This window comes from Muntiacus reevesi, chromosome 2 (genome assembly GCF_963930625.1).
Source record: "Muntiacus reevesi chromosome 2, mMunRee1.1, whole genome shotgun sequence".
In the NCBI taxonomy this organism is placed as follows: Eukaryota; Metazoa; Chordata; class Mammalia; order Artiodactyla; family Cervidae; genus Muntiacus; species Muntiacus reevesi.
Window position 1 is genome coordinate 271,379,342 of NC_089250.1, and position 107,118 is coordinate 271,486,459.

The 107,118-nt window shown below is 52.8% G+C and overlaps 9 protein-coding genes across 16 annotated transcripts; 1 reads left to right on the plus strand and 8 right to left on the minus strand.

Moving 5' to 3' along the window:
- Positions 1-1,162: 1,162 nt before the first annotated feature.
- On the plus strand, positions 1,163-16,733 carry IGLON5 (IgLON family member 5). Its single transcript, XM_065920740.1, has 9 exons — positions 1,163-1,241; positions 9,200-9,278; positions 10,122-10,354; positions 12,258-12,377; positions 13,612-13,746; positions 13,937-14,057; positions 14,613-14,767; positions 15,214-15,654; positions 15,770-16,733. The coding sequence occupies exons 1-8, from the start codon at positions 1,163-1,165 to the stop codon at positions 15,300-15,302; spliced, it is 1,011 nt and encodes a 336-aa protein (XP_065776812.1). The 3' UTR covers positions 15,303-15,654; positions 15,770-16,733.
- Positions 16,734-16,844: 111 nt separating this feature from the next.
- On the minus strand, positions 16,845-30,709 carry VSIG10L (V-set and immunoglobulin domain containing 10 like). Its single transcript, XM_065926542.1, has 11 exons — positions 30,585-30,709; positions 27,876-28,009; positions 26,962-27,795; positions 26,253-26,546; positions 25,820-26,104; positions 25,207-25,461; positions 24,640-24,918; positions 23,929-24,225; positions 19,917-20,030; positions 19,591-19,745; positions 16,845-19,104 (listed from the first exon to the last, which is right to left on the minus strand). Exons 1-11 carry the CDS (start codon positions 30,704-30,706, stop codon positions 19,045-19,047), a joined length of 2,829 nt encoding a protein of 942 aa, XP_065782614.1. The 5' UTR covers positions 30,707-30,709; the 3' UTR covers positions 16,845-19,044.
- On the minus strand, positions 30,694-41,084 carry ETFB (electron transfer flavoprotein subunit beta). Its single transcript, XM_065926544.1, has 6 exons — positions 40,960-41,084; positions 35,169-35,327; positions 34,809-34,967; positions 34,003-34,065; positions 32,163-32,321; positions 30,694-30,907 (listed from the first exon to the last, which is right to left on the minus strand). Exons 1-6 carry the CDS (start codon positions 41,014-41,016, stop codon positions 30,737-30,739), a joined length of 768 nt encoding a protein of 255 aa, XP_065782616.1. The 5' UTR covers positions 41,017-41,084; the 3' UTR covers positions 30,694-30,736.
- A 583-nt stretch (positions 41,085-41,667) lies between these two features.
- On the minus strand, positions 41,668-43,081 carry CLDND2 (claudin domain containing 2). The gene is made up of 4 exons (XM_065920742.1): positions 42,913-43,081; positions 42,461-42,598; positions 42,125-42,244; positions 41,668-41,912 (listed from the first exon to the last, which is right to left on the minus strand). The coding sequence occupies exons 1-4, from the start codon at positions 43,079-43,081 to the stop codon at positions 41,839-41,841; spliced, it is 501 nt and encodes a 166-aa protein (XP_065776814.1). The 3' UTR covers positions 41,668-41,838.
- A 2,562-nt stretch (positions 43,082-45,643) lies between these two features.
- On the minus strand, positions 45,644-46,854 carry NKG7 (natural killer cell granule protein 7). Its single transcript, XM_065920743.1, has 4 exons — positions 46,480-46,854; positions 46,255-46,401; positions 46,015-46,149; positions 45,644-45,842 (listed from the first exon to the last, which is right to left on the minus strand). Exons 1-4 carry the CDS (start codon positions 46,634-46,636, stop codon positions 45,784-45,786), a joined length of 498 nt encoding a protein of 165 aa, XP_065776815.1. The 5' UTR covers positions 46,637-46,854; the 3' UTR covers positions 45,644-45,783.
- Positions 46,855-52,764: 5,910 nt separating this feature from the next.
- On the minus strand, positions 52,765-58,862 carry LIM2 (lens intrinsic membrane protein 2). The gene is made up of 4 exons (XM_065920744.1): positions 58,688-58,862; positions 54,540-54,689; positions 53,064-53,198; positions 52,765-52,826 (listed from the first exon to the last, which is right to left on the minus strand). Exons 1-4 carry the CDS (start codon positions 58,860-58,862, stop codon positions 52,765-52,767), a joined length of 522 nt encoding a protein of 173 aa, XP_065776816.1.
- Positions 58,863-59,704: 842 nt separating this feature from the next.
- C2H19orf84 (chromosome 2 C19orf84 homolog) lies at positions 59,705-62,850 on the minus strand. The gene is made up of 3 exons (XM_065921270.1): positions 62,836-62,850; positions 61,585-61,781; positions 59,705-60,832 (listed from the first exon to the last, which is right to left on the minus strand). The coding sequence occupies exons 1-3, from the start codon at positions 62,848-62,850 to the stop codon at positions 60,328-60,330; spliced, it is 717 nt and encodes a 238-aa protein (XP_065777342.1). The 3' UTR covers positions 59,705-60,327.
- Positions 62,851-67,214: 4,364 nt separating this feature from the next.
- Positions 67,215-75,079, minus strand: SIGLEC10 (sialic acid binding Ig like lectin 10). Of its 8 annotated transcripts, none has more exons than XM_065920747.1 (13): positions 75,004-75,079; positions 74,546-74,920; positions 74,103-74,213; positions 73,410-73,457; positions 73,052-73,315; positions 71,719-71,766; positions 71,332-71,589; positions 70,962-71,246; positions 70,371-70,464; positions 70,221-70,257; positions 70,112-70,190; positions 70,013-70,020; positions 67,215-68,501 (listed from the first exon to the last, which is right to left on the minus strand). In XM_065920747.1, the coding sequence occupies exons 1-13, from the start codon at positions 75,038-75,040 to the stop codon at positions 68,244-68,246; spliced, it is 1,902 nt and encodes a 633-aa protein (XP_065776819.1). In that variant the 5' UTR covers positions 75,041-75,079; the 3' UTR covers positions 67,215-68,243. The 8 variants fall into 8 exon arrangements, with proteins under 8 accessions (XP_065776819.1, XP_065776818.1, XP_065776822.1 ...); XM_065920746.1 differs by having other exon boundaries at positions 74,103-74,387; XM_065920750.1 differs by lacking the exon at positions 70,962-71,246.
- Positions 75,080-96,675: 21,596 nt separating this feature from the next.
- On the minus strand, positions 96,676-102,454 carry LOC136161591 (sialic acid-binding Ig-like lectin 8). The gene is made up of 7 exons (XM_065926583.1): positions 101,981-102,454; positions 101,500-101,778; positions 101,226-101,273; positions 97,839-98,096; positions 97,520-97,616; positions 97,160-97,240; positions 96,676-96,829 (listed from the first exon to the last, which is right to left on the minus strand). Exons 1-6 carry the CDS (start codon positions 102,414-102,416, stop codon positions 97,168-97,170), a joined length of 1,191 nt encoding a protein of 396 aa, XP_065782655.1. The 5' UTR covers positions 102,417-102,454; the 3' UTR covers positions 96,676-96,829; positions 97,160-97,167.
- Between the last annotated feature and the right edge of the window lie 4,664 nt (positions 102,455-107,118).

The window sequence follows — 107,118 nt, forward strand, 5'->3', positions numbered from 1 at the left end:
TCATACAGCCAAGGAAGTGAAAAAATGAGAAGTGGGGCTTTTTCATCCCTAAACCTTGAGTCACCACCTCCCAAGGTCAGGTCCCCCAGTCTCTCGCCATTCCCTTGTTATCCTGGGGATGAGGGATTGGGGGGGGGGGTTGCGGGGAACCAAAGGAAATTTCACCCCAGAGTCACTATTATTCATGAAAGTAGACAGAGAAGCAGAACACTTTCCCACAAGAAGATGGAGACAGGGGGCTCCAATTCCTGGGTCTGGGGGCCCTGACGACTAGCAGACCAGATTCCAGGGTCTGGGGGGCCTGGGAGCCCAGACTCCTGGGGGGCTGGGGGGAGAAGGGGGCTGGGGACCAGGATTCCTGGGTCTGGGTGGGGGAGGGCACCGGGGACTCCAGTTCCTGGGTCTGGGGGAGGGGAGACTGGGGGAGCAGACCCCTGGGTTTGGAGGGGTTGGGTGCTGGCACTCCTGGGGTTGGGGCCAGGATTTCTGGGTCTGGGTTGGAGGGCTCTGGTTCCTGGGTCTGGGGGAGCAGTGAGGACTAAGGGACCAGACTCCAGGGTCTAGGGGGGCTGGGAGTCAGAACTCCTGGGGCTAGGGGAGAAGGGGGCTGAGGACCAGGACTCCTGGGGTGTGGGTTGGGGAAGGGACTAGGGGCTCTGGTTCCTGGGTCTGGGGGCAGCGAGGACCGGGGGAACAGTCCCCAGGGTCTGGGGGGCCGGGATTTCTGGGTCTGCGGGAGGAGGAGGCTGGGGCCTGAAGCAGGAGGAAGGTGGGCTCCGGGGAGTGTCCCGGCCCGGGGTCCTAGGGATCCGAGGCGGAGAAGCCGCGGTGACGGCCGGTGCGGGAGGGGGTAGGGGCCGGGCCGCAGTAACAAAGGCCTCTCCCTCCAACAAGCGCCCCCCCCTCGGCCCCGCCTCCCCGGCCCCCCGCCTGCCCTGATTGGTCGGCCTTCCTGCCCGTCAGCGCCGCCCCCTCCCCGGGTCTGCAGCAGCTCCGGCCGCCTCGTCGCGCCCCCCCAGCCCCCTCCCCCCGCCCCCGCCGCCCCCCGGGCCGGTGCAGCCGCAGGCGGGGTCCCCCTCCCCCTCCCCCCTCTCCCCCCAGGCCTCGCGCGCCCCGGACCGGCCCCCCCTTTCCCCTCCCCCTTCGCGCCGCCGCTGCCGCGATGCCCCCCCCTGCGCCCGGGGCCCGGCTCCGGCTTCTCGCCGCCGCCGCCCTGGCCGGCCTGGCCGTCATCAGCCGAGGTACCGCAGCGCCGGGGGCGGGGGGCTCGGCCGGGACTCCAGGGTCCCGGGCGGGGATTGGGAGTGGGGGACAGAGCATCCCCGGGCGGGGAGGAGGAGGCCCCCGGACGCCGAGGTCTGGGCCCGGGGGGCGGGGGCAGCATCCTCTGGCTGGGAGAGGGGTCCTCGGACGTCTGGCTCCATGCCCGGGGGCAGGGGTCCGCGTCCTGGGGCCCGAGCCTGGGCCTAGGGGCGGAGGTCTGCTTCTCTGGGTCGGCGAGAGGGTCGCGGACACCTGGTCCCGGCCTGGGGGCGGGAGTCTGCGGCTCGGGATCGTGGTGGGGGGGAGGGAGGGAGGAGATCAGACGCTAAGTAAGGTCCCTGGGCAGGGTCTTTGAACTGAGTTGGTGGGGGGTAGGCAGAGGGATGCCCCGTCGGGGGTCTTCATCCCTCCCTGGGAAGGTCCCCTGGGGGTCCCGGCCTGCGGGCTGGAGTCGGCGTTTCTGGGGGAAGGTTGGGAGGATGATATCTTCCCAGGTTCCCAGGGTCAGTAAGAAGTGGGGGCAGGGGTGTCCAGAGACCTCCGTCCCAGACCGGCAAAAGAAGGGGGTGGGGCTGGTCTCTCAGCTGGGAAGGGGCTGAAATTCCCCAGCTGGGTCGTCTAGGTTGGGAGAAAGTGTTAGTATTTGGAGGGTTGCATTTATGTGTAAGGGGAGATGGGGCTGAAGATCCAAGAAGTTGGGGTGCTGGGCTGGGGACTCCAGATGTGGAAAGCCCTGGCTGAATATTTGGGTTCCGGGCAGGACAGAGGGTGACTGAGGACCGCGGGAGGGGAAGGGTTAACCCGGGGTCAAAGGGTTAATGTCAGTCTTCCTAGTTGAGGAGGGGGGCTGGGGGCTGGTCTTTTGTAGGGCTGGAAGGGAAGAATGGAAGGGGAGAGGCTGGGAGGGGGGTGGTGAACTTGGCAGTCTCTGTTTAGAAGATGTGTAGCTGGACCTTGTATCTCCCAGCAGGCAGGTGACCTGGGGGTGGTCCAAGAGATGACCCCCTAAGGAGGGGAGGGGAGAGCTAGGAGGCTGGAGGCAGGGGCCGGGCTTCATTTAGTGCTTCTGGAGAATCACCCCCAGGCCCTGCCCTGACCCAGAATCACAGAGGCAGGGACACACAGTCGGGAACATCCTAGAACCCCCGACAGTCTCAGCGAGACAGCGGCTCTCAGCCTCCCACCCACACAACGCCGGGCAGGCACAGCCACATAAACACCCGTCACCCGGTCCGACCCGGAGCCACACCTGCAGACAGCCAGAGTCACACGGGATGCTGGCGGCGGGGGCGGGGGGCGGGGATCACCCCCTCCCACCTGGCCCGTCTGAATCCCTGTCTGACTTTCTGCCTGCCTGTCTGTGTCTCTCTGTCTCTGTTGCCTGTCTCTCTCGGGCTCTCTCACGTCTCAGCCATTTCCGGAGGCTCCCTGGCTCGGGGTGACATCCCGTTGGTCTCCGTGGCTGGGTCGCCGGCTCTCCATCGCTGCTGGGCTCAGCACAATTCCACAGCTGGCCTGCTCGGTCTCTGGAACTGCTTGTCCCCGTCACACCCCGTGTGTCTCTGTCTCTTTCCAGCCCCTCACACGGTGCCTTGATCCTCACCCGCTTCTGGGAACTCACGTCCCATCCCAGGTTACTCATTCTCCTCCTTGTCCTTTGAAATGTCTGTTCTCTCTTCACCTCTCCATTTTCCTCTCTCTCTTCCTTTACTCTCAAGATCACTTCCCACTTGCCTTCTACTTTGACTCTTCAGAACCCTAGAAATCACTGTTGTTCACACATGCAGGCTGGGAGCTTGGTGTTACCAGGAGGTGGTCTGTGACCTAGGTCAAGTCCATTCCCACCTCTGGGCCTTTTGTCCCCATCAGAGAACTGCGACCAGAGGGACAGAGAGCAGAGTGGCTGGCCGCTGAGCTGAGACAGGATTAGAGGGTTGGAAAGACAGCCCCACCTACCCACCACCGCTTGCTTGACGGCTGAGGCTGAGAAAAAGCCAGTGGAAGTCACACCAGATTGCATCTCCTCCTCTCTTTCATTCATTTGATGGTTTCCAGATCACGGGAGGAGAGCATACCAGTGAACCATCCACTACAAGAATGCATAAAAGCAAACCCGCCACGTCCCGCCCCCACCTTCCAGTCTCCAGAGAGAGCCAGGGTCCTCCGCCTCCCCAGTCGCCTCTCACTTGCAGTCAGATGCCCAGAGTTCAGCGTCTGTAAAGGATTGGTTAGTTTGTTGATGTTTCTCCCAAGATAGAAACAAAGTAGAGCCATTTCTCTGCAACTGGCTTTCTTCCACTTAACTCTACTTCCCTGGCATCTGTAGATATTGCTCTGTCTTTACTTTTTTTCCCCCTAAATTCTTTATGCCAACACACACACACACACATCCACACATCCACTTAGAAAAGTAGCTGCAGCTGGTGATTTGGGGGTGGTTCCTTTGCCGTATTAGATGAAGCAGGGGCAGGGTGAACACAGGCATGGGGACCCTTCTCTAGGGGGTCCCTCAAGCACCCAGTTTGTCTAGACTGTGGGCGCTCCCTTGTTAGCTCATCTAACACGTATTTACTGGGTACACAGTCGCTGTTCTAAACACTGGGAATCTATAAACACAGCAGTGGAGTCCCTGCCCTCCTGGAGCTTACATCCTAGTGGGATGGAGAGAGATCCACCAACTAAAACAAAACCTAAGAAGTAAACAGGTGATTTTAGAGAGTGATGAGCACAGAAGAAACGAGAATGACTCGGCAGGCAGAAGACTTGGCCTTGGGAGCTCAGGTAACACCTGAGCTGCTGAGTGGAGTTCAGATTGAAAGGAGGGGAGGAGTCAGCCTTGGAAAGATCCCCCTGGGAACAGCAGAAGCAAAGGCCCTGCGGTGGGAAAGTGAAAGTGAAAGTCACTCAGTTGTGTCCAACTCTTTGCAACCCCATGGACTATACAGTCCATGGGATTCTCCAGGCCAGAATACTGGAGTGGGTAGCCTTTCCCTTCTCCAGGGGATCTTCCCAACCCAGAGTTTGAACCCAGGTCTCCCACATTGCAGGTGGATTCTTTACCAGCTGAACCACAAGGGACCAGTGGAAATGAACAGCCAGCACATGGAAAGTTTCAGGGAACTAGGCTCAGCATACAGACACCAGACTTCAATGATAAGAAGGATTTGGGAGGTCGGCCAAGAGGGAGAGGGGTCTGGGGGCTCTGCAGTGGCAGTTAGACTAGCCCTTTCTTGGGCTTCCCAGGTGGCTCAGTGGGTAAAGACCCCACCTGCCAATGAGGGAGACTTAAGAGACACTGGTTTGATCCCTGGTTTGGGAACATTCCCTGGAGGAAGTCATGGCTGTCCATTCCAGTATTCTTGCCTGGAGAATCCCATGGACAGAGAAGCCTGGCAGGCTACAGTCCATTGGGTTGCAAAGAGTTGGACATGACTGAAGCGACCTAGCACAGCACAGCACATGAGGGTCACCCGTCTGGAATGGCAGAGACCCACATGGTCCCTCCCATCACCACTGGATTCACCTCCAGGCTGGTCCCTGCCCCATAACCATCCCACCAGCCAACACAAGTAGAGCTGTTTGCAGGCGCTTGACTAGCAGGAGCCATATAGAGCCTGCTTGCTTGGGTGACCTTCTTTCATCCTCTCTCCCTCAAGCCAGTGAGTGAGGCATGATGACAGTCCCCGATGGGCCCCATTTAGAGTGGGGAAACTGAGTCCCAGGTGTAGGAAGTAACTCGTGCAGTTCGGTGGCACAGCTGGGATTTGAACCTAGGCAGCCAGGCTCCCCAGTTCGTTCACTTAGCAGCCTGGTTATGCTGGCTTAGTAGTAGCAGAACAGATGCTGAGTCCCAGACTCAGGGCTGGGTGCTGGGCATAGAGAAACCTACAACCCAGACCTGCCCCACCCTTCCCCCACCCTGACCGTCACCGAACCTGGGATAACAATAGATGTTTCTTTAAAAAGAAGGTGCTCTTAAGAGCAGCAAGCATTTCTGGCTGCCAAGCGCTGAGTTAAACATTTTGCTTGCATGTCCTCATGGAATCCCTGACAAAAAACCTGCTGAGGAAAGAAATACCATTTTTCTCCTTTCTACAGTTGAGGAAACTGAGGCTCAGACTGGCCAGGGGTCACCCAGTCAGGAAATGATGGGACAGATATTTGATCTATCAGTTCAGGCTCCTTAGGGCTTTCTTATCCAATCTCTACACATATCCAGCCCCCCTACCAACAGTTCTCTGCACTAAGTCCAACTCTGGGGGACACAACTAAGATTCAGGCCTTCGGAGAACTCCTGGTCAGGAAGGGGAGACACACCTGGATGCTGTCACAGCTGAGTCGGAGGGTACCCAGTAGAGACAGTGGGAACTGTCCACCTCGAACAGTCAGGGAAGTACTTCTGGAGGAGGGGGCATTTGAGCTGGGGTTTTGAAGAATGCATAGGAGTTCAAGAGTTGGCAAAGCATGATGCAGGCATCTATTTACATTCACTCATTCAACAAATATTTCCCAAGGTCTTCCAGGCCAGACCCGGTGCTGGGAGATGCTGGGGACACAAACCTGAGTCAGACTCAGGCTCTGCCCTCAAGAAACTTATAGTCTGATGGGGAGAGAGACACAGTCACCATAGTGTGATCTGAGCTCTAAGGGAGGTAGTACAGGCATTGTGGGAAAACAAAAGAGGACTAGAAAGAGTAGGGATTCAGCATTTTCCGAGCAGAATTCCTACAGAGAGGACCTCATGTGCACTAGCTTGTTTATTTAGGTATTAAACATGCCTTGAGGCATGGGTCAGACTGTGGGTGGGGTGATGCTGCAGGTGAGGAGACCCAGGCCCCACCCTGAGAGGCTCCCATCTGGTGAGGAAAGCAGACCGAGACACAGTCCACGTGATCGCGACTAAGAGGGAGGGGCGGTGACTGGGACTAAGACAGAGGGAGAGGGAGAGGGAGAGGGAGAGGCCCAGCTAACCTGACCCTCTCCTCCATTTACTGACACCCAGAGAGGGGAAGGGACTTACCAAGATCACACAGCACACAGGGTCCTCCTGAGCCTGGAGTCTGGGAACTGCAAGAGACAGACAGGCAGACATCCAAATTTATAGACACACAGACCAGGCATCCAAGACCCACTGGAGATAACTTCATCACTCATCTCCCGAGACCGCCCTCAGCCAGGGCTCAGCTGGGCGTGCTGGGGACGCAGATGGTCTGAGCCGGGCCCTGCCCTGGAGGAGCAGGTGGGGGAGGCAGATGCCTCTGATCCACGGAGCCCTGGGAAAAGAGCGAGAGGTGTGTTGGCTTCGATGGGCCATCTCTTCTCCGAGAGGCCCCATATACCAGGTGCCTGGAGAAGGAGAAGCGTTTTGATGGGGAATAGTGGGAGGGAGAGAGGGGAAAGAAAAATGGGAAATGCGGGGCTGGGTCGCACTAGGGGAGAGGAGGCAGGAGATAGCGATGTCAGGGCCCTGGACGCCAGGCTGAGGGGCGGGACTTCGTCCTGGAGGTCGCTCTGAGTGTTGGAAAGATCCTTCTAGCAAACAGCATGTGTCTGTCTGTCCATCTGTTTCTCTGTCTCCTGGGACATGTGATTAAGATCCTGCCCTCTTTTGTGAGGTCCACACTGTACCCCAGGGCCTGAGGCTGAGCTCAGAAGCCTTTGGCTCTACCCTGAGGCTTCGGGGGCACCTTGGATAGCTCCCTCTTTAACCCCCTGCCTAGGGCAGGCCTCCTTGAACCTGGGACAGTTGCTGTCAGAGGGCTGGGGAGGTGTGGGATGGGGGGACAGGGTGATTTTGGCTCCCAGGAGGCATCTATTGATGCTGGCATTTTTGGTTGGGATGGAGGAGCTCCTGGCACCTGGGGGGTCAAAGCCGCGATGCTCTCGAACACTCTACACTGCACAGGACGGGCCCATGATGAAGAATCATCCAGCCCCCCGATGTCAATGGTGCCGAGATGGAGAAAGCTTGGTCTGGGATGTGTGTGACCAGGAGTATCACAGATCTATGGGGTGTGCATGTGTGTGTGTGTGTGTGTGTGTGTGTGTGTGTGTGTGTTTGTGTGTGTGCATGGCTGTGTGTGATCTGATTGTAGGTGACAGCGTGGCTGCATGTGCCCGACTCTTGGTCCAGGGCGGTCGCTTCGTATTGGAGAGCCTGTGTTGCTGTTTCAGGCTGTAGCTTCATGCACGACTCTCCGGGGTGGCGGGGTGGGGATGAGCATAGCCCTCTGGCTAGGAGGTCACTGTGACCGATGAAGCCTGTATGTGTGTGTGTGAGAGAGTCCTCAGGCAGGGCTGTAACTGTGTGTAGACTTTGCACCTGAGTGTGTGTAACCGTGTGCATCCGTTTATGTCTGGGGGGCTGGTGGCCAACCTGCGTGCTTCTGGGAAAGAGCTGTCTCTTCTAAGTGACCTTCTCCCGGGGGTGTGTCCTGGGCTGTGTGCGTCAGCCTAGGTGTGTATGCCTCTGTCCCCCAGCGGGACCCGCTTGTCATGGGTGGGACTATTTCCTGTCCCCGGGGCTGACTCTGTGCATCCTCCCGGGCCCTGGTGACTGTGTGTGTCTGTCTGTCCATCCCCTGGCCGCCCCCTCCTCTTGCTAGGGCTGTCCTGGCGCATCCTCTCCGCCAGGCTCAGGGCGGGCGAGTCCCTTCCCCCCATCCAGGGCTCATCAAATGACCAGAGTGACTCCCGTGCGGGTGAGCTGGGGGTGAGGGCTGCAGGGCCTAGGCCCCAAACCCCAGGGCCTGGCGAGCCCACCGCTCTGGCTCTGCCCCAGCCGCGTCCAGAGGGGCTGCTGATGGAGAGGGCCTCCGGGAGTCATCGGGGCGGCGCGGGCAATTAATTCATCAGATTAATCAGTTCCTCATCCCGGGGCCGGGGCCAGGGCAGCCCTGCGCGGGGCCGAGCCTCCCCAGGCGTCCAAGGTCACCCGGCCTCTTCCTCTCCCCCGACTGGTGCTGTCTGCATCCGCTGCCTCCTCGGGCCCAGCCCCCACTCCCTGGCCCCGGTCCAGCCTCTGGCCACGGTCCACGGAGAGATGAATGGGTGGGGGCGGGGGTTCTGCCAGGCGCCAGGGCACTGGAGCGGGCAGGCAGGAGTGGGCATGCGCCCGCCAGAGCTTGCCCCGCTGGGCCAGGGCACATGGGGCAGTCTGTGTGCACACGGGGGTCTCTACACCATGCCAGAGGGCATCCTGGGCATCTGTGATAGATGTGTGTCCACGTGAATATTCGCGCACATCCGTGTTTGTGTGCGTGCTTGCATTTGTGTGTCTGGGTGTCTGTGTGCACACATGTGGGTGTTGAGTATCTGCCTGCAGCCTGTCTTTCCATGTATTTCTGAATTAATGTGTACATGTGTGTACCTCTCTGTTACATCTGAACATACATCTGTGTATATGAGTGTGTACTCGTGGGGCTGTGAATATGTGTATGTGCCCCCATGTATGTTTTGTATGGGTGTGTACTCTTGAATCTGTGTGTGTGCGTTCACTGTGAACATGTATGTGTGTGCCGTGTTTACACATGTCTGCGTGTGTGTATGTGTGTGCACAGCTTTGGGTGTGTCTGTATCTGCACATGTGCACTTCTGTGTTTGAGTATGCATGTGTCTGTGTGTGCACGCATCTGTACACAGCATCTGTGAGTGTGTATACTTGAGCTTTGATGTACGTGTGTCTGTGTGCACATACATGTGTTTATGTGCTGTGATTGTGTTGTCTCAGTATCTCGGGAGGTGTGTAGGTTTGTGCAGCACGGGCTTGTGGCAAGGTACGTTGCGTGTTTCTGCGGTGAGTGTCTCCGGAAACATCAATGAATGTGTGTGCCAGTGGGTGTGGGAAGTGCGTATCTGCCGTGTGTGTGTGTGTGTGTGTGTGTGTGTGTACACATGTGCACGGTCCTGCCCAGCTGAGCTGCCCTCCCTTCCACAGGGCTGCTGTCTCAGAGCCTGGAGTTCGGCTCTCCTGCCGACAACTACACGGTGTGTGAAGGCGACAATGCCACGCTCAGGTAGGGGGACGCAGAAGTGCTGCCCCTTCGCCTTCCTTAGGGGGGACTGTCCTGACCCGCAGGCCCCACCCATCCCTCCCCCCATCGGGACAGAGGCCATCAGGGCCCCGACTTGGTCCAGCTCCACCCTGGGCCTCAGTGTACCCATCTGTCAAATGGGTGGAGGGACAGTGACCACCACTTGGGTTGTTGGAGGATGCAAGAGTCTGTACATACACCCCGGGGGCTTCCCTGGTGGCTCAGTGGTAAAGAACCCGCCTGCCAATGCAGGAGACCCAGGTTCAATCCTTGGGCCTGGAAGATCCCCTGGAGAAGGGAATGGCAACCTGCTCCAGTATTCTTGCCTGGGAAATCCCATGGACGGAAGAGCCTGGCAGGCTGCAGTCCACGAGGTCACAAAAGAGTCGGACACCACTTAGGAACTAAACAACAACCAAGCTGAGCTTAGAGAGCTTAGCACACTGACTGTTTAATGAGAACCGGTGTTACCCTCCCTCAGCTCTCTGCTCTCCTCATTGTGGGTCTGTCCCCCTATCTCTGCATCTCTGTCCCTCTCCCCCAGGGTGCCTGTCCCCCTCTTTTTGGGTCTATGACACACAGCAGTCACTCAGTAACCATCAGCTGTCATCCCATTGCACACTTGGGCTCACAACTATCCCTGAGGCTCAGTTTACCCACCTGTAAAGTGGGCGCAGTCACACCTGCCTCCAAGGACTGCCCTGGGAACTGGAGATGCAGCGAGCCTTCTTCTCCCCACCTCCAAGCCCCCTCGATGGGGGGTGACCCTGAAGGGCCAGGCGGGGGTGGGGGAGAGAACTGCCCTCCCCTCGTCCTCCCCTCCAGCTGCTTCATTGACGAGCATGTGACCCGAGTGGCCTGGCTGAACCGCTCCAACATCCTGTACGCGGGCAACGACCGCTGGACCAGCGACCCGAGGGTGCGGCTGCTCACCAACACGCCCGAGGAGTTCTCCATCCTCATCACCCAGGTGGGGTTGGGCGACGAGGGCCTCTACACCTGCTCCTTCCAGACCCGCCACCAGCCGTACACCACTCAGGTCTACCTCATCGTCCACGGTGAGCCCTCTGCCAGGGCCCTGGCGGGGGAGGGTGAAGCCGGGGGATGGGCGCTGGGGAGAGGGGACACTCGTGTCCTCGTCGATCCCAGGGACACCCGTGGGAAGACAGACACCCTCCCTGCCCTCACGGACTGCAGCCAGGCAGAAGGAGAGAGTCAGAGACGACCTCCGGGGCAGGAGAGATACGGGGGCCAGGGGACACTTGGAGGAAGACCCCTCGTTCATTGGCTCAGCGCTGTTTCTTGAGTTCCTGCTGCGTGCAGGCACTGCTCCACAGGCCAGGGACAGAGAGGAGCCAGGCAGGCTGGCCCTGGCTTTCTGGAGGTGTCTTTCCGAGGAAAGGCAGTTTCCCAGACATCACGTCTGAGCCGAGACCTTCAGGAAAAAGAACAGCACGTGCGGAGGCTGGATGCGCAGAGCGAGAGAGGTGGCGCTGGAGAGACCCACGGCGGGGGGCGGGAGGCTGGCATCAGAGGTGGTCTGGAGGGCAGCGAGCACGTGGAGAGACAGGAAGCCAGGGACAGCCCTTGACAAGCCCCGACCTGGGAGCTAAACCCTCCGGTTCCAACCTTGCCGCCGCCCCCCAGGGGCTGAGGCACCCAAAGCGAACCGGACGATCAGACTCCTCATCTGCAAAACGGAGATGACGCTGTCATGTATCATCAGTTGGAAGGGACACCTTTACTTTATTCTGTGTTGCTAGAAACAGGGTGGGTGGGTAACCTGCCAGTTAAACACTGGCGTCCTTCATAAGGCCACCCTGATTGGAGAAATGCTCGGGGGGTGGGGGGGGGGGAGGGGGAAGGGGGGCGCGGGGTCGAGGCGGTGAACGCCCCCATGTGTTAGAATTGGTGAACAGAGTAACATCTCGCTTCCCCCGGTGGCTCAGTCGGTAAAGAATCCGCCTGCGATGAGGGGGACAAGAGTTCGATCTCTGGGTAGAGAAGATTCCCTGGAGGAGGGCATGGCAACCCACTCCAGTATTCTTGCCTGGACAATCCCATGGACAGAGGAGCCTGGCGGGCTACAGTCCACAGGGTCACAAAGACTCAGACACGACTGAAGTGACTGAGGGAGCAAACACGCACCCCAGAGGGGAGTAGTGAGGGTTTCATGGGTTCATTTTTGTGAAATACTTAAAACAGGGTAAGCCTACACTCAGGAAGCACCATACAAGCATTAGCTAAGCAAATTAATTTTCAAAATAATAGTACTAATCAGTAAAAATAGAGATGGGGAGGGAGGAATTCAGACCCAAAGACAGAAAATAGAAACCAAGTGAGAAGGAAGGTGGAGAGAGACTGAGAAAGAGTGAGGAAGACACAAGACCAGCAACTGGAGAAGAAGCCAGATCCAGAGGGAAGAGGAAACAGAGGAATTCTTACAGAGAGACAGGAATGTCAGCTGAACCCCTGGGTCTGAGGGAGGAGGGCCTGGGGGTCTGGACCCCTGGGTCTGAGGGAGGAGGGCCTGGGGGTCTGGACCCCTGGGTCTGAGGGAGGAGGGCCTGGGGGTCTGGACCCCTGGGTCTGAGGGAGGAGGGTCTAGGGGTCTGGACTCCTGGTCTCAAGGAAGAGGGGCTGGGGGTCTGGACCCCTGGGTCTGAGGGAGGAGGGCCTGGGGGTCTGGACCTCTGGGTCTGAGAGAGGAGGGTCTGGGCGTCTGGACTCCTGCTCTCAAGGAGGAGGGGCTGGGGGTCTGGACCCCTGGGTCTGAGAGAGGAGGGTCTAGGGGTCTGGACTCCTGGTCTCAAGGAGGAGGGGCTGGGGGTCTGGACCCCTGGGTCTGAGGGAGGAGGGTCTCGGGTCTGGACTCCTGGTCTCAGGGAGGAGGGACCAGACCTAGATCCTGGGTCCTGGGAACCCACAGCGCCTCTCACTGACCTTCCCTCCGGCCTGCAGTCCCTGCCCGCATCGTGAATATCTCTTCGCCTGTGACAGTGAATGAGGGGAGCAACGTGAACCTGCTTTGCCTGGCTGTGGGGCGGCCAGAGCCCACGGTCACCTGGAGGCAGCTCCGAGGTGAGGACCCCATCCCTGGCTCAAAGTCCCTTCCCCCACTCCACAGGCTGGCCCAGAGCTCCCCATGTTCCTAGCTAGATACCCAGAACCTCCCACTCCCGCCTGCTTTGATCCCCGCCCCCCACCAAAGTCTTGTCATGACCAGATTTCCCCCTCCTACCTAGTCCTGTTATTTCACTAACTGACCCCAGAGCCTTAGAGCCTACCCATATGCCCTCCCAGGCTGGGGCTGTTTCCTCCACCCACCTGCTAGGTCCCAGCTTGCCCCCCATCCCCAACTCCAGCAGCCCCAGTCTCTTCCCACCAGCTCACAGGATTCTCCTGGACTCAGACCCCCACCCACTAGATGGCTGGAGCCAGGTTAGAGCCACGGCCCCTACCCACGTTCTGTCTCCTGTTCACATTACTGCATCTCTGCCGGATGCCTCAGGCCAGCGGTTCTCTTAGTTTGGTCCCCAGACTCACAGCAGTAGCATCATCTGGAGACTTGCCAGAAACGCATGAGTCAGAACCACCCCTCCCCCCATCACCACCACAATCTGTCCTATGTCCTAACAAGCCCTTCAAGTGATCCCGAGGTAGAGCTGAGAACCACGGCGGCCCCCAAACAGAGGGACCTGACTGGGAAATCCCATATCCTAGACGTGGCGCACCGCCCCCTTTACCTGGATCTCCACCACCATTTCCCAGACCCCTAGATCCTCAATGGCTCTTGGGATACCAAATGTGCCAGTCCCTAGATCTCTTGGGACCCCAGAACGCCCTAACTAGGTCTTGGATCCCTGGATCCACCCCTACGGCTTCATCTGAGCCCCACAGTCCTGGTCTTGAGTTCCTGGATGCCCGAATGCTGTGAGTCCCAAAGGGTCTTCTGAGCGGGCGTGCTGTTCTAAGACCCCCGATACCTGGATTGCTGATGCCAGTCACCAGATCCTGATTCCCTGGGCCCCAAGGGCTAGATCCCAGAATCCTGGATCCTCCCTCGCTGGGTCTGTGTTTTCTGGATCCTTCTGAGCCTCAGGCGCTCCTGGCACCCTCCCCACTGGGTTCTAGTTGCTAAGTCCTGGCTAGCTCCCCACTCCCGGGCCCAGCCCAGCACGCCCGCCCCACTGACCCCGGCGCCCCAGGCCCCGCGCCTGTCCGCCCCGCTGACGTCTGTCCGTGTTGTGCCCGTGTTGTCCCGTGTTAAGTGTTTGCGTCCGGCCCCGCCCCCTCCCCTCCCCTCCCCCCACAGACGGCTTCACCTCGGAAGGCGAGATCCTGGAGATCTCCGACATCCAGCGGGGCCAGGCCGGGGAATACGAGTGCGTGACGCACAACGGGGTTAACTCCGCACCGGACAGCCGCCGCGTGCTGGTCACAGTCAACTGTGAGCCCCCTCCCCGGGCACGCGCACGAAAGCGGGGCGGGCCCTGGAGGAAGGGGGTGGGTCTGCGGGAGGAAGGGCTCTAAGAGGAGGGCGCCAGAGGACCTGGACTCTAGGAGGAAGAAGGGGCTGGGGGTGAGACCCCTTCGTCCGCCCTGGGCAAGGAAAATTCGCTGACCCTGTCCCTCGCCAGATCCTCCGACCATCACCGACGTGACCAGCGCCCGCACGGCTGTGGGCCGGGCCGCCCTCCTGCGCTGCGAAGCCATGGCGGTGCCCCCCGCGGATTTCCAGTGGTACAAGGATGACAGACTGTGAGGATGGCACTGGGGCGGGCCGTGGTGGGGAGCGGGGGATGGTCCTCGGTCCTTTGGGACTCGGGGAGGGGGCAGAGGGAGCAGAGTTCCAGGTCCTGGAAACTGGGGGGCGGGGGGAGTCCGGGTCCTAGGTGTTGGGGTCCACTGGGCCCCAGGGGAGCTGTGGTGGCTTATGGGAAACTTGGGTCCTCGGATAATGAATGCTGGAGCCTGGCCTCCTCCGACTATTCAGGAAGAAGGTCTGGGGTGGGGGGTGATGCTGAGATTTGTCAAAGAAGCTTTAGGGTTAGGGGACCACTGGATCTGAGGTTTAGCAGGGCCTGGGAATCCCTAGAGGTTGGAGGTGAGGGTCTGGGTTGCCTGGAGAGGGGCGTCGGTGGGAGTGGCCCGGGATCCATGGGGAGTTAGAACCAGAGGCTACGGGTCGATGGGATGGGGGACAGAAGGTAGGGTCTCCACAGGGAGTCTAACAGTCGGGGGGCTGGGTTTTTTTCCGGAGGGGATCACGGGCCAGGGTCCTGCGGTCTGGTCCCTGACCCGGATCCCCGGCAGGCTGAGCAGTGGCACGGCCGAGGGCCTGAAGGTGCAGACGGAGCGCACCCGCTCGATGCTTCTCTTCGCCAACGTGAGCGCCCGGCATTACGGCAACTACACGTGCCGCGCAGCCAACCGGCTGGGAACGTCCAGCGCCTCAATGCGGCTCCTGCGTGCGTCCCCCGAGCAGCGGAAGGGGCGGGGCCGGGCCGACCTGAATGGGCGTGGCCAGGGAGGTGGCGATGCAGAACCGTTTTGCATATCGATAAGGACTATCAAGAAAATAAACAATAGAATTGGGGATGGTAGCAGTAGACAAGCGCATCAGAGAAGGCTTCCTAGAGGAAGCAGCGTTTGAAATGGGACCTGAATGGTCAAAAGAATCCAGCCCTGCCAAGATCTACCAAAGAGCTTTGAAGCGGGGCGGGGCGGGGACAGAGATGAGCCAGATGCTTAGGTTAAAACAGAGTAGGGGAGAGCGGAGTCCCTGAGGGAAAACCCGGAAAGGTCCTTAGGAGGCGGCCTCAGACAAGACCCTCAGAAACAAGACACCAGGGAGAGACACGCATGGGGTCTCCCCACTCCGGGCCTCCTCCCTTGACCCTCTCTCTTTCCCCAGGCCCAGGATCCCTGGAAAACTCAGCCCCGAGGCCCCCAGGGCCCCTGACCCTCCTCTCCGCCCTGGGCTGGCTGTGGTGGAGGATGTAGGAAGAACCCAGTGCCGCTGGAGTCCCCCTGCGAGGGGGGGCCTGAGGCCGAGAGCGAGAGAAGCAGGGGGAGCAAGCGCCGTGGGTCTTGAGGGGCGGAGGAGCTCTCGGCCGCTGAGGAAGAAGAGGAAGAGGAGGAGGGAAGATCTATAGAGAACCCATCACTGTGAGGGATAACGCAAAATTATGCATCTTTCTACAGCCATTCTCGCCACCGTTCACCTTTCCGATTGTGACCCACCCCTGGCCACCCCCACACCCCTCTCTTAGCTCAGGCTGTCAACTGGATCGCGCGCGTGTGGTGGGTGTGAGCGTGAGCGCGTGCGTGTGTGTGCATGTGTGTGTGTGTGTGTGTATGGATGGGTGGGTGGGTGGGTGGGGAAGGGGGCTCAGCACTCTTCCCTCCTGGACACCCCCCAACATCCACTGCCCCCATCCCCGCTGTCTCTCACCTCTGGCTGGAGGTAGGTATGGGGGTCTTCTTGCTGGAAGTTGTGAGGGGAGGTTTTCCAGGCTCCCGCTTTCCCAGTATATGCACGCACCCCGCCCCCTCCCCTCCCTGCTGAAAGGCTGTCTCCCGGGCAGGTTGGAAGTGGGAGGGGCATCAGACTTGCCTGGCAAGCTGTCACTCAACCTCTGCGAGCAGGTGCGGGATCTCCACCTTGGCTCTGGGCCTCCCTGCTGTCAACCAACCACCTGCCTGGAGCCAGAGGCCCCATCACCGGCTCAGCGGCCTGAAACCTTCCCGCTTTCCCTGTCCCTCCCCGCCCTGGACTTTCTGGCCCTCTCCCGGGCCGATCGGTGCTTCCATCCAACTGTCAGGCCAGTGCCTGCTGTCACCTGTCTGCCTCAGTGCTTTGCCCTAGCCCGCCCCCACTCCCCTTCGGCCACCTGCAGCGCCCGCCAGCTGCCCTCAGCGCCCCTACGGCCGGCCCACAGGTGTGAGCTTGCTGGTCCACCACTCCCTGGCCTCTCCACCAACTGACCCTCCCACAGTCCCACAACTGACCACCCTCACACACACTCAGACACACACACACACACACACACCAGCGACTGTGACCAGCAATAGCCCCCTGGCTTCAGCTGTCCTGTAGCCGGTGACCAGCTGTGGTTCCCCCGAGGATGAGCAACTATGTCAGAAAGGCGGCTCCGAGGCTGTAACTTCAGCTCGGATTGTAGGCATACCCCACGCTGGCACACCACATCCCACAAAGTGGGGGGAGAGAGGGGCATCACGCAGACGTCCTCAGCCCAGACCAAGATGTTACCAACTCCTGCTCCCGGGAGACCTTCTATAAACACCCACCCCAAACTGTACCACCCGGAGCTTGCGAGGGCGAGAGAGGGCAGAGCAGGGGCAGGGGGGCAAGGGGCAGTGACTGTACCTCAGATGGGGGCCCCATCCCACATTGTCTTCCATTCCCAGGGTCCAGGGGACAGGGAGGGGAGGGGGAGGGGTGCCAGGGAGGGGGGCGGGGGGGCCCTGGGGGCCGTGTGTTCCGATTCATGGGGAGTATTGAGACCGCCACACCAATAAACGCCTTTTTCCAAAGTCTCCGCCTGCCAGTGTCAACGTCAGTAAGCATATGGCTGAGTGGAGCGCAGACTCCTGGTCATTGGTGGTGCCTCCCCAGCGTCACTTCTGCCCTCCCCTTTCTCTTTGGTAGATTTGGAATTGACCTATTTACAGATGTGGCCCCTGATTGGCTGAAGCTACTCGGCATAGCCCGTTTCCCACTGTGACTGGTTCAGAGGTGGGCACAAGGCCCAGCCAGACTAATGAGAGAATGAACACCAGAGCAGTGTGGATTTCCCAGGAAGAGCTGCTCTTCTGTTAGGATAATGTGGCTCAATGGTAAGAAGTCAAGATCTGCAGGATGTCTATTCTCCATCGCATGGAGAGATCTTGGGTCTATGGGGATAGCACTGGTGGGGAAGACAATACATGGAGCCTGAGTGATAGAAACACCATGGAATGCAGAGTGGAAAGACTAGAGAAACTGAGTCCATGATGACATCATTTGAGCAACTGGATCAAAACTTACCTGATGACTACCTTCACTTACATAAGCAATAAAGTTCCATGTATGTTTAAACCAACTCATGTTAGGTTTTCAATTTCTAGTGATTACAAAGGAAATGAAAATTCTCATTGACAGATGAGATGTAGAGGTTCCAGAGACTCCAGCCATCACTTTTCTAAAAAGATCCAAGGTCTCTGTTTTCCAAAGGCCTCTTTCACACCCAAATTTAGCCAGAACGGCTCACATCCTTTCCTCCCGAGATAGACAGTTGCCTATGCTTTAATTATTTGTTTACAGTTTCATCTCTGCCCACCTTCCATGACACAGACTGAGATATTTTGTTTCCCAGCCTCCGTCACAGTGATATAGCCAGCTTTTGGTCAATGAGACTTAAGGGAAGTTTGCTATCAGGCTTCCAGGAAAATTTTCCCTCATTCATGTGAGGAAAGGAACCCTGCTCCCTTCCTTTTGTCATTAGATACAGTTGTGTGAAGATGTGATGCCTGGAGCTGCAGCAGCCATCTTGTAACTTGAGACAATATGCCAACCAACTGAAGGTGGCAAAGCAGAAGGACACAAAGAACCCAGATACTTGATGGTATCACTAAGTTGTCGAAACTACTTACTACTGAAGTAGTACTGAAGAAACTACTTATCACTGAAACTACCTACCTCCATATTTCTTGCCATCATTTACTTTATTACTTATAGCCAAAATAATCTTCACTGAAGCTTTCCTTACATTTCCAGTGAGAAACTCAATTGGAAAAAGAAGTCATCCTGCTGGGGAGAGTAGCAGCAAGCCCTGAACTTCACTGGCCCCAGACATTTGATCAGATGACAAATACTTATGGATGTTTTTGTGCCAAACTCTGTGTTAAGTGCTGCTGATAACGACACAGTCTCTACCTTTGTGGAACTCTCAGTTTAGAAAGGAAGTTGGAGGTTAAACAAGTAATTACATATTTACATACAAGAAGCAGGAGGTTCAGAGCCTCCAGCACCCAATTCATAGCCAAGGCAAGTTAGGGTTATGGGTTAGAGAAGGGTCCTCTAAGATGGTAATAGTTCCCTTTACACTCGAAATATTAATGATGCAGAGCAAAGAATCCTGCTCTAGGTGCAGTAAACTCTAGAAACAAAGCCTGGAGGCAAACTAAAGTATGATGAAGAAAAGCAGGGGTGAAATTTCTGTAAGGAGAGGATAGAGAGGCCAACAGAGGCCAAACCACAAGGCTTCAAAGGTCACAATGAGGAGCTTGAACAATATTGAAGGGCAATGGGCAGCTCTAGAAGGGTTTAAAGAGAAGAGGTATGTGATCTGATTTAAGATGAAGATTCTGGGAGCTGGATGGGGCGTAGCCTGGAGGAGGCAAACATCGATATAGGAAGACCTTTCCAGAGAATGAGGCAGGGCACCCTCTCCAGCTCCCAGCCGCAGCACGCCCTGCCCGCCGCCACAGACCCTTGCCCACTTGAAGGCTGTACAAACCACACTGTTCGGTTAGCAGGAGTCTCTCCCAGCCCTGGCGTCCCATCTCCTTAGTTGAATAAATACAGGGAGAGTCTTCTTGGGCGCTGAGAGAGGGAGACGGGAAGTCCCACTTTCCAGGTCCAACCGTCAATCACAGCGGGACAGGAAGTCCCTGACTGCTACGGAGGCGAAATAGGAAGTCCCGCCCCCCAAGTCCTGCACAGAGCAAGTCACATCTCTGCTCACACCTGTGTGGCCGCCCGAACGGTTTTGGGGCCCCCACCTGGAGGCATGCCGGTGGCCTAGAAGAGAGAAGAGGGACAGGGGATGACCACAAGAGTTACCCTGGATGTGACCATAACTCACCCTTTCCCAGCGCTAGCTGACACCATTCCAAAATTAACTGAGTTCCCTCCATTTGCAAGGGGGAAAAAAGGTCTAGTCACCCTTGGGAGAGATAAGGCATACAACAACTCAAATTTTATGGGGAAGAGATGTTCTGTCCCACTTCAGAGAGAAAATGGAAGTTTTCCCAATTTTTATGGAAATGAATGAAGGCGTTTTGGAGAAATTGGAATTTCATGCATATATATACATAGGATGGAAAGTCCTGTCCAGCTTCTATGTATCAAAAAAAAAAAGAAAAAAAAAAAAAGAGGGGGAAAATTTATCAACTTTCTGAACCAACAAAAAAAAGCTGGAGGAAGAGAATCTGACTATCTCCTCTGTCTGACTAAAACACAAAAATTTCCACCCCTATTCCAGGACCCTGGGGCACCCATACTCACTAGGTGAGCCCTGATTGGGCTAGGGTTCTCCAGCGGTACTTTGAGGGGCAGAGGCTGTGGGGTCTGTACTGGGGTCACGCTCTGCACCTTCTTTTCCGGTTGGGGGGCTACAGGGGTCCACGTGCAGGGTTGCTTCTTTTTCTTATAGGCCTCTCCTGGGAAAGGGATGAGGAAGAGAAATAGGAACACTTGATTGACTGTACCCACATGCCCATTCAGTCAATGGCAAAGGAGGCTGGATGGAAGGTGGATTGGATGAGGTAACTGCTGATTGGTTCAGAGGCTGAACCAGTGGGACTCTTTCCAGGGGTGGGTTCCCCACTTACTTCGAAAGCGGCACAGACAGCAGATGCACAAGAGAAGAAGAGCTGCCAGGAGCGCCAGGCCTAGTAGGGACCCCAGAACGATGCCAGCGATGGCCCCAGGGCCCAGGGTGGAACCTAGAAGAAACCAAGAGAAAGGGAATAGGGAGAACAGGAACCAAAGTTGGACCTGTTTCCTGAGCCTTCTACCTCAACCCTCCGCTCGTCAGAACCCAGGAATCTGAGACCCCCACACCCTCAGTTCATTAAACATTTCCTGAATGACTGTGATGTGGCTGGCATTCTGTCAGGTGGTGAAGATCCATTGGTGAGCAAACCAAGATACCCGCTGTCCTGTGGGTTAATATTAATATTAGGAAGGAAATCAGAAATGAATGTGCAAATAGATAACATAATTACAGATTGTGTTCAGAAGAAAAAATAAATGTGCTATGATAGAAATTTGCTTTTGATGTCCCTGCTTTCAGGAGCAAAAGCAGACGCATCACTTTGCTGGCAAAGGTCCCTACAGTCAAAGCTATGGTTTTTCTAGCAGTCATGTACAGATGTGAGAGTTGGACCAGAAAGAAGGCTGAGTGCCAAAGGACTGATGCTTCCAAATTGTGCTGGAGAAGACTCTGAGAGTCCTTGCACTTCAAGGAGGTCAAACCAGTCAATCCTAAAGGAAATCAACCCTGAATATTCATGAAAGGACTGCTACTGAAGCTGCAGTGCTAATACTGTGGCCACCTGATGCAAAGAGCCTACTCTTCAGGAAAGACCCTGATGCTGGAAAAGATTGAAGGCAAAAGAATGGGGTGGCAGAGGATGAGATGGATGGATGACATCAACTAATACAGTGGACATGAACTTGAGCAAACTCCTGGGGATAGTGAAGGATGGGAGTCTGGCATGCTGCAGTCCATGCTGTTTCGTCAGACACAACTTAGTCACTGAACAGCAACAAATGATAGAAATAACGGAAGGAGAGGTGACATTTAGAAAAGCTGGTGAGGGAAGGGCCTCGAGGAAGTAACATTTTAGCAGAGACCTGGGGAATAGGGAGCCAAGCATGCTAAACAGGGGGACAAGGGTGTTCCCAGCAGAGGGAACAGAATATGCAAAGACTCAGAAGCAGGAAAGAGTTTTCTGTGTTCAGTGAAGGCCAGGGTGGGTGGAGGATATGGAATGAAGGTGGAAGAGGTAAGGGTTGAGGTTAGAGGGATTAAGAGGGGCTAGAACCTGGGCATGAAAGGCTTTCAAGCAAGGCAGCAGCAATGTGGTCTGATTTGCATAACTTTGACTTGTACTTGGAGGATGGACTGTAGAAGGGCAAGAGGGGGCATAAAGAGACCAGAAAAATGGCTACTGCAGTCAAGGCAAGAGAGGACTGTGGTGTCTGACCAGACTGTAGAAGTGAAGATGGAAAGAAGTAGATGATTAAGAAAGCATTTTGGAACAGAACTTGTACCCTGCTCTTGTGTGAAAATTGTGTAAATTTTAATTATGTTGGATTGGCTCATAGTGCTCTTCAGATCTGCTATATTCATCTACTTTTCTGTCTATACATTCTATTAATTTTTGAGTGTGATGTTAAAACTCTAGCTAAATATCTTATCTACTTAAAAAATAACTGCAATATATAGTTGAACTACGTGTAACTTTATTCTGTATTTTCCAAGTCTCCTGGAAAGTATTATCATACTTTCATAGTTTGAAAAGTTAAAAATTTATTTAGTTAGTTAGTTATTTAAAATATATTTGTTTTTATTTATTTCTTTGACTGTGTTGGGTCTTAGTTGCAGCATGTGGGATCTACTTCCCTGACCAGGGATCGAACCCCAGGCCTCCTGCATTGGGAGCATAGAGCCTTAGCCACTGGACCACCAGGGAAGTCTCTCAAAAATTTAAAACTTAAAAAAAAAAAAAAAAAGCATTTAGGAAGGAAATGATGGAACTCTTGAGATATTTGGGATGTTAGAGGTGATGTCAGCATGTGAGTGGGGCCATTTTCCAGGATAGGAAGACTGGAGAGTTGACAGGAGGGGAGTGGGCAGGGTATAGTTTGGGGAAACATCAAGAGGTCTGTTTTGGACATGTAAAGTCTGAAATGTCAGATGGACATTCAAAGTGAAGATGTCAAGTAGGGAGGTGGCTTTTCAAGTCTGGAGTTCAGCGGTCTGGGCTGGAGGATCAGACATTTGAGAGTCATCTGAGTATTGATGATATTTAGTCAGTGAGAATGGAAAGGCCACACTGGTGAGAAATATAGGTGGAGAAGAGAGCTAAGGATGGACGCATCCAGTACTTTAGAAGCTGGGAGTATTCGCAACTACTGAAACCTGCGCGCTTCACAGCTAGAGAGTCTGCACTGCTATGAGAGATCCTGCCTAACACAATGAAGATCCTGTGTGTCAAAACTAAGACCGATGCAGCTAACTAAATACATAAAAAATTTTAAAAGGAAGTTGGAGAGTGTTACTAATTGTCTCCTCCCCCAAAAGATACAGTATACCTGTGAATGTGACTTTACTTGGAAATACAGTCTTTGCAGATGTAATCAAGACGATACGCAAAGACTTCATTTCCAAATAAGGTCACATTCACACATATTGAGGGTCAGGATGTCAGAATACAGTAGGTCCCCCTGCCACTTTATCTGCAGGGGATACATTCCAAGGCCCTCAGTGGATGCCTGAAGTCATGGATAGCATCAAAACCTCCGTATCTACATTTTCCCAGCATCACTACTCTGGCCCTTTGGGGTCATTAATAAGTGAAATAAGCGTTTCTTGAACACAAGCCCTGACATACTATGACAGTTGATCTGACAACTGAGACAGTTTCAAAGTAACTAACAGACAGGATATGCTGAACAAAGAGATGACTCACTTCCCAGGCGAGATGGAGTGGACGGCATGAGATCTCACCATGCTACTCAGGCATGCAATTTAAAACTTATGAATCGTTTATTTCTGAGATTTTCCATTGAATATTTTCAAACCACAGCTGATCCCTGGTAACTGAAACCTCAGAAATCAAAATCGAGGATAAAGGGGCTACTGTATCTTTTGCATGGGGAGGCACAATTCAACCAGTCAAGTCCACATGAGATCATGAGTGTGGGTGCACATTGGATATGACTTGTGTCCTTACAGGAAGACAGAGACACATACAGGGAGAAGGGGGAGACTGTGGGAGGCTGGAAGCAAAGGCTGGAGTAATGCCAAGGACTGATGGTCACTATCAGAAGACAGAGGGCTGCCCTGGTGGCTCAGCTGGTAAAGAATCCGCCTGCAATACAGGAGACCTGGGTTTGATCCCTGGGTTGGGAAGATTGCCTGGAGAAAGGAACCCACTCCAGTATTCTGGCCTGGAGAATTCAGTCCATGGGGTCGCAAAGAGTCAGACATGACTGAGCTACTTTCACTTTCGCTTTATCAGAAACTAGAAGGAGGCAAGCGAGGATTCTTCCCAGAATCTAGAGGCAGGGACTTCCCTGGGGGTCCTGAGGTTAAGAATTCACCTTCCAATGCAGGGAATGTGGGTTCGCTCCCTCATTGGGGAACTAAGATACAATGTGCTTTGGGACAACTAAGCCTGTGGGCTGCCATGAAGCCCCAGCGCAGTAAAAATTTAACAATTAATTAAAAAAAAGAATCTGCCTTATTCAGACGGGACGCACGGTTCGGTCCCTGGTCAGGGGACATGCCACAGGCAGCTAAGCCCCGTGGGTCACAACTAAAGAAAAGCACACACGCTCTAGAGCCCAGGTTCCACAAGAGAAGCCCATGCACCACAAGGATCACACAGTACAGGAAAAAAAAAAACAACAACTCAACAATCTCAGAGGCAGTGTGACCCTGCACAGACTCCTGGCTTCCAGAGTTGGCAGAGAATACATTTCTGTTGTTTCCAGTCACACAGTTCAAGACATCTAATTACGGCAACCCCAGGAAACTAACGCAGAGAAAGAAGGAAGATCCAACTAAAGAGACTTGAGAGGAGGAAGTCCAGGAGAAAGGCTCCAACTCACCGGCCTGGTAGACCTGGCTTTGGGAGGGTGTCCCTGGCTGGCCTCCCAGGGTGGGCAGGATACGAAAGACCCAGGTCCTAGGGTTCTGAAGAGGGAGGGGCACCACAGCTGACCGCTCCCGAGGCCCCAGGATGAGCAAGGAGACCCAGTCCTTGGAGGCGATGGCTCTGCTGGGGTCAGGGCCCTCCACCTGTGCCTGGATCCGGAAACGGCTGATCAGGGCCCCGCGTTCCACATCCCAAGTCAGCACCACTGCATCCCGGGTTCTCTGCAGCCTCCACGAGGAGATGGACGGTCCTGGGGGTGGGGGAGGTGGAACGGGGGGTCAAGGTGGAAGCTGGATTCACTGGTCCAAGAGGGAAAGGAACGGGGTCACAGACCTGGACTCCTAAGGCCTAGGAGTAGAGGGTCTGGAGACCCCAACTCCTGGATCTAAGAAAGGAAGAGATTGGGGGCCTGGACTCTTGGGTCTGAGGGAGCAAGGGTCTGAGCGTTCCCTGAAAGAACTGACTGGGGTCCAGGATTCCGTGAGAGATCAGGGATCTGGGGGGTGGGAGTCCTAGGGTCTGGGGTTGGAGGAGGCCCAGGACCAAGATCTCTGTGTCTAAGGGAGGAGGGGCTGGGGTCTGGAGCCCTAGGTGTGAGGGAGGAACTGGCTGGAATCCCAGCCAGTTTGGGAGAAGAGAGGTTCTGGGAGAAAATGGGACTCACCAGTGAGGGTGACCTTGTCGCCCCCAGCACCCAGCGCCCCACTACACAACACGGAGTAATTTCCCAGGTCCCGGTCCAGGCTGAAGTTGCCGATGAGAAGTCTCCGCCCGTCCTCGGTGAGCCGCAGGCGTCCCCCGCCTCCTGGGGCTAGGGGCCGCCCTTCCCGGGCCCAGGATGCTCGGGAAGGTGGGGGACAGCCAGACGCCAGCAGCGCTACCTCTGCCTCCCCAGACTGTGTCTCCTCCACGATCGGATGAAGCAGGACCTCTCGGGGGGCCTCTGCAGGCGGAAGAAACCCGAGCAAGAAAGTCAAAGGCGGCATCCTGTGCCCTTTGGTGAATCTAATAGGGCACCTTAGCCACAAGAGGAAGATCTTGGGAACGTGTCAGTTCTCTTGGTGGGTCCAGGAAAGAAATTTTGGACCGGCCCCTGTTTGAGGTATAGAGAAAACCTCCAAACATCTGTAGGGTTAAAAACTGGAAATCCCCCTTCCTCGGGTCCTAACGGAGCAAAGCAGTAGCCCCTCCTCCTCGGGGGAAACAGTAAGGAAATCCCACGGGCTCTCACCCGGGGTGACAGTGCACGTGCGCGTGGTCACCAGGTGGCGAGCAAGGCAGGTGACGGGCACGCCGCTGAGCCGGGGGTGGGCGGGGACCACTGCCTGGAGCACTGAGGACGCCAGTCCCTCCCGGACGCCTTCGGGGAGACCCTGGAACCTCAGAGAGGCGGCAGGGACCCCACCTGGCCACGAGCAGCGGAAGCGGAGGCTGCGATCCCCAGGACCCCCTTCGACGGAGCACTGAGGGGACCCAGGGGGCAGATCTGTGGAGGAAAGAGAGAGATCAAGGGGTCAGTTGGCTCTGTTCCCGTTCCCCACCCCGCCCCCAGCCCCTTCACTCCTCTTCTTCATCTGACCCCGCCCTGTAGGCACTGACCCCACCCATTCTCGTGCAAACTCCTCTCGCTTTCTGGCAACTCCGGGGCTAAGTGGACAGCCACTGGCCATCCTTGCTCCTCGCCTTCTCCTGGGCATCCCTGTTCCTCTACAGAGATCTCCGCCCCTCCCCGCTGGCCCCGCCCCCTCCAGGAATCCCAGCCCTCTCTGGTACCGCCCCTTCTCCCAGGCATCCCCGCCCCTCCTAGATGGCCCCGCCCCTGTATCCTGCCCTGCATCGCTCACCAGCCACGGTGAGGTTGAGCAGAGAGCGCCGGCGGCTGCCGGTGCGCGGGTTCGTGGCAATACAGGCGTAGGCGCCGGCGTGGCCGGGCCGGACAGCGGGCAGCAGGAGGCGCGGGCCGGCGGGCACGGCCGCCTCGGCGGGGTCGGCCAGACTCCAGGTGATGTCGGCCGGTGGCCGCGAGGCGGCGGTGCAGCTCAGGGTCACGTTGCTGCCCGCGGTGACAAACAGGGCGGGATTGGCATCACGGTTCGAGGAGACAGTGATGACCGGCAGATCCGGGCCATCTAGGCAGAGGAAGGGGGTTGAAACCGCGAAGGTCGGGGTCATCTGGGGCCGCCCCAGGATTTCCAAAGGCCGGACATCCTGCCTAGGGACTCCAGGAGCCTGAGCCCTCAGATCCGTGTCCCCGACCCGAGGCGTCCCCCCACTCACAGAAAACACTGACGTCGGCCGAGGCCTCCGAGTGGCCGAAGGGGCTGTGGACGCGGCAGGTGTACCGGGCGTGGTCGCTGCGCATCGGACGCGCGATGAGAAGCTGGTCGCCCTCTGCGCGGATCCGCGGTGGCTCGGCTCCCACAGACTCCACTATACCCAGGGCGCGTCCGTCCCGCATCCAGCTCAGCTCCCCGCGACCCGGCCGCCACCCCATGCAGCGCAGCCGGAGCTCCGCTGCTCCCTCCTGGGTCTCCGGAGCCTCGGGCTGCATGGATAGCTCGGGCGTGGGCTCTGGGGGCGGGGTCACGGGCTCAGGACTAGGCTCTCAGTCCCTGCGGCCCTTGGGTCTGAGACCCAGTCCCTGCCACCCCTCACACCCAGGACCTGGCCCAGCCGCGTCTCGGTCTTAGCCCTCCTCTTAATCCCTTTCTCACAGACTGAATCTTTTCTCTCCTTTCTCACAGACTGAGTCTCCAACTCTCTCCTCTCTGGGACTCAGGAATCAGCGTCCCCAGGAATTTTGGTCCCCAGGTCCAACTTCCCTCAAGCATCGGCCTTGACCCCCAGCTCCTCTTCTGCCTCTTCCCGACCCAGGAGTCCTCTCCCTTGTCTGTGTCCTCTTGGGCAGGACACATCCGCAGAACAGCAGCACCCTGCCCACCAGCAGGCCCCGCGGTCAGTTCTTCGAACCTCAGAGCCCACTTACCATACACACCCACCGTGAACTCCCGGATCTGCCGGGGGACCCCGGCCCGGATGACCTCTGCTGTGTAGACCCCAGCATCTTTCAGCTGAGCAGAGGTGAGCTCCAGGCGCCCTTGAGTCTGGTCAAATTGTAGGCGGTCTTGGTAAGCGGGGTCCAGGCTAGTCAGAGGGGCCCCTGGCCCCAGGCCCCCCGCTGCTAACACCTTGGAACCTCGGCGCCAAACTACCAGAGGGGGTGGGGGGCCAGGGCTGGGGACTGGAACCAGCCGGAGTTGGATGGTGGTCCCCACCAAGACCGCAAGAGGCTCCCCCGCCTGCAGGGGGAAGCTTGTCCCCGCATGGGCCTCTGAGGACACTTTGGAACCCAGGCTCTGGGCAGAGAACTCAAGATCCCCATCCTTAGGGGAGTATTTTGAAGCTGAGGCCTCCACAGAGACTTTAGAATCAGGGACGTGAGCAGAAATACTGGAAGCTAGGGTCCTAACAGACAAGGAAGGCTCCCAGCTTGGGGTAGCAACTTGTGAACCCAAGGTGTCAGGAGATACACTGGAACTGGGCATTCCAGAGAAGGGTTCCAGATTCAGATTTTTCCTCTCAGCAGAAATATCGGACCCGAAGGAATTGTTCAAATTTAGCCCCTTGGGAGACCATTTGGAAAGCGGGGTATCTGTGGAGACTTTTGAGCCTGCCGTCTGATCTGGGAATTTCCAGCTGGGGGGATGGGTGGAGGGAACTTTCGCACCCGGGCCCTGGGAAGAGCTTTCTGGGTCCGAGGAGAGACTGGTTCTCTGAATTTCAGAAGAGGCTTGGAAGGCGAGGACCTCTACTCCGGAGGCTGCAAAGGAGAGGAGGGGAGGGTGTTGCTGGGCTGCAGAAAAGGGAGCAGGTGGGGAATCGGCTGAGTCGGGGGCTTACCCAGAAGCAGGAGGAGTAGCAGAGCCCGTGAGGTGTCCATGGTGCTGGTCGCACCCACGAGGATACTGGAGCAAGACCTAGGGCCTGCACTGATCCCTCTGGGGCTGGACAAGTCTGACAGGACTGGTAGCTTCCTGGGCGGGGAAGAAAGAAAGATGTAGTGGGAGGTGCCAGGATCCCCCACCCGGATCTGGTGGCTGAGCCACCGACTCCACCCTATTTGTCCTCATCAGCTGGTCCGATCTCGGGGCGGGTGCCTAACCTGACCCCTGCACTCCCCACTTGCCTGGGGAGCCAGGGGGGGGGGGGGGACACAAGCTTGTGGAGAGGGGCAGGAGAGGCGAAGTCAGGAAGACTGCCTGGAGGAGGGTAAGATGCCCTTTCAGAGAGGCCCCCCCACCCCCAATGGCTGTGGTCTTCTTCCTCTGCAGCCTTCTGGCCTCTGGTCCACTCTGTCCTGCCAGGCCTCAAATACTCGTCTGATCCTGCTCCTCCTCTGCTCTCCATCGTCCCTTTTTGCCCTCAGGGGCGTTTCAAGTGGCTGTCTTCCACCCAATCAAATCTCCTGAGACCCAGAGCTGTGTCTCCTTGACCCCTAGACCTTCACACACCCTCTGTCCCACTAAACTTAGGATCTTTCCTCTAACCCCACCCTCCAGGATTCTCCATCTCCAATCAGCTCCACCTTCTAGAGGGATGCTGGAAGCCTTCCTCCGGCCCCTCTTGCCCTCACTTCTGTCAATCTCCAGATCCCATACCACCCCCTTGGTCCCCTGAATCTCTCTGCTCCATCCCTTCTTCTCTTTCTATTGGCATGACCCCAGCACAGGCCCTGACTTCTTCCTCTGCCCCCTTGCCTAGCCTCCCTCCAGCCTGTGGATCCCCAGATGGTCCTCGAGTCTTTCTAACCCCAGAGCTGCTCCCACCCCAGCCAACCCTCACAGCCCTCGCATGGCTCCCCAGCACCTGCCCTGGGAAGACAACCAAGTTCCTCATCCGAACATCCAGGTCCTGCATCACTTAGAGCCACCCACTCCTTTTCCCCTGCAGCACTTACTCTTTGAACACCTTACCATTCTTCAGCCCATCTCTCCCCTCCCAGCCTTGGCCCGGACAGTTTCCTCTGCCTGGAATGTTCTGGCTCACTCCCCCACCCCCTCCCACCTAGCTAAACCACAACTTGTCCTTCAAGTCTCACCTTATTAGGAACCAAAATAATAATTACCCACTTATCATGGGTCGGGTACCATGCAAAATGCTTCTCAGGCATTATCGGCCAGAGCCCCTTCTAAACGCTCTATGAACTGAATGTTTACGAACCAGGATACTGTGGCTCGGAGATGTCAAGGACCTGCTGGAGGATGCCCAGGCAGGGGGAAGAGCTTAGTCTGTGACGGTCAGGCTGCTCACTCCTCCTGGGAGCTTCCCCCACCACCCTATGCTAATGATAATAATGGTCATAATACAGAGTGAGCATTTTCTGCACGTCAGGTATGGTTCTGAAGGTGCTATTGTAATTAACCCTTCAAAATCCCATGGGGTAGGTTTTGTAGCTTTAAAATGGCAACAAATGCCACACTTCTTCTATTAAGAAATAGGGCCTATGCCCCGTTTCCTTGGATCTGGGTGGGCTCTGGGACTGCTGGACCAAGAGGGTACAGCACAAGCGGCCCTGCGTGTTTCTGTATCTAGGCCTTGAGAGACTGGCACTGTCCACTGTCTGTACTGTGGGGCACTCCCTCTTGGGAGCCAGCTGCCATGCTGAGAGGAAGCTCAATCACCCCCATGGAGAGGTACCATGGCCCCTGGCCAACAGCCAGCTCAAGTCAACAGCCCCAGCCAGCTTGCCAGGCATGTGACTGGGGCATCTTGGACTTCCCATTAGAGCCATCCAAAGAGATGCTGCGTGGAGAAGAGGCAAGCTGTCCCTGCCAAACCCTGCCCAAACTTCAGATTTACGAGCAAAGTAATTGTAGGTAAAACTAATTATGCCATCAAGTTTTAGAGAGGTTTTTTACGCTGTGATGGGTTTCCCTGGTGTCTCAGTGGCAAAGAATCTGCCTGCAATGCAGGAAACCTGGGTTCAATCCCTGGGTCGAGATCCCCTGGAGGAGGGCATGGTAACCCACTCTAGTATTCTTGCCTGGGAAATCCCATGGACAGAGGAGCCTGGCAGGCTACAGTCCATGGGGTTGCAAAGAGTCAGACAATACTAAAGTGACTTAGCATGCATCTTATGCCGTGACAAACAAGCAGAAAACAGGTGTCATTACTGGCTCCACTTAATGGAGCAAGAAGCTCAGGCTCAGAGAATAGGAGCCTGCCAAAGGTTCTCCCAGAGCCAGGGACTGGCCAGGCTGGGAGCTGAACCTGGGTTAACCAGGCCCTTAACCACCATACCAAGCTCTTCCTGTTTCGATGGTCCACATGAGGAAACTGAACATCAGAGACAGGAAGGAACTCACTCAAAATCTCACAACTGTTAAGTATGGGAGTGAGGCTCTAAAATCACGGTCTCTGACTCCAGGATGCAGCTCTTCATCCCACCCTAGGTTTGGATTATCTGTTGCTTATCTGTCTGCCCACTCAGGACCAGAGCTTCCAGCCTCACTCCCTCTTGTGTCCCAAGTCTCAGCAAAGGCCAGGCACCATGTCTGTCCCTCCTTCAACACGGAAGTTTCTCACAGGCAAGGACCTGATATGACTCACCTGGGTCCCCAGTGTCGCCCAGCACAGGACCTGGCACATGGGAGACTTGAGTAAATGTTCACTGAATGAATGAATGGATTCCTGGGGAATGAGTTAATAGAGACAGACGTAGGAAGAGTCATGGTTTTATTGCTGGGTTCCAGGGAAGGGGCTCAGATGCGCCCAATCTCCTTCAGTTTGGCCACCAGGTCCTCTGTGGTCTCCACTTTGACGCCGGCTGTGCGCTGGGGCGGGTCTTCCACGCTAATCACGGAGATCTTGGAGGTCAGGTCCACGCCCAGGTCCCCTGCCTTGATCACCTCGATCTTCTTCTTCTTGGCTTTCTGTACTCGGGAGGCCACGGTTTCACAGGGCTGCCCCAGCCCCTGCCCACCCTCTTGCGGCCCCTTTCCATAGGTGCCACACCTGCAGAACCACTCTCACTGGCCGAACCCTTCTGGATCTGCCCACTGGCCACGGCACAGGGCCACACTTGGTGTGGACAATTCCTGCTGGCTGGGATGCCCTGAGGAGCCCTCCTATCCAGCCCTCCTATTGTGGAAGCCCCCCTTTAGTCAACCACTGTGGGAAGGCTGGAAAGGGCTGGAAAAGTCATCCTCTGGCAATAATAACTCAATGGACCTTTGGCCAAGATGACGAATTACACTCTCCTTGCTGGCTGAGATGACTCAGTGAACCCTCCCTGTTAGATGAAATGACCCACTAAAAACTCCCTATTGGCTGGGATGACACATTAAAATCCTATTGGCTGAGATGATTCACTGAACCCTCCCTATTGGCTGGGATGACACATTAATACCTTCCTATTGGCTGAGATAACTCACTGAATTCACCTATTGGCTATGATGACTCAATGAACCTTCCTTGTTGGATAGATGACAAACTGAATGCTCCCTATTACTTGAAATGACATGCTAAATTCTCCAGTTTGGCTGAGAAAACACAATGAACTCTCCCTATTGGCTGAGATGCTTCATTGAACGCACCCTATTGGCTGACATGGCCCACGATGTTCTTCCTATAGGCTGAGATGACACACTAAACCCTCCCTATTGGCTGAGATGATACACAGAACTCTTCCTATTGGCTGAGATGACAGAATGAACCCATTCTAGAATCTAGATGAACAGTGAACTCATCATGTTTGCCAAGAGATCCCATGAACTCTTCCTAGTTAGTTATGATGGCCTAAATGATTCTTTCCTGTTGGTAATGATTACCAGCGGAACCCTCCCTGATGAACCAAGATGATCTAATTGGCTCAGATTACACAATGAACTTTTCCCATATGTTGGAATGATGGGTAACCCTTCCTATTGTCCAGTGAATCCTTTCTGTTGGCTGAGGTGACCAGAAAACCTGCCCTGTTCACCAAAACACCACCCTCTCCTGGAACTCTCACTATTGGCAGAAATGATTCAGTGAACCCTCTGTCAGCCAGACTCACCAGGTGGCCCCTTCCTTTGGAGGAGATGTCCCTTGGGTCTTCTCTCCTCCCACCTGACCACCAGGAAGGCATGGGGCCTGCAGCACCCACCCCTTCCCAGCCCCGCAGTGGCCCCTCTGCCAAGTACTTACCATGATATTGGGCAACGTTGCATAGCGGGGCTCATTGAGCCGCAGGTCAGCGGTCACCACAGCAGGCAACTTCAGGCGCAGAGTCTCCAGGCCTCCATCAATCTCCCGCTCCACTTTGATCTTGTCCCCTTCCAGTGTCACCTGGGACGCGAATGTGCCCTAGGGAGAGACAGCGTGGGGGAACACAGGGGAGGTTAACTAAGGAAGCCACAGAGAGGGATCTCAAAAATCCAGGGCAGGGTGTCTTTCTTGGGACCCATGGCACAGTTCCTAATATCCTAAACCTACCCACTGGATCTCCCTTTCTTAATGACAATGAACATGTGTTGAGTATGGGACACTGTTCCAAGTGATTGAAATGTATTAAGTCCTCAGATCGTCTTAGGGACTCTACGAGGTAAATGCTATTATCCCACTTTACAGATGAGGAAAACTGAGGCAGAGAGAGGCTCAAAAACATGTCCAGGCTGGTTCAAGGCTCGTGTCATGGTCTCATTTACCCATTTTTCTGTCCCAAGAGCTCCTTTGAGACCTCTTGACAACAGAACCTCATGTGTACCTTGATCCTCAAAACATCCTCTGGGGCCCCACCTTCTTCACAAAGCACCCACCCCCTGGCCCAAGGCTCTTGGGTCCTTTGGTCCTGAATCACCATTTCCAGATGTGACCCACACCCTCTGTCTAACCAATCTGTTCTCTCTATTGTGTCACTTATTCACTGGACAAATCTTTCAGGTCTCACCCAGAATGTCCCATGAACCTGCTCTTGGAGATACACCATGAACACAACCAATAAGGTTCTGACTTTGGGGGCATTTATCCTGCAGTGAAGACCACCAGTAACCAAGTAAACACACAGTGGCCACTGGTCACATGTGGCTTCTGAACACGTGAAATGTGTTTAGTTCCACTGAGGTGTGGATGGAATTTTTCATTTTATTTCGTTAATTTAAATTTTAAAACCAATAAGCAAGATCCATTATCATAACTGTGGTGATGGTTTCACGGGTGTATAATATACATATAACACGTATCAAAGTTCACTTAACTGAACACTTTATATATGTGCAGTTTATTGTACAGGTCAGTTTTATCTCAATAATGCCGCTGAAAATAAGGATATTTAATGGTTATTTAAGCCTGTTTGGAACAACTTGGGCATGTGAATCTACTTTTTCAATAATAAGTTTTAGGAATCTAAATATTTCTGATAGAAACTGAGCATCTGAATTGAAATACTCTGTAAATATAAAATACACACTGTATTTTCAAAAACCTTATACCAAAAACCAAAAGAGTACCCAATATTTTTTCTCTGTGACATGTTGAAATAATATTTTCGATATATTATGTGAAATAAAATAAGATTGAAATAAATTTGGCCTCTTTTACTTTTTGAATGTGGCTGTGAAAAATTTTAAATGACTCCTGTCATTTGCATTTCTATTAGGCGGGAATGGGATTCATGGGGTTGGAGAGGGAGCATATTTCATAGATGCTGGGCAAGGTAGGCCTCTCTGAAGAGGTGAAACCTGAGGAGAAACCTGGAGGTGAGTGAAAAGTCCTGAGGTGATCTGAGAGAACCCTGTTCCAGGCTGAGGGAACAGCAAGTGCAAAGGCCCTGGGGCAGGGCTAAGTTGGATGTGGCTGAGGAGCAGCAGGATGGGGAAGGGGCACGTGAAGCCCCAGATGAGGCCTGGAGTCTTGCCTGTCGACCCCACTTCTGCCCACTGGAGCAGGCGTCCAGCTTCACACCTGCCTCCCTCCAGAAGGGCAGAGATGGGGTGGCTGAGTTCTGAACCCCCAGGCCTTCAGCAGATGGTCCCCACTCTGGCCTCACCTGTGGCCAGTCCAGAAATCCGGCTGTCATCTGCCCTGTCTGGTTACAGTCATCATCGATGGCCTGAGTGGAGAAGAGAGAAGATTGTACAATGATGGGGTTTCTCAGGAACCATTTGGGCTTTTGTTTTGGAAAGAAGGCTGGCAGACATTTCTATAACAGGCCAAGTAGAAAATATAAACTCTCTCACTCAGCTTTGCTCCTATAGAGCACAAACAGCCATAGGCAATAGGTGTCTACATAAACAAATGTGGTAGCATTTCAATAAAACTTTATAAAATCAGTGGTGGCCATGGACCAATTTGCTGACTCCTGGTCCAAAATGATCCTGTCCCCTCACTTAGGCCCCGAGAGAGGCAGTCACTTGTTGAGGAGCACACAAGGGGCCCTGGTATTCCTGATGCAAAGTCTTTGCCCCTTCTCTAAATATTCCAGCGGTGTCGCTCTAGGCACACCGGTTCTGGTTGCACAGAGGAACCACATGAATGGCATCTGGGCCAGTGGGAACACCATATCTCCGACTCCAGTGATTAGTTCAAGGATGGGCACATGACTCCAGCTGGACCAATGAAGAGTCAGCTCTGAAAGCTCTGCTGGAGTCCTTGGGATAGAGGTTCCAGTCTTTCTGCTGGGGTTCTCAGGCTGCTGGGATGTGAGCCTGCAGCTACAGAGAGTAAAGCCAAGTCAGAGTTACAGAGTGTACAGCATATGGGACCTGGATCAAACTGTGCCTGAAGCTTCCTTACATGAACTAATAAGTTTGCTTTTTCGCCTCAGTCAGTTTGAATCATGATTCTGCCACCTACCTGCTTTCCCAGCAGCACCAGGTCCACCTTCTCCTTCTCTGCCAGCTTGGCCAGGACCCGAGCCACCTGCAGGGGCCCCAGGTGATTTGCTTCTGCAGCTGGCACCTCCACGTGGATACCCCGGTCTGCACCCATGGCCAGAGCAGTGCGGATTGTCTCCTGCCAGGCAAAGAAGAGGCTTGACTGGGCTTCTAGCCTGTGGGGGACCCAGGAGTGCAGACTCCCAGCCCCCTTTTCCCTCAGACCCAGGGGTCCAGCCCCCAGCCCCCTCCTCCCTGAGACCCAGGGGTCCAGATCCCCAGCCCCTCCTCCCTCAGACCCAGGACTTGGGGCTCCACCCCTCCCCAGGCCCCCAAGCACCTGGCACTGGACAGGCCCACAGCTGACAGCAATGATCTCCTTCACAAGCTTCTTCTCCTTGAGCCGCACGGCCTCCTCCACGGCAATCTCACAGAAGGGGTTCATGGAATGCTTCACGCCATCCGTGACCACACCCGTCTTGTCAGGCTTCACCCGGATCTGCTCAGCCAGGAGGGGAAGGGGCAGGGTCAGCGGGAAGCAGGTGAGAAGGCAGGGGCTGAGACATCAAGCCCCACCCAGGCTGGATGGGGACCACCTGCGTGCGTGCTAAGTCGCTTCAGTCCCGTCCAACTCTTTGCAACTCTATGGCCTGTAGCCTGACAGTCTCATTAGTCCGTGGGATTCTCCAGGCAAGAATACTGGAGTGGGTTGCTGTTTCCTTCTCCAGGGGATCCTCCCGATCTAGGGATTGAACCTGTGTCTTCTGTTTGGCAGGTGGATTCTCTACTCCAAGCCACCAGGGAAGCCCCCGAATGGAAGTAACTGTCCCACAGTCACGTGGTCAGTTGGTAGTGCCCTGGGCCCCAAGCACTCTAGTCTCCTTTGGTACCACCTGACGAATCCTGGAGGAGTCAGGGAGCTGTGAGACAGGATGAGGGGAGCCCCACCCAGTCTGATGTTGGAGGCTATCAGGGGAGGATTCCCTGAGGCAGTGGCAGTTGAGCTGAACCTCAGGGGAACTGGCATTGAGGAGGTGAAGTGTGTGGGAAAGTGTCAGGGGTGGGGGGAGCATGTGCAAAGGCCCTGGGGTTTGAGGAGTCCCAGGGAGCTGGTATGGCAAGGGGAATGCAGTGTGCTGTTGCAGGGGCTGGCAAGGGCTGGACTGGTGTGATCCTCAAGATGTCCACATCCTAACCCTTGGAACCTGTGATTGTCGCCTGCATGTCACCTGCATGTGACTGTCGCCTATGTGGTAAAAGGGACTTATGCAAAAGTGCTTACGTTCAGGATTCTGAGAGAAGGAGGTTACCTGGGATGATCCAGGTGGGCCGAAATGAGTCACAAGGTTCCTTAAAAGTGAAAGAGGGAGGGGAGAGAATGTCAGGGTCCAGGAGAGAGACTGAAAATGCTATGCTGCTGACTGAAGACAGAGAAAGGGGCCGCAAGCCAAGGGATGCAGGGGGCCTCCAGGCACTCACAAAGGCAAGAGACAGATTCTCTCCTGGAGCCTCTGGAAGGCACACAGCCCTGCTGACACCTTGAACTTAATCTAGTAGACTCATGGCAGACATCTGACCTCCAGAAATGGAAGAGAAGGAATCTGGGTTGTTGGGAGTCACACAAGTTTACAGTAACTAGTTACAGCAACAACAGGAAAGGAATATGACTGTCCAGGGCCCAGCAGGCCCCACCGGGGAGCCGGGCCTTGATCCAAAGAACAGCATAAAGACGTGAGTGCATCCAACTTAAGTTTGCACAAGGTCATTCTGGATCCTTGGTGGAGAAAATTGGAAAAATGGCAAGAGTGTTAAGTGGGGACTAGGTGGCTGTCGGTCACTGAAATCAGCCATGACTCTGGTTTGGACAGCCATGACAGTGGTGATGGGGAAGTGGATGGGCTGGAGGTCTTTGGAGGTGAAACTGACGGGGTGCCAGGGTCGGGGAGGGGGAGCGGTGAGAGGGAAGAGTCCAGTAGGACTCTTGGGTTTCCAGTGGGTGCAGAGTGGGGGACACTGAGCTGGGCTGCAGCCTGAGACAGAGATGCCCAGAGGAGCTTGGCTTGGGAGCCTACATAACCTGGCTAAGGACCTCCCTCTCTCTTTTCCTTGAACAGAGCAGATCCCGCATGACAGCATGGCCCCAGGGGGGACACTGGGACTCTCTCTCTTATTGTGTCCCTGCACTGGCTTCTCTGGGCCTGGGGGTGGGGGAGGTGTGGCTGTTCCTCCCATCCACAGGACAGAACTGAGATGGGAGTGTGGGATTTGGGGAGGGGGTCTCCCCGTCTGCCTGTGCCTCAGGGACTGGTAACATTAAAAGGCAGAGGGGGAGAAAGAGAAAAAGAACAACCCTATCCCAGTTTTGGAAAAGTCATCTTGACACCAACAATAGGGCACAGACTCTAGAACTTAATCAATTCACTTTACAGAAAAAGCCATGGAGCAAACAACATGCACTGAGTCCATGTTTTGTTTTGTTTTTTTCCTACTAGAACCTCCACTGGGTGGATCACACAGGATTTCCCCAGATAGGCCCTTGGCTCCATCCCTCACCTCCTTCTGCCTTCCCTTGCCATCTTCCTCAAACTGCAACCCTCTCAACTCTCCCTGTCTCATCTTTCTCTGTCTCTTTCCGTCACAATGCCCAACCCCCTGCCACAGGACATATGTCAGATCTGTCTTCTCCCCAGCAAAAATCAACTCCACGAAGACAGGAATTTACGTGCATTTTGGTCATGACTATTTCCCCTGGGCCTAGCATAGTGCCTGGCACATGGTTGGTACATTAAAAGTATTTGACGGATGACTAAATGAGAGCCTGCTCACAAGGGCACCTGTCCGCTCATCAGTCACTTACTAAATAGCATGGAAACTAAAACACCAAAGCCCTTTCTTTCATTTAAAAAAAAAAAAAAATCAACAAAATTCAAGATAGGTGCTTCCCCTTTACAAACAGGAAAGTGGCCCTCCTAATCAGTACAAGGCCTCACTGGGGGTAGTCAGCGGGGGCCAAGGGAGCACCCCAGCCTGTTCCAGCCCTGGCAGGATGCCCAGCCCTGCACTCCTGACTCCCAGGGAGAAAGAGATGTGAGCTCTCTGGTAGCGGGGACCCATGCCAGCTCATCTCCAGGGAAGACCTTTGAAGTTTGAGTTGTTTCCAGGCTTCAGAAACACTGCTTACTTAAATTGCTTAAGTCAGGAAACAATGGTTGGCCTGCAAACTCAGTATGATCTTCTCTTCTTTTTTTGAATAAAGATGTTTTTATAAACTGAGGGAGATGATTCAGTGAAGCTTCCAGGCTTTCTCTTTAAGGTGCAACAAATTAACCCTCAACAGAAACAGGCAGGCAAGCCTCCAAGGGCTTTATAAGCCTTAATTCGTTTAACCATCCAAAGAGCCCAGGAGGCTGGCTACTGCCACTGCCATCCCCACTTGCTAGAGGGGGCAACCGAGGCACAGAGAGGCCAAGCAGGTGACCACGGAAGGCCTCAGAGGCTAGGTGATGCTGAGTTGAGTTTGGACGCAAGTGAGGAAGCGATGCTGGAAATACAGAGTTGGGTCAGGCCTTGCACATGCCCCCCACCGCCCCCCCCAAAAAGAGCTGTCATACTTGGGGGGGGGGGGCGGTGGACATCTGGGCAAACAGAGGATCTTAATTAATCCAGTGTGGGAAGGGCTGAGACCAAGCCCAAGGGGCTGCGGGAGGGCCCAAGGACACATCAGAGTACCCTAAAGGGATGAGGCGGTGAGGGAGGGGGGCTTCCGGGAGGTGGTGACGTCATAGAATTCTTTAGCCCTATTGCAATCGATGAGATGGGAACTAGGCAGGACAAGGGAGGGATAAGAAGCAGAGGTGGGAGGGTGGAGCTGGAAAGGCACCCAGGCAGAAGGCACAGCAGGGGCAAAGGCCCAAGGCAAGCAGCAGTCTGGTCTGTCAGGAAAGTCTGAGCAGCTTGGAGCTGTGGAGGAACCAAAGAGGGGTGATGGAAGGCCAGGGGGCCAGGGCTGGACCACACAGAGGCCTGAGCATCAGGCTGAGGGACTGGGACTTTGTCCTCCGGGAGTTGGGGAAAAATGGGATGATGGTGGGGGCACAGGGTCAGCCCTGGGGGTAGGAAGCCCCCTCCAACTCCGAGCCTGGGAAGGGATGAACTGGAGGGGAGAGGCTGGGGAACTGGGGAGGAGATGACACTGAGTGTTCTGGTAGAAGAGGAAGCCTGAACCGCTGGAGAAGAGGGAGCAGGGCAGAGAGATGGAGAGGGCAGAAGGCACCCGGCTGAGAAATGACAGGCTGTGGAGGTGAAGGAAGGAGGCTGGGGTGGTGCCCCAGGTTTGGCCGGGTGCTTAGGGAGTTGGCACTGTTTGAATCACTTTTTTTCTGAATAAGGGACATTAACAAACACATCCAGTGAGACACCCTGGGGCACTGTGGGAGGGGCGGGCAGCGCCAACACTTCGGAAAAAGGACAGGAATTCATATAAGAAGGAATCCACACTTCCGCATTCACCACAAACACCAGAGACACCCATGTGTCAGGTCCTGTGCTGGGCAATGCTGGGACCTAAGAAAACATTAGTCACTCAGTCTTGTCCGATTCTTTGCAACGCCATGGACTGTAGCCTGCCAGGCTTCTCTTGTCCATGGAATTCTCCAGGCAAGAATACTGGAGTGGGTAGCCATTCCCTTCTCCAGGGGATCCTCCCAACTCAGGGATCGAACCCAGGTCTCTAGCACTGCAGGCAGATTCTTCACCATCTGAGCCACCAGGAAAGCCCAAGCTGAGACTAGAGCTGAGTCAAATGTGAGCCTGTCTGATAGGTGAGACAGGCATCTCAGACCAGGGACTAGGACTAGCTGAGGGAGGCTATGGGAGCCCAAAGGGGCAGTCAGAGTGGGGAGAATTGGGTCGCAGGATCCTAACACAAGCTTGCCCCCCAAATGGTGGAGGCAACTCCCTTGTCACATGGTGCCAGAGCTGTCATTAGGCCAAATGGGTGTCAGGTGGAAATGAGAGGCAGCCCTGGCTGCCTTTTGATCTTGACTGCTGCTGCCCTGCCGGGTGATCCAACCACCAACAGAACCTCCATGGGCCTGTGTCCTCACCTGGCCAATGGGATTCGTAATATCTAGATGGTAATGAAAGGACTGAATCAGTTCATCTCCATCAAGAACTAAGAACGCTGCCTAGTGCATAGCAAGGACCCACTTAACATAAGCTGTCAACAATCACTGAAGTTTTCATGCGGGGACAGGCTTCCAGGCCCTCTGTTGGGCAATGCTGGGGACACAGAGGTGTACTCAGGAGTACTGACGGGGGTAGGGAGGTGGGGACAGATGTGGATGGACAGTCACTTCCTTCAGTCTGGTTCAGGCCAACTATTGAGACAAAGTGGTTTTTGTCTGAGGACGTCTGTCTGATTTACCTCTGTCCAGACCAGCTTCTCTGGGGACATGCCCGGTCCTCAGGGACTCTGCCCTCCACCCCGTCTGGTGGAGGCTGTAAGCATTTCCATCAGCTTGTCAGATTGGTTTTCATCTTTAGCAAACCTTTCCCCTTCCAAGCTAGAGCCTCCTCGCTCGCCCTGGGGCTGGATAGCTTCTGGGTTCCCAGAGGACTTCCATTATAGCACATTGCCTGTGCCTAACAGTCCTCTGAGTGTGCATCGCAGCCGAGTGAGTGAAATCCTGGCTCGTGTTCAAAGGCACTAACTGGGGTAAGGAGTCAGCGGGACCTGGCTGGGAATCCCGGCTCAGCCCCTTCTCAGCCGAGTGGCCTCTCTGTGACTGTTTCTTCGTGCGTTAGAGGCCACGGCTCTTCCAGCAGGTAAGAAACAGAGACGGTAACTGGGCCCGCACACAGTTCTCAAGACACTGAGTATAAAACTGGCGGAAGGGGGACGGGGTCATGACCCCAGAAGGGCTGGGTTTAAATGAGCCAGGACGGGTTCTGACAGGAACCTCAGAACCTCTCCGTTCGGTGATCTCCGCTCTCAGAAGTGACTCTGACGTTTGGGAGAGCGGCAGACACGGGAGGTACCAGAAGACCCTCATACGGTGGGCGCTCGTGGCCCCGGAAGTACACGACCGCAGGGTTCAGGGAGGTGGGAGAGGAGGGGGGGGCCCGGTCACCTTCACCGCGAAGTCGATGACCCTCTTGACAGCCACGAGCGCGCGCAGCTCCGCCATCTTCCCGCCGCGGCGACCCGCCGGGTCCGAACTCACCTTCCGCCTCCCTGACCTCTCGCCCCGCCCCCCTGCCCTCCTCTGCGCCTGCGCCCCGTGCCGCCAGCCAGCCAACCGCGGCGGCGCCCGCCTCCCCGCCCCGACAGAGGACCAATCGGGAGGCCGAGAGGCAGAGTCGCCAGCAGACGCGGACCAATGGGAAGCGGCCTCTGGGGGAGGGAGGCGGAACCCGAGGGGGAAGGGAAAGGAGCTTCTGGAAGGGGGCGTGGCCGGGAACTGGGGGAAAGGTCTTGCCGGGGTGAGAGGCGTCCCAAACTTTTTTTCCCAAAGTCCTCGGGGGTCGGCCCCCTCCCCGAGGTCCCCACCTCTTACTCTCCCTCTCTAGAGTGGTGAGAGCGGACGTCCTCATGTCCCCGAGCCTCTAAGTCCGCAGGTGTCCGCGCCCCTCCGTTCTCTCCACGCTCGTATTCCTCATCCCCTCCACGATCGCACCTCTGCGTTCACTCCGGTCCGTCCTCCCCCGCCCCCGCCTCCATTTTCCCCGCAAGTCTGCGTCCCTACCTCTTCTCCACGCGCCCCCTTGTCCCCTCCTGATTCCACAACCCCCGTGTACCTGTTCCCATCAAAACCCATGTCCTTGGTCCTACCCACGTCGGAATCTCTCTGCCTCCTCCACGTCTCCACGTTCCCTGTAGGTTCGCGTCCTTACTTCCTCCCTGAGCCTCCAGGTACCCCCATGCGCGCATCCTCAGGTCCCCCAGAAAGTCACGTGGAGCCAGCTGGCAGTGGGATCCGTTCCTTTATTCTGCCCCCAGGCAGCTGCGGTCATAAGCACACGGGGAATCCACTGATAGCATCCGTGCTCTGCATGATCATGTCCGCCAGCAGAAAGCAGAAGCCTGGCGGGAAGGGGAACGGAGGGCGGGTGGAGCAGGGTGGGTCCTGGGGCAGATGACCAGGAGGGCCCCGGGGACTGGGGTTTGGGGCTCCAAGGGCCCAGAGTGGAGGGTGTTAGGAAGTCCCTGGGAGGGCAGCTGGGAAGTCTCTGCAAGGAGCGGGGTGGGGCCCTCAGGGAAGTCTGCTCTCCAACCTCTTCCGCGGCCCAGGTTACCCGCGAGAATAGAGAAGGGTAAAGCCAGCCACCCCAAAAAATAGGACCAGGAATAGAAGACGTCGTCTTTCCATGCATTCTTCACTGTGTAGACTGTCAGGGCGATCAGCAGAAGCAGGCCTGGGCCCCACCCCGCCGGTAGGTGAGCGTGGCCTGGGGGCTGCACCCAGGCCCCACCCTGACCGCACCCACCGCCCCAAGCCACGCCTTTCTCGCTCACCCTCCGGCCCCCTTCTTCCCGACCCCGCCCCTGGCCCCACCCCCTCGAAGCCTGTCCTCCGGAGCCCCGCCCCGCTCCTGGGCTCTCTCTCCCAGGCCCACCCTGTGCCATCTCACCCGAGATAAAGAAGACGGAACACGTGGTCTGACCCCGAGAGTAGCCCTCATTGCACAGAATCCGCAGCCCCATCACGAAGCCCACGAAGCCGCAGCCCGCCGCCAGCACCATGCACCCCCCAGTCACCGTCAGCCTGCCTGGGGAGAGCGGACCGCGTCAACAAGCTCCGCCGACGTAGCTCCTGCCCATCACCCCCAACCGCCGGTTCCGGGCTGGGAGCAGAGTCAGGAGTTTGGATGGGGACTCGGAAGTTACATCATGAGGGGAGGTTAATGTTGCAACAGGGAAGCAGGTCCCAGAGTGGGGGTTCGCGGTGGCCTCGGTCACGGAGGGGCTGAAGTGGAAAGAGCAGGGGGGTGGGGGCGCTGCAGGATGAGGGGGCAGCTGTGGTCAGTGCTGGGGGCTGTTCACGGGGGGGCAGGAGTCTGACAGCTGGGCCGCCGGGCCTCACTATCGCAGGGGATGTTGGAGCAGACGCCCTGGTTACACTCCTGCCAAAGGCCGCTGTGGCCCCCTGAGTAGCGGATCCAGTAGTTGGAAGCACTGGACAGAACGATGAAGAAGTTGGCCAAGAAACCCAGCGTGGTGCCCCCGCTCTGAAGGCTCCGCTTCACCCCCATGCCGGGGCGACTGCTGCCAAGGACCACGCCTGCGAAGACTGACCCATGCCCCAGTCACCCTCAGGTCCCTGGGACCCCCTCCTGCATGTCCCTCCGTATCCCAGATAGCTACTCCTTCACCCCTGCCTAGGGCTTCTACTTCTGGGGATCCCTCTCAGCGCCCCCCCTCCCCGACCTAAGACAGACCACCTTCCCCTCAGGCACCACAGCTTAGGAACCTCCCTTCTGTCTGGAGACCTCTGTCCACTAATGGGTGTGCCTTCCTAACACCCCACCTCTGTGCACACCCACCTAAATGACTCACCCCCAGCTCCCTCAGGCTTCTTGGACAGGGCCCAGAGGTGTGAGAGAAGGGAGACTGTGTCTCTATGAGGCAGAATTCCAGAACCCCCCCTCGCCTAGCAGCCATTTAAAGAGATAACCACTCACCCAGCCATACTATACACACACACACAGGGGCAGCTCTTCTGGCAAAGTGACAGAGTCAGTGTCAGGTGGCAAGTCCGGGGGAGTCTGAGGGCCTTGACACGGTAGCCCATGTCCTTCTAGAAACTTCCTTTCCCTTGACCCCCATAAGCTCTCCCGGTCCCCAGCTCTTTGTGCCCTCCCAAGCCCCCAGGCAGCCTCCTGCCCCTCCTCCTCCCTCTGCTTCTCACACCCTGTTCTCCCGGAGAACTCCAATTGCATCTTCTTACCAGGTGAGCTCCAGGGATGTCTGATGCTCTGAGAGCATCCCAAACCCTATCTCCAGTCCAGGTCCTCATCTGCTTCTGACCATCTCTCAGACCCTGACCCTCAACCACATCCCCACTGAGCTAGGCGTGCGAGCATACTGTGGCTCATTCATATCTGACTCTCTGTGACTGCGTGGACTGTAGCCCACCAGGCTCCTCTGTCCGTGGGACTTTCCAGGCAAGAATACTGGAGTGTGCATTTCCTCATCCAGGGGATCTTCCTCACCCAGGGATAGAACCAGAGTTTCCTGCATATCCTGCACTGGCAGGCAGATTTTTTCTTTTTTAACCACTGAGCAACCTGGGAAGCCCCATTGAGCTCAGCATCTTCCACCAAATCAGGGAGGCCCCTGACATCCCACCCAGTTAGTTGGACCACACCCTTGGGCACTATCCTTGTCGCCTTCCTGCTCCTTGCCCTACAAAGCCCTTGGATCCCTGAGTCCAGTTCCTCCTGCCCCCCAAATCTTTTTTTAAAAATTATTTATTTATTTACTTCTCTGTTGCACGGGGTCTTCGGTGCTGTGCTCAGGCTTTCTCTAATTGCCGCGAGCAGGGGCTACACTTTGATGTGGTGTCCTGGCTTCTCACTGCAGTGACTTCTCTTGCAGTAGAGCACAGATACTAAGCACACGGGCTTCAGTAGTTACAGCGTGCAGGCTCGGTAGTTGTGGCTTGTGGGCTCAGTTGCTCCAAGGCGTGTGGAATCTTCCTGTCCCCTGTATTGGCAGGCAGGTTCCTATCCACTTCTCCACCAGGGAAGTCCTCCCCCCACCCCCCACCCCGAATCTTTCTGGCTCCTCCTTTCCCTCTTGTGCCCTGGCCCCAGTGCAGCCTTGTCCTGTCTCATGTCCCTCCTGTTGGATTGCCAGTCTTTTTTCTGGCCCCTTCTGGCCCCCGGAGTTGGTTGGAGGGTGCAGAGTGGGGGCTTTCTGGCACTCGGACCAGATGCTGTCCCTCCCCTCCTCCACCCTTAGCTCCCATCACCCTCAAGAGAGAGTCAACTGTAGGCTTAGAGGCTCTACTTCTCACCTATCTTCACTTCCTGTCACCCCCTCACATTCGACAGTGGACCACAAAGTGCTGCTCCCCATCTTCTGAGAACTCCCAGCCTCTCCCTGCCTCCACTCAGGGGTCCCTCTGCCTGCATTACCTTCCCGCGGCCCTGGAGAAGTTCCTAAACACAGTCTCCCCAGAAAGCTCACCCCCACACCCCACCTCCCCCCCAGACATAGCCAGTCCTCCTGCCACACGGGCCCTGGGCTCTGCCTGCCCCCATGGGACTTGGAGCCCCTGGCAGGCAGGGACTGGTCTGAGTCACCTCAGCATCCACGGTGGAAGGCCCAGCAGAAAGGAAGCACTCAGGAAAAGCCAGCGGAAGGAGTGGATTTATTAATGAAATGAACAAGGACTGAGGATGAACGCCAGGGTGACTGAATCAGAGAGGGAGCCGAAAGATAAAAACTAAAAGGAGGAAGATACAGGGAAGACCTCCCTGTTGGCCTGGGGATTAAGACTCTGTGCTTCCACTCCAGGGGGAGCAGGTTCAATCCCTGGTCCAGGAAGTTTGCATGCCATGCAGAAAAAAAAAAAAAGACACAGGGAAGAAAAGAGATGGAAGAACAAAGAAAAGAGACAACAAGGGCCCTGGGGCCATGCCTGAGCCTAGACTGGTCCCCACACTGGGTGGGAGCTCCTGGAGTTCAGGGCAGATGGCAGAACTGACTCCCCTCTGGGTTCCCAGCATCACCTACCATGGAGCTGGCATATCATCACATTATGTCACAGCTTCATGACCCTTGGAAAAACCAGATCCTGGCAAATTTTTGTTGAATGAATGAAGCCAAAAAGGAAGAAGCCTGTGAAGGCTGGGAGTCAGGGCTGGCTGGCTGGAAGGAGAGCCAGCTGTTGTTTTCAGGGTTCCTGATGATGCCTTCAAAGAACAGAGCTCTAAGGCCATCCTGTGGTTCACATGGACTCGTAGCCGGGCCGGTGGGCCGTGCAGTGAGCGCCCAGACTCAGGCCACCTGGGGTAGCAGAGAAAAGTTAGGTACTTGCTCCTCTCCTGCTCCATCAGAGCCACCAGCCAGCCCCCACACCAGCCCCAGCCAGCCCCTCTAGCCAGCCCCCCTAGCCAGGCGCCCCAGCCAGCAGCCCCCAAGTCAGCCCCAGGACTCCCCAGGCAGCAATCACAATCACCTGTACAGAGAAAGAGGAGGGTTGAAACCCAGCCCAGGTAGAAGGACCATGAGAAGAAGCTCTGGACCTGGGGGTTTCCAGGCTGGTTCCACCGCTCAATGGTGTAGACCGTCATGGCCACTATCAGGGACAGCGCTGGGGACAGAGACACGAGGGTCAGCTCAGCCCCCCTGCAGCAGCTCACCAGGTCCCAGCACACACACCCCTCCCCACCCCCCAAGCCCAGCATGGAGTCCTCACCTCCAGCAAAGGCCATGAAGGTGGAGACAATGGGGCCACGTCCGGGGGCAGACAGCGAAGGGATGCAGGACATGACCAGAAAGGCCGTGGAGATCAGGCCCCACAGGACGGCCAGGATGCAGAAACTCTGTGTCACGTGGATGTAGCCTGCTCGGAGATGGGACCTCTGACTGCCCGTCCCCGTGGGCCTTTCCCCCCACCAAGGCCACCCCCCCTCCACCTTACCTGCTACTGAGACTTGATCGCTGCTGGGCCAGAGGCCCGAGTGAGATGAAGACTTGGGCCCCTGGGCCACAAACCAGAAATTCGTGCTCAGAGCCACTAAGAGGGACACCAGGCCCAGGGAGCTGGTGAGGAGGGCCAGGGACCGGCAGGGCTCCATGGGGGTGAAGGTTGGGTTCCTGAGTCCCTGGTGACAATGACAAGGCTGGTGACCTAGATTCCTGGGTCTCTGAGAGAAGAGGAAGCTGTTTCCCCCTCCGCCCCAGACTCCTGGGTTCTCTGGTCTCAAGAAAGAGAAACCAGCAAGCGCTAGAGGTGGCTGGGGGGTGGTCTTTGCTTCTCAACGTCAGACCCGTTTGGTCTCAGCCTGTTCCAGGCAGCTGCTGTGTCACACACCCTGCCTTCCTGGGTTGCATCAACACCCGTCCCCCCAACCCCGCCCCTCTCTGAGGTTTCCCTCGCCCTGGACGGTGGTGGCAGGGGTTGGCCCTGAAGATGTCACATTGTCACTGGTTTGAAACTTTGTCTCCACGGAAGCCTCTTTACCTGCTGCCCTTGGGGGCCTCTGCACCAGAGGGGCTTCCTGGAAAAGGTGAGAGAGAGAGATGGGGGTTGACAGGGTGGGGGTGGGTAGAGGGGTGAGCAGAGAGGGCACGCGGTGAGTGAGGCTGGGGTGTGAGTTAGATGGGAGGGGGAGGTGTGACTGGAGGGAGATAGCTGGGGGAATGCATCATGCTTTCCTGTGATTCTGCAATTTGCCGTTCTGGGAGGTGGGGGCTCCCAATTCTGGGGTCTCCGCAAAAAGAGGGGGCAGTTGGCAAGGATCCTGGGAGCTGCAGGAAGAAGGTGCCAGAAGCCTAGACTCCAGGTGCTGAGTGTGCGGACACTCAGACTCTCCCTGCTCCTCGCTTGGAGTTTGTGCTGGGGGCAGGGAAGATAAACAGTGACCACAGTTCTGAAAGTTTGCAGAGGGGAAGACGTGCCCACATCCTGATACAAGTGAGTTCACAAACAGCTCGGCCGAGAGTAAGGCATTCAGCCTGGTGGGCTTCATCACTGGGATCGGGGTTTCTGTGGTCGGGGTGGCGGGGGGGAGGGGGGATGGGTAAAGAATGTCAGGGCAAGACTTTCCGGCCCTCCCCGCCTCAACCAGCGTCAGGCCCTGGGCCCCACCTCAGGCGTAAGGGGATGGTGTCACAGCCCAGGGGTGAAGCACAGACCCTAACCCTAACGCTGTGAAGCAGGAGTGACTTGGAACAGGACTGTTCCGCCTCAACCAGCGTCAGGCCCTGGGCCCCACCTCAGGTGTAAGGGGACGGTGTCACAACCTGGGGGGAAGCGCAGACCCTAACCCTAACGCTGTGAAGCAGGAGTGACTTGGAACAGGACAGCTGTCCCGAATGGAACTGAGCCGACAGTCCCAGGACAGCCGGCGAAGGGGAGAACAAGAGTGACTGCAGAAGCCTGGTCCTCTTCCTTAGCTGGAGACTCCAGTTTGCAGAGTTTGGCCCCCATCTAGATCCTCTCCACCTGGGCAACTAGTCACTCCTGAGAACAAGCTCGGGAGGACAGGCTCCCGGAAGGAGATCCGGGTCATGGGCAGCTGGGGCACCATTGAAAAAGCAGTGGTGGACCCGGCTCCTGTGAGGAGCAGCTGGACAGGCTTCAGGAAGTCTGGGCTGAGAGCATGTGATCATCACATGCTCGGAACCCATCTGAGATCTTCTGTTTTTCCTCTTTTTCTCCCCACCACCTCTCTCCCATTTTCTCTTTTGGCCTTACTAAATGGTTTGTAGGATTTTAACTCCCCAATCAGGGACTGAACCCGGGCCCTTGGCAGTGAGAGCACAGAGTCCTAACCACTGGACCACCAGGGAAATGTCCTCTGTGATCTCGACCCTATCCCAAAGCCAACCTCATCCTGACTGCAGCTCCAATCCCATTTTTACCCCCTTTCTATCCTCCAATCCCATTCTCATTCCCAAACCTAACTCCAAACTCAAGTCCATATTTTCTTTTTGGCTGCATCCAAGGCTTGCAGGATCTTAGATCCCTGACCAGGGATTGAACCCAGGTCCCAGCAGTGAAAGTGCCGAATCCTAACACTGGACCACCAGGGAATTCCCTCAATCCATCCTTAACCCCAATTTCAATCCCAAACTTCAGCTCGAACCCCAAACTCAACCCATCTCAAACCCCAAACATAACCCCATTGTTGTTCCCAAACCCAACTCTATACTCAGCCTGATGGCCAAACACAACCCATGTTAAACCCCTGAGTTTAACCCCTACCATCTCCTCCCACCTAACCCCTTTTTTAATCCCAAACCCAACCCCATCCCCAAACCCAAATGCATCCTCACATCTAACCCTCTTCTCATTTCTATACCTACACCGATTCCACCCCTACTTCCTTCTTCATGCCTCTTCCCAACCCCAGTAATTCCTACCTCAATCCACACCCTCCTCCATTTTTACCTTCATCCTACCTCCAGTTCCAAGCCACTGGAGGACTTAGAGCAGAAGGGGGACATGATATGAATCATGTTTTAGTAAAAATTCCTTTAAAAGTCTAAAAACAAAGCTGCAGAAGGTGCAGAGAAAAAGCCCTCTTACACTGTTGATGGGGGTGTAAATTGGTACAACCACTATGGAGAACAGTATGGGGTTCCTCAAAATACTAAAGATAGGACTTCCCTTGTGTCACAGTGAATGAGAACCCACCTGCCAGTGTGGGGAATGTGAGTTCGATCCCTGGTCTGGGAAGATCCCACATGCCACGGAGCAACTAAGCCCATGTGTCGCAGCTACTGAGCCTGCACTCGTTTGGGGAGATGTTGGTAGGAGTAGATGTGGGGTGTGAGAGAGATCAGGAGCTCAGCTTTAGACTGACATGTGAAAATTGAGTTGCTTCTTCAAGTGGGAATGTTGAGCAAGTGGTAGTTGGAGCTGTAAATTTGAAGTTATAACATTATTGTTATTACTAGAGTCGTCGTTGTTCAGTTGCTAACTCATGTCCAGCTCTTTGTGACCATGAACTGCTGCACACCAGGCCTCCCTGTCCATCACCAACTCCCAGAGTTTACTCAAACTCATGTCCATTAAGTCAGTGATGCCATCTAACCATCTCATCCACTGTTGCCCCCCTTCTCCTTTTGCCCTCAATCTTTCCCAGCATCAGGATCTTTTCCAATAAGTCAGCTCTTCGAATTAGGTGGCCAGAGTATTGGAGCTTCAGCTTCATCATCAGTCCTTCGAATGAATATTCAGGGTCGATTTCCTTTAGGATTGACTGGTTTGATCTTGCAATCCAAGGGACTCTCAAGAGCCTTCTCCAGCATCACGTTGGAAAGCATCAATTCTTCAGTGCTTAGTCTTCTTTCTGGTGGTCCAGCTCTCACATCCATACACGACTACTGGAAAAACCATAACTTTCAGCCCCTATAAATTCCTGGAGTAAGTCTCAGTAAATGTTTCTACTTAAATAGGCTTCAATAAATTATAATTAAAGAAGACTTTGTGCTTGCTTTGGCAGCATATATTCTAAAGAGGAAAAGAGGAAGACTTCAATTGCTATAATTACTAGAGGGAGCCTCTATAAATACTGTATTATTGTTATTTGAGGAGGGCCTAATAAATATGTCTAGAGAGTAAGCCTCTATTAATATAACAGTTCCTAACATAGGCTGCAATAAATATTCTTATTATTGGAACTAGCTTTCTAAACAGTCTTATTGTTTTATGATAAGCATTAGTAAATCTCATGGCAGTAGGCGTGAGTTTGTTGAATGAACTAACGAATCAGTGAATGAAGAGAAGGTCAAGGTCAAGGTCATGAATGATGGATGAAGAGGCAGCTGCAGGAGGAGGTGCAGGTCAGAGTTCTAGTGTTTCTCCTTGGAGGGGCTCATCCAGGGAGGGACAGGAAGTTGGGAGAACCAACTAGAGATGGCATGAGTAGGCAAGGAAATTGTTTTTTTCACAGATTTTTTTTCTTTTCTTCTGGCTATGCTATACAGCATGTGGGATCTTAGTTCCCCCACCAGGGATCAAACTCAGGCCCCCTGCATTGGAAGCTCAGAGTCTTAACCACTGGACCACCAGGAAAGTCCCACAGATGTTTCCATTTATCCTATTATCCTCTTGTGATATTGTGATTTATAATAAATATATACTGGGTCTTTGTCCCCACTTCTGGCATTCAGAAAAAAGAGGTAAGTTCTGGTGGCTCAGATGGTAAAGAATCTGCCTGCAATGCGGGAGACCTGGGTTCAACCTCTGAGTTGGGAAGATCCCCTGGAGAAGGGAATGGCTCCCACTCCAGTATTCTTGCCTGGGAAATTCCATGGACAGAAGAGTCTGGCGAGCTACATTCCATGGGGTCACAAAGAGTCGAACACCACTAAGCGACTAACACTTTCACTTTCACCTTTCTGGCATCCAGATCCTTAAAGTCTAAAATTTCCTAAATTGTGAGGGCAATCAAGGAGTCTCTTGTTATATTAATGTCCTGACTTTGGGACCAGCCCTCCTTAACCAGAGGGAGGGGGCTGGTTGCCAGGGAAACCAAGCACTCCATTAGAGGGTCAGAACAGGCAGTCCCAACACCTGACCTCCTGGGAGGAAAGAGGAGTTGGAGACTGACTCAGTCACCAGTGGCCAGTGATGTTCTCCGTCATAACTGTGTAATGAAGCCTCCGTAACAACCCAAAAGGAGAGGGTTCAGAGGGCTTCTGAGGTTGGTGAACTTGTGCTTTTGGTGGGAAGAGTGACCTACTTGGAGAGAGCCTGGAAGTTTTGGGCCCCTTCCCGCATACCTTGCCCTGGGCATCCCTTCCATCTGGATGTTCTGAGTTAGATTCTTTTCTAACACACTGGTGACCTAGTAAGTAGAATGTTTCTCTGAGTTCTGTGAGCTGCAGCAAATGAATCGAACGCCCTCAGGGGGTCATGGGGACCTCTCCTCTATTGCTAGTCCTCCAGAAGCACAGGTGACAACCTGGACGTGTGGTTGGCGTCTGCAGTGGGGGTGGTCTTACAGGGCTGTCTTTAACCTGTGTGATCTGTCAGTTTCTTCAGGTAGGTTGTATCTGAATTGAGTTAATTGCTTGGTTATGTGGGGAAAACACACACCAGAACAGACAGGTTCCTCCCTAGTGGTCCAGTGGTGAAGACTTCATGCTCCCAGTGCAGGGGGCCCAGGTTCCATCCCTGGTCAGGGAACTAGATCCAGCAGGTCACAACTAAGACCTGGTGCAGCCAAATAAATCTTTTTGTGTGTGTGTGTGTGTGCTCTTTTAATGATTTTTATTTTTTTGGCATGTGGGATCTTACTTCCCTGGCCAGGGATTGAACCTATGCCCTCGGCAATGGGAGCACCGAGTTTTAACCACCTGACTACCAGGGACATCCCTGCCAAATAAATCTTAAGAAAAGAATTGGACTTACACACATCAGCTTCCTAGCAGCTGTGAGCCTAGGAAATTCCCTGGCAGGCATCCTATGGTTAGAATTCCACGCTTCCACTGCAGGGGCCCTGGGTTCCATGCCTGGTTGGGGAACTAAGATCCCACAAACTGCATGCGTGCATGTGTGCTAAGTCACTTCAGTCATGTCCCACTCTTTTCGACCCCATGGACTGTGGCCCACCAAGCTCCTCTGTCCATGGGATTTCCCAGGCAAGAATACTGGAGTGGGTTGCCATGCCCTCCTCCAGGGGATCTTTCTGACCCAGGGGTCAAACCTGCATCTAGTAGGTCCCCTGCATTGGCAGGTGGGTTCTTTCCCACTAATGCCACCTACAAAGCTCCTACAAGCTGCATGGTGTGGCCAAAAAAATAAAGAAGTGGAACCTAGTTGCAGGGGCCTGTGTGGTTTATTCTGGTGCCCACGCCTACAGGAACCGGACAGTTTGGACTACTCTAATGCAACCACTTCTGCCCCATTCACCACAATCACCCCTCTTTCTCTCTGCCCCAAGCCCTCAGGGACCACACTTCAGTAGTTTCAACCAGTTTTATTAGACTCCAAAAAGCCGCTCTAATGGATATCCCATTTCTCTAACAACCCCCCGGCGGGTGGGGTCGTAGGTCTTCTCAACTGCTTCCCCCAGGCCCCAGTCTTGCTCCCTTCCCCTTGGGACACAGGAGTCAGGGGTCCCCACCCAGCGTCCGGGACCAAGCCCCCTCACGCCCCCTAGGAACCAGGATTTCAGGCCTCTAGGCCCTTCCCCTCCTCTTCAGTGACCGGACTTCTACTTCCAGGTGCAGTCGGGGCACACATTTGGGTTCAGCGGGGAGTGGACAGGCGCCGACATTCATGCATCCGATAGGCACACATGTAGAAAATTCCTGCATAAGAAGAGACCCCAGTGGACCCTGACCCCAAGCCCTCCCGCCCCTCCATCCCCCCCAGCCAGCCCAAGACCCCAACACAGTATTCCCTTTCTCCCTGATTGGCTGCAGGGCTTGGAGTCTGCCTTCTGGCTCAATGCTGGGTGCTCCGTCTGGGACTCCCCATCATTTAGGCCTCCTGGGTTCTGCCGGCTGGGACACAGACACTGACCTTCCCACCCCCAAACCCAGTACCTGCAAAGAAGGTCATGAGCAGGGCTACCCAGCCCAGGATGTAGGACCAGGAAAAGCGCCAGTCCCCGAAGCGGCGACCCAGAAAGCTGACGGTGACTCCAGTGTAGATGGCCAAGGCCAGCAGGACGAAAAAGGCTGGAGAGAGAGGGTGGGGGATGGGGGTGTGCGGGGGAATGGGGCTGGGCTTAGAGATGGGGCTTCCCTGGTGACTCAGATGGTAAAGAATGTGCCTGCCATGCAGGAGACCCAGGTTCGATTCCTGGGTCAGGAAGATCCCCCAGAGGGGGGAATGGCAACCCACTCCAGTATTCTGGCCTGGAGAACCCCATGGACAGACGAGCCTGGCAGGCTACAGTTCCACGGGGTCGCAAAGAGTCAGACATAACTTTTTGATTTTAGAGATGGGAGTTGGAATGAGGTTGAGAAGGGGGTATGGATGCATAAAGGGATAAGGGTGAAGATGGGGGTTTAGTTGAAAGTAGGAGTAAAAATGAATGGGGAGTAGGGTTAAGGGCAGGGATGGGGTGGGGTCGTCTTGTGTCATAAAGAGTCTGACTGGTCTTTGGTTCCTGGGAGGGAGACTCTAAATCCTTGGAACTTTCTGAGTAATAGGAGTGTCTTTGTTTCTCTTGAGCCTCTCTAATCACACCTGAATTTATGTTGACAAGCAGAGATGACTCAGGGTGAGAGCTGGTCACCAAAAAGTCCAACTGTAGGATGCAGGGTTGGGACTTGGAGCTACCTGGGATCACTCCAACCTCTGGGGAGGAGAGGGGAGCTGGAGACTGAGTTCAATCAGGTGGCCCATGATGCAATCATTCATGTCCTTGTAATGAAACCAAAAGAAACGCAGGCCGCTGCTGCCCACTGGGGCTTCCTGGGTGGTGAACGTATGGGGGTGCTGGGGTTGGAGGGTAGGGTGATGAGCCCCAGCTCTGCCGGGAGAGGGCGTGGGAGCTGTGTGTTCAGGACTCTCTCCAGCTTCACCCTGTGCATTTCTTTAGTTGGCTGGTCTTGAGCTGTATTCTTGGTAATAAAACTGAAATTTTTAAGTATTATGCTTTCCTGGCTTCTGTGAGTTGTTCCAGCCAATTTTTGAACCCGAGTGGATCCTGGGAACCCCTGAATCTGTAACTGATAGATCAAAAGTGCAAGTGGACTGGGGGCCCCAACTTGCAGCTGAAGTAGGGGCAGTCTTGCTGGGAACTGTGCCTTTAAGCCTGTGGGGTCTGATGCCAGCTCCGGGTGATGAGTGCCAGAATGGAATGGCTGTACACCTGGGTGGTATAGGAATCAAAGAGCATTAGAAATAGTCATGAAATTGTTGTTGGGAGTGGAGGTGGGATTCCGGTGCAGGTGGAGTTGAGAGCGAGGAGCAGTGGGGAATGAAAGCGGTGTTGGGGGCGGGCATGGGTGGGGGTTGGAGCTGGGCAGGGAGTCGGGGAGAGGGGTAGGTGTAGGTTGCGGTTCACTCACTGGAGGCGAAAAACATGATGCCTGCAGAGAAGGGCCGGGAGAGGCGGGTGAAGGTGGGCTGCTGAGCGAAGGCCACGATGCCCATGATGATGCCAGAGGTGGCACAGAGTGAGGACAGGATCATGAAGGCCCGGGTGGCATTCCAGTATGCTGTAAGGGTACCCCATGGTCACTGCTGTCCTGCCCCTGCCCTCAGAGTGAAGGCTGCCACCTCTGAGGGCAGGAACGCGTCCCCCCTCTCCATATCCCTCACCCCGCTCTTCCTTCACTGCTCTCCAAACACCCCCCTCTTCACCTGGCAAACTCCTATTCATCCTCCAAAGCCCACCTCCGAGATCCCCTCCTCTAGGAAGTACTCCCTCACCCCTCAGGTACCATCTACACTCCCTCCTCTGGTTTGAGCCTCTCTTTGTCTGTCTCCCTCTCCAGCCTGATTGCTTCCTGAGGACAAGTACCTGGTTGATTCTATATCACAAACATGCCCAGCAGAGGCTTGTTTGAACAGCAGCCTGGAGAAACGTTTGTTGGATGAATGAATGAGTAAATGAATGAATACCAATTTCCCATATCCCCCTGCTACTCACTGTCTAGCCTTTCTCTCATGCTCCCTTTCCCTTCCTTCATACCACTTGTGCATATCTATAAACGTCCCACTTGTTTATTTCTACCTTGTTTTTGATGTCTAACTCTTTGCACTGAATTTTCAGCTCTGTGAGGACAAGGGTCTGGCTTTCTCATTCACTGCTGTATCCCCAGCATCTAGTGCCTGGCATGCAGTAGGTGTTCAATAAACATGTTGAATGAGTGAAGATCCCTGAGAACAGTCTTCATGATCTCAACTTCCACTTGGCAACTATCAAGTATGGGCCAGGCTCTCTTTTCCTGTATGATCCTATTCCTTCCAAGAGTCTTATGTTTTAAGCGTTTTCCTGTCCATTTTTTTCAAGTGAAGGAAAGAATAGAGGCTCAGATAGGTAAAGTGTTTTGCCCAAGATCCTACCATTAGCAGAAGGACTAAAGTTGAAAGCCAAGCTCAAAACTCTCGGTCTTAACTAGTTGCGGCCTCCTGCTGCTCATACCCAGCTGACCGTGAACCCAGAGAAGACTTGCAAAACTGGATTTTTCAACAAGAGCTGCAAGTTCAGATTTTAATATAAAATCTCCAGATTTTTTAACACTTGCGTATTATAAAACAAAGACATCTCTTTGCCGACAAAGGTCTGTGTAGTCAAAGCTATGGTTTTTCCAGTAGTCATGTATGGATGTGAGAACTGGACCATAAAGAAGGTTGAGCGCCAAAGAATTGATGCCTTTGAATTGTGGTGTTGACTCTGAATTGTGGTGTGGGACTCTTGAGAGTCCCTTGGACTACAAGGAGATCAAATCAGTCAGTCCTAAAGGAAATCAACCCTGAATATTCATTGGAAGGACTGAGGCTGAAGCTGAAGCTCCTATACTTTGGCCACCTGATGCGAAGAGCCTAGTCACTGGAAAAGACCCTGAGGCTGGGAAAGACTGAAGGCAAAAGGAGAAGAGGGTGGCAGAGGATGAGATGGTTAGATAGCGTCACTGACTTAGTAGACATAAATCTGAGCAAACTCCACGAGACAGTGAAAGACAAAGAAACCCGGTGTGCTGCAGTCCATGGGGTCACAAAGTGTCAGACACGACTTAAAAACTGAACAACGACAACGACTTTGCAAACTTTAAAAATGTCATGCATACACGTCTAAGGTTGGGTTTGGCCCTGGGGAAGCACGCTCAGGACTCCTGCTCTAATTTTGGTGATTGGATTACATCAGTCATACAATGGATGAATGATAAACCAGTTGTTTGGACAAATAGTCAAAAATCTATTGGGGTGAGGTTGCCCCTGAGGCCCTCAGTCTTGGGGTTGTGAAGATGTCAAATGAACTTGAAGACCTCCATCCAGCCTCCCTCTCTCCTATGCCTAACAGAGATAAAACACAGAAGAAACTCAGATCGCCCCAGGGCGGGGGGTGGGGCGGGGTGGTTCCCAGTCTGAATCAGGAGGAAAGGTAGAAATGTGACAGTGGATGTGGCCAGAAATGAAAGAGATACATGGGCCTGATTGGCAGATGGGGCTCTGAAACAGGTAGCCCAGGACAAGCTTTTCCACTCCCCCTGCCTCAGTTTACCGCTCTAGTGAATGGGCAGGTTTGGTGCGATGGGGTAGATGAAATCTCCTGCCACAAGACTGTCACATCACAGGGCTCAGGGAAGGTGGCTTCTCCTCCCAACCCCCTCCCCTTGCAAAAGAATTGGTTTTTCAAGGTCATGTATCAGATCTTATTCATAGACACAAAGGAACTGCCTTCTCAGTGTTGTTGGGACGACTATGGGAGTTAATCCAGGCAAAGTACTTAGTACAGCATGTAAGACACAGTAACAATACATGCCAGTTATTATTATTATTACCGCTATCCCTGGATACATATAATATAGAACATGTGATACACTATATATCATTGATAAATTATGTAACATATATTATGTAATATATATGAGGTAATATAGTGTATATCTCTATGTATCTCTCTCTCCAGGTATGGGATTCCCAGGTGGCGCAGTGGTAGAGAGCCAGCCTGCCAGTGCAGGAGATGCAAGAGATGCAGGTTCAATCCCTGGGTTGGGAAGATCCCCTGGAGAAGGAAATGGCAACCCACTCCAGTATTCTTGCCTGGAAGATTCCATGGACAGAGGCGCCTGGTGGGCTGCAGTCCATGGAGTCCTACAGGGTGGAACACGACTGAGCACGCATAACTTCCATATATATGTGCGTGTATACATTTGACCTTTGAACAGCACAGGTTTGAATTGTGCTGGTCCACTTACACGCAGATTTTTTCCGATAAATACACGCAGTACTACACGATCTGGGGTTGAATTCGAGGTTGCAGAATTGTGGATATGGACCCCTGGCTGTGGAATAGCAGATACAGAGTTAATTATGAGACTTGAGCATCCAGCGGTTTTTGGCATCCACTATGGGTCCTGGAACCATTCTCTGAGCATGCTAAGGGATTGAGGGGTGACTGTACATATATGCAAATATATACAGATAGGGAAAGCGGTACATGGAGACATATGTACATAATACATTACAATAATTTATATTGTGTAACATAGATTGCAAGTGGCTCAGATAGTAAAGAATCTGCCTGCAGTGCTCGAGATGGTGTTCAATCCCTGAGCCAGGAAGATCCCCTGGAGAAGGGAATCACTACCCACCCCAGTATTCTTGCCTGGGAAATCCCATGGACAGAGGAGCCTGGCAGGCTATGGTCCATGGAGTCGCAAAGAGTTGGACCTGATCGAGTAACGAGCACTTATGTAGTTTGGTTCATATACTGTGAGAACAATTTTATCCCCACTTTTACAATATATAGTGTGATACACACACTATATGGGCTTCCCAGGTGCCTCTAGTAAAGAACCTGCTGCCAATGCAGGAGACATAAGAAATGCAGGTTCTATCTCTGGGTAGGGAAGATCCCCTGGAGGAGGGCGTGGCAACCCATGCCAGTATATTTGCCTGAGAAATCCCACGGACAGAGGAGTCTGGTGGGCTATAGACCAAAGGGTCACAAAGAGTCAGACAACGACTGAAATGACTTAGCAGCAACATATCCACTATATATCTATATACGCATATATATACACACACATATACATATACATAATATGTATTACGTGACTTGGTTCACAACAAGTATTAAAAAATACCTCATCTAGTATAGCAGATTTAGGGTCTGCATTGCTTCTGCATCCTTCGAGTACTGAACAGAGTTCTTGACACGTAATAGATATTTAGAAAATGCTCTTTTGTCAGCCCTGGCCCCAGGTAACTGCTGTTACCTGACCTTTATTTCATGCCAGAAAATGTCACCTCTCTCCTTAACTTCTAAGTCAGTACATCCTGTAACTGTACCACAAAAAAATACTGAAATCCCAACTCTGTTCCTTCCCTGCTGAGTGACCTTAGGCTGGAAACTTTCCCTCTCTGAACCACAAGGTTCTCCACCTGCAAAACAGGGGGCCCTTCTGCTGGAAGGTTCTGCCCCGCGGGAGGCTCTGGCCCCAGGCAGAGCCCGGAGCCCACCCCGGAGCCCGCCCCGGAGCCTCACCGATGCTCTCCGTCTGCAGGTAGCATTTGGTGCCCAGGCAGTATCGCCACAGGCCCTGGTGGGCGAAGGCCCCCGACAGCCGGTACTGCATCCAGTGGTCTGTCGCCGTGGCCACCACCAGCAGGATGGTCCCCACCCAGGCACAGAAGAGGCCGCCTCCCATGAAGCTGTACATGGTGATCTGTGGGTGAGGGGAGAAATGGGGTCACGAGCTGGACTGCTGGGTCCTGGGAGAGGTGAGGGCTGGGGGATCTGAACCCTGGTTTGAGGGAGGAGGACCTGGGGACCTAGACTTCCAAATCCTGGGGTGGAGAGAGGGGGTGGGGGCTGGGACATCAGGTCCCAATGGGAGCAAAGAACTAGGCACCTGGACCCCTGGGTCTGGGGAGGAGAGTTTGAGGACCTAGACCTTTCGGTTCTGGGAGAGACCAAGGCTGAGGGCCTAGACATCCAGAACCTAAACTGGGACGGGGCTGGACACTCCCTGCGCCTTGGGGCACCAAGTCTCTGGGGGGAAGGAGAGGGCTGCGGGCCTGGACTCCCAGATCCAAGGTAGCAGGGGGCTAGGGCTAGGACCCCACCAAGTCCCTGGGGGAGAAAGGAGCCCCGGCCGCCTACGTTTGCGGGGAGGAGGGGGCCACGCCTGGTCCCTACCTGAGCCGCAGATTCTGCCCTGAGCCCTCCGTCTGCCTCGGCCCCTCTGAGCGGACTGAGCCCGGCCAGGTCGCTGGCCTCTCGGCTCCCCGGGTCCCCCCAAATCCCTTAAGCCTCCCCACACAATGGCCCCGCAGCCCAGCAGCTTCCAGCAGGCAGAGGCCCCCAGATGGAATTCGCTGAGGCAGGAATCCAGGCCCTGCCTCTCCGCAGCCCCTGGCCCCAGCGGCCTCTCTCCATGACCCTCCCAGCCACCCTGGAAGCCTTTCACCGGCCACGCTCCCGGCACCCACGGGGTTAGCCCGAGCTGCGTAAGCACACACAGACACAAGACATAGGGACACTCAGCCATTTATTGTGCAAGCCGGTCCCCCCCCACCAAGGGCAGGAAATGGGGTGGGGGCCGCAGGTGCCTGGATATGTTGGGACAACAGGGTTTTGTGCAAGTGGGGTCACAGGGCAAGTCACCTGGGGGGTTAGGACAGGAAGGGGGTTGAGGATGAGGCCAGGCTGGCAGGGCTCGAGGACACAGCTGCACTGGGGGCTGGAGCTTCAGTGAAATGAAGGATGAGGGTCGGGCTGGCCTTTAGGAAGAAGGGGATGAGGGAGCTGGGAACGAGGCTACGAGGGTGGGTCAGGGCAGAGATGGGAGCAGGAAGGGGGATGAATGGCTGGGGCTGTGGGGTGGGGCTGGCGGGAATGGCTTTGGGCTTAGGAAGGGGGCTAGAGATCCCCGGGAAGGGGCTTGGGTTTGGGCATGAGATTCAGGTTTGCTTCCCTGACTTGGGATCCGAAGTCAGGTCCCAGTGTCACCAGCTGACTCGCAGGAGCCCCTTCTGAGGCTGTGGTTTTCAGGGAAGAGGGATGGGAGTGTGATGTTCCCTGGGTATCTCTGGCAGGACTGGGGTCACCCTGGGCTTCAAGAAAGCTCTGCTGGTGACCTCCAAGGCGCCCTCCAGAATCCGGGGTGCAGGATCCTCAGGGTCCTAGTACTCGGCCTCCCAGTCCTCAGCAGGCGGTGGCTCCATGGGTGGGTCCGGGCCCCGGGTGTCCTTCCCCTCCTGCGCAGGCGGTGCTGGTGATGGCGGCGTCACCGGCGGGGCCTGGGGGCCAGCCCCACGGCCCCTGGCCCAGCCCCTCTCTGCCTGTTCAGCCCTCCCAAGTCCCCATCTCCGGTGGCCCCGGCCTGGCCTGCGCGGGACGTCCCAGCCCCCGCGTCCCTTGGGTGGCCTCTTGGCAGTGCCTGGCTGGGTGCCGCATGCCTGGGGGACACAGGGGCAGGAGGGCAAGGACTGCTGCAGCGAGTAGGCCCCCATCAGGGCGCTGTGGAGGAGGTAGGAGAGGGCATCCAGGCGGACGGGGACAGTCACAGAGGCCAGGCTCTCGGGGAGCCCCAGGTGGGCTGGATCTGGGGTGCCCAGGAAAGAAGAGGGCAGAGCTGGGAAAGCTGGAGGCGGCCACGACCCAGTCCCGGGGGAAGGCAGATTGTTCCTAGAACGACAAGAGGACAGGTCAGGCAGGGGATGCCCCCAGTCTGCACATGCCTTTCCTTTCCGCAGCCTCGCTGTTTCCTGCCTTCTCCCAGGCTTTCATTTCTCTTCATCCTCAGGACCTTTTGCCTCTGACTTCTAGCCCCTTCCTTTCTCTCTTTCTCTGTTCCTTCTTGTCTCTCTTTACAGACAGGCAGACAGCTCAGCTGGAGCTTCAGTGTCCCACCGAGCATGGTTCCCATTCCAGGCTGCCCTCCTCACCAGTGTGTCTGGGCCAATCATTTTCCCCTTCCGAACCTTAAGTTTTCATACCAAGAGAGAGCTTCTGGTATCAAAGGTGCCTCTGAAAGGTCTGGATCTGGGAAGTGTTCAATACCTGGTGTCAATTATTATTATTATTTCTCCAGACAATTATTATTAGTATCTTCAGTTCTCCCGATTCCCGCTAGAAACTTCTCTTTCTTCCGTTAACATCTGCTTCCAGCTCTTTCCCTATTTCTAAGTATCTTGCTCAGCTCTGTCACTAAGATCCTCAAAGATTGTTTCTATGTAATGATACCAGAGGCTTTTTTTTTTTTTTTTTCCCGGTACCCTCTCCGGGTCTGCTCAACTCTCTCTCCGATTTTCTCTATCCCTCCTCATTCTGGGTCACTGTCCTTCCCTTGGGGAGTCTCGTATCTCTCACCCCTCAGGCCCAGTCTCCTCCTTTTGCTGTTCCATCTTTACCGGGGTGTTTCAAGTCTTTTCTAGCACCTTCGCCTCGATTTCTCCAGCGCGCAGAGGGGAAGGGTCTGGGAGGAGGTGGGGGGGGGGACTTTGTTGGGAAGGGGCGTGGCTTTAGGGGCGCGGGGGGGGTGGCTTGCGGACGTGCGGGGGCGAGCCGTGGGGGCGTGCGGGCCAGGGCGTGGCCTGGTGGGCGTGGCCTGTGGGGCCCGGTCGCGTGGGTAGTGCTGAGTCGCGTGAAAGCGTTCGGGGGTTGAGTTCTGGCCGTTATAGTTGCTTCAACCGCACTTGTCTCAGGTCGCAGCTCCCACCTCCTCAAGACCTAAGAGCCCGGCCCCGAGCCCCCTCCTCCCTCAGACCTAGGAGTGCAGGCCCCCAGCCCTTCCTTCCTCAAGTCTAGAAGACCCTGGGCTCCTCTTTCTTCATCTGTATTCCTGGACCGCGTCCTGGACGGAGTCGGGGTGGGGCCGATGGTGTACTCCAGGACTAAAGGGGCATTTAGGGGAATCTGGACATTGGATGCTCCCGGGGGCAGAGGGGCTAGTAATTGGGTTGGGAATCTTAGAGGCTGGATTTCATTCTAACCTCTGTCTGACTTCCCTTGTGAGCTTAAACCCTTGTAGTCGCTGTTTTTTTTTGAGTTTTTTTGAGAAACAGGGCTAATATTACCTTATAGGATCTCGTGAGCTTTAAAGGATATGTTGCGTGTGTAAAGTAGTCAACACACGATCTGGACTAAAATTCGTCTCAACCAATGAGCGTTTTTGATCTTGGTAGTATTTTATTGAGAAGCAATGGGATTCTTCTATGTATCTATTTAAGAAATATGATTCATTGCCTGCAATCAGCGCCAGGTTGGGCGCCGGACAAAATAGATGCACGCTTCGCTTATGAAACTTACATGCTGGGTGAGCAACACACAAGGCACAAATAGTACATTTCCTACTCGAAGGAGGGTTGTGGAGGTGTAAAGACAGGACAAGGGATACAAAGGCTCAGGGGGTTATTTTAGTTAAGATGGTTAGAGAAGGCTACTTGTGGGATGGAGCCAGCCGACCTGGGAACTGAGTGTTCTGGTAGAGAGACCAGCAGTTGCAAAAAGGTCCTTCAGGGTGAAACAAACATAGTGTTTGAGGGACTGGGAAGCAATAAGCTAGGAGATGAACAGGTCTATTTTTTAAATTTTTTTTTTTTTAAATTTTGGAATACCTTCACATTTACAGAAAAATTACAGAGATAACTTTGTAACTCACCCTGCTTCCAGTCTTCTTATTTCCTTACCTGGTCGTGGAACATTTGTTACAGCTAAGAAATTAGCTTAGCTCTTTTAAAAAATATTTATTTTAGTTATTTATTTGACTTCGCTGGGTTTTAGGGATCTAGTTCCCTGACCAGGGCTCGAACCAGGGTCCCCTACATTGGGAGTTCAGAGTCTTAGCCACTAGACCACAAGGGAAGTCCCCCTACATGACTCAACTAAAACTCCAGACGTGATTTGGATTTTTCTAGTTTTTACACGAACATCCTTTTTTTTTTTTTTTCTGTTCCAGAATCCAATGCAGGGTCTCACTGAATCATCACATCTCAGTCACCTCTGATCTGCAGCCATTTCAGTCTTTCCTTGTTTTTCACAAATTTGACAGCTTGGAGGACTACTAGTCAGTTTTTTTCCTTTTAATAAAGCAGAGGTCTTTTTAAATTAATAATTCCAATTTATTAGTCCTCATTTCACAAAGGTTCAAACTGGGCCTCAGAGACGCTAAGTAAGTTACTCAAGGTCACAGAGCAGGTAAATAGCACAACTGCGATTTGAACCCCACCTCCAGAGTCTACTTTTAATGGAGACACAAGTAGAAGCTAGATTGTATAATACCTTATAGTCTGCAGTGAAGACTATGGAATTTTTAAAATTTAATTCTGGAATATTGAGATGACTTTGAACGTTTGGAGGCAGAGGTGTGACATAATTTATGTTTTAAGAAGAGCACTGTGCCTGCCGTTTGGGGAGTGGATTGTGGTGGGGCATAAGCCTGGAAGCAGGAAGTCTAGAGAGAATGCTGTTATCCTCTAGGCAAGTGGTGACAACCTTAAGGATGGTGCGGTTAATGGGGATGGGAAGATGTGAGTGCATTTACAATGTATTTTGGAAGGAGACCATCAGGATTTGCTCTAGGGCTGCTGGAGGTGAGTAATGGGGAAGCAAGGATGATGCAAAGTTTTCAACCTGAGCGACGCCTTTGAATATGAATTTTCTCATAAAAGCTCACAACATCCCACTGTAAGGATGAGAAATCGGAGAGTAGCTTTCATTTTCCGAGTTCTCTTGAGCTAACTCTACACGATGCTGGGGACTCCAGGTAGATGCTGAACCAGTAGCTGCTCTTCAAGGGTTCTAAATGTTTGAGGGTGTGAAATCCACGGTAGCATTCTGGGGTGATGGAAGCTGGGACACTGGGAGGGACAGGACAGTGAGAGCCGGAAGTGGGTTAAACATAGTTTGGAGGCCAGGAGGTGGAGGGTCAAGTCAGGGGCCAGGAAAACAGTTGCTTCTTGTTACGGGCTGGAGGAGAAGGTAGGGGAGGGTTTTTTTGTTTGCTTGTTTTTAAAGGAGGGGCCTTTAGACTAGGTCTAGAGTGAATGGACGTAGAAAAAATGGTGTGAGCAAAGGCCAGGTGGCTGGAATAGAAAAGATTTTATCAAGAAAGCTGACTTTCTTTTCTGGTAGCTATGATTAGCATTCAGGTCTCATTAATCTGGGTACAGTCTATCCCAAAGAAGAAGTTTTTGTTGAACAGGGCTCCAAAATGACGGTTCGAATCCTCGCTTTGCTTCTTACCAGCTCTTGCCCTAGAACAAACTAAGTCTATTTTTTTGCAACATAAAACTCAGTCCCAGCATAACGGCACTGCTTCTGGTTTTGTTTCATAACAGTTCCTCCTATATCTGCGATCAGGGTCCAACCTTGTCACTTACAAGTCAGTCAGTCAGTTCATTTGCTCAGTTGTGTCTGATTCTTCGTGACCCCAAGGACCACAGCCTGTCAGGCCTCCCTGTCCATCACCAACACCCAGAGTTTACTCAAACGCATGTCCATTGAGTCAGTGATGCCATCCAACCATCTCATCCTCTGTCGTCCCCTTCTCCCGCCTTCAATCTTGTCCAACATCAGGGTCATTTCCAATGAGTCAGCTCTTTGCATCAGGTGGCCAAAGTATTGGAGTTTCAGCTTCACCATCAGTCCTTCCAATGAATATTCAGGACTGATTTCCTTTAGGATGGACTGGTTGGATATTCTTGCAGTCCAAGGGATTCTTAAGAGTTTTCTCCAACACCATAGTTCAAAAGCATCAATTCTTCAGCACTCAGCTTTTTTTATAGTCCAAGTCTCACATCCATACATGACTACTGGAAAAACCATAGTCTTGACTAGACGGACCTTTGTTGGCAAAGTAACATCTCTGATTTTTAATATGCTGTCTAGGTTGGTCATAACTTTGCTCCCAAGGAGTAAGCGTCTTTTAATTTCATGACTGCAGTCACCATCTGCAATGGTTTTGGAAACCAAAAAAATTAAGTTTGCCAGTTTCCACTGTTTCTCCATCTATTTGCCATGAAGTGATGGGACCGGATGCCATGATCTTAGTTTTCTGCGTGTTGCGCTTTAAGCCAACTTTTTCACTCTCCTCTTTCACTTTCATCAAGAGGCTCTTTAATTCTTCTTCAGTTTCTGCCATAAGGGTGGTGTCATTGCATATCTGACGTTATTGATCTTTCTCCTGGCAAGCTTACCAGGTACCTGGCCCTTTAAGGCCCTCCTCCCGGAGCTAGGAGAGCGGAGGCGGGCTTCTGTGTCTCTAAGGAAATGCGCTTCGCCCAGCTTCCAAAATTGACAGGCAAATTCTGAAACGTGGGCAATCAACACCTGCATCTGGAGGGAAGCACGTTTCCGATTTGTTGGGAGAAGGGGCAGTCATCGACTTGAGCTCCGCCCACTCCTTGTTATGTAGGACAGCGCGAGGCTTCATCCTCAGCTCTGATTGGCGGGTGAACTCGCATTGCTTCCGAGCCCTCTCCCTCCGGCTGTCAGATCCAGGTGGGGTTCGGAAGCAGAGCGAGGCTAGCACCCCAGGAGGCTAGCACCCTCATTCTTTGATTGGCTGCGTTTCTGAGCACAAGTCTCTCTCTCTCTCTCGCCCTCTGATTGGCTGTTTCCTTTCAGCGCCAGGGCTGTAACGGAGGGTTTTGCCCGGGTCTTTAGCGGTGTCCCTTGTCTGCTTCCCGGCGCTGTGGCAGCGTAGACCAGGAGATGCTGAGCGAAGCTAGGAAGGGAGAGGGGTCTCCAGGCTGAGGGGAGGCCCATGCAGGGGTCTTCTTGGTCCCCTAGGGAAGCTCATTGGACTTTCCTGATGGCTCAGTGGGTTAAGAATCCACTTGCCAACACAGGAGCCATGGATTCAATCCCTGGCTCCAGAAGATCCCCTGGAGGAGGAAATGGCAACCCACTCCAGTATTCTTGCCTGAAAAATCCCGTGGACAGTGGAGCCTGGCGGGCTGGGGTCGCCAAGAGTCGGACAGGACTGAGCAACTAAGCACGCAGCCAGTTTTAACGACGAATCTCTTCCTTCCACTGCCCCCTACAGGCCTCCGACTGTCAAAGTCCCAAGATTCGATCTTCAGGGCCTTCCTAGCCCACGGGGCTCAAGGATTCCCTTAAGTTTCTTCCGTCCCTCTTCCTGCAGGAGACCTTTGGGCGCCTTCTTCTCTCCCTCCCTTGAGCCTTACCAACTCGTTCAACACCTCCAACTTAGCAGCCCTTCCGGTCTTGGGGTTTTCCTCTATCCTCAGAAATGGCCGGGATGCTTGGCAAGAGGTTACTGGAGTGAGACTGAGTTTAGGGGTCAGATTTGTGGGCTGAAGTCTGTGCTGGAGTGAGTGCCCCTGGGTTTATGTGGCTTTCATGATTGCTTTTTTTTTTTTTCTAAGATTTTTAAATGTTATTTTCAAAAAATTATTTGGCTGTGCTGGGTCTTAGTTGTGGCATTTGGGATCTTTGGTACAGCATGTGGGTTCTAGTTCCCTGACCAGGGATGGGAGGTGGAGGCTTAGCCACTGGACCACCAGAGAAATCTCCATGATTGCTTTTTGTATTGCTTGGTAGTCAGGATTTGCCAGAAAAGTCTGCTGAAGTGGCAGTGGGAGTCTGGAGGTGAAGGGCCCCAGAAAGGGAGATCACTGAGATATTTGCATTAAATCATTTAAACTCTCACAATCTTTTAAAAAGTGCTCAAAACATTTTGCATTTGTATTATTTACCTTCTTTCAAGTACAGTAAAATTCACTCTTTTTGGTGTGCAGTTCCAAGTTTTGACAGATGCATAGAGCTGTGTAACTGTCACTGGTAACAAGATCATGTTTTTTTTTTCATTCCTCCAAATGCTCTTGTGCCACCTCTTTGTCATAATAACCTTTTTTAAAAAGTTTTCATCAGTTATTTATTGAAAATTCACTAAAAACTTAATCCCAGAATCATACTATATGTTGGAGGAATTTATTTTATATAGGTTATAATCATGCTTACTTGAAGGGCTAGATGAACTTGACCTTATACATTTCACATAAAAGTTTAGTTACTCCAAGTCCTCTTATTGTCTTTAGAAAGTTTTTTTTTATTTTATTCAAGTATGGTTCATTTACAATGTTGTGTTTAATTTCTGCTGTACAATAAAGTGACTCATACGTATATGTATTCTTTTTCATATTCTTTCCCATATATATATAACTGAATCACTGTGATTTAACACAACATTGTAAACCAACTATACTGTAATTTTAAAAAAATTTTTGTTTAAAGGTGCCTACCATTCCAAAAGAAGAAGCAGAAGAAAAAGGAAAGCAACTAAACAACAACAACAGACTTTTCCTAACTAAAGGCTAGCTTTCTTAGGCCTAGCAAGGCAACGACTCCATTCTAACTGAAATCAGTCATAGGCAATACAGAAAAAAAATGGGCATGACTGCACTCCAATAAAGCTTTATTTAGGGACACTGAAATTTGAATCTCAAGTCATTTCCATGCATCATAAAACATCCTTCTTTTGATTTTTTTTTCCCCCTTGAACCCTTTAAAATGTAAAAAACACTCTCGGCTCACAGGTGCCATCAAAGCCCGAAGCGGCCCAGACTTGACCCATGAGGTTGTCTGGGCGACCTCACAAACAGGAGTGCCTCATCCTCTCTAAAGACCCTCCCAGCCCTTGAGAAACTGAGACTGTGAGTAATCAGCTGGGGCGGGGCCTGGGCTTCTCCCAGGAAAAGCTTTTGCTTGCTCAGAAGAGTGTATTTGGAGAAGTAAGGGCAGGAGGACAAGGGGGCAACAGAGGATGAGATGATTGGATGGCATCACTGACTCAATGGACATGAGTCCGAGAAAACTCCAGAAGATGGTGAAGGACACAGAAGCCTGGAGGGCTACAGTCCATGGCGTCGCAAAGAGTTGGACACAACTGAGCGATTGAACAACAACTCTGGAGACATCAATCAAGCTGCTCCAAAATGCTAGGGTCTGGGATGGGATGACCCATCCTCGGAGGATTAGAGAGAGAGAGAGAGAGAGACCACCCTCTGTTCTCTTCCCAATTGTCCTGCCTCTCTCCCTGGCCTGGATCCAAGTCCTCTGGCCCAGTAGACCCTCAGTGGAACTGGATTTCAGCGTACTCTGGGTGTGTGCCCTTGGGTCTCTGGGTCTCCCATGGTCTGAGGCCTGGGAAGTTGAGGACAGCGTAATGGAGCTCCTCTTGGTTGTTCTCTGCTTCTGAGGCTTGTGGGGATGATTTGGGTCCTGGACAGTTGTGGGAGACGAGATGGAGCTCCTTCTGGTTCTTTCTGGCTTCCGGGGAGTGACCATCTGGAGGAGGCTGGGAAGGACTGCTTGGTTTGGCTTTCTGTTTCTGAGCATAAAGGGGGGGTGGTGGAAATGATCATCCTTCCTTCCTTCCTTCCTTCAACAAATACTTGAGTGCCTGCCCAGTGCCAGGTACTAATTAAGGAGCTGGGATCACATTAGGCAGTGAAACAAAGATTCTGCCCTCCCTGAGCTCGCCTCTTGTCTCAGGACAGGAACAAACTATAAACAGAAGTCTGTTGTTTAAGCCTCCAGCCTGTGGCTCTTTGCTACGGCCGCCCTAGTGAACTGACTAATGCAGGCAGATTGGTGTGAGGACCACCATAAAACACAGAAGTGCTTCTTCAACACATACATCTCCCTCCCACATCCAAAACCTCTCTTCTCATTATCCTTCCATCCCGGATCCCTCACAACTACTAAACTGTCCTCTATCTCTACAATCATAACATTGGAGAGTGTTTTACATGTGGGATCCCATGTAGATGACCATTTGAAATTGGCTTTTTTTTTTTCTCTTGGTCCCTAAGCTCTATCCAACCAAGGTGGGGAGAAGTGGTTTGGATAGATTTGGGAAGAGATGTGCTGATGGATCGATGTGGGAGGATAAAAAAGAGAGGGGTAAGAAGTGACTTTAAGGCTAGAGGCTTGTACTTCCAAGTAGCTCAGTTGGTAAAGAGTCTGCCTGCAATGCAGGAGGCCCGGGTTCAATCCCTAGGTCAGGTAGTACCCTGGAGAAGGAAATGGCAACCCACTCCAGTACTCTTGCCTGGAGAATTCCAAGGACAGAGGAGCCTGGTGGGCTACAGTCCATGAGATCACAAAGAGTTGGACATGACTGTGGGACAGCCTTCAGGGCTGGAGGCTTGGGCCATTAGGCCAATGTGGGCTCTTTGCTGAGATGCAGAGGGTGGAGGAGAAGGGAATTAAGTGGTACTTAGTCACGAGTTTGATTTTGGACAGGGAAAGTTTGAAATGACTGTTAAACATCAGAATAGACGCTGCCTAGAGAGTTGGCTGTGAGTCTAGAATTGAGGAACGAGTTTGGGAAATGTAAATTTTAGAGTCGTCAGCATCTACATGTTCTCTCCTGAAAATATCCAGCATTTACCCAACACTTATTAGGTACTTGGTACTCAATGTTTTATGGGTAGAAAATGAGCGTATCAAGCACCCAGAATAAGCTTAAATGGTCTGTACTACTATTATCCCCTTTTTACAGTTAAATTAAGGCACGGAGAAGTTAAGTGACTCATCCCAGAATACACAGCGTGCAAAGCAGGAAGGAACCTCGGCAGGCTGACTTCAGAGCCCTGCCCTTAATCATCACTAGGACATACATCCCTCAGTGATATTAATCATTGTGACATTCATTGTACTTAGTCATGTCGTTGGTAGTGGTGATAGGGAAATAGCTGCCATCTACTAAGCAATAGCATGTGTTGTAATCCTCAAACCGGCTCTCAAGGAGGAAGCAACAGAGGCTCAGCAGGAGGGAGGGATATGGTCAAGGTCTCCTAGAAGTTACGTGCCAGAATCAGGGTTTGAGTCCAACACCCGGGCCTCTTCCACTGTGAGGAAAGTCGGGGACGGGGCTGGGGAGCAGTGCATACAGGAGTCAGAGCAGGGGACCAGGAGGCAGCGACTTGGGAGCACTCACCAGGGGGCTGGCCTTAGGGATCACGTTGATGTAATCCAGGATCGTGCTCCTGCGTGAGAACCTGGACCGCGGAGCCTTTCCGGGGGCCGGGGCCGGGGTCGGGACCTCTGCCTGGGTCCATTTCTTCCTCAGAGCCCTCACGCTGAGGAAACATCCCGCCGCCGCCTTGGTGTGCGCCCGGGTCCCGCCCCTTTCCCGGGGTACCCCAGATTCCACGCCCCATCGCTTCCCCCCCTCCCCTCGCTCCTAACTCACAGGATCAGGATGAAGCAGAGGAAGAGGAGGGTGGTGACGCCAGTCCCTAGAGAGACTCCGCTGGAGAACGCTCTGGAGGCGAGTCCCTTCTCATCTGCATGGGAAACGGTCAGCCGTTTCTGAGCCCGTCCCATCCACGTGGGTCCTCATGTCCCGCCCGCCACTAGGCGCTCAGTCTTGTGGCTCCCATGCCAGAGGCTTCCCCTGCAGCCCCTTCCCATCGACTTCTTGGAAATTCCACTACACCCCATGCCCAGATGTCAGGCTTTCCGATTTAAATTTCCCCTCTGCATCCCAAGGGGCTTCCCTGGTGGCTCAGACGGTAAAGAATCCGCCCGCAATGCGGGAGACCTGGGTTCGATCCCTGGGTGGGGAAGACCCCCTGGAGAAGGAAATGGCAACCCACACCAGTATTCGTGCCTGGAGAATCCCATGGACAGAGGAGCCTGGTGGGCTATACATTCCATGGGGTTGCCGAGTCGGACAGGACTGAGGGACTAACGCGCCGGCATGTCCCCGCCCTCCCCCAGCTCCTGATCCAACCACAAGAGCCAGCCCCGGTCCCTCTCAGCCCCTGCCTCCCCCCCTGACCTGGCAGCAGCAGGACAGACCCGCTCTGGGCCCCGTGGGCGTTCAGGGCCTCGCAGCTGAGTCTGAGGCCGGAGCTGAGCCCCTCGCGGAGGCTCAGGGAACCGTTGGCCCAGGGCCCGGCGGAGCCGGAGCTGACCTCGAAGGAGGCGTTGCTGAACTCCCCCTCCAGCAGCCCCTCCCCGAGCCGCCAGCGCAGGGAGGGGGCCGGCCGGGCTCGGGAGGAGCAGCTGCAGCGCAGACCCTCGTCCTCCTGGGAGCAGGAGGGGCCCAGCAGCTGCGGGGGAGCTGTGGGGAGAGATGGGAGGGATCAGGGGCGCCTCTCCCCTCCCTGGAACCCCAGCATCCTGTTCCCAGGGCCCCCCATACTCACAGACCACGGAGAGGCTCAGGGAGATATTTTGGGAGCCCAGCGGGTTCTGAGCCCGGCAGGTGAACTCCCCTTCCTGCTCTGTTTGTATCTGAGGCAGCTCCAGGACCCCGGGGTCTGAGGGCTGGGAGGGGCTCACAGTCCGTCCCCGTTGGGTCCAGCTCAGCTGGGCGGGGGGGTTGCCATGAGCAACACAGAGGAGACGCAGGCTTTGGCCCTCCAGGACCCGAAGAGATGCGCCGCTCTCCAAGTTTTCCAGGGCTAGGGAGAGAAGAGGCAGGATGGATGAAGAGAGGAGGGCCCAGGAACCCTCCTGCCTGCTGCTATGCCAGACGTCCGTGCCCCAGTGTGGCACCCAGAAGCCCCGGCTCCTCTGATGCCCTTCCGTACCTGTGTGGTTTGCTCGCGAGACCACCACTTTCAGGTTCTCCGGGGCATCTGAAACAGAGACGGGGGTGCTTGGCTCTAAGCGCAGGGGTTTCCTTCTGGGCCAAGTGAACGTCCCCCCGGGATGAAGGGCTGGGAGGGGAGGAGGGCTGAATCACCCTCTAAGTGATTCTCCGAAGAGGAACCCAAGGGACCTGACTGGTAAGAAGGGCAGGTCCCTAAGATACAGTGAGTGTAAGATATGTAACATAAGTAGATCTTTGGTCTTCGTCCCTACTCCACGCACAGAGCTTCTAAAACTCCTGGATTTCCTGAATGGTGAGCATGATAAAGGTGCCTTGTTATTTATAACAAACCCCTTTCCACCATTCCTGAGTATTCCGTTATTGAAGTGACTTTTGGAAGTGCCCAAGGCTGAGGGCTTGTTGCTGGGGGAACCGACCACGTGATTTGAGGGTTGAAACTTCTAGTCCCACCCCCCTGACCTCTGAGGAGGGGAAAGAAAGGGGACTGGAGATTGAGTTTAATCACCAATGGCTGATGATTTAATCAAAGTGTCTATGTAATGGGGGCTTCCCAGGTAACTCAGTGGTGAAGAATCTGTCTGCTAATGCAGAAGACCCAGGTTTGATCCCTGGGTCGGGAAGATCCCCTGGAGGAGGAAGTGGCAACTCACCCTAGTATTCTTGCCTGGGAAATCCCATATGTAAGGAAGCCTCCATAACCACCTCCCCAAATGGGGTAAACAGATGGAGATTTGGGGAACATGGTGCCCAGGAAGAGGGCATGGAAGTTAGGTGCCCCTTCCCCATACCTTGCCCTAAGCACTTCATCTGGCTGTTCCTGAGTTAGAGACTGTTACAATAAACTGGTAATCTAGTGAGCAAACTATTTCTCTGAGCAGCTCAAGCAAATTCATGGAACCCAAGGAGGAGATCATGGGAAACCCCAATCAATTACGGGTCGGTTGGAAGCACAGGTGACACCCTGGACTTGTGACTGGCAGCTGGGGTGGGGGCGGGGCTAGCCTGGTGGGCTCCATCCCTTAACCCGCGGGGGTCTGACTGACGCTCTCTCAGGTAGACAGGATCAGGACCGAGTTGAGCTGTAGGACAGCCCACTGATGTGGGAGAGTTGCTCGGTGGTGTGGGGAAAATCCCGGCGCTCCCCCGCACCCCCCCCCCCCCCCCCCCCGCTCCCCACTCCCCGATCCTCCCGTCAGAGCTGGAAGCAGCATCTTTAATTCCGTAGGCCTGGGGTTCCAGGTCCCTGCGGAGCCCTGGGACTCTGCCCCCAGCCCCTGTGCCCCAGTCCATCCCCTGCCGGGCACACTCACACCGCACTGAGAGGTCCAGGCTGCGGCTCAAGAAGCCAAGCCTGTTCTCAGCCCGGCAGGTGTAGCGACCCGCGTCCTCGGCCTTCACCCCGGGCAGCGCCAGCTCCAGAGTTGTGGAGCCCAAGGGGTGGGACCAGGAAAGGACTCTGTCCTGCAGGGTCCAGCTCAGCGTGGCCAGCGGCAAACTGTCCGCGGCACAGAGCAGCCGCAGGGACTGGCCTTTCTTGACTTCCAGGTGTGGGCTCTCTCCCCTGGGCTCCAGAGCTGCAGGGAGAGAAAAAGAAACAACAAGAGAAAGACCGCGGGGGGAAACGCCACCCACCCTGCCCTCCTGACACCCCCAAGTGGCCCTCGGTACCTGGCTCATCGGTGTCGGAGATGCTGATAACCAGGTCTTTGGGGGCATCTGTTAAGAGTATTGGGAGTTGGCTTTGGGGAAAGTGAAAGTCGCTCAGTTGTGTCCGACTCTTTGCGATCCCATGGACTATACAGTCCGTGGAATTCTCCAGGCCAGAATACTGGAGTGGGTAGCCTTTCCCTTCTCGGAGAATCTTCTCAACCCGGGGATCAAACCCAGGTCTCCCGCATCGCAGGCGGATTCTTTCCCAGCTGAGCCACAAGGGAAGCCCAAGAATATTGGCGTGGGTAGCCTATCTATCCCTTCTCCAGCGGATCTTCCCGATCCAGGAATCCAACCGGGGTCTCCTGCATTGCAGGTGGATTCTTTACCAGTTGAGCTGTCGGGGGAACCCGGCTTTGGGGAGGAATGATACGTTCCCCACCGCCAGAGAGCATCCCCTCAGGGAAAAGAAAGTGTGACAGTCCCCCGGGAAGACAAGCGACTCATGAGTGCCCAGGATGCGTTTGCGGACAGAGGACCGCATGGCAGCCCCCTTTCCCTCCTAAGGCCGAGCCCAGCATCGCGAGATTCCGCGCCTTCCTCCCCGCGGGCTGCCAAGAGCTGTCGGTCATTGCCCGGCTGCCTCTCTCCACCTCCCCATCCCCTGAGCCTGGAGCGCACCCTGACGTCCTTCCCGCCCCTGAAACTCACAGGCCACGCTAAGCCGGACGGTGTTCTGCGTGCTCACACCCTCTCCGGAGAAGTCCACTCTGCAGGTGAGCTCAGTGTTGTGGTCCTGGGGTCTGGGTGTGAAGGTGAGCTCTGAGAAGTATGAAGTTCTCGGGCTGGCCCCGTTGGCGGAGACGGTGTTCCCGATCCAGGAGAGAGTAGGGACGGGACATTCGTCAAAGATCCAGTTAAATGCACAGAAGAGCGTCACCTGGTGCCCGGGCTGCAAGATCTCGGGGACATAGATCGCCGGCTTCTGTGTCAGGGCTGGGATGGACCGAGAGAGGGTGGGATGTCAGCCCCGGATTGGGGGGGTACTCTGGGGGGTCACCCATGGTCTGTTCTCTACAGCTCCTCCCCAGTGTGGGAAGGTGGGGGAGGGGTTCCCCCCACCCGCCCCATTCCAGCTCCAGCCAGTTCCATACCTGTCACCTGCAGATAGAACTTGTATTCCATGAAATTATATTTCACATAATCGCCTCTCTCGAACCGGAAGAAGTACAGTGAGCTGTCCTCCAGGCGAGCCTCTCTGATGAGCAAGGAGCAGCTCTCGCTGGGATTGCCAAGGAGCTGGAATCGGCCCCAGGTGTCTGTGTCCACATCCTGACCTGGCTTGTTGGTGGCCACTGGCAGACTGGGCCTGGGGGTCTGGTCTCTGAACCAGAAGCCGTAAGCTGGGGTGGTGGGAATCCATCCTCTGGAGGGGTAGAAGATGGAGCAGGGCACGACCACACACAGGCCTTCTTGCACTATCACAGACTCCTGCACCTGCAGCTTGAATAAGTCCAGAGCCTGCGACCCTATGGGAGAGACAGAGGTTCAAGCTGCAAGCCCAGCCCCGACCCCCAACCCGGGCCCCTCCTGGCCACCCGCATCCACTCACCGCCCCACAGCATGGCCAAGAACAGCGGCAGCAACATCTCAGGCACTTGGACGTTCCTGGGACACACTCATTCCCCAGACGCTTTGACGGGCAGTGGGCAAGGGCAGAAGGCGGAAGCTGAGCCCCGGGGAACTGATGCATGAAATGAGCTTCTGGTGCACAGACACACACGACTCTTTTTCCTTTTCTGGACTCTCCCCACCACCACCTGGCACCCACTTGAACTCACTCTTTCCTGGGGGGCTCACCTGGCGTCTGGGCTCCCTGAGCTGGTCACCTTTCCCAGTCATCTCTGGGGGAGGGGGTGGAGGGCATGTGTCTAACCTTGGGGCCTGGCTTTGGGTGGGTGGAGGCTGGGGGCTCTCCTACTGGACCCTGAGTCATTAAGGAAGCAGAAGTGAAAGTCCCCAGTAAATCCTTCCAGGGGCCCCTGGTGTCTGCAGTGGATTTCTGGGGCAGAGGGTGGTGGTGGTGGAGCAGTGCTGGTCTTGCCAGATAAAAGGCAGAATGCCCAGTTAAAATTGGCTTTCAGATAAATAATCATTTTTTTTTAGTATAAGTATGTCTCAGAAGTATAAGCATGAGATATTCATGAGGCGTGGTCAGTCGCTTCAGTCATGTCTGACTCTTGGCAACCTTATGGACTGTGGCCCACCAGGCTCCTCCATCCATGGGATTTCCCAGGCAAGAACACTGGAGTGGGTTGCCATGCCCTCCTCCAGAGGATCTTCCCGACCCAGGGATCAAACCCCGAGTCTCTTATGTCTTCTGCATTGCAGGCAGATTCTTTACTGCTGAGCCACCGGGGAAGCCCGTGCGTGAGATATGCTTCTACTAAAATTATTCATTGTTTAGATCTGAAATTCAGTTTTAACTGAACACTTTGCATGTTTTTTTTTGGCTACATCTGGCAGCCCCAGGCTGGTCTCTGTCCCTACCCCTTCACCCTCCCTGATGGGCTCACTGGAGCCTGGTCCCCCAAGATCTCTGTCTGCTTCCCAGTCTCCCCTTCTATCCCACAGTTGGATGACATACATTTGTAACACCTGTTGTGATAAAAACTCAGGATCCTTGGTGGCTCTGTGGTAAAAAAACTGCCTGCAAGGCAAGAGACTTGGGTTCGATCCTTGGGTTGGGAAGATCCCCTGGAGAAGGAAATGGCAACTCACTCCAGTATTCTTGCCTGGAGAATCCCATGGACAGAGGAGCCTGGCGGGCTACAGCCCATAGGGCTACAAGGGTCCAACACGACTTAGAGACTACACCGCCACCACCAGCCAGGGTGATGCCCACGGTGGCATCTTTGGCAGTGTAAGAGGCGTGGGAGCTGTGCAGTGAGTCAGCGTGACTCCCCCAGGTCTTGACTGTTGCTCCCCTCGCCTTGAAATGATTCTCTGTTTTGGTCGCATAGAGACACCATGTTTGCCCTCTTGACCTCCACGCCCTGGGACCTTGTGTGTGACAGGTGTCCTGCTGTGAATGGGGGAGGGGGAATACACGTAGGTAAATCAGACAGCGTCTGACTTCGGGGGATCCCAGCTTGGTAAGTCAAGAGCCTTAGAAACAGAAACGCACTGAAGTGTTCATAAATGCCCCACCCTACACGCTGAGACAGATGTCCCCGCCTGGCCCTGGGGAAAGGGTGTTCACTTCCTCCTGGTGAAGTCAGGAGGGGCTTCCTGGAGGAAATGACATGTAGCTATCCCTGTCTTCGGATCCACTGTGTTAATCTGCCGTCATAAAACCACACAGGATGAGTGGCTTAAACAACAGAGATGCATTTCCTCACAGTTCTGGAGGCTGCAAGTTCAAGGTCAAGGTGTCAGTAGGGTTGATTTCTTCCAAGGTCTCTTTCCTTGACTTGGAGATGGCCGTCTTCTCTCCCAGTCTTTAGCTGGTCTGGCTGTGTGCATGTGTCCTTCACAAGGACAGCAGTCATATTGGACAGGGGCTCTGCCCTGTGACCTCATTTCAACTGAATTAGCTCTTTAAAGATTCTATCTCCAAATATATATTCTGAGACACTGGGGGTTAAGGCATAAACATAGGAACTTGGAGGCCGAGGGAGCACAATTCAGCTCATAACATCCACCGTCCTCTTCATCTGCTTCCAGGTCCCCACTGCCCCTCCTGGGCTTTCTCTCGGGCACACCCTTGTGTCCAGGGACAGAGGGGGAAGGGCCTCGCAGAGGGAGGAGTGAGAAGGAGAGAAGAAGCCTGGGTCCTGCTGGGGGCTTGCCCTGAAGGAGCCAAGAACTGCAGTGCCCCACTCTCAAAGCTTAGATCTAGTCTTGCCCCCACCTCGGAGCATCTTCGTGCCTCACTGAGGCTAACGGGAGCAGGAATCAGGAGGCTGGCAACATCTCAGGCCTTCTGTGGCTTTCTCGGCACTATTCCGTGCTGTGCCATCAGCCCAAAAAGGGAGAGAGAGAGGGCCCAAAAGATGCCAATCTGTGGCTCTCCTGTTCCTCCGAACCAACCCAGAGGTCTCCCATTCCCCCATCAATGAACATGGGCCACCCGCGGGCTTAGATACGCCTTCGAACCTCAGCACTGATACCTGAGATGTGGAGGTGAGGAGGCCTCCCATACCAGGCGAGGTCATCTGGGCAGCTTACGTCCATAGTCAGGTGGCCAGGGGCAAGTGGAAACTGAGTGGGACCAGGGGACCCTTCAGCGACCCTGCTTACAGACCAACCCATCCCCTTCTGCAGGCGGCTGCCAAGAGGTTCCTGGAGGTGCTCCTGAGACCATCAGCTCCCCTCCTCTGCTTTCCTGGAAACCCTGAGGGTCCACTCTTCTCACAGGAAAAGTATTTCTGGTCACAGAACCTGTCCTTTCTTTTCTGCCCATCCTGCTTTTCCTGGTCCCATCTTGCCTCCATCCTCACATCACTCAAACTGTTCCTGTCAAGATCCCCGAAGACCTCAAATGCTTAAAAGCCCTAGGTAAATTATGTTCTCATCTCACTTGGATGCTGCCCACCCAGCAGCGTGTGACGTGCTTGGTCGCCACCTGCCCACCTGCTTCCTGAAGCACTGGTTCAGTCCAGCCTCTGTGTCCCCTGGAGCTGTCATCCTGAAGCGCTTGCTGGAGATGGGCTGCACGTAGCACGCAGAAGACACCACTGATGTTGTGTTAGTCATTCAGTCTGATGACTCTTTGTGACCCCGTGGACTGTATGCTCTTCTGTCCATGGAATTCTCCTGGCCAGAATAATGGAGTGGGGTGCCATTCCCTTCTCCAGGGTGATCTTCCCGACCCTGGGATCGAGCCCAGGTCCATACTTCCCTGGTTTTCCGTCAACCTTTCTAGACACTCTTCCTCATCTTTAATAGTTCTGCCTCTTCCCCTGACTCCTAAATCTTAGAATGCATCAGGATTGCACTCCCAAGATGTCCTATTTCCTCCATGACCTTAAAAAGTGTTGCTACGTGTGATACTGTGACTTGCAGTAAATACATATTTTGGTGTTTGTTCATGGTTCCTGCCCACAGCTCCCCAACCCTTGAAATTTCCTGAGTAATGAGAGCAATACGAGCATCTTTTGTTTAAAAAAAAAAATTTGGTCTCTTGTCCTCAATTCGTGAAAACACTTCAGAGTTACAAATGGGTGTCTCGCTATTCTTAACAAACCCCTTTCTACCATACCAGAGTTTGTTAATGGGGCGACTTTTGGAAAGCACAAAAGAATGAGGGCTGTTTCTCAGGGAGAATGAAACCCTGTGATTAGAAGGTTAGAATTTTCCATTCAACTCCTGACCTCCCAGGAGGGGAGAGGAGCTGGAAATTGAATCAATCCCCTTGGCCAGTTATCTAATCAACTGTGCCTATGGAATGAAGCCTCTATTAAAAAACAAACAAACAAACAAACAAAAAAAAACAGAAGTATGGAGTTCAGAATGCTTCTAGGTCAGGGAATATGTGAAGATTTGGGGAGAATGGTACATGTCCCCAAAGAGAAGGCATGGAAGCCCTAAGCCCTCTCCCCATACTTTGCCCTGTGTTCCATCTGACTGTTCTGAGTTACATATATCCTTTTATAATAAGCCAGTAATCTCAGAAATAGCCTGCTTCTCTGAGCTCTTCTGCTTTTCAGGGGTCCAAAGGTCATGGTTTCTGGTACCAAATCTGCCTATATCCTAGCATCATTCTGATGTCTTTGGCTCAGTCCCATGTACAGTCTATCTGCATGACCCATCAGTTAAACTTTTTTCAAAACATAATTTTATTTACTTTTGGCTGCGCTGGGTCTTTGTTGCTGCAAGGGCTTTTCTCTAGCTGCAGTGAGCGGGGGCTGCTCTCTAGTTGCAGCGTGCGGGCTTCTCATTGCAGTGGCTTCTCTAGATGCAGAGCACAGGCTCTAGGGCACCCAGGCTTCAGTAGTTGCAGCTCTCGGCTCTAGAGCACAGGCTCAACAGTTTGGCGCTCATTCTTCAAGGCATGTGGGATCTTCCTGGACTGGGGATCGAACCTGTGCCTCCTGCGTTGCCAAGCAAATTCTTTACCACTGAGCCACCAGGGAAGCCCTCAACTTTTTAAATATTAAAAAAAAAAATCTACTCACTTATCTCCATCCCCACTTCCATTCATTACCCTAGTCTAAGATTTCACAATCTCGAGATAATTGACATTTCGATTCAGATAGTCCTGGTGAGTAGAAGTTGTCCTGCATGGTGTATAGAATATTGAGGAGCATTCCTGGCCTCTCTACTCACTACTCTCTACTCCCTGCCCCCGCATCCCAGGTGTGACAATAAAAACATCTCCAGGCATTGTCACCTGTCGACAAATTCACCCTTGATTGAGAATGACTTTCCAGGCCCTAGTCACCATTCAATTCAGTTCAGTCACTCAGTTGTGTCCAACTCTTTGCAACCCCATGGACCGCAGCATGCCAGGCCTCCCTGTCCATCACCAACTCCCGGAGTCCACCCAAACCCATGTCCATCGAGTTGGTGATGCCATCCAACCATCTCATCCTCTGTCATCCCCTTCTCCTCCTGCCTTCAATCTTTCCCAGCATCAGGGTCTTTTCCAATGAGTCAGCTCTCTGCATCAGGTGGCCAAAGTATTGGAGTTTCAACTTCAGCATCAGTCCCTCCAATGAACACCCAGGACTGATCTCCTTTAGGATGGACTGGTTGGACTTCCTTGCAGTCCAAGGGACTCTCAAGAGTCTTCTCCAACACCACAGTTAAAAAAGCATCAATTCTTCGGCGCTCAGCTTTCATCATAGTCCAACTCTCACATCCATACATGACCACTGGAAAAACCATAGCCTTGACTAGACGGACTTCTGTCGACAAAGTAATGTCTCTGCTTTTTCATATGCTGTCTAGGTTGGTCATAACTGTCCTTCCAAGGAGTAAGTGTCTTTTAATTTCATGGCTGCAATCACCATGTGCAATCACCAGTGATTTTGGAGCCCAGAAAAATAAAGTCAGTCACTGTTTTCCCATCTATTTGCCATGGAGTGATGGGACCAGATGCCATGATCTTAGTTTTCTGAATGTTGAGCTTTAAGTCAACTTTTTCACTCTCCTCTTTCACTTTCATCTAGAGGCTCTTTAGTTCTTTACTTTCTGCCATAAGGGTGGTGTCATCTGCATATCTGAGGTTATTGCATTACCACTCATCTGTATGACAAAAATCTCAATGATTCTCCTTGCTTCCTTTTTTTTTTTAAGTTATTGACATATAGTTGATTTACAGTGTGTTAGTTTCTGCTGTATGGCAAAGTGAGTCTGTTGTGCACATATGCACATTCTTTTTCAGATTCTTTTCCATTATGGTTTATCACTGGATACTGACTATGGTTCTCTGCTTCCATTTTTGCTCCCTCCCTAATGCCGTTTCAACACAGCAACCAGAGTTACTGTTAAAATACAGATCAGAAAAAAAAAAAAAAATACAGATCAGGTCAAGTCACCCTCTTACTCAAACATTTCAATGGCATTTCATTCTATTAAGGAGAAAAATCTAAACTAATCACCTCAACCCACTGAACTTGACCAGGTGTAACCCCCAATGATCCCTGCAAACTCATTTTCAATCCATTTCACTTTAGTTCCTGCATTCTCTCCAATGATACTTACCTCCTCTGTTTCTCACCTCTACCAAATTTGTTTCCACCTCAAGAACATGACACAAGCTGTCCCCTCTTCCAGGAATGCTCTTCCTGTGACTGGCGCCCTTTTTCACTGTTTTCAGCTCAGAGGCTGTCTCTTCCAAGATGTTTTTCCTGAACTTAAAATGAAGTTGCCCCAACATTTCCCCATCTGTATACTTTTTCTTCCCCCACGCAAAAATTTCTGGTGATTCATTGGACCTCCTCTGAGCTTTTCACCTCTCCTCCGTGTGAGCAGAGCACCTCCCCACTCTACTTTGCAACTGCCTTCTCATCCAAGCCACCCCTCCCCAACCCTTGAGGGGTTACTGGAATCTGCAAGAACCTTTTTTCAGTCATCCTTGTATCTGTCTTCTCTGCCTAAGAATGTTCAGATTGTCTCTGAGCCTATTCCTTAAAAAAACAAACAAGCAAACAAACAAAAACACTCTGCAAGCTTCTGCAACACTTCTGCAACACTTCTCGAATTCAACAGATGTTGAGCACCTGCTGTCTGCCCCTGAGCTTACAAGGGCAAAGATAGATACTGAGGGGAAGTGAGAGGGGGGTGGGTGGATAGGTATGGGGTTGGGGAGGTTGAGGAGGAAGAAGAGAGGTCGGTAGGTATGTGTGTGTACGTGTAGGTAGGTGGGTAGGCAGCTCAAGATTCTGCCCTAGGAAGGATGCTGGGTGGGGGTCTGAGGACTGGACTCAGGACAGATGAATGAAAAGGATGTAGGGACGCATTCCAGGGGTGAACGCAGAGTCCGAGTCTGGCTATATTTGAGCCCCTGGGGGTGCTGAGGAGCCTTTGTTGGGGGGAGGGAGCTATCTTAGACACCCCCCGTGTGCTCAGCCACCTCAGACTCTTTGCGGCTCTGTGAACTGTAGTCCACCAGGCTCCTTGCCCATGGAATTTCCAGACAAGGATACTGAAGTGCGTTGCCATTTCCTCCTCCAGGGGATTGTGCCGACTCAGGGATGGCACCAGCGTCTCTGGCATCTCCTGCATTGACAGGCAGGTTGTTTACCTACGGAGCCACCTGGGAAGCTGTTGTTGTGCTTAGTCATGCAGTCGTGTCCGACTCTTTGTGACCCCGTGGACTGTAGCCCGCCAGGCTGCTCTGTCCATGGGGATTCTCCAGGCAAGAATACTGGACTGGGTTGCCATGCCCTCCTCCAGGGGATCTTCCCAACCCAGGGATCAAACCGAGGTCTCCCGCACTGCAGGCAGATTCTTTACCGTCTGAGCCACCAGGAAAGCCCACCTGGGACCACCCCCTAGCTGGCATCTTGGGGTCATTCGGATACAATTCGGTGTCATGTCTGTCTCTGTTCCCACCCATAGCGCTTGTGCTGCAGTTCATAACGCTGTCCCCAGGGGGCGCTCCACTTCCCCTGGCGCAGACTGACCCCTGTGCCCCAGTCACCAGGATCTGTGTGTCCAGAGTCCTGAAGACGTGCAGCTCCCTCGGGAATGTTTCCCAGGATCTGGACACATTTGCAAATGCTGCTTGTCCAAAAAGGCTGCATTCATACTCACTGAACCTAGGAACAAGGAGTCTGCTCCTCTCACTGTACCTCAGTACAGCCGAGTCTCTGCTGCAGGGAGCATATCAAAGCAAGCACTTAGTCACCACAACCACCCCACTGCCCTCACCCTTCCTGAAATTTAAAACACCTCAATATCTTCCCCACACACACACTTTCACAGTGTCATTCTCAAATGACTTCCACCAAGACACATCAAACCTGTGATGTCTACACAAGAAAATGTTCCTGTGGTGTTTCAGTCTGTTCCTGCTGCTGGATCGGACATACCAAAAGCAAGATCTGAAATCATGAAACTCTTAGAAGAAAGTATAGGCAGTACTCTGTTTGACATTGGTCTTAAAGACATCTTTTTGTCTCCTCAGGCAAGGGAAACAAAAGCAAAAATAAATCAACAGAACTCTAAGAAACTAAAATGCTTTTCTACAGTGAAGGACAAAACAAAAACACAGCCTACTACATGGGAGAAGATATTTGCAAACAGTACATCCAATAAGGGGTTAATGTTCAAAATATACAAAAGCCTCATGCAACTCAACATCAAAAAGTAAAAAGCAGCACTCTGACTAAAGATAGGCAGAGGACATGAGTAGACATTTTTCCAAAGAAGACAAACACACGGCCAAGAGACACAAGAAAAGATGCTCAGTATCACTCATCTTCAAGGAATGCACATCAAAAGCAGAATGAGCTCCCACCTCACACCTGTCAGAATAGCTGTTATTAAAAAAGACAACAAATAACAAAGATGTGGATAGAAGGGAGGCTTTGTGCACTGTTGTTGGAATTGTAAATTGGGGTGGCCGTTATGGGAAACGATACAGAGGTTCCTCCAAAAATTAAAAACAGAATTGTCATACAACCCAGCAATTTCACTTTGGGGTATTTACTCAAAGAAAACAAAAACAATAATTTGATAATATATATGCACACCAATGTTCACTGCAGCATTATTTGCAATAGTCAAGATATGAAAGCAGCTTAATGGTCCACTGATAGATGAGTGAATATATAATATACATATAATATTACTCAGAAATAAAAAATGAAATCTTGCCATTTTTGACAGCTTGGATGAATCTACAGCATATTAAGGGGGGGGCTTCCCTGGTGGCTCAGAGGGTAAAGAGTCTGCCTGCAACACAGGAGACTCAGGTTTGATTCCTGAGTCAGGAAGACCCCCTGGAGTAGGGCATGGCAATTCAGTCCAGTATTCTTGCCTGGAGAATCCCATGGACAGAGGAGCCTGGTGGGTGATGATCCATAGGACTCCGAAGAGTCGGACATGACTGAAGTGACTTAGCACACATACATTCAGGGTATATTATGATAAGTGGAATAAGTCAGGTACAGAAATACAACTACCACATGATCCTGTACATGGAATCTAAAAAAGAATGCATACAAACAAAACAAAAGGAAAACAGACTCACAGAAAACAAGTGGGTGGTTGCTGGAGGGGAGGAAGTGGTGGTGATGAGGCCAAACAGGCAAAGGAGATCAAGAAGTGCAAACCACCACTTAGAAACACAGTAAGCCATAAGTATGCAGTAGACAACATAAGGAATATGGTCAGCAAACCACCACTTAGAAACACAGTAAGCCATAAGGATGCATTAGACAACATAAGGAATATGGTCAATGAGATTGTAATAGCTTTGTGTTGGGACAAGTGTTACTAGACTTACCGTGATGATCAATTCATAATGTATGCAAATGTCAAATCACTATGTAGTACACCTGAAACTAATACAATATTGTACATCAATGTTATTTCAATAAAAATTAAAGAGCCCTTAAAATATTGACCCAACACGCAAATAACTGCCATCAAGAAAAAGACTAGTATTACTTAAAGAAATACAAGACCATGTCATCAACCACATAAAATTGACAATGTCCAGCAATCAGTGAAAAATTACTAGACATAAAGAAGTAGGAACATATGACACTTAATGAAAGAAAAATTACTCAATGATTCGGGGTTAGACATGACAGAGGAAACAGACCTAGCAAACAGATACATTAAAGCATTTATTACAAATATGATCCATATACTCAAGGACATAAAGGAAAACATTAACACAATAAAAGAGAAATATGAGATTAAAAACTAAGGAAATGAACCTCTGGCGATGAAAATAAATGATCTGAGGTGAGAATTTCGCTGAATGAGACTAACAGCTGATTCTTCATTGTGGAAGAATAATCAGTAAACTTGAAGATGTAGAACAGATCCTATTCAAATTGGAGTATAGAGAAAAAAGACTAGAAATGGTGAACAGATGCTCAGGGCCGATAGTGAGATAGTATTGGGCAATACCACATATGTAAACTTGGAGATGCAGAGGAGAATAGGAGAATAGAGACAGGAAGACTAGAAAAAAAAATATATATATATATGTATATATAAAAGACTAGAAATATATATATAATAAAAATATATATGTAAACATTGACTTCAATTTCACAAATTTGATCACAAGTATAAAATTTCAGATTCAAGATACTTAACACACTCTAAGTAGGATAATCTCTGTCTCCTTCTCACTCACACACACATACATACACATTTACACATCAAGGCACATATTAATTTAATTATTTAATTTATTTTTAAACCATGACTCATGACTTGTGGGATCTTAGTTCCCCAACTAGGGACTGAACCCATGCTCTTGGCAATGAAAGTGGGGAGTCCTAACCACTGGACAGCCAGATGATTCCCTTAATCAAATTTTTTAAACCCAGTGAAAAAGAGAAAATGTTAAAACCAGCCAGAGAAAGATATAAACTACAAAGAAAGATGAAAGTAACAGCAGAATTCTCATAAGAAACTAAGCAAGCCAAAATAATTTGAACAACAGAAAGGAGGAAAATTTAACCTAGAATTCCTAATACAATAAAAGTACCTTTCCAAAACTGACATAAATGAAAACTTTTCCAGGCAAACAATGGCTGAGAGAATTCATTACCAACACACCTACACTAAAAAGATATAGGCAAAGACCCTCAGGTAAAAGGAAAATAATACTATAGAGAAAATACTTGGTTTTTGTTTAGTTGCTAAGTCGTGTCTGATTCTTTTGTGACCCCATGAACTGTAGCCCGCCAGGCTCCTCTGTCCATGGGGATTCTTCAGGCAAGAATACTGGAGTGGGTTGCCATTTCCTTCTCCAGAGCCTCTTCCTGACCCAGGAATTGAACCCACATCTCCTGCGTCAGCAGGCTGATTCTTTACCACTGAGCCAGCTGGGAAGCCCAGAGGAACTATGTTCTTGTCTTAAATTACAAATAAATCTGAGAAACGAGGCAGGGTTATCTTAAAGCGAAAGGGCAGCTTTGTCGTTCACAAGGTTCACAAGCCAGGGATAAGAAGCCTTTGGTTGTAACCAAAAGTATGTTCCTTGGAGGTGAAGGGGTGAGGGACTTCGAAAAGCACAAACCACAGAAGCAACAGGAGGGGACTTGCCAAAAGAGACTGGATGGCCCTGGCAGAAGGACCACAAGTTCTTGCTGGTTGACCTGTATTTTCCGATGGTGGTTGTCATCAGAGCATGTCCTGAGCGGTTTCTCAAGTGGGAATCTTAGTACAATAAGAAATTCTTACAGTTTTTGTTTGTGGTTTTTCTAAGAACACAGTGTACGTGACTGAACCCTATGTCTGTCATGACTGCCTGGCTCCAGTTTATTTGGGGTCCCTGGGAGCCACAGTGGGTCCATTTTCCATGTTCTCTCCACAGGGAATGCCTCTAATGTTTACTCCTCCTTGTGTCAAAGTCTTAGTGGTTCAATCCTGTCCAACTGTTTGCGACCCCATGGACTGTAGCCCGCCAGGCTCCTCTGTCCATGGCACTCTCCAGGCAAAAATACTGCAGTGGGTTGCTATTCCCTTCTCCAGGGGACCTGCCTGGCCCAGGAATTGAACCCACGTCTCCTGCATCTCCTGCATTGACAGGCGGATTCCTTACCACTGAGCCACCTGGGAAGCCCCCTTAGGGGATGTTGTTTTTACAATAAAAGAATGAAGAGCAACTGAAATGATTCACATATATGCCTAAACATAAAATAGTTAATTTTTCCAATAAAAAAAAAAAATCTCCTTTGGGACTTCCTTCATGGGCCAGTGGTTAAGAGTTCACCTTCCAATGCAGGGGGTGTGGGTTGGATCCCTGGTCAGTAAGCTGAGATCTCACTTGCCTTATGGCCAAAAATCAGAAAACAGGAACAAGGGGGCTTCCCTGGTGGCTCCGTGGTAAAGAACCTGTCTGCCAATGCAGGAGACCCCGGTTCAATCCTTGGATTGGGAAGATCCCCTGGAGGAGGGAATGGCTACCCACTCCAGTATTCTTGCCTGGGAAATCCCACGGACAGAGGAGCCTGGTGGGCTATGGCCCGTGTGATTGCAAAGAGTTGGACATGACTGAGCAACTACACTTTCGCACATCATATTTTTACAGGTTGCATTATGGGCATATCAAAACCACTCCAAGGTAAGCACACAGAAGAAAAACTATTACATGTGGCACAGTTCAATTTTGTAATAAGAACATCTGTTTCCTCCTTGCCCTCCCAACCATTCCTGTAGAATGATCAGGAAGACACTTGGAGACCAGATGTGATGAGATGTTATTCCTGGGTAGGACTTGGGCCAGGTCTTCTAGCACCTCCTTGTCCACAGACCTCTGGAGCACCCCCAGGAAGGACCAGGCTTAGTCACACCTCCTAGCCCTACTCCCCTGTGACCTTCTGAACCCGTAGGGAAACACAGATCAGAAATAAGAGGTCAGTTTGTTGGTTTCTTCACCAGATGTGTTGGAGTCAGTTTCACGGAGGGTTTGCTCTGGAAAGGACAAGACAGAAGGCCACAGTAGGGGTCCCTTCCCTCCTCCCCCCAATCCAGAGACACCTTGAAAGTGCTTCTCACCTGGTGTAGTAGATCCAGAAGAGGCCACAGGTAAGGAGGGAACCAGCCCCCACCAGGGTGCCCCTCAGCAGGGTGAGGACCAGGGGTCAGGAGCCCTGGCTCTCCCCAAAGTCGTGGGGGCAGAAAGAGGAGACACCTGCAGGAGGAAGGCAGAGGTGAAGTGTGAGTTCACACCTTAGCCCCGCTTACGGCCCCAGCTCTGAAAGACAGCATCCGGACGTCCCCGGTGGTTCGGTGGTTAGGAATCCGCCTGCCAGTGCAGGGGACACCCATTCCATTCCTGGTCTGGGAAGATCCCACTTGCTGCAAAGCAACTACGCCCGTGTGCCACAACTACTGGTGCCCAAGCGCCTAGAGCCTGTGCTCCGCAACTAGAGAACCCACCGCAATAAGAAGCCCGAGCAAAGCAACCAGAGAAAGATCTTACGCAGCAGTGAAAACCCAGTGCAGCCAGAAAGCAAAGAACTGGGGGATCGTTGTTTATACTCACCCAGTACCACTAGGTGTAAGGACACACGGTTGGAGCCGCTCGGGTGCTGAGCTTTGCAGGTGACCTCTCCTCCATCCCCTAAGGCCACCTGGGGCAGCTCTAGGACCGCAGGATCCAAAGGCTGGGAGGGGCTCAGGGTCAGGCTCCCCCGGGCCCAGCTTAGATTGGTGGGGGGGTTGCTGTCGACAATACAGACCAGGCACAGGGACTGGCCCTCCCGGACTCGCAGGGAGGTGGCATTGCCCAGGATCTCGGGGACTGGGGAGACAGAGAGAGCAGGAAGGGCAGGGCTGAGAGGCCCTCCCCCGCCCTTCCTCCCAGATATAGGACAGTGGCTCTGAGATTTCATCACCAGCAAGGGCAGGTAGGGGTGAGGTCGGGGCTGGGGAAGGAGAGGCAACTCAGTGAACCCAGGAAACGAGGATGGATGTTAGAAGAAGAGTTGGCTGTATCTCAACCTGGGAGATAATATCCCAGGAGGTGGCCTCTGATGTGTGAGCATGTGCCGGGCATGGACACTTGTGGGTCTGGCCACATGCAGGCCTGCACACAGGTGATGAATGAGAAGGGAGACATGGAGGGAAGGAGGAGGGTCAGCTCTGGGCCTGCAGACATGCCTTTGTGGCACCAATTATGGCAGCCTGGACAAGGCACAGCTGGAGGCTGACAGGCCAGAGGGGAGGCTGCTCCAAGTCCAGGTGAGAGAGAGAATGCAGGCCTGAGCTGAGGCTGTGGTCGTGGAGGTGGAGGAAGGGAGGACATGAGGCATTTTCAGGAAGTTAAGCTTGCAAACTAAGTCTCGGGGAGGGTTGGGTGAGACATAGTCCAAAGGAATTTCTGAGATGTAGACTCTGATTACTCAGATCAGAGGGTCCCGACCAAGAGGAAGTGGAGGACACTCAGGACAGAGATTTGTGAGGGCCTTCATTGCGGAGGCTAGAAAACTCCAGGGTGAATGAACTTGACCTTGCCCTCCTGAAGAAATGGGCAGGAAGCTGGTGTTAGCGTGGGTTAGTCACCCAGTCATGTCTGACTCTTTGAAACTCCATGGACTGTAGCCCGCCAGGCTCCTCTGCCCATGCAAGTCTCCAGGTGAGAATACTGGAGTGGGTAGCCACTCTCTTCTCCAGAGGATCTTCCTGACCCAGGGATCGAACCTGGGTCTCCTGTATTGCAGGTGGATTCTTTACCATCTGAGCCACCACGGAAGACCAGGATCCTGGTACCCAGCTTGGGAACTCAGTCTGCTCCGGGGAGGTGGAGACGGCACAGTCAGGAAGAGACAGAGAATCAGGGAAAGGATGGCATGGCAAAGTGAGGGGTGAGGAGAGGTGGGAAGAGAGGGAACAAGGGGAGATGACAGTGAATGGTCACCTAGGAGTCCACAGTGGCCCCAGAGAGAGTCCTGCCAAGGGACAGAGTCGGGAGCAGGGGAGGGGAGACATAGGAGCCGAGAGGGGTGAGTGGTGAGGGGCCTGATTCTGTTCAGTCTTCACAGCATCCCCCCATCTGACCTCCATGCTGCCCAGGGACCTCACACCTGTGCTGTTTTCCCAGAAGACCCAAATATCCAGGTTCTGCGGGGTGTCTGGAAGAAAAAGGAATAAAAATCCTGCTGCATTGTGATGGGGGGGTCAGGAGTAAGGGGTGAGGCAGAAGTCTCCATGTCTTCACCCCAGCTTGTCTCCAAAAAGAGTCCCCGAGTTTCCCACCAAGAACCCTGCCTCTCTCTCCCCTGGGGGAGGACCACATCCAGGACCCAGGCTCTTGGGCCCCCACTCACAGGACACATTGAGCCTGATGGTCGCCTCTGTGCTCACACTGACTCCGGAAAAGTTCACACAACACATGAGGTTGGTGCTATGGTCCTGGGGCCTCGGGGTGAGGGTGAGCGGTGAGCACTGAGGAGCAGGGACTCTCGGGGTGCAGGGAGGTGAGGGCGACCCCGGTCCAGGAGAAGGTGGGGGGCGTCCCCCTGTCACAGGCCCATGGCACCGCACAGGTGAGGTTGGTGGGGCGGTCGGATGTTAGGGTGCCCTGGGCGTGGATGTCAGGTGTGTCTGTCAGAGCTGGAGAGAGCAGACCCAGGACTGGAGCAGGGACCCCTGTGTGCCCCTCAGAGCATCTGTTCCCCAGCATCCTGTATCCCTGGGTCCCCCCGCCCCCAGGATGAGAAGACAGGGTTCCCCTCCCGCAGGAGGGGAGACCCGCAGGACCTGGAGACCCGCAGGACCCCTGGAGACCCGCAGGACCCCTGTATGTGTGTCCTCTCCTTGACCGCATCCTTACCCGTCACACGAACGGAGAGCAGATTCAATGCATAACTATATCTCACAGTAGGCCCTCTCTCCAACCTAAAGATGTATGTCCCCGTGTCCCTCCTCTGGGCGTCTCTGATGTCCAGGGAGCGGTCCTTGGTCTGGGGATCTCCAAGGAGGAGGAATCGGCCCTGGGCCTCACTGACCACCGTGCTGGGTTGTTTGTGGCCACTGCTGGATCTCCATGGGAATCTACCCTTTTCCGGAACCAGTAGCTGTGAGCTGGTCCAGAGTCGTTCCAGCTTCCCGGGGATAGGAGATGGAGCAGGGCACACGGACACACAGGCCCTTCTGCACCGACACGGACGGTTTCATCTTCAGCCGGATCCTGAGCCAGGGACCCTGCGGGGAATCCAGGGTCAGCCGAGCCCCCGCCCCGCCCGCCCCCGCCCCGCTGTCCACTCACCCGCCCACAGCAGCAGCAGCAGCAGCAGCGGCATAATGTCTGAGCCGGAGGGTGTCTGGGCGTCCTGTGTGTGAAAGGAGAAGAGGAAGGGGAGAGGGAGGTAGGGCTGCGGGGAGGCCCGTGGGAAGCTGGGGAGGAGCGCGAGAATCTGTTCACAGAAGAGGAACTTCAGAGCCAGAGTTCCTCCTCCTCCACACACAGCGGACAGGACGCCCCTCCGCCCAGAGACCCCGGAGACCTGCCCAGAGAGGAGCAGACACGCAGGGGACCCCTGTCCTGACCCCCATCTCGGGCTCGTCCCTCCAGCAGCAGAGTTTGGACCTGTGAGGACGCCGAGCGCTGGGACTCAGGCGGCCTCCTAAACTTCTCCCATCGGAGCTCAACTCTTCTCTTGACCTGGAGAGTCACAGCCTCACGGAGACCCTTGGGTGGTCATTCCTGCGAGATGTTGGGCTCTTTACGGTCTAGGGGAGTGTCTGGAGCAGAAGACAAGAAGGGGCTCCAGGGTGGACTGAAGGCAGCAGCCCGTCCCCCATTCACACATTCCCCCACCGGTGACCGTCTCTGGGTGGTGACCTGAAGGCCAGAAGGGATCTGATTCACCTGGTCCCCGCCCGAGAGATGCCTCCTTCCCGGAGCCCTCACTTCCCCCCGACCTCGACACACAGCGCTGCCGGCTCTAGAGCTTTGTGGCTGGTGAGACTGCCATGAGTCCTGGCAGCATGTTGGGGTTTTTTTTAAGTGAGTATGATTTCTCTCGCTCCAATAAAAAACTAACGCTTTTCCGACAGAGAAACTTGAAATTGTCAACAACAAATCCTTATTCCTCTTTGTCCCATCTCCTGGCCACCCCAGTTCTAGTTTTCTGTCTTTAGGAAAGTGACACCTTTGGTACCTTGTAATGTGGAATAATATACCATTTGGCTTTCTGTGACTGGGTTATTGAAGGTACCATAATGTCCCTAGAGTTCATCCACCTGGTGGCATGTGTCAGAGATTCCCTCCTGGATTTCCCTGGTGGCTCAGTGGTTTAGAATCCGCCTGACAATGCAGGGGACATGGGTTCGATCCTCGGCCAGGAAGTATCCTACATGCTGGAAAGCACCTAAGCCCGTGCCACACAATTACCTGCCTGCCTGCCCTGGAAACCGGGCCAGACAAAGACAAAAGCTACAACAATAAGAAATCCATACACCACAACCAGACTGAAACCCTAGCCGGCTGTAACCAAAGCCCACGTGCAGCAACAAAGACCCAGCAGAGGCATAAATGAATAGACAGTCCTTCCTTTTCCAGGCCGAATTACTGACCACGGTTTTGTTGATCCGTTCATCGGCTGAGGGGCACTTGGATTGCTTCCGTTGTCTGGCTGTTGTGAACACACTACCAGAAACACGAGTGTGCTCATGTCTCCAAGAGTCCATCCTCTCAATTCTCCCTGGAGATAATCAGAGGTGGAATGGCTGGATCATGCTAATAATATATTTAATTTCCGAGGAAGTACCATTATCTTACCATCTCACTGACCTGCTGCCCCCCTGACTTCACCGCGGCTGTGATCAACTTACACTAACTATATGTTTGAAGGTGTTTATCTTGGACCCCTCTCCTGATCTCTAGACATTCCTGTCTAGCTCTCTCCCTGGCATCACAGTTGCATATCTAAGGGCTTCGCAGGAAAAACACGGCATTTCAAAGTCCTACTCTCTGAAGCCCTCCACGTAACACAACTCCATCTACCCAGTTGTTCAGGAGAAACATTTCAACATCATCTTAGCTCCTCTTTTTCCCTCACTTACCACCTCCACTAAAAAATTTCAGGTACTTCCCTGGTGGTCCAGTGGCTAAACTCCCTGCTCCCTAGACTGGGGGCCTGGGTTCGATACCCCGGTCAGGGAGCTGGATCCCACGGGCTACAACTAAGAGTCACATGCCGTCCCTGAAGATCCCACATGCAACTAATACTTGGCCAGGCAAATACATAAGTAAAGATTTTTAAAGAGAAAAGAAATTGGATCACAATAGATCTAAATATACGCTCCCTGTCTACATGATCTCCCTGGGCCATCGCAGCATCACTTCCTGCCTGGGGTGCCCAGCACTCTTGCCACAGCTCTTTCTTGCTGCCCTGTATCTTTCTGGGGTCTCCTGGTGGTTCAGAAAGTAAAGAATCCACTTACAATGCAGGAGACCTGAGTTTGCTCCTTGGGTGGGGAAGATCCCCTGGAGAAGGGAGTGGCACCCCGCTCCAGTATTCTTGCCTGGAGATTCCTTATGGACAAAGGGGCATGGCAGGCTACAGTCCACAGGGTCAAAAAGAGCTGGACACGACTGAGAGGCTATCACTTTAGGGCTGATTCTGTTCTAATACCCATTGGGATTCTGCTCCTTTCCTTGTGTGAGTTTCCTCCAAACATGTCAGCAGCTGATGTGAACTAATTTTATTTTTCATATATTTTTAAAATTTCTGGTCCACATAATGACAGCCTGTGATGACAGAAGTGCTCCTCATTCCCTTTATTTCAGTAAAATATTCACAGAATAAAAACTATTTTTAAGACAGCATAGGGGACACTTTGGGGAATCCCAGGTAGCTCAGTGGTAAAGAATCTGCCTGCCAAGCAGGAGACTTGGGTTCGATCTCCGGGTCAGGAAGATCCCCTGGAGGAGGGCATGGCAACCCACTGCAGTATTCTTTCTTTTTTTTAAGCAGCATTTTATTTATTTATTTTTTCCATTTATTTTTATTAGTTGGAGGCTAATTACTTTACAATATTGTTGTGGTCTTTGCCATACATTGAATTGAATCAGCCATGGATTTACATGTGTTCCCCATCCCGATTCCCCCTCCCACCTCCCTCTCCACCCGATCCCCCTGGGTCCTCCCAGTGCACCAGCCTCGAGCACCCGTCTCATGCATCCAACCTGGGCTGGTGATCCGTTTCGCCCTTGATAATATACATGTTTTGATGCTGTTCTCTTTAAACATCCCACCCTCGCCTTCTCCCACAGAGTCCAAAAGTCTGTTCTGTACATCTGTGTCTCTTTTTATGTTTTGCATATAGGGTTATCGTTACCATCTTTCTAAAATCCGTATATATGTGTTAGTATACTGTAGTGGTCTTTATATTTCTGGCTTACTTCACTCTGTATAATGGGCTCCAGTTTCATCCATCTCATTAGAACTGATTCAAATGAATTCTTTTAAACAGCTGAGTAATATTCCATGGTGTATATGTACCAGCGCTTCCTTATCCATTTGTCTGCTGATGGACATCCAGGTTGCTTCCATGTCCTGGCTATTATAAACAGTGCTGTGATGAACATTGGGGTGCACGTGTCTCTTTCAGATCTGGTTTCCTCGGTGTGTATGCCCAGAAGTGGGATTGCTGGGTCATATGGCAGTTCTATTTCCAGTTTTTTAAGGAGTCTCCACACTGTTCCTCATAGTGGCTGTACTAGTTTGCATTCCCACCAACAGTGTAAGAGGGTTCCCTTTTCTCCACTCCCTCTCCAGCATTTATTGCTTCACAATAGCAGCCATCCTGACTGGCGTGTAATGGTACCTCATTGTGGTTTTGATTTGCATTTCTCTGATAATGAGTGATGTTGAGCATCTTTTCATGTGCTTTTTGGCCATCTGTATGTCTTCTTTGGAGAAATGTCTGTTTAGTTCTTTGGCCCATTTTTTGATTGGGTCATTTATTTTTCTGGAATTGAGCTGCAGGAGTTGCTTGTATATTTTTGAGATTAATCCTTTGTCTGTTGCTTTATTTGCTATTATTTTCTCCCAATCTGAGGACTGTCTTTTCACCTTGCTTATAGTTTCCTTTGTTGTGCAAAAGCTTTTAAGTTTAATTAGGTCTCATTTGTTTATTTTTGCTTTTATTTCCAATATTCTGGGAGGTGGGTCATAGAGGATCCTGCTGTGATTTATGTCAGAGAGTGTTTTGCCTATGTTCTCCTCTAGGAGTTTTATAGTTTCTGGTCTTACATTTAGATCTTTAATCCATTTTGAGTTCATTTCTGTGTATGGTGTTAGAAAGTGTTCTAGATTCATTCTTTTATAAGTGGTTGACCAGTTTTCCCAGCACCACTTGTTAAAGAGGTTGTCTTCTTTCCATTGTATATTCTTGCCTCCTTTGTTGAAGATAGGGTGTCCATAGGTTCATGGAATTATCTCTGGGCTTTCTATTCTGTTCCATTGATCTATATTTCTGTCTTTGTGCCAGTACCATACTGTCTTGATGACTGTGGCTTTGTAGTATAGCCTGAAGTCAGGCAGGTTGATTCCTCCAGTTCCATTCTTCTTTCTCAAGATTACTTTGGCTATTTGAGGCTTTTTTGTATTTCCATAGAAATTGTGAAATTATTTGTTCTAGTTCTGTGAAAAATACCATTGGTAGCTTGATAGGGATTGCATTGAATCTATAGATTGCTTTGGGTAGTATAGTCATTTTGACAATATTGATTCTTCCAATCCATGAACACAGTATGTTTCTCCATCTGTTTGTGTCTTCTTTGATTTCTTTCATCAGTGTTTTATAGTTTTCTATGTATAGGTCTTTTGTTTCTTTAGGTAGATATACTCCTAAGTATTTTATTATTTTTGTTGCAATGGTGAATGGTATTGTTTCCTTAATTTCTCTTTCTGTTTTCTCATTGTTAATGTATAGGAATGCAAGGGATTTCTGTGTGTTAATTTTATATCCTGCAACTTTACTATATTCATTGATTAACTCTAGTAATTTTCTGGTAGAGTCTTTAAGGTTTTCTATGTAGAGGATCATATCATCTGCAAACAGAGAGAATTTCACTTCTTATTTTCCTATCTGGATTCCTTTTACTTCTTTTTCTGCTCTGATTGCTGTGGCCAAAACTTCCAAAACTATGTTGAATAGTAGTGGTGAGAGTGGGCACCCTTGTCTTGTTCCTGATTTTAGGGGAAATGCTTTCAATTTTCACCATTGAGGGTAATGCTTGCTGTGGTTTTGTCATATATAGCTTTTATTATGTTGAGGTATGTTCCTTCTATTCCTGCTTTCTGGAGAGTTTTAATCATAAATGGATGTTGAATTTTGTCAAAGGCTTTTTCTGCATTTATTGAGATAATCATATGGTTTTTATCTTTCAATTTGTTAATGTGGTGTATTACATTGATTGATTTGTGGATATTAAAAAATCCTTGCATTCCTGGGATAAAGCCCACTTGGTCATGATGTATGATTTTTTTAATATGTTGTTGGATTCTGTTTGCTAGAATTTTGTTAAAGGATTTTTGCATCTATGTTCATCAGTGATATTGGCCTGTAGTTTTCTTTTTTTGTGGCATCTTTGGTTTTGGAATTAGGGTGATGGTGGCCTCACAGAATGAGTTTGGAAGTTTACCTTCTTCTGCAATTTTCTGGAAGAGTTTGAGTAAGATAGGTGTTAGCTCTTCTCTAAATTTTTGGTAGAATTCATCTGTGAAGCCATCTGGTCCTGGGCTATTGTTTGCTGGAAGATTGCTGATTACAGTTTCAATTTCCTTGCTTGTGATGGGTCTGTTCAGGTCCCTACTGCAGTATTCTTGCCTGGAGAATCCCATGGACAGAGGAGCCTGGCAGCTACAGTCCATAGAGTTGAAGAAAATGGACATGACTCAGCAACTAAACAACAACACGTTACACCTGAGTGGCAGTAAGAACATCACCATGTTAGTGCAACCATCATCACTGTCGATTTCCAGAATGCTTTCATCATCCAAAACAGAAACTCTGGGTGGAGCGTCAGCAGGGAAGAGCCAGACCGGACTTCGAATCCAGCCTGCAGTGTGGGCCCCTCCGTCCCCTGCGTGGGGAGGAAACACAGCTGCTCTGACTGTGCGGGAAATGGACGGAACCATTTCTGGTGAGTCCTCTGATCCGAGGGCCGTGTTTCCCAGTGAGAGGAAGCAGGAGGTGGGTGGGTTCAGTGACTCAGGGAAGAGATGAGGCTGCTGCAAAGACCAGGGTCAGGACGGGGAGGAGACGGGCTTCAAGATGAGCTGTGCTTAGGAGGAAGGTCGGGGAGCGTTTAGTGATTTGTTGGATCCGTAGAAGGGGTGAAGGTTAAATAAAGGACATTGTGCCCCTCCAACCAAGCCCCAACTCCCTCACCAAGCCCCACCTTCTAACAGTTCTCACACCCCTGCAGCTTCTGGCCTAAGTGATGAGGGCTGCCTTGTCATCAGTGTGACAAGGAACCCAGTAGAGAAACGAGTTTGTGGAGGGAAATGGCAGCTGAGTTTTGACCGCCCCGAGTGTAGCAATCCCAGGAGCCATCCCGGCGGAGGTGTGCACTTGGATGTTGGGTGGTGAAGTGCTCCATCACTCACCTGAGGGGTTAAAGGTGGATTTCCTTTGCCTCTGACACGCCCCCTGCCGGCCTGGCTGACGTCCTTTTGCAGCACCTCACTCTGCAGGACAGACCAGGCTCTTGTCGTCTTTTCAGATTGGGATTCAACGGGGATGCGGACTCACCCAGCCCCCAGCCGTGGTTCAAGGACAGGAGGGGTGGCCGTGGGACAGGGCGGTTGGCCCCACACACCTCCTGGAGCACGGCAGGGACCTCCATCCGTGACAGTGGACGGGGGTGAGGCCGGTCCCCAAGCGGAATCCTCAGGTGCCCCTGCCCACCCTCCTTCCCCTCAGCCTCCTGCCCTCCCCTCAGCCTCCTCCCCCGGGGCAGTGCTCACAGGAGGCCCAAGAGACAGAGGAGGAGGAGGAGCAGGGTCTTGACAGCCGCTTCCCAGACGGCCACCAGGACCGCGTCTGCCGGGAGCACGGACCGCCCTGCGGGAGAGTAGACGAGGCCCGGGTCACCCGCTGGTCCTCGGCCTCATCCTCCCGCTCCCTGGTGGACTGCGGACCCTGGCCTTCCAGGATCCCCCGGATGGAGGATCGCACGTGCCCGCCTCCCCCACCCCGCCACCTGCCGGTCCAGCAGTTGTCGTTGGGGGCACTCAGGGTCTGCAGGCGGGGGTGGGCCCCCGCGGGCAGCCCCCAGACACTCACTCTGCAGCGAGACCCTCAGAGAGACGTGCTGGGAGCCCAGGGCGTTCTGAGCTCGGCAGGTGAACTCCCCTTCGTCTCCCATGAGCACCCGCGGCAGCTCCAGCACTTCCGGGTGGCTGGGGGGCGAGGCGCTCAGGGTCAGGCTCCCCCGGGCCCAGCTGATCCTGGCGGGGGGGTTGCTGTCGACGACGCAGACCAGGCGCAGGGACTGGCCCTCCCGGACTGAAAGAGAGGATCCGTTCTCCTGGGCTTTGGATGCTAGAGAAAAGGAGACCGAGGGTCAGAGAGACCCAGAGACTGGGAGGAAGAGGAAGATGTACCTGGAGGAGGGCTGAGAGGGAGCGGCCCACAGACACTGGGAGAACCAAAGACTCAGTGAGAGGGATCCAGAGAGAGCGCGTGAGCGTGGTCACTGCTGTGTGCTCAGTCTGGGCACCGACGGGCTCTGCCTCGTGGATCCAGCCCCCACGAAGCAAGCAGGGAGGCTCTTGGCCTACATAGAACACCCGTAAGTGCTGTCAGCCCTGCCGTTAATTCCATGTGCCCTTCGCTTAGAACCCACAGTGACCCTGCAACCTCTTGTCCCTTATTCATGGTTTCACTTGACGCCAATTTACTGATTTAACAAGCTGCCTCCAAGGAGGCTCAGGCTTCCCTGGTGGCTCAGCAGTAAAGAACCCACCAGGTAAAGAACCAGTACAGGAGATGCGGGTTCGATCCCTGGGTCGGGAAGATCCCCTGGAGGAGGAAATGGCAACCCACTCAAGTATTCTTTCCTGGAGAATCCCATGAACAGTGGAGCCTGGTGGGCTAAAGTCCATGCGGCCACAAAAGAGTTAAGACATGGCTTAGTGATAGCAACTAAACAACAAGGAGGCTCACTCTTAGAAACAGTCTGGTGAGGAGCTCGGGCCCAGGAACAGGGGCTCACAACACCACATATTACTTATGGTGGCAGTGACGCTGGGTGGCAGGAGCCCCTGAGTAAGGCAATATGAATGCTACTGTCAGGTCCAGGAGGGCTTCCTGGAGAAGGCAGCATGTGCAGTCAAGTGTGAAAGGAAAGCAGGGATGGTAAGATGATGATGAAGGGTTGGAAGGGCATTAAAGGAAGGAGGAACAGAGCTTGCAAAGATGACCAAGGCCTGTGCATATCGGAGAAAAGCACATAGACTTGCAAGGCTGGAGGGAAGGGGTTAGGGTGGGTGTGTGGGGGGGCCTTCAGAAATGAGGCCACAGGATGAATAGTGGCATTTGTTTTTTTAAACTCAAAGTGGGAGAAGCAAATGTGATTGATAAATGTAACTGCGGGTATGCATACATGCTAAGTTGCTTCAGTTGTGTCCAACTCTTTGAGACTCTATGGACTAGCCAACCAGGTTCTTCTGTCTGTGGGATTCTCCAGGCAAGAATACTGGAGTGGGTTGCCATACTCTTCTCCAGGGGTCTTCCCAATCTAGGGCTTGAACCCAGGTCTCCCACATGGCAGGCAGACTCCTTACCATCTGAGCCACCAGGGAAGCCCAAGAATACTGGAGTGGGTAGCCTATCCATCTAAGCACTGTAAAAATCACTGTGTGTGTATACTCAGTCGCTCAGTCATGTTTGACTCTTTGTGATCCCAGGGACTATAGCCTGCCAGGTTCCTCTGTCCATGGAGATTCTCAAGGCAAGAATACTGGAGTGGGTTGGCATGCCCTCCTCCAGGGCTTCTTCCCAACCCAGGGATCGAACCCAGGTCTTCCACATTGCAGGTGGATCCTGAGCCACCAGGGAAACCCACTATATTCAATATCCCATGATAAAGCACAATGGAAAGAATATAAAAGAATATTACAATAGTTACAAGATTACTAGTGCAGTGTTTCAGTTGGTAGAATAAAACAAACACCACAATTTCCCACTGATAGATGCACAAGAACTCAGAATCCATCTATGAGCTGGAGTATTCCACAGTCCTGAAAAAGAATAGGGATGTCTGAACTACTGCTATCAAAGGATGCCTGAGATGCTTTGGGCAAGCAAACCAAAGCTCAGAGCAGCTCATGGACACAGGTGACTTTCCACAAGGGGACTGGGCGTCTGAGGACAGACTCTGCTGAACATTTTGAATTTCTGATCATGTGAAATACATTATGACAAACCTAGACAGCATATTAAAAAGTGGAGATATCACTTTGCCAACAAAGGTCCATATAGTCAAAGCTATGGTTTCTCCACTAGTCATGTACAGATGTGAGAGTTGGACCATAAAGAAGGGTGAGCACCAAAGAATTGATGCTTTTGAACTGTGGTGCTAAAGAAGACTCTTGAGAATCCTTTGGACTGCAAGGGGATCAAATGAGTCAATCCTAAAGGAAACCAACCCTGAATATTCATTGGAAGGACTGATGCTGAAGCTGAAGCTCCAATACTTTGGCCACCGATGCGAAGAGCCAATTCAATGGAAAAGACCTGGGAATGACTGAAGGCAGGAGGAGAAGGGTGTAACAGAGGATGAGATGGTTGGATGGCATCACTGACTCAATAGACATGAGTTTGCGAAAACTCCAGGAGATAGTGAAGGACAGGGAAGCCTGACGTGCTACAGTTCATGGGGTCACAAAGAGTTGGACACAACTGAGTGACTGAACAATACATAACCTGTCAAAATAGATGTAAATTACAAACTATTTGGAGAGGACTTCCCTGGTGGTCCAGCAGTGAAGAATCCACCTGCCAATGCAGGAAACGTGTTTGATACCTGGTCCGGGAGGATCCCACATGCTGCAGGGCAACTAAGGCCATGTGCTACAACTACTGAGCCTGTGCTGTAGAGCCCAGGAGCCGCAACTACTGAGCTCACCTACTGCAACTACTGCAGCCTACACACCTAGAATCAGTGCTCTGCAACAAGAGGAGCCACCACAGTGAGAAGCCCTACACCAAAAGCAGAGAGTAGCCCGTGCTCACCACAAGTAGAGAAAAGCCTTTGCAGCAACGAAGACCCAGTGCAGCCAAAAATAAAATTTAAAATGTAAAACTATTTAAATAAAAAAAAATTTTTAATGTAAAACTATTGGGAGAAAATAAACAGCAGAGCTGGAGGAGTCAGGTCATGGATGTGAGGCGCTTTGAGGGGTGGACTCTGCCCTGTGATGTTGCTCTGCTCTTGGGGAGCAGAGGAGGAAGTGGACAAGTCCCAGGGGAGTGAGGGGCCAGTGGGCACAGCTGGCAGAGTGGCCATGGGGGCAGAGGAGGGGCAGGGACCACTGGGTTCACCCACTGGGGGGCTCTGGTCACTGGGGTGGGTCCAGAGTGAGGCAGGGACCAGCAGAGCCCAGCCCAGCCCTGAGCCGGAAGCAACCTCGCCCCCGACAGCCCGGGGCGGAGGGCCCTCCTTCATACCTGTGCTGTTTCCTTGGAAGACAGTCACAGTCAAGTTCTGTGGTGGGTCTGGGACAGAGAGACATGGTGGATCCACGTCAATGGTGAGGCCTTGGTGGACATGGGCCCAGTGTCCCCAGGAGCTGCAGAAATGGGGAAAGGGTGGGGGGCGGGGCGTCCTCCTGACCCCCTCCCAGCCTGGATTCCAGAATCTGATGTGTGAGGCCCTGGTGCCCCCTTCCCCGCTGCCCTCCGGACCCCATCAGGGACCCAGGCATCCTGGCCCAGCTCTCACAGGACACGTTGAGGCGGACGACCCTCGTTGTGGTCACTTCAGCTCCAGGCAAGGTCACCTGACAGGTGAGCATGGTGCCGTGGTCCTGAGGCCGTGGAGTGAGAGTGAGCACCGAGGAGAGGGCTGTTGTGAGAACGTGGGAAGAGACGGTGGTCCCCTTCCAGGAGAAGATGGGGGGCGTGCCCTGCTTACAGGCCCAGGGCACAGAGCAGGTCAGATTCCCCGGGTGGCCGGACACCAGGGTCCCCGAAATGAGGATGTCAGGTGTGTGGTTGAGGGCTGGTGAGAAAAGGGGGGAGACAGGGGATCGGGAGGAGGGTTTGACGTGCAGCCCCCAGAGAAGCCTCAGGCTTCGGTCCAGCCTCTCCCCCTGGGCCGCCACTTTACCCCAGACCCCCTCCCAGGAGGGGCTCCCATCCCAGCCCTGCCCTGGGACCCTCCCTGCGACCTCTCCTGGACCTCCGCCCACAGCCCACCTTACCTGTCACATGCAAGGAGAGCTGGTTAGACCTGTAATTGTTTTTCACACTTCCTCGTTCCATCCGAAAAAAGTAGGAACCGTTGTCCCTCCTCCTGACGTCTCTGATCTCCAAGGAGCAGTTGTAGGCCCGTGTGTCCCCGAGGAGATGGAATCGCCCCTGGGTCTCCTCCTGCACTTCTCGGTCTGGGTTGTTTGTAGCCACGGGAGCATCCTTGGACGTCACAGCCCCTTCCCGAAACCAGTAGCCCAGAGTTGAGGTAAAGATGCCCCAGACATTCCAGGGGTAGGAGAAGGAGCAGGGCACGTGAACGCACAGGCCCTCCTCCACCGTCACCAGCTCCGGCAGCTGCAGCTTGTAATTTTCCCCAGGCCCCATCTGGCCCCTGGCTGCCTCCCTCTGCCAGAGCAGGGCCACCAGCAGCGGCAGTAGCAGCATGTCTGTGGTTGGCGGTGGCAGATTGCCTCAGGGCAAGCCTTTCTCAAGGTTCCTTTCGCAGGAAATGGAAGTGAAAGTTGCGAGATCTAGAGGAGGCAACAGCAGGAAGACGAGGATGAGGTCAGAAGGAACCTCTGTCAGAAGAGGAACTACACACCAAAGAACGTTGGCAGAGGAAGAGACCTGAGGGACCCACCACCCACCCACCACCTCATGTCCATTCCTGGGGATGCTGGGCCAAGGACGGTGAGAGACTTGCACAGATTCACATCCCACGCTGGTCCAGAGCCCCGCCTCCCGCCTCTCCGTCAATTCCCTTCCCCTCGGGGGTCATTTTCTGCAAAGCGACAAAGAGTCCCTTCTGGCCAGACCCCCGAGTCACAGCTAGTAGGTGTTTGTGAAGATCGGTCCAGCCAGGGTGGGACCTGAGGACATGGGAGGTGGGGGGCGAGGAGGTCCACTGTCCACCCTCCCTCAGTGCCCACGTGGTGAGGTCACACACCCTTGAGGCACCGTCCAGTGGAGACACAGTAAGTGTCCCAGCATTCAGAGCTCCCTGTGAAGAGGAACTGTAATTCTGTGAATGTTTGTTTTATGTATTTTGAGGCTCCATTTGTAGATGCATACATGTTTAGAATTTTATATTTGAGGGGACAGTGAAGTAAACCTTTGCTCTTTATGAAGTGCTCCTTCTTAATGCCATTGGCATCAAAAACTCACCCAGGGAATTCCCTGGTGGTCCAGTGGTTAGGATTATCCCTGCCCAGGGCTAGGGTTCAAATCCCTGGTTGGGAAACTAAGATCCCTGCAAGCTGCGCAGCATGGCTAAAACAAAACAAACGAACAATGACAACAGCGAAAAACCTTCTCCAGCTCACATCAGGATAACGACATTAGCTGTTCATGCTTAGTACTTGCACCATGTATCTTCTGACATCTCATTTCAAACTTTCTGAATCCTTAAGTTCTAGTCATGTTTCTTGTCACTATGGGGAGACAGATTTCCTTCATTTGTCCTGTCCTTCGTTCCTCTGAAAGCACAGGGATGTATGGTGGAGAGAGCAGGGCGAACGTGACACACCAAGACTCTCACCCTCCGGCAGGGAGCTGGCCGGGCCATCGGGAAACTAGAAAACTAGGAGTTGGCGGGAGGGGTGTGGCCAGGAGCCTCAGGGTGGGCAGTCACCAGAAGTAAGTAGGAGAGTGTGCTTAACCCAGAATGTCTAGAATATGGTGAGCACTCGGAGGCAGCTGTTATTTTTTTGTGGGTTGGGGTTGTAGGGTTACCACAGTTGCCCTCATGGCCTCCATGACTGGTTGCCACACAGCCCTTTCCCCTTTTCCCAGAGTTACTTCCTCTCACTGTTCCAGTACATGACAGGCTCTGCCCTGCATCTCCGGCTTTGCTCATGCAAAACCCCTCTGCTGGGGGGCTTTGGTGCTCAGGACACAAAGAATTAGGATGACCAGACTGGGAACCATCCACCACTGAGAACCATCAGGATTTGTTGGGCGAGAGTCTTGCTCCTGAATATGGGGAAGAATGTTTCTCTTGTGAATCTTGTGGGTGGGAAGTGATGGGAAAGTAGGACAGGCATTGGAGAGGAGGCTCATTAAATGGGCTTATTGTCCTTTTTCATAATGTCTTACGACATTCCCATTGTTTGCTTTCTTTATTTTTCTGAGACATGTTGCTTTGTCTTCTCTTGAGTTTATAATGCACAATCCTTTCCTTAGGTATCGAGTCTTTTTATCCCTTCTGCCATTTTCCAAGATGCTTCTCTATTCCCTTCTCCCCAATCCAACTGTACTCCTTTCCATGAACTGCTCTTCTTAACTACAATGCAAAGAGTGAAAATAGAATGAAAGACATCTCATTCAATCCTCACGAAAGTATGCTGGGTCTGAAGAACACACTAAAGCATTCCTCTTCAATACTCAAAGTATCTGTGGTCCCCTTTCTAGGGCCTGGGACTTTGTAACACCAAGGGCACCTACAAATGAGAGGATTGTGTAAAATCGTGTTAAGCTCCTTCCCATCTCTTATGACCTATGATGCAATATATTCCATGTACAATTTAGAATCCAACGCATCAAGTTCTACCAAAGCTCTCACTCAGAATTTGGGATTGCACTGAATTTATCCATCTGATCTCCTAGCAATATTGAGTCTTCCAATCCATGAACATGGTACATAGCTCTATTTATTTAGGTCTTCTTTCATTTCTTTAAGCAATATTTTAACGTGCTCAATATACAGGACTTACATACATTTCAATTCATTTTACATTTCATGTAACTGTAAACTGCATCTTTAAAAAAATATTCAATTTCTAATTGCCTTTGGCCAATACATAGAATTACAAAGGAACTTTGCAATTTGAATAAGTACCTTGACATCTGGCTGAACTCTATCCAGGCTTCCCAAGTGGCTCAGTGGCAAAGAATCTGCCTGCCAATGCAGGAGACGCAGGTTTGTTCCCTGGGTTAGTAAGATCCCCTGGAGAAGGAAATGGCAACCCACTTCTTGCCTGGGAGACCCCATGGACGGAGGAGCCCGGTGGGTTACAGTTGATCAGGACACAAACGAGTCGGACACAGCTTAGCAACTAAACAAAAACACACTCTATGCTTGGTCTTAGCAGTTTCTTTGTGGATAACTTTAGAATTTCTAGGCACACATTTATTACATCATCTGTGAATAAGGACTGTTTTACTTCTTTTATGAATCGGAGAGCTCTTATTTCTGCTTCTTGCATTTATTGCACTGGAGAGAATCTATAATATATTGCTTAGTAGAAGTTGTAAGAGCAGCCATCATTGCCTGATTTCCTGTTCTGTGACTTCTGGGACTGGCCCCTCTAAGCCTTAGGAGAAGTTGTCAGCAAAAGGTTTATGTGTTCAGAGTCCACAAAAAGCTCTGTGTCATGATCCTCATTACCTGTTTTCTGTGTATACTTTCATTGCTCTCTCACAACAGTCTAGCTAGACAGGAATGATTTCCCTGCTCACAGAACAGTAAAGTGAGGCATAGAGGGATAAAGTGACTCATTCGATGAATGACATAAATGAATGTGAACTCAGTTCTTTTGGTCACAGCCCTCCACTCCTGGGCAGCAGATTGGACAGAGGTCCGTCTAGTTAAAGCTGTGGTTTTCCCAGCAGTCATGTACAGATGTGACAATTGGACCATAATGAAGGCAGAGCACGGAAGAATTAATGCTTTTGAACTGTGGTGCTGGAGAAGACTTTTGAGAGTCCCTTGGACAGCAAGGAGATCAATTCAGTCAATCCTAAAGGAAATCAACCCTGAATATTCATTGGAAGGACTGATGCTGAAGCTGAAGCTCCAATACTTTGGTCACCTGATGCAAAGAGCTGACTCAATGGACAAGACCCTGGTGCTGAGAAATATTGAGGGCAGGAGGAGAAGGGGATGACAGAGGATGAGACGGTTGGACGGCATCAACGACTCAATGGACATGAGTTTGAGCAAGCTCAAGAAGATAGTTAGAGAAGATAGCCAGGGAAGCCTGGTGTGCTGCAGCTCATGAGATTGCAAAGAATTGGACATGATTTTAGCTGCTGAACAACAACTTTTGGTCACAAGTCCTATGGTCCTCCACCCATGCCAGGGAATTCTGACCACTGCCAAGAAGGCCGTTTGTTTTTAAATGATTGGAGGCTGAGTGTTACAGGCTGAAAATTCGTATTCTTATAAGAAGAATTAATTAGGACGCAGAAACACACAGTGGGGAGACCGTGTGAGGACACAGGGAGAAGACAACTGTCTCCAAGACAAGGAGGGAGGGTTCAGAGGGAACCAAGCCTGCTGACACCTTGATCTCAGACTTCCAGGCTCCAGACCATGAGAAAAGAATTCCTCACTTGTGTATTTTGATCTCTGAGTACTCAATGTGAGTGCCTTCCTGTTTCTGAGGCTCCGGCTTGTGAAATCGGAGGAAAGCATAGTGAGGCTCTTGTTCATTTCTTGAGATGGGGCCAGTCCCAGCGGGGGCGGGGTCTTCTGCAGAGGGGTCTGTCCAGACCTGGGGCTGGCATTCCTGAGAGGAAGGAGGAGAAAGGATTCAGATCCAGGCAACAGGGTCTGGGAGAACTATGGAGTCAAAGATGATGGAATGGAGTTGGAACTGATGGAACTTTCATCATTTGCCCATTCATTTGTTCAAACATAGTTAATTCAGATTGACCAGCCCTTCGTGAGTGTTTACATGGATCACATTATATTCTTTAAAAATGCTAGGAGAGAATACTATTGTCATATGTGTCTTAGAAATAGTAAAACTAGGGCTAAGAGAGATTATACACATTGTTTTCTGGAAGACACACATCTATAGATGGACCCCTAAGCCAGGACTCAAAACCAGTTCTTTCCAACTAGGGTGCTGTCCTTGGTTCAGGCTGTGTGTGTAGGAGGTGCTGTGTGTGGAGTGATGGAAAAAGCAGACATAGTCCCTCATATTATGTAGTGTGTGGTTTTATGTGTTTTTATTTTTCTTTTGAGGGGGTGGTTTTGTTTGTTTTAGCCACACCACACAGCTTGCGAAGTCTTAGTTCCCTGACCAAGGATGGAACAGATGCCTCCTGCCATGGAAGCTTGGAGTCTTAAGCATTGGACCGCAGGGAAATCAGGGAAATCCTGCCTATGGTTTTCTAGGAGAGGCAGTTAATAGACAAATAC

What these genes read in the sequence shown, in the direction of transcription:
- IGLON5 (XM_065920740.1), top strand. Translation starts at nt 1,163, where the DNA reads ATGCCCCCCCCTGCGCCCGGGGCCCGGCTCCGGCTTCTCGCCGCCGCC. An exon ending in GGTCTACCTCATCGTCCACG is followed by an intron (nt 10,355 to 12,257) that starts GTGAGCCCTCTG and finishes TCCGGCCTGCAG; the next exon opens with TCCCTGCCCGCATCGTGAAT. An exon ending in CGCCTCAATGCGGCTCCTGC is followed by an intron (nt 14,768 to 15,213) that starts GTGCGTCCCCCG and finishes CTCTTTCCCCAG; the next exon opens with GCCCAGGATCCCTGGAAAAC.
- VSIG10L (XM_065926542.1), bottom strand. Translation starts at nt 30,706, where the DNA reads ATGACTCTTCCTACGTCTGTCTCTATTAACTCATTCCCCAGGAATCCA. An exon ending in GTTCACGGTGGGTGTGTATG is followed by an intron (nt 26,547 to 26,961) that starts GTAAGTGGGCTC and finishes CCCCGCCCCCAG; the next exon opens with AGCCCACGCCCGAGCTATCC. An exon ending in GCCCAATCAGGGCTCACCTA is followed by an intron (nt 19,105 to 19,590) that starts GTGAGTATGGGT and finishes TCTCTCTTCTAG; the next exon opens with GCCACCGGCATGCCTCCAGG.
- ETFB (XM_065926544.1), bottom strand. Translation starts at nt 41,016, where the DNA reads ATGGCGGAGCTGCGCGCGCTCGTGGCTGTCAAGAGGGTCATCGACTTC. An exon ending in GTGGGCCTGTCCAGTGCCAG is followed by an intron (nt 34,968 to 35,168) that starts GTGCTTGGGGGC and finishes TTTGCCTGGCAG; the next exon opens with GAGACAATCCGCACTGCTCT. An exon ending in TGGTGCTGCTGGGAAAGCAG is followed by an intron (nt 34,066 to 34,808) that starts GTAGGTGGCAGA and finishes TTCTCCACTCAG; the next exon opens with GCCATCGATGATGACTGTAA.
- CLDND2 (XM_065920742.1), bottom strand. Translation starts at nt 43,081, where the DNA reads ATGGGGGTGAAGCGGAGCCTTCAGAGCGGGGGCACCACGCTGGGTTTC. An exon ending in CTCCAACATCCCCTGCGATA is followed by an intron (nt 42,599 to 42,912) that starts GTGAGGCCCGGC and finishes CGCTCTCCCCAG; the next exon opens with GCAGGCTGACGGTGACTGGG. An exon ending in ACCCTTCTCTATTCTCGCGG is followed by an intron (nt 41,913 to 42,124) that starts GTAACCTGGGCC and finishes CCTTCCCGCCAG; the next exon opens with GCTTCTGCTTTCTGCTGGCG.
- NKG7 (XM_065920743.1), bottom strand. Translation starts at nt 46,636, where the DNA reads ATGGAGCCCTGCCGGTCCCTGGCCCTCCTCACCAGCTCCCTGGGCCTG. An exon ending in CGATCAAGTCTCAGTAGCAG is followed by an intron (nt 46,402 to 46,479) that starts GTAAGGTGGAGG and finishes ATCTCCGAGCAG; the next exon opens with GCTACATCCACGTGACACAG. An exon ending in CTTCATGGCCTTTGCTGGAG is followed by an intron (nt 46,150 to 46,254) that starts GTGAGGACTCCA and finishes CTCTGTCCCCAG; the next exon opens with CGCTGTCCCTGATAGTGGCC.
- LIM2 (XM_065920744.1), bottom strand. Translation starts at nt 58,862, where the DNA reads ATGTACAGCTTCATGGGAGGCGGCCTCTTCTGTGCCTGGGTGGGGACC. An exon ending in CCTGCAGACGGAGAGCATCG is followed by an intron (nt 54,690 to 58,687) that starts GTGAGGCTCCGG and finishes GTACCCTTACAG; the next exon opens with CATACTGGAATGCCACCCGG. An exon ending in CATCATGTTTTTCGCCTCCA is followed by an intron (nt 53,199 to 54,539) that starts GTGAGTGAACCG and finishes CTCTCTCTCCAG; the next exon opens with CCTTTTTCGTCCTGCTGGCC.
- C2H19orf84 (XM_065921270.1), bottom strand. An exon ending in CTGGAGAAATCGAGGCGAAG is followed by an intron (nt 60,833 to 61,584) that starts GTGCTAGAAAAG and finishes TTGTCGTTCTAG; the next exon opens with GAACAATCTGCCTTCCCCCG.
- SIGLEC10 (XM_065920745.1), bottom strand. Translation starts at nt 75,040, where the DNA reads ATGTTGCTGCCGCTGTTCTTGGCCATGCTGTGGGGCG. An exon ending in GTTCTATCTGCAGGTGACAG is followed by an intron (nt 74,388 to 74,545) that starts GTATGGAACTGG and finishes GGTCCATCCCAG; the next exon opens with CCCTGACACAGAAGCCGGCG. An exon ending in CTCGCGAGCAAACCACACAG is followed by an intron (nt 71,590 to 71,718) that starts GTACGGAAGGGC and finishes TTCTCTCCCTAG; the next exon opens with CCCTGGAAAACTTGGAGAGC.
- LOC136161591 (XM_065926583.1), bottom strand. Translation starts at nt 102,416, where the DNA reads ATGCTGCTACTGCCGCTGCTGGTGGCCCTGCTCTGGCAGAGGGAGGCA. An exon ending in GCTCTCCTTGCATGTGACAG is followed by an intron (nt 101,779 to 101,980) that starts GTAAGGTGGGCT and finishes TTTTCTCACCAG; the next exon opens with CCCTCAACCACACACCTGAC. An exon ending in CTTCCAAGGAAACAGCACAG is followed by an intron (nt 98,097 to 101,225) that starts GTATGAAGGAGG and finishes CCTTTTCTCTAG; the next exon opens with CATCCAAAGCCCAGGAGAAC.